The sequence below is a fragment of the Cherax quadricarinatus genome, chromosome 28 (assembly GCF_038502225.1).
Source record: "Cherax quadricarinatus isolate ZL_2023a chromosome 28, ASM3850222v1, whole genome shotgun sequence".
Classification (NCBI taxonomy): Eukaryota; Metazoa; Arthropoda; class Malacostraca; order Decapoda; family Parastacidae; genus Cherax; species Cherax quadricarinatus.
This window is the reverse complement of record NC_091319.1, coordinates 19,833,984-19,978,162: the sequence shown is the minus strand read 5'-3', so window position 1 is coordinate 19,978,162 and position 144,179 is coordinate 19,833,984. Positions and strand designations below refer to the sequence as shown.

At 39.5% G+C, this 144,179-nt stretch overlaps 3 protein-coding genes across 3 annotated transcripts in view; 1 reads left to right on the top strand and 2 right to left on the bottom strand.

The window, feature by feature from the left end:
* The window catches only part of LOC128693324 (carnitine O-palmitoyltransferase 1, liver isoform-like), an 87,678-nt gene extending 69,899 nt beyond the window's left edge, over window positions 1-17,779 (bottom strand). Inside the window, exon 1 of the mRNA XM_070089448.1 lies at window positions 17,617-17,779. The gene's annotated coding sequence lies outside the window, so the exon portion shown is untranslated. The remainder of the gene's footprint in view (window positions 1-17,616) is intronic.
* Window positions 17,780-54,718: 36,939 nt separating this feature from the next.
* Gclm (Glutamate-cysteine ligase modifier subunit) lies at window positions 54,719-134,236 on the bottom strand. The gene is made up of 4 exons (XM_070089447.1): window positions 134,034-134,236; window positions 105,813-106,009; window positions 77,692-77,806; window positions 54,719-58,019 (listed from the first exon to the last, which is right to left on the bottom strand). The coding sequence occupies exons 2-4, from the start codon at window positions 105,915-105,917 to the stop codon at window positions 57,859-57,861; spliced, it is 381 nt and encodes a 126-aa protein (XP_069945548.1). The 5' UTR covers window positions 105,918-106,009; window positions 134,034-134,236; the 3' UTR covers window positions 54,719-57,858.
* Window positions 134,237-142,972: 8,736 nt separating this feature from the next.
* Window positions 142,973-144,179, top strand: part of LOC128693170 (MAM and LDL-receptor class A domain-containing protein 1-like) — a 63,330-nt gene continuing 62,123 nt past the window's right edge. The window contains exon 1 of the mRNA XM_070089543.1: window positions 142,973-143,159. Within this exon, the coding sequence (XP_069945644.1) occupies window positions 142,973-143,159 (187 nt within the window). The remainder of the gene's footprint in view (window positions 143,160-144,179) is intronic.

Here is a 144,179-nt window from a genome sequence, read left to right as displayed (position 1 = left end):
TAATGATATAAAAAAAGGCACAAGACTCTCAATTGTAATTGCACTAAGGTCTTATATAAGTTGTTTACAAGAATTAGAGTATAACTAGATTTAAATTGACAAGATAAAATATGAAAGTTAAGGTAGCAAAATAATATAAAAAAGTAGAAAAAAAAAATATATGAGGTAGTTGGTACTAGTTAGCAAAAGATAGTTAAGGGCCTTGAACAATAATTTAATTGAAATATACACTAATTGCACACACAATATAGTCACTAAGATATGAAAACAATCAGTTAGGTAGTGATTCTGTTAGGTAGTGTATTTAAAAAATAATAAAGTTAGATATACAATTTATAATGTTCAGTTATTCAGTAATAAGACTTGAATTTATAAACAGGTAGTGTTTCTTTTATATTTACAGGTAATGACATATATGGTCATGTGTTCTGTTGAATATAGGTTTAACTTAGAATAGGACATATAATATAAACTTATAATATAAAATACAAATTGAAATGGTACTTGCAATTGCACTAGGGTCTGGTATAGGTGGTTGACAAGATCAAGAGTATAACTAGATTTAAATTGACAAAATAAAATTCACAAATTAAAGTACCAAAAGAATAATAAGTAAAAAATAACAATGGCAATTGCTAGGAAAACCAGGAAGTAAACACAGTACGTATAATGATCAGACTTCATTCATACGATAAAAGAAAGGACCTAATTAAATCAGCAATTACAATGAAAAATGGAGTGTACATAAATGAGTGTCTAACAAAAAAACGTCAAAACCTTCTGTTCAGGCTGAGAAAACTTAAACAGGAAAACAAAATACATCAGTGTTTCACACGAGATGGGAAAATACTAGTAAGGAAAACATCAACAGGACAACAATATACCATCTCAAACGAACATGATTTCTCTACCTTCCTTAGAAAAGCTGACATTTCTGTAACAGATTAGATAAGTGCCCTTAATACATATATACGTGTGGTGCATATAGTGTACGTTACTATTATATTGTTTATTATTATTTTTATTATTTTTCATCACTAGCTAATGCCAACTACCTCCAATACTCTATACTTCTTTCTTACTGCTATTAATTGCTCATAATTTTAAATTACAAGTCAAATCTTACTCCAAATTAATAATATTCATTATTCTTACCTGTCCATTTAATTTTATCACTACTTGTTTTTTAGTCACTTTTCATTGTGTATGCAATTAGTGTATATTCCAATTACTTTTTTGCAAGTACCAAAACTATCTTTTGCTAGCTAGTACCAACTACCTCATTTTTTTTTTACTTTTTATTGTGCAATAAACTGCTCAATTTATTTAATATTACAAATCAGATCTTACTCCTAAACCAATATTATTTCATAGTGACCATCTGTCCACTTAACTTTGTTTACCATTACTTAATTTTAGTCCCTTATATTTTCTCCTTTATTTTAGCTTTATATAACTACCCTAGTTTATATATTCACAATTGTTAAAATAATCAAGGTGCTATTCTCAGGTGCTAAAGTAGAATAAGTTCACAATTTTGCCATTATATTCCAAAGCTCATTTATTTGATTACCACTTTATTGTTCACCACAACTTATATTAGTCCCTTTTATATTATAATTTTATACTATAATTCTAACTTTAAAGAATTACCTTTATAGTACTACCTACTATCATATTCCCAAGCTCCATTATTTGATCATCACTTTATTTGTATTAGTCCCTTTTATATTGTCTCCTTTATTTTAGCTTAAAAAAAAAAAAAAAAAAAAAACTACCTTAGCTCATTATTTTACATTTGTTAAATAATTCAGGTGCTATTTTTTAGCTTAAGACTATTTACTTTGTTTTATACTTAATTCTAACTATAGATTCATTACAAATCTTATGATTACAAGCATTGATCCTGATACCAACCTCTTATTTAATGACTTAAATGAATCAAACAGTTACTGTAATTACTACACTGCAGAACAATCAAAGGCACTTCTCAGTGCCAACAACAACATAACTATCTTTAACTACAATATCAGATCTTTAAGCAAGCATTACGATGACCTCATAGCATTACTAAATTCCTTACATGCCAATACATGTATGTCCATCATTACACTAACTGAAACCTGGCTAAAGCCTGATAGTACAGATGTCTATGCCATTCCTGGTTACACAGCCATACACAACTGTAGGCCAGACCAACAAGGGGGTGGCACAGCCATATACTACTCAGACCAACTAGAATGTATCACTAATACTTGCACAAGGGATGAACATGGGGAATATATAATAGCCAAATTCAAATCCAAATACCTACAAAAACCTCTCACATTGATAAACATCTACAGAGTTCCACAGTCAAACATTAGCCAATTTAGTCAAAACCTAGGAAGTATGATAACTGATGCACGCATGAACAAAGATCACTTACTACTCTCAAGTGACTTCAATATAAATCTCCTGCAGACCAGGACCCACACGTTACTGAATTCACAAACACAATGAGTAACTGTATGTTGCTACCAACAGTAACAAAACCTACAAGAGTTACAGAGACTAGTGTTTCCCTACTTGACCACATCTGGACCAACACCATATCCCCTTTAAAATCAGGCATAATTACAGATAATACCACAGACCACTACCCTACTTTCCTCATAACAACTCTTGGTAAACTACCCCAAGACACTACTAAAGTCACCTTCAGACTTCACAATGAGGCAGCCATTAATAACTTCACAACAGCAGTAGCAAACATTGACTGGCACACTGAGCTAGAAATCTATACAGATATTGACGAATGTATTAAAAATTTTCTAAAAAAGACCCAATACCTCTATAACAAGCACTGCCCTAAAAAAACTAAACAGATGACAGCTAAGAGACTGAACAGTCCCTGGCTAACACCCAGCATTCTCAAATCCATAAATACAAAACACCAATATGAAAAACAGTACAGAATGGGTCACATAACCAGAGACCAAACAAAACGTTACTCGTCAATCCTAACCAGCCTGATAAGAAGGGCAAAAAAATTGTATTATGAGAACAGATTATCCAACTTACGAGGTGATATAAAAAAGACCTGGAAAACCTTATCAGAAATTCTGGGAACAAAAAAGATATCACGAAATAGCGAAATAAAATTAGCAAAATCAGATGAACCCCAACTCCCACCAACAGAAACAGCAAACAGACTCAATGATTTCTTCTCCACTATAGGACAAAACCTTGCCAATAAAATCCCAAGCTCAGATACCCCACCAAATGACTATCTCACCGGCAACTACCCGAACACACTGTTCCTAGCTCCGACTAACCCATATGAAGTCTCCCTTATTATCAACGCACTAAAAAACAAGGCAGGAGATTTAAATACCTTACCACCCTTTATATACAAAAAAGTGTCACAAGTGCTATCACCAATCATTGCAACACTCTTTAACAAATCCATTGAATCCTCCACCTTCCCTACAGTACTCAAAATAGCAAGGGTCACCCCGATCCACAAAGGAGGAGACCAAACAGAGTTGAATAACTATAGCCCAATATCCAACTTACACCCTCTCTCAAAAATCTTCGAAAAATTAATTCATAAACGAATCTACTCCTACCTTATCTCCCAAAACATACTCAACCCCTGCCAATTTGGATTCAGGCCTAATAAAAATACTAATGATGCTATTATACACATGCTAGAACATATATACACTGCAATAGAGAAAAAAAAGTCCCACTGGGGATCTTCATTGACTTACGTAAAGCTTTTGATACAGTTGACCATGACTTGCTCCACGTAAAATTGTCACACTATGGTATAAGAGGGCACTCCCTCAACTACCTCAAGTCATACCTCAGCAACAGAAGCCAATATGTGTACGCAAATGGGGCAAACTCTTCTGCACAACCAATTACAGTTGGTGTCCCACAGGGAAGTGTCCTTGGCCCTCTTCTCTTTCTCCTATACATAAATGACCTACCAAATGCTTCGCAATTACTCAAACCCACACTATTTGCAGATGACACTACATACGACTTCTCCCACCCGAGCCCAGTCACACTAGCCAATACTGTAAATACCGAATTACAGAAAATATCTACCTGGATGAGAACTAACAAACTTACACTAAACATTGACAAGACCTACTTCATTCAGTTTGGTAACACAGCTACAGATGTCCCTCTTAACATAATGATAAATGGATCACCTATCACAAAGCTAACAGAGGGAAAATTCTTAGGAATCCACCTTGATAATAGACTCAAATTTCATACACATATACAACAAATTTCTAATAAAATTTCCAAGACTGTAGGCATACTATCGAAGATACGGTACTATGCTCCACAATCAGCCCTCCTGGCCCTATATCACTCTCTTATTTACCCCTATCTCACCTATGGAATTTGTGCATGGGGCTCAACAACAATTAACCATCTCAGACCACTAATTACCCAACAAAAGGCTGCAGTTAGAATGATAACAAATTCTCACTACAGGCAGCACACTCCACCAACATTCAATACACTAAACCTACTCACCATACAAAACATCCATACTTATTACTGCACCTATTACATACATAGAACACTTAACTCTGATATTAACCTTCCCCTCAAACATCTCCTTGCCAACCTCAACAGAACACATGACCATAACACAAGGCACAGATCACTCTTTGATGTTCCTCGTGTCCATCTCACACTATGCAAAAACTCAATGCACATAAAAGGCCCTAAAATCTGGAATTCATTACCTGTAAATATAAAAGAAACACTACCTGTTTATAAATTCAAGTCTCTTCTCAAAGATCACTTACTCACCCAAAACCAAATAAATACTGAATAACTGAACCTTATAAATTGTATATCTTAAATGTTTCTCACAATTATATCACATAAATGTTAAACCTAAAACCCAATCTAACTTTATTATTTTTTAAATACACTACCTAACAGAATACTCCATATGACTGAATGTACAACAATGCATGCAACCATATGACCTGTCTTTGTAATACTCACTTGTGCTTTATAGTAATCTGTTTACATTAATGTTTTATCACTGATTTCATCATTGCTTAGTTAATCTTAAGTTAATTTTAAGCCAGCCCGTAATGCTATGCATAGTATAAGTGGCTTTGGCATGCTGCTCTTATCTGTATTTTTTTGTACCTCTGTATGTGTGCTTAAATTGTTAATAAATAAATAAATAAATAAATGTCTTGGTTATAATATGATAGTAAGATGGTAGACAGGTACACAGGTACACAGATACAAAGGATAATATAAAGGTTGGAGTTGAATATACAAACTTGGAAATTTGGCAACAAAATGTTATGGGAAGTATAAAATAATGATTAATGTACAAAAGTAAAATTGACTGGTAGTAAATATGGTGTTTAATAAAATTTTAGTAAGTAATAATGATTACAAAATAAGTGAAAAAGTAATGTTTATTTCTTTCAAAATTGCACTGGTAGTTATACTTGAGGTTATTTGGCAGTACAAGGTAATTAAGAGTTATCTAAGATAGTAAATGTGGTATTAAAACTGGTTAAGGTAATTAGACAAGTAATGGTTATTAAATGTCAAAAATGTTAAGAGTAAATTGTATTGATAGTAAAAATGGTAATTATTAATTTTAGTAAGTAATATCAATTGATAGTATTTAAAAAAATAGGTAGTAATATGGACAGAGAAAGTATCGATTCAGCTAATATTTAAGCAAACAATAGTAAATAAGAAAATTAGATAAGGTGATTTATGCTTACTAGTAAAATCACAAAATGAGGTAGTTGATTATTTAATTACTAAGAGATTGTACTACGAGATTTAAACAATAATGGAGCAAAACATACACTACATTACGTAGGCTTTTAGGTTGGACATTTAGTTATTCTCTGTAGCAATGGTGGTGGGTGGAGTAGCAATGGTGGTGGGTGGAGTAGTGATGGTGGTGGGTGGAGTAGTGATGGTGGTGGGTGGAGTAGTGATGGTGGTGGGTGGAGTAGTGATGGTGGTGGGTGGAGTAGTGATGGTGGTGGGTGGAGTAAGGGATGGTGGTGGGTGGAGTAAGGGATGGTGGTGGGCAGAGTAAGGGATGGTGGTGGGCAGAGTAAGGGATGGTGGTGGGTGGAGTAGGGATGGTGGTGGGTGGAGTAGGGATGGTGGTGGGTGGAGTAGGGATGGTGGTGGGTGGTGTAGTGATGGTGGTGGGTGGTGTAGTGATAGTGGTGGGTGTAGTGATAGTGGTGGGTGGTGTAGTGACAGTGGTGGGTGGTGTAGTGACAGTGGTGGGTGGTGTAGTGACAGTGGTGGGTGGTGTAGTGATAGTGGAGGGTGGTGTAGAGATGGCAGTGGGTGTAGTAGAGATGGCGGTGGATGGTGTAGAGATGGCGGTGGGTGTAGTAGAGATGGCGGTGGGTGTAGTAAAGATGGCGGTGGGTGTAGTAGAGATGGCGGTGGGTGTAGTAGAGATGGTGGTGGGTGTAGTAGAGATGGCGGTGGGTGTAGTAGGATGGCGGTGGGTGTAGTAGAGATGGCGATGGGTGTAGTAGAGATGGCGATGGGTGTAGTAGAGATGGCGGTGGGTGTAGTAGAGATGGCGGTGGGTGTAGTAGAGATGGCGGTGGGTGTAGTAGAGATGGTGGTGGGTGTAGTAGAGATGGCGGTGGGTGTAGTAGAGATGGTGGTGGGTGTAGTAGAGATGGCGGTGGGTGTAGCAGAGATGGTGGTGGGTGTAGCAGAGATGGTGGTGGGTGGAGTACACAATATTTATTTATAAATACATTTTTCTTATTTAAAACTCCGTAACAAAAAAAAAATTGGGGTGTTGTTTTTTTGGGGGGCTGGAACGGATTAATGGCATTTCAAATAATTTCAGTGAGGAAAGTTGATCTGATATACGAACAAATTGAGTTACGAGCTAGGTCACGGAACAAATTAAACTCTAAAGTCAAGGTACCACTGTACTGCATTTCCCAGACTTTTTCTTTCACTCACTGAGAACCTTGTTGCCCAACTAGTATTTTCCAATATCCTCCTAAATTTTAATTTATAAAATTTGAATCTACTGTCAAGTTCTACTTCAATATATTGTACTGCACAGTGAAACATCAATTTAACAGACTGAGTCTTTCTACTCCTGGAGCCCAGCCATGGGCCAGGCTCATCTGGTGTTTGCCTTGTAATGTCAGTTATCAGTTAAATTTAAATAAGGAGATGGCTTTGCAGTGATCCTAACACTAGTTGACAATGCTGGAAACTACGAACCTCGTCCATTGCTTCTGGACTTGCCTCTACTGAAAACTTCTTTTCACAGATGCCTCAACCTCCCCCCCCCCACCTACCTTTTATCTCTTTTCTGTTCTGTGATTCACCTCGCTTTTCATAGACCCATCTATCAATATATCCATTAACCCTTAAATGGTCCAAACGTATATATACGTTTTTTCAACATCTGAAAGTATGTAAAAAATGTAGATCAACTTTTTTGTTTTACATTTGAAAACGTGTAAAAAGAACTTTTATCTACATTTTTTTTTTTATATTTGAAAATATGTAAAAAAAAAAGTAGATCTACTTTTGTAGCAATACAAATTTGAACGTCGATTTGTTTGGACTGTTTAAGGGTTAACAAATATCTGAACACATTCACTTCCTTCTTCCAATACTAACAAATATCTGAACATATTCACTTCCTTCCTCCAATCTGATATTCAATCTTTGTTACTCTCATCACCCTGCTGTTTTTACTATGTTCATTTTTAATTTCCTTTTTATACATACCCTCCCAAGATCCTTCATCAATCTGATACGATACGATATGGACTCACAGGTAAGAGCCCCTGGGGGCGAGGGGAAGTGGGGACAGTACGAAGAGTAGATGGTGAGAGGAATGTCTTGAGTCGAAGATAAAGAGTCGGGACTGAACCCAACCGCTAAGCCTTGGAAGCAGACGGGAACAGCAACACAAAAAGCAGGAGAACACTCAGTCTGGCTGGCCGGCTTGCTGCATCTTGCATTCTTGATATTTATTGGCGGCTGGCAGAAGCTAGGGGGCATGGTCAAGGGAGGCTTGTCCTTGATTGGTCAGGTGTCATTGAAGTGTAAGTCAGGAGTTACTTCTCTTCTTCAGTGGTGGAGGCATTCTTTATGTTGTGCAGTTGTTGGGAGGAAATGCTGGGTCAGCCTGCAACTGGTCCGAGATCTGCACGAGTGTTGAGAAGGAGCAATAGGTGTATTTACGATTTGTAAACTTGACTGTCCTGTCGACTATATTCTGGTACAAAGTGTCGACATTCATGGTGGGTTCTCGGTCAGGAGTCGTATAAAAAGTTATATCTTTCCAGTGTAGGTATTGATCTAGGTAGGGGTCTCCTGTATCAATACGTCGAGTGAAGACTGGTGAAGTTTTTGTTGTCTTTGTTGGTGGTTGCAATATGGAAGGTTCCTTCAATGTTGGTGTCTCATCTACGGAGTGTATAGAAGACTGGGGTGGAATAGTGGCTTCTGATTGGTCCGTTTGTGTAGTGGTGAGTGGAGGCGAGGAAATGCAATTGACGTCATCTCGACGAGCCGATCGACAAATAGCAGGCTTGGTGGTGTCTTGGATGTTGTCAATTCAATTCAAAGTTTATTCTCTATAAGGATTACAATGCTGAGTTTACAGAATTTGGTTATTGTGTGGTTTACATGTAGTAAAATAATAATTACAGGGTGTACCACTAGAACACCTAGCATGGCTAGGCATTTCGGGCAGACTTAAATTAAATCTTAAGTTTAAAATATTACAAAATTATGAGGTAAGTTGGTATTATGGCTAAGTGACTAAATACTAGTTTGTGAGTTTAGCAATGTGAATGCTTTTGTTTTGGCACTATACATAGTTTCAGTATTAGAGTATCACAGGCCAACTTATGAATAGTTAAGATTCATTATTTTGAGATTGAGATTGATATTTCTGTTTATGGTCAAATGGGTGAGTGAGTGTAAGTGTTAACCACCAGGTGGTATTCGTGTAATTAATTGACAGGGTGTATCAGGGAGATAAGATGTTTTCTGATGGTAGTTTTGAAGGTGATGAATGTGTCTGCAGTTTTAGAATTTTCAGGTAGGGTGTTCCAGATTTTAGGGCCTTTGACATACATTGAATTTTTGTAAAGGTTTAGTCGGACACGGGGAATGTCATAGAGATGTTTGTGTCTGGTGTTGTGCCTGTGGGTTCTGTCGCAACTATCAAGAAAGCGTTTTAGGTCAAGGTTAATATTGGAATTTAAGGTCCTGTAGATGTAGATTGCACAGTAGTAAGTGTGGATGTACTGAACAGGGAGTAAGTTTAGATCTATGAAGAGTGGGGGGGTGTGTTGCCAGGGATGGGATTTAGTGATTATTCTTACTGCAGCTTTTTGTTGGGTTATTATTGGCTTTAGCTGTGTTGCTGCAGTTGAACCCCAAGCACAGATAGCATAGGTGAGGTATGGATATATAAGTGAATGGTATAGTGTGAGAAGGGCAGTTTGCGGCACGAAGTATTGTATCTTGGAGAGGATCCCCACCGTTTTGGATACTTTTTTGGTTATGTGTTGGATATGGGTGCTGAAGTTCAGGTTGTTGTCGAGGTATAGGCCTAGGAATTTGCCCTCATTATGCCTGGCAATTAGTGTGTTGTCGATCTTAATGTTAATTTGCGCATCTCCTGCTCTGCTACCAAACATAATGTAGTAGGTTTTGTCAGTGTTAAGCGTAAGTTTATTGGCTGTCATCCAAGTCGATATTTTGATCAGCTCCTCATTAACAATGGTGTTGAGGGTGGCAAGATTAGGGCGAGAGATGACATAAGTCATGTCATCAGCAAAGAGAATGGGGTTCAGGTGTTGAGATACGTTTGGAAGATCATTGATGTATATGAGGAAGAGCAGGGGACCATGGACACTTCCCTGTGGAACTCCAGTATCAAGTGGCTGTGTTGTTGATGCTGTGTCTTTAATGGTGACATACTGATACCTATTAGTAAGGTAAGATTTGAAATATGCAAGCGCATGACCTCTTATACCATAATGGTCAAGTTTGTGGAGTAGGATGCCGTGGTCTACTGTGTCAAAAGCTTTTCTTAGGTCAATAAAAATTCCTAGTGGATATTCCTTATTTTCCAATGCTGTGTAAAGCAGATCTAGCATTTTTATGATTGCATCGTTAGTGCTTTTATTTTTCCTGAATCCAAATTGGCAGGGGTTGAGTATGTTTTGTGTCGTTATAAATGAATATAGTCTCCTGTGCACGAGTTTCTCAAAGATTTTGGATAGCAATGGTAAGTTTGATATTGGCCTATAGTTGTTTAAGTCTGTAGGGTCACCACCTTTATGTATTGGTGTAACCCTTGCCGTCTTGAGTAGTTTCGGGAAGGTGCTAGTTTCTAGTGACTTGTTAAAAAGTAATGAGATAGCATGCGAGAGGACATGGGCCGCTCTCTTGTACAATAATGGTGGGACATGAGACAGATTCCCTGAGTTATTTTTAAGTGACTTTATAATCTCAGTGACTTCCATGGGCTCAGTTGGAGCAAGATAGAAGGAATTTGGGAAATTCCCATCTAGGTAGTCCCCGGCATGGGCATTGGTGCGTGGGATTTTATTGGCGAGATTAGAACCTATGGTTGAGAAGTTGTTTATCTTGTTAGCTGTGTCAGTGGGATGCAGTGGTGTTTCATTAGGTTTAGTTAGGGCAATATTCTTGTTTTTTTCAGTTTGTGGGTCCCTAGAATCTGAGAGAGTGTTTTCCAGGTCTTTTTTATATCTCCTCTTGTGTCAGTGAATCTACTGGAGTAGTATAGTTGTTTGGCTTTCTTTATTACTTTGGTGAGGACTGATGAATAGTGTTTAAGAATATCTTTGTGTATTAAGCCCTGCCTATATTGCTTTTCATATTGGTGTTTCTTATCAATGGATTTCAGAATGGTGCTGGTTAGCCATGGGCAACCAAGCCGCTTGTTTGTGATCTGTTTCGTTTTTATAGGACAATGTTTGTTGTATAGTCTAAGTAATTTGTTAAGAAAAATGTCTGTCCAGTCATCAATACCATTGGCCTTGGAGAATTCTGTAGGCCAGTCAACAGTCTCTAGGTCAGCTGTGAACTTCCTTATTGAGGCCTCATCATGGAGTCTAAATGAAACTTTGTTGTATTCAAGTGGTGGTTTACTAATGTTTGTCAAGAGGAAGGTAGGGTAGTGGTCTGTAGTGCTATGTGTGATTATCCCTGATTTAAGGGGGGCTAGTATATTGGTCCATATGTGGTCTATTATGGTTGCACTCGTTTCAGTGAGCCTGGTTGGTTTATTATTGTTGGTATGAGAAGTGTGTTGTTCATATTGTTGATGAAATCAGTTACAGGCTGATCATCTAGTAGGCCAAGGTTGATGTTGAAGTCTCCAGCTAAGAGAAGGTGGTGCTTATTCATTTGTCTGTTTGTTATTAATGCCTTTAGTTTCTCACTGAAATTTGGGATGTTTGTGTGGGGTGTCCGGTAAATGGCACCGATTGTTATAGGCGTCTTAAGGTTTTTTACAGTAAAATTACCTAAAATGTATTCTTGTCAGGTGAATGTTGATTGGAGGATTCAGAGGAGGTGTCGTTGTTATCAATTATTAATTCCTTCAAGTCATCTGGCGCTTCAAAACTGACGATCTTCAGGATTATTTTCAAAATCTCAGCTGATGGTGGACTTGCAGGGAAGTTAAATGAGGGCATGTTGTTAAGCTCAAGAAGTTCATTAATCGTCGTGTTTAAAGAGCCATGTTTCGCAGCATTTTGCATGTGAGCAAACATCATGCAGTAATAGAATTTGGTAGAGATATCGTCAGGTGGAGGTTGGGTAGTGAGAGGTGGTGGAGACGACTGTTGAGTGGCTTGTAGAATCTTGGATGTTGTAGATTGAATCTTTGTAATTGCAGCATATGAAGGAGAGGTTCCAGATGACTTCTTAGTTTCTTCTTTCAGTTTCTTAAAGAGGATATCCTTGCACACTGGACATTTGGCTGCAAGAGTATGATGGTCACTCTTACAGTTGATGCAAGTGGGAGCAGCAAAGGGTAACTGTTAGGTAAATGGATACAGATGCAACTAATGTGACATTTTATTTTGACAATGTTTTGCTCTCCAGAGCTTTGTCAAGTTACAATAAAATGTCACATTAGTTGCATCCATGTCCATTTACCTAACATTTCGTTGGTAATTCTACCATTATTACCAAACAACAATCATGGTAAGTCCAACTTTATATCAGATTCTTTATCTAATCTCACACCTCTTCAACACTCCAACAGTCATTTCTTTTACAAGGTAATCTCTATACCTGGAGAGGGTTTTGGGGGTCAACGCCCCCATGGCCCAGTCTGTGACCAGGCCTCACGGTGGATTAAGGCCCGATCAACCAGGCTGTTATTGCTGGCCACACACAAACCAACTATTATCATGTTATATACATATATCATGTTTTATATTATATTATATATATCTATATATATATATATATATATATATATATATATATATATATATATATATATATATATATATATATATATAATATATATATAATATATATATATATATATATAAATATAATATATATATATATATATAAATATAATATATATATATATATATAATATATATATATATATATATATATATATATATATATATATATATATATATATATATATATATATATATATATATATATATATATATATATATATATATATATATATATATATATATATATATATATATATATATATATATATATATATATATATTTGTTATATATACAAATGGTTTTTAGGACTTGACATTCTGTTGAGTGTGAACAAGGTAACTTTTATGAAGGGATTCATGGAAACTGGCAGGTCAGATTTGAGTCCTGGAGGTGGGAAGTACGTACAGTGCCTGCACTCCGAAGGAGGGGTGTTAATGTTGCAATTTTATAACTGTAGTATAAGCATGTCTCTGGCAAGACAGTGATGGAGTGAACGATGAAAATTTCTTTTTTGGGCCACCCTGCCTTGGTGGGAAATGGCCAGTGTGTTAATAAAAAAATATATACTATTTGTATTACATATTATATAATAAATTATTAATTATTATTATTATTATTATTATTATTATTATTATTACAGGCACTACACCAATTTACTGACAACACATTATCCAACACATTTTTTTTAGTCTGGACAACATTAAGAGTATCTTTTTTGGCCAGACTAGTTTATTTGGCAACTACAGATAGCATTATATTTAATTAGTAGTATATTAAATCATTTTTACTGGAGTTTTTGTGGTAATCCCTTGATTTTGCAAAATTGTCAGCATATTTTTGCTAACAATTAACCATTGCTATAACTAGGATAACAGCATAAAAAACAACCTAGACCTCCCCTCGATATCTGTGATTACCCACAATTCGCACCTACACTCACCCAACTGACTATAAACATAGAAATACGTAATACAACTATAACCTAATGAATGTTAACTAGTCATAAGTTTACCTGTGATATGCCAATATAGGAGCTTCAATAGAAACTGTATTGTACCAAAACAAAACCATTCACATTGCTAAATTTATGAACTGTAATGCAATTACTTAGTCTTAATACCAATATGCTCCTTAATCTGTACCAATATCGAGTTTTGAATTAATCTTAGTCTGCCCAAAATGCCTAGTCATACTGGGTGTGATAGTGGCCCTCTCTGTAATTAGTTTTATATAATATGTAAACCACACAATATCCTATAATATGTAAACCCCACATTGTAATCTTTATAGAGAATAAACTTGATTTGATTTGATTTGATAGGCATGGCTATTGGCAAGTTAATAGAGTTGTCAAGTGAATTAATCAAAAGTTTAGAACAATGTTCTTTTGTAACAGAAGAAGAGCTAATGAATTCTTATTTGATGCATGAAAATTACACAGGGAAAGATCAAAGTACATACATGAAACAACTCTGCTTTGATAAAACATTTAAAAAGATAGCCAAAAAGAATTTATCATAGCAGTGGGCCTTTATCTGAAAACCCTGTGGCTTCAAGTACCCTCGATGTCCTTGTAATACCACAGTTTCACTGTCAGTCAACAGTGAAACCAGCAATAATCCTGACAGCCCTAAACTTCCAGACAATTCTACAGTTCCAGTAAACAATTAACAATTAACTCTACAGTTCCAGTAAAATTCTAAAATTTAGCACTTTGGGTGCCACAGTACTGCAACATTTATTTGGAAGTTTAATACAGTAATTAATAAACTTGTTCATGCTAATGGTTAATGTAAGTTTCCAGTAGAAAATAGTGGGTCGGGGCGTATTGTTATTATGTGACATCTGCTCGTCTGACAAAACTGACATTCCAACAATGCCTAACATAAAAAATATACAGTGGACCTCGGTTTTTGCAATTAATCCGTTCTAAAACGTCTGACAAAAACCAAATCGTATGAAAACTGAAGCAACATTTCCCATAAGAAATAATGTAAATCCAATTAATCTGTTCGAGACACCCAAAAATATTAACAAAAAATACATTTTATAGAGAATAACTATAGTTTTACATACAGAAAATAATGAGAAATAAATATAAATGACTAATGAAATGGATAAATGAACATTTAACATCACTTTTACCTTTATTGAAGACTTGCTCGCATATGGAAGATGGCGAGGAGGGGAGAGGGAGAAGGAGAGGTTATTGTTGGGAAGGGAAATCCCCTTCCATAAGGATTTCAGTTATCAAGGCCCTATCTGGGTTACTTTCCTGGATAGGGGGAGTACATCTCGCCAGGATGTATTTCCCGTAAATCCTGGCAAGATCGGCCACGCATACGCCACTTTCATACCTTGTTATGAGTTAACATGACTCACGGAATCGTAATGACACGATTGCAAACAAACCATACTATGGGCAGGGATAGAACCCGCGATCAGAGAGTCTCAAAACTCCAGACCATTGCGTTAGCCAGTGGGTAACACGATGGTCTGGAGTTTTGAGACTCTCTGATCACGGGTTCTATCCCCACCTGTGGTATGGTTTGTTATGAGTTCTTTTTTTAATTCTATAGCATTTCTTGCCTTCTTTATTAAAGGGCTGGCACTCAGAACTTTCTTCGGCCCCATGGTGGCTTATTTAGAAGTTGCACTCAATAAACAAGCATAAAAAACAATGGATTACGAAATGTTTCGGAGGAACACGTGGGGTGATGCTCACTCAACGAGAAACAAAGGCAGATTGAGTCACGAACGCATAGGACACTGTGTGGGCACTTGAGTGGCCGGGTCACGCAGACTCGTTTGGTACGGACCATTTTTAACTCTACAACAACCAAGCAGATGTACAAAAACTGGGACAAAATTTCAACAAAAAGTCGTCGAAAACCGAATACTACAAAAACTGGGGCATACGAAAACCGAGGTTCCACTGTATATGCATTACATTATTACTATAATTATCATCATCATCTATTATTATTATTATTATTATTATTTGGGTGTCTTAAGGCTTGGTTGGTAGCCACTTCAGCTTGCACACTGAGGGACCTGCTGTCCCTGCTCACTTGGCAGTAAGTAGATACCTGGGTGTTAGCCGATTGCTAAGTTTATTTAGGTACAGATACACATAAATACAGTTACAAAATTATCATATATAGTAACGTGTGTAAACTACCTAGGATAATAATAAAACAATTCAGAATGACTCATTTCCAATGGGGTCACATGCTGGAAGAGAATGCAACATACAATCCTTGATGACAAATTTACTTAATGGGATATACTGGGTTACTAACCTTCTAGGTTTTTAAGCTGAACAAAATCTTCATGATGGAGTCTAAGGTAATTTTTTTGGTTGGCTAACTTGTGGTTATAGCTTACTAGGTCACCTAGCCTGACGCCTGGATAACTTGCTGATTAGTGATTTGGAAATTCGGTGGCTTCACCATATACCTACTGAAGTAAATATTTTGGGTAGCTGTATACAGTGGAACCTCAGTACTCAAACTTAATTCATTCCAGAAGGCTGTTCGAGTGCCGATCTGGTTGAGTACAGAACGAATTTTTCCCAACCAATTTTCTTTTTGGTTGGCTATTATCACTAATCTTCTTAGGCCCCATGGTGACTTATTTGTACAAATAACATAAAAAAAATGTGAAGAAACATGAAATAGTTTACAGCAAAGTACTGGCAGGTCATGTTTGTTTGGCCAAGTACCGAGCAAACGGTTGACTACCAAGCGAATTTTTTACCAAACAAACCATTCGAATACCAAATTGTTCAAGTAGGGCGCTGTTCAAGTACTGAGGTTCCACTGCACATATATATGTAGTGCTGAATAGGTAAAACTGGTCATTTAGCAAGAACTCATTTAAAATTAAGTCCTTTCTAAAATTTTCTCTTATACATTTAAAGATATGTATATTTTTTTCATTTATGTCAGTTTAAAAATTAAGTTTTGTACCAAAAGAACCTTAGAAAACTTACCTAACCTTATTATAAGAAGCACAATTTAATTTAGCCTAATCCAACTAAATATATTTTAGACAAGATTACAATAATTTAATAATAAACACAATGAAATATATTTTTTGGTTAGGTTCTGGCTAAATTTTTATTAGGCTTCATACATAATTTGAAACTTCTACAGTAATTATATATAGGAAATTGTGTATAATTTAACCAAAGATAACCCAGTAAAGTCAAACTATATGACTTACTTCCAGTAAGGTCCTTGCTGTGAGATTTTATTTAGGCTACTAGTATATAAATTCCCCCCCCCCCCCAAAAAAAAAAAAATTGACAACAGTGTTAAGGTTCGCCTGTTATGAACACATTTAGTGTATTATGTAGATTTTACCAAGGAAGACCCAATAAAGTCAGTGATTTATTTCCACTGGATCACTGAGTGCCTATTAAGATCTGCCTAACATTGGCTAGCAGCACTATTACAGTGGTCCTCTATATGCTACACCAAAATTTTCCTAATATATATAACGCTTAATTAAGTTAGATAAACGCTTCAAACAACGTTATAAAAATAGTTGGCACTATAAGGTTTCAAAGTACATTAGTCACTTGTAAAGGTAATCCTTTTTTTTTTGGGGGGGAATATGAACCAGTTTCATCCAGAAATTTTGCGATCTTTTTCGCGGCGTAAAGAAACATTATGTAACAATGTTAAACATATCACAGCAGTAGGTGTTTCATATATTACATAAGTAATTGCTTTCAATGTACTGCCCGGCACAATAATCCACTAAATGCTTACATATTATTAAAATGAGAGCAATACACAGGACATTATTAAAGCAAAGTATACAGTTTTATAAAAGGATTTTGTTATCAGATTCAATATTAGCTGATCCACACAAAATAAATAAGTAAATACAGTAATGTGTACCCAGGAGAAAGCACCGTGTAAACTAGGCCAACACTTTCACTGGAATAAATACTATTACAGCTCTCACACTTTAACTCTCAGACGTAGAACACCGCCACGACAACCATGTACAGCACCACCAGTCTGTCTTATTACTGAACATTAGTGGCAATAATAGTGAAAAACTTACTGAAACAGCAAGCACCGGTGAGTTAGTGCCACTTAGTGCTCCCGCAGCAGCAGCAGCAGCAGCAGCAGCGGCGGCAACAGCAGCAGCAGTGTGTGGTGCCAACAGCAGTCAGCTGGTCGGCCAGACCACAACCCCCGCTACCCGAGACATGTGACTGTCTCTCTCCCGCTTCCTTTTAAACCTATTTTAACTTCCAATTTCTATAGCAATACCAAAAATATGATAAAACTAATAATTAGGGAAAACTTATAAGCTTTCATTATACTTTGGGAGGAGAAAATGTAGCTAAGGTCCCACAAAATCTAGGGGCATGCAAGAACTTAGCAAGAAAATAAGATAAGATTTCGTTCAGATTTTTAACCCTGGAGGGTTAGCCACCCAGGATAACCAAAGACAGGCAGTGCGTAATCAAGAGACTGACTTGTCTTATTTGCACTGAGGTCCTCAATCTTGTCCCCCAGGATGCGACCTACACCACTCGCCTAACACCCAGGTACCTACTTCTTGCTAGCTGGACGGGACAACAGGTGTAAGGAAACACGACCAATAATAATAATAATAATAATAATAATAATAATAATAATAATAATATCTTTATTTATTACAAGTACATGCACAAGGTATACAGTCCTAGTTGACATCAATGACATACTACTATATAGAAAGCCGCTTATTATGCAGAACATTTCGGGCAATTAGGTCAATTTGTCCCAGGATGCGACTCACACCAGTCAACTAGCACCCAGGTACCCATTTTACTGATGGGTGAACATAGACAACCGGTGTAAAGAAACACGCCCAGTGTTTCTACCCTCGCCGGGAATCGAACCCGGCCCTCGCCGTGAGCAGCGAAAGCTTTAGCCACAAGGCGTGAAAGGTATACAGACCTAGCTGACATCAATGACATACTGGAGTTTACCTGGAGAGAGTTTCGGGGGTCAACGCCCCCGCGGCCCGGTCTGTGACCAGGCCTCCTGGTGGATCAGCGCCTGATCAACCAGGCTGTTGCTGCTGGCTGCACGCAAACCAACGTACGAGCCACAGCCCGGCTGATCAGGAACTGACTTTAGGTGCTTGTCCAGTGCCAGCACCCCATAGGAATAAGACAGGGAAACATGCACCAACAGGGAATACAGTCACAGAAACCCAAGGCAAACGGAAACCAAGCCTGTGCACATGCTATGCACTTGGTATCTGCAGACATGAGAAATCTGGAAGAGCAGACGGGACGTGCAACTATGACCACCCTAGACAATGCCGTGCCCATATGACAACAGGAAAATGCAAACTCCCTTCCTGTAAGCTTTTTCACCCTGAAATGTGTACCTCTTCAGTACAGGAAAGACTGTGCTATAACTTAAATTGCCAGGCACACCATCTAAAGGGGACAAAAAGATACAAAACATCCAGGCCATGGGAAAACCTGGGTAGCCACAGCCACTCAAGAGGGAGAGGTTTTTTAGTGCCAGGAAGGAAAAAAAAAACTGGCAGGAAATGGCAGAAATCGTACACCAAATCCAGTCATTCCTGGAGTGGAACCACAGTCGATGGCCTCCACTCCAAACCAACAGATACAGATACTAATGCCGGAAAAAATCCCCCCCCCCAATACCAACAATACCACCAGTCCGATGACATTCTTCTTTGCAAATATACAGGGTCTAAAGCCAGCAACAAACAACAAAATACCTTTCATCCGTGGACTGCTTGCAGAGGCAAAGGCAATGTTCGCGGCTTTCACTGAGACCCACATAAAGGATCACTTGGACAACGAAATATGGATCCCAGGTTACAACCTATACAGATGTGACAGTGAAAACAGGCAAAAAAAGGGGGGGGGGGTTGGCCTGTACATTGCAGTCACTTGTTTGCACAGAACTGCTTAATGCCTCAATGATGTAGTGGAAGTTTTAGCAGTAAAGGTCGAGAACCAAAACCTAGTCATTGTGGTAGTCTACAAGCCTCCGGATGCAACATCCCAGCAATTCCAGGAACAGCTATTAAAAATTGACCACTGTCTGGAAAATCTTCCAGCTCCTGCACCCAACATCTTGCTCCTGGGGGATTTCAACTTAAGGCACCTAAAATGGAGGAATATAGCAAATAATATTGTTGCAGTAATAACACCAGGAGGCAGCTCTGATGAAAACTCACACTCACACGAGCTTTTAAATCTCTGCACAAAATTCAATTTAAACCAGCAAATAATAGAGCCTACTAGACTGGAGAATACACTAGACCTCATCTTCACTAACAATGATGATCTGATAAGAAATGTCACCATATCAAAAACAATATACTCAGATCACAACATAAATGAGGTTCAGACATGTATGCGGGGAGCCCCAGACCGACATAATGAGATTAGTCACGAGGGAGCATTCACCAAATTCAACTTCAATAACAAAAACATTAAGTGGGACCAAGTAAACCAAGTCCTAACCGATATAAGCTGGGAAGATATACTAAGCAACTCAGACACCAACTTATGCCTAGAACAGATTAACTGGGTGGCACTCGATGTATGCACAAGGCTTATTCCTATAAGAAAAAGGAGGAGTAGATGTAAAATAGAAAGAGACAGGCGCTTCCTTTACAGGCGACGGAAAAGAATATCAGAGCGGCTAAAAGAGGTCAATTTATCTGAAATGCGTAGGGAGACACTGGTCAGAGAAACAGCAAGCATCGAACTTAAGCCAAAGGAATCTTATAGGAGTCAGGAATCACGGGAAGAACTAAAAGCCATAAATGAAACCGAAAGAAACCCAAAGTATTTCTTCTCCTATGCCAAATCAAAGTCGAGAACAACGTCCAGTATTGGGCCCCTACTTAAACAAGATGGGTCCTACACAGATGACAGCAAGGAAATGAGTGAGCTACTCAAGTCCCAATATGACTCAGTTTTTAGCAAGCCGCTAACCAGACTGAGTCGAAGATCAAAATGATTTTTTTATAAGAGAGCCACAGAATTTGGTTAACACAAGCCTATCCGATGTTATCCTGACGCCAAATAACTTCGAACAGGCGATAAATGACATGCCCATGCACTCTGCCCCAGGGCCAGACTCATGGAACTCCGTGTTCATCAAGAACTGCAAGAAGCCCCTATCACGAGCCTTTTCCATCCTATGGAGAGGGAGCATGGACACGGGGGTCGTCCTACAGTTACTAAAAACAGCAGACATAGCCCCACTCCACATAGGGGGCAGTAAAGCAACAGCAAAGAACTACAGACCGATAGCACTAACATCCCATATCATAAAATCTTTGAAAGGGTCCTAAGAAGCAAGATCACCACCCATCTAGAAACCCATCAGTTACACAACCCAGGGCAACATGGGTTTAGAACAGGTCGCTCCTGTCTGTCTAAACTATTGGATCACTACGACAAGGTCCTAGATGCACTAGAAGACAAAAAGAATGCAGATGTAATATATACAGACTTTGCAAAAGCCTTCGACAAGTGTGACCATGGCGTAATAGCGCACAAAATGCGTGCTAAAGGAATAACAGGAAAAGTCGGTCGATGGATCTATAATTTCCTCACTAACAGAACACAGAGAGTAGTCGTCAACAGAGTAAAGTCCGAGGCAGCTACGGTGAAAAGCTCTGTTCCACAAGGCACAGTACTAGCTCCCATCTTGTTCCTCATCCTCATATCCGACATAGACAAGGATGTCAGCCACAGCACCGTGTCTTCCTTTGCAGATGACACCCGAATCTGCATGACAGTGTCTTCCATTGCAGACATTGCAAGGCTCCAGGCGGACATCAACCAAATCTTTCAGTGGGCTGCAGAAAACAATATGAAGTTCAACGATGAGAAATTTCAATTACTCAGATATGGTAAACACGAGGAAATTAAATCTTCATCAGAGTAAAAAAACAAATTCTGGCCACAAAATAGAACGAAACACCAACGTCAAAGACCTGGGAGTGATCATGTCGGAGGATCTCACCTTCAAGGACCATAACATTGTATCAATCGCATCTGCTAGAAAAATGACAGGATGGATAATGAGAACCTTCAAAACTAGGGAGGCCAAGCCCATGATGACACTCTTCAGGTCACTTGTTCTATCTAGGCTGGAATAATGCTGCACACTAACAGCACCTTTCAAGGCAGGTGAAATTGCTGACCTAGAAAATGTACAGAGAACCTTCACGGCGCGCATAACGGAGATAAAACACCTCAATTACTGGGAGCGCTTGAGGTTCCTAAACCTGTATTCCCTGGAACACAGGCGGGAGAGATACATGATTATATACACCTGGAAAGTCCTAGAGGGACTAGTACCGAACTTGCAAACGAAAATCACTCACTACGAAAGCAAAAGACTTGGCAGACGATGCAACATCCCCCCAATGAAAAGCAGGGGTGTCACTAGCACGTTAAGAGACCATACAATAAGTGTCAGGGGCCCGAGACTGTTCAACTGCCTCCCAGCATACATAAGGGGGATTACCAACAGACCCCTGGCAGTCTTCAAGCTGGCACTGGACAAGCACCTAAAGTCGGTTCCTGACCAGCCGGGCTGTGGCTCGTACGTTGATTTGCGTGCAGCCAGCAGTAACAGCCTGGTTGATCAGGCTCTGATCCACCAGGAGGCCTGGTCACAGACCGGGCCGCGGGGGCGTTGACTCCCGGAACTCTCTCCAGGTAAACTCCAGGTAAACTCCCATACCCATCCTGTGGGCGGTAGTCAAAAGATTACAGAGGTACATAATGGGTCCAGGAACTGGACACCAAAGTTATGATAACTGAACAAGTTACAAAGATAATGAACTCCAGGTAGATCTGGTCCCAATCATGGCAAGTTACAAAGGTAATGAACCATCCTCACTCCTATACATGGTTACAATCATGAACAAATTACAAAGTAATGAGCCACTGACACCATTATATAGAAAGCAACTTGTTATGCAGAGCATTTCAGGCAAATTAGGTCCCAGGATGCGACTAACACTCAGGCACCCATTTTACTGATGGGTGAACATGGACGGCAGGTGTCTTATGGAAACATGTCCTAATGTTTTCCAGCCGTACCAGGAATCGGGACCTGAGGACCCCAGTGGAAATAAGTCACTCTGTCTGACTTTTTTTGGGTTATCCTAGATTCTCTACACATATGCTGCTATGTATGATAATCTATGTAACTGTATTTGTATATACCTGAATAAACTTACTTATTAGTGTGTGAGCTTAGTACGCTAACGATCCAGCTATGTGACACCTTATACTAGAAACATTTTATATGGAAATGCCTTGACCTTGGACCTTATAACATCACTCAAACACACATAAGGCATGAGAAACATAAATATATATATGTATAGGAAAAGATACATATGAGATAAGCTAAACTTTAGTGAGGTGGCCGCACCATGTAGGAAGTTTGGGGTTAGCAGCCTCTATAATTTCCTTCAGCCTCCCAAAAGCCTTTATTAGATATCCACGGAAGGGTACCGTAAGAGGTTGCCTGAATTTTTCTTTTCAGTGACCCCAATGGAAATAAGTCACTTTGACTTATGATGTATGATAATTTATTTAACTGTATTTATGTGTAACTGTACCTGAATAAGCGCATTTATTCCTCCAACTTTTCAATTTCATTTTACTTGTAACTCAAAAAAAGCCTCATCCAATTTCATATTTTCAACATTTATGTACGGTAACGAGGACTAAATTATAGGAATAACTGGTACGTTCACGTTCCTTATGACTTAAGTTGCTGAATCCATTGCCAGCATCCTGAAATGCTCAGATAACTTCCAAAATCCTTATTGTTGAAGCTCCAGATGTTCATAAAAAGGTGTCAAAAACCTGGACAACAGAGGAGAGTGACATTCGAACATACAGGTGCCGATTTAATCACTTTGTGTGTAAAATATGAAATTTTTATTCCCATCAAATAACATTAAATACAAGCAGCAGCAGCAACAAAAACAATTAAAACCAAACAAACATATTAGTTTATAAACTAATTTAATTCATCAAAATAGTTAATTGTTCGGAATTGGTGGAAAGAAGTTTTATATACACAATTTACATACCTGGAGAGAGTTTACCTGGAGAGAGTTTCGGGGGTCAACGCCCCCGCGGCCCGGTCTGTGACCAGGCCTCCTGGTGGATCAGCGCCTGATCAACCAGGCTGTTGCTGCTGGCTGCACGCAAACCAACGTACGAGCCACAGCCCGGCTGATCAGGAACTGACTTTAGGTGCTTGTCCAGTGCCAGCTTGAAGACTGCCAGGGGTCTGTTGGTAATCCCCCTTATGTGTGCTGGGAGGCAGTTGAACAGTCTCGGGCCCCTGACACTTATTGTATGGTCTCTTAACGTGCTAGTGACACCCCTGCTTTTCATTGGGGGGATGGTGCATCGTCTGCCAAGTCTTTTGCTTTCGTAGTGAGTGATTTTCGTGTGCAAGTTCGGTACTAGTCCCTCTAGGATTTTCCAGGTGTATATAATCATGTATCTCTCCCTCCTGCGTTCCAGGGAATACAGGTTTAGAAACCTCAAGCGCTCCCAGTAATTGAGGTGTTTTATCTCCGTTATGCGCGCCGTGAAAGTTCTCTGTACATTTTCTAGGTCGGCAATTTCACCTGCCTTGAAAGGTGCTGTTAGAGTGCAGCAATATTCCAGCCTAGATAGAACAAGTGACCTGAAGAGTGTCATCATGGGCTTGGCCTCCCTAGTTTTGAAGGTTCTCATTATCCATCCTGTCATTTTTCTAGCAGATGCGATTGATACAATGTTATGGTCCTTGAAGGTGAGATCCTCCGACATAATCACTCCCAGGTCTTTGACGTTGGTGTTTCGCTCTATTTCGTGGCCAGAATTTGTTTTGTACTCTGATGAAGATTTAATTTCCTCATGTTTACCATATCTGAGTAATTGAAATTTCTCATCGTTGAACTTCATATTGTTTTCTGCAGCCCACTGAAAGATTTGGTTGATGTCCGCCTGGAGCCTTGCAGTGTCTGCAATGGAAGACACTGTCATGCAGATTCGGGTGTCATCTGCAAAGGAAGACACGGTGCTGTGGCTGACATCCTTGTCTATGTCGGATATGAGGATGAGGAACAAGATGGGAGCTAGTACTGTGCCTTGTGGAACAGAGCTTTTCACCGTAGCTGCCTCGGACTTTACTCTGTTGACGACTACTCTCTGTGTTCTGTTAGTGAGGAAATTATAGATCCATCGACCGACTTTTCCTGTTATTCCTTTAGCGCGCATTTTGTGCGCTATTACGCCATGGTCACACTTGTCGAAGGCTTTTGCAAAGTCTGTATATATTACATCTGCATTCTTTTTGTCTTCTAGTGCATTTAGGACCTTGTCGTAGTGATCCAGTAGCTGAGACAGATAGGAGCGACCTGTTCTAAACCCATGTTGCCCTGGGTTGTGTAACTGATGGGTTTCTAGATGGGTGGTGATCTTGCTTCTTAGGACCCTTTCAAAGATTTTTATGATATGGGATGTTAGTGCTATTGGTCTGTAGTTCTTTGCTGTTGCTTTACTGCCCCCTTTGTGGAGTGGGGCTATGTCTGTTGTTTTTAGTAACTGAGGGACGACCCCCGTGTCCATGCTCCCTCTCCATAGGATGGAAAAGGCTCGTGATAGGGGCTTCTTGCAGTTCTTGATGAACACAGAGTTCCATGAGTCTGGCCCTGGGGCAGAGTGCATGGGCATGTCATTTATCGCCTGTTCGAAGTCATTTGGCGTCAGGATAACATCGGATAGGCTTGTGTTAATCAAATTTTGTGGCTCTCTCATAAAAAATTCATTTTGATCTTCGACTCTCAGTCTGGTTAGCGGCTTGCTAAAAACTGAGTCATATTGGGACTTGAGTAGCTCACTCATTTCCTTGCTGTCATCTGTGTAGGACCCATCTTGTTTAAGTAGGGGCCCAATACTGGGCGTTGTTCTCGATTTTGATTTGGCATAGGAGAAGAAATACTTTGGGTTTCTTTCGATTTCATTTATAGCTTTTAGTTCTTCCCGCGATTCCTGACTCCTAAAGGATTCTTTTAGCTTAAGTTCGATGCTTGCTATTTCTCTGACCAGTGTCTCCCTGCGCATTTCAGATATATTGACCTCTTTTAGCCGCTCTGTTATTCTTTTCCGTCGCCTGTAAAGGGAGCGCCTGTCTCTTTCTATTTTGCATCTACTCCTCCTTTTTCTTAGAGGAATAAGCCTTGTGCATACATCGAGTGCCACCGAGTTAATCTGTTCTAGGCATAAGTTTGGGTCTGTGTTGCTTAGTATATCTTCCCAGCTTATATCGGTTAGGACTTGGTTTACTTGGTCCCACTTTATGTTTTTGTTATTGAAGTTGAATTTGGTGAATGCTCCCTCGTGACTAGTCTCATTTTGTCGGTCTGGGGCTCCTCGCATACATGTCTGAACCTCAATTATGTTGTGATCTGAGTATATTGTTTTTGATATGGTGACATTTCTTATCAGATCATCATTGTTAGTGAATATGAGGTCTAGTGTATTCTCCAGTCTAGTAGGCTCTATTATTTGCTGGTTTAAATTGAATTTTTTGCAGAGATTTAAAAGCTCGTGTGAGTGTGAGTTTTCATCAGAGCTGCCTCCTGGTGTTATTACTGCAACAATATTATTTGCTATATTCCTCCATATTTTTGACACCAAATAAATAAAATAATTTTATATTAGTTTCTCTTAACAGAGAAAGAAAATTAATTTTCTTAATTTTTTTTTACTATTCGTTCTGTTTTTATTGTGGGTTGACTTAAAAAATGCCGGTTGCCAATACTTAGAATATGTAATCAGATACAGGTATCTAGGCTTTGAGGTGCCACTACTTGGACTTGTTGTAACGAGACTTTGTCGCCAATACAAAGAAAGGCTGAGAGCACTTAGAGTTGTTGCAAGGTTTCACCCCAGGTACGGTGCTAATGTTAAAATTGTGAAAATGATGTATCTTGCTTATATTAGATCACTGGTTGATTATGCTGCGCCACTACTTGCTCTTGTGTCTGACTGGAAGCTTGGAGGGCTGGAAAAACTGCAGAACGAAGCAATGAGGATCATTTTAGGATGCCCTCGTACTGCCAAAATTTTAAATATGCGGAAAGAACTTGATATTCCAAGCATCAGAGATCGTGTTACTGAAAGAAATATCCTAGTTGGGGTTAATATGCTCAGGCAAGCCCATTCAAACCCCTGCACAGAAGCCCTCCAAACTTTCCTCAGCACATCCACACTTACTACTGTGCAATCTATATCTACAGGGCCTTAAACTCTAATATCAACCTTGACCTAAAACGCTTTCTTGATAGTTGTGACAGAACCCACAGGCATAACACCAGACACAAACATCTCTACGACATTCCCCGTGTCCGACTAAACCTTTACAAAAATTCAATGTATGTCAAAGGCCCTAAAATCTGGAATACCCTACCTGAGAACTCTAGAACTGCAGACACATTCATCACCTTCAAAACTACCATTAGAAAACATCTTATCTCCCTGATACACCCCGTCAACTAACTACACGAATACCACCTGGTGGTTCACACTTACACTCGCTCACTCATTTGACCATAAACAGAAATATTAATCTCAGTCTTAAAATAATGAATCCTGTGATACTCCAATACTGAAACTATATACTGTGCCAAAACAAAAGCATTCACATTGCTAAACTCATAAACTAGTATTTAGTCACTTAGCCATAATACCAACTTACCTCATAATTTGTAATATTTTACAATTAAGAATAAAACTAAGTATGCCCGAAATGCCTAGCCATGCTAAGCGTTCTAGTGGTACACTCTGTAATCACAATTTTACTACATGTAAACCAAACAATAACCAAATTTCTGTAAACTCAGTATTGTAATCCTTATAGAGAATAAACTTTGAATTGAATTGAATTGAACTGGTGAGTGGTGAACACCCCTCCAGATGAATCGGAAAAATTGGTACCGACCTCCGCATGAATCAGATACATGATCTATGTCAAGTAAGGCAACAGCGGCACTTCTCGGCTCATTGGGATATTATCCCATTCCAAACTACCATCCCTCCATTCCCCCCCAAAATACTTCTTCAATCACAACCAAAGCTTCGCCTTGAAGCCAAACATGATGCTTTAAGCTGTATTGATAGCTTAGTCACACGGCACACTCTTACACGAATTATTTACGTTGATGGTTCTGTTCACCAGTCCACTGGTGCAGCTGGTAGTGCTGCGGTTGTCATACAGAGTGATGACTCTCTTAAAAAAATTGGAGCACGCATCAATAACTGGGCCTCTACCCTTCAAACAGAACTGTTTGCCATACTCCTTGTACTCAAATATGTCCATGTATCTAAGGTTGACACTTTAATTGTAACTGATTCTCTGATGTGATAAATGGTTTTGAAAACCAACAAGTTGAAGAACTGAGACACTTATGCAACATATGGGAATCTAGGTCGAGCAAATTATTACCCCTGGTAGGCTGTTACACACTGCTGCAGAAAACAGTCCTGAACTACTTCCGTAAAGTCACTACACTCCAGATTACCAGTCAAAGAAGTCCAGTCAATTTGACTTAAGTTAAAATCTCCTACTGTCACTACTAGTCTTGTCAAATAAGGAAACACTCTTAAATAATCTGGAGATCGCTGAAGAGCTTGGCGCAAGTGATCACAAATCCAACACTTTTAGCATTAATTGGGAAGACGAGAATAATGATAATACGATAAAAGTCCCTGATTTTCGTTCTGCCGATTATAATGGACTTTAGGAACACCTGTCTAATCTCGATTGGGGTAATCTAGGGATGCCAAGTCCATTATGACACTCTTCAGGTCGCTTGTTCTATCTAGGCTGGAATATTGCTGCACACTAACAGCACCTTTCAAGGCAGGTGAAATTGCTGACCTAGAAAATGTACAGAGAACCTTCACGGCGCGCATAACGGAGATAAAACTGGGAGCGCTTGAAGTTCCTGAACCTGTACTCCCTGGAACGCAGGCGGGAGAGATACATGATTATATGCACTTGGAACCGAACTTGCACACGAAAATCACTCACTACGAAAGAAAAAGACTCGGCAGACGATGCAACATCCCCCCAATGAAAAGCAGAGATGTCACTAGCACGTTAAGAGACAACACAGTAAGTGCCAGGGGCCCGAGACTGTTCAACTGCCTCCCAGCATACATAAGGGGGATTACCAATAGACCCCTGGCTGTCTTCAAGCAGGCACTGGACAAGCACCTGACCAGCCGGGCTGTGTCTCGTACGTTGGATTGCGTGCAGCCAGCAGTAACAGCCTGGTTGATCAGGCCCTGATCCACCATGAGGCCTGGTCACAGACCGGGCCGCGGGGGCGTTGACCCCCGGAACTCTCTCCAGGTAACTCCAGGTTACATTTCCTTGCCTTCAATCTTGCAAAATCATTATCACATCATCAGAATCAATGCTGTCAACTGACCCATTTTCCATGGATAACATTGCTAAGTCAGAGATTCTGGATCGACTCATTGTGGACAGTAAATAGTTTTTAATCAGCTTCAACTTGGAGAAACCCCTTTCACAAGAAGCCACAGAAACACATATAGTAAGGAACAACCTCAGGCAGAGTGTCAGAGTTGGAAGAGATTCAATGAAATCCCATTCAACTATGAATGTTAGTGCATCCAATGTAGACCAGTGTTTAACTTTTTCAAGATCAACATCAGCAGCTTGCAGGTGCCTCCTTAGTCTTGGTATTTCAAACATGAGCTCATTCTTGCATATTTCATTATAGAAGACTGTGAGTCTTGAAGCCATCACCTCCAATTTTTCTTCAGTAGCTTGTACAAGATTCTTTGTTTGAATGACCTCAAACATGGCTGCCACATTCTTGATTGCTTTTGATCGCATCTCGAGTTCATTATAAAAACGATCAATGCACTTCAACATCGCCCTCTTGTTTTCTTCCAGAAGAGTGAGTCCGGAATCTCTTGCCTGCTCCCCTGCCATCCTTTACTTTACCCTGACTCTTCTCTGTTGGAAATCCATACTACTCACATTTCAAAATTGCCTGTTGTATTGAATTCTCCACTATGCGATCTCGCCCTTCAAACAAAATAATCGCAGTGCCTCTAGCTTCACCAACACTTTGTCAAGAATTAAATCCTTAGTCAGAAAGTACTGCTGTGCAAGCTGAACCTCCCAAAGTATGTCACACCAGAAATACAGGAAACACAAAAATGTGAAATCGCACACAGCGTCATTGATTTTCGTTATATAGGCCTATTTGTACTCTATAATCATATAATAGGCTATATAGAAACAAAGGATTTTTCTCTTATGATGCTGCAGCACTGCCTAGTATGGACCAACAGAACTGCTGTATGTATGTATGTATAATGTTCGCCAAGACCAGGATCCTGGCACGGGTCTTAAACTTGAGATGGCCCGTCTCTGGCTCCTGAAGGAGAATTGATTCTTCATTGTTGCAGCATATGCTGCTCAAGCACTGTTCTGGACAGTTCAGCTAGTGTGCCTCATAAGCAACCATGATTTGGTACTAAGGTTACCCCATCTCAGCTGTTTCCTGAGCTGGGGACTGGGCTCCGTCCGCTCCGATAATCTGCAGATTCACGGCATCCGCCGTCCCCTCCTCTGTCAGCAGGCACACCCTCAGGAGTGCGCCGACCATCTGCCGGAACATGTTCCGTTGTTCCGTGGAGGTGATTGTGTAGCAAATAATATCCGTGAATGCCTTGATGAGTGTTAAGAGTTCCTCCCTGTTGAGGGCCTGCGTTGTCAGTGGGTTCGAAGCAGTGGATATTATCTGGGCTATTGTAATCTGTGGGGACTGCTGAGGGTTGTATTTCTTCACTGTGCACACCGTGGCCTGTTGCTGTATGCCAGTTGCGTAGCCGGCATCTGCTGGTGAGGTGCAGGCACAGCCTGCATAGTGGCTGTGCTGGGCAAGGAGTACCTGTTTTGCCGTGTTATGTGGGGGCTCGTGTAGTGCCGTTTGCTGATTGTGTTGCCCAGATGTTTCCTGTTGGCGCCGCTTGTTCCTCATGTTTTTGTTTCTTCGTTGCGGTAGTGGGGGAGGATGCTCCTGTTCATGACGCCTGGTTGAGTCTTCGAGGGTCGGAAATTCCTGGGCATTGAGCTGGGTTGCCTGATGAGAGTTCTGCAGTATGGCAGGATTCTCTGCACCCATCGTCTACTGAGGGTGATGCTCTGCCATAGCTTGATGTCTCGTTGTTGGCGTCTTCCAGGCCTCACGAATTCTAGCGAGCCTCTCGGGGCATCGAGGGTTCCAGGCATGGTGTTTCTGCCTGCAATTCGGGCATCGTGGAGTGGGTGGCGATACATTCTTCAGCTTGGTGATGCATTCCTCAGTAGGGTGGGGATGGCTGCAGACACCGCAGATTACTCTGTTCGGACATAGTGCACCCAGGTGTCCGTAACGCTGGCACTTGAAACAGCGAACTGGTTCTGCCGTGAAGGTCCTGACATCATACCTGCCCCAAGAACCGAGGTCCAGCTGGGATGGCAGCGGTCCTACATGGTGAATGAGGACCTGCCGGGTTGGTGCGTTGCCTGCCCGGCAGTGCCTTGAGACGCTGAGCTGACACGACTCTGGGGTAAGCTGCTACTGCCTCGATGGGCATCATCAGCGGGTATCGCATCACTACACCCTTGGTGATCTTCTGCCGAGAATCCAGTTCCTCCAGACTAAAGGAGAGGTCCGTCTCCATGACTCTCTTCAAGGTGGTATGCATTTCCCTTTTGATAGGAGTCAGTATTGGTTCTCCTCTCAGGTTGAACCATATCTTGAACCTCAGTTTGTGCCGTGTTTCTAGGTGTGTAACCACGCCGTAATGAGTTTTGTGTTCCCCATAAGCCTTTACCTTGAATCTGGAAGGGGATTTGAGCTGGTTTACCTGCTCCTTGGAGGGACGGCGCGTCTTACTGTTGTTCACATTGATCCATTCTTCCGTATTTGCTAGCTGCATGGTTAGGCTTGTCAGATCTGGAGACTCTTCTTAAGATAAGATAAGAAGATAAGATTTCGTTCGGATTTTTAACCCCGGAGGGTTAGCCACCCAGGATAACCCAAGAAAGTCAGTGCGTCATCGAGGACTGTCTAACTTATTTCCATTGGGGTCCTTAATCTTGTCCCCCAGGATGCGACCCACACCAGTCGACTAACACCCAGGTACCTATTTGCTGCTAGGTGAACAGGACAACAGGTGTAAGGAAACGTGTCGAATGTTTCCACCCGCCGGGAATCGAACCCGGGCCCTCCGTGTGTGAAGCGGGAGCTTTAGCCACCAGGCCACCAGGCCACCAGGCCACCGGACACGGAGTGGTCTCGCAACTTCTTCGCTAGGATTGCGCCCCATATTTCTAAATCCGAGTCCTCCGTCGTGTCCCTGGAACATCGTGACCTCTTCCTTTCGGCAGAAGCCATGTGTCTGTACGAACGAACGAACAAATTCAGGTAAGATCCCAAATGGGATGAGCGGGGAAGACGGGACAGACGAAGAATAGTACTGGAGAGGAGTGTTCTTAGTCGTAGAAATAGAGCCAGGGTTTAACCCAGCAGCGAAGGCGATCGTGGGACAGATATTGAGAACAGAAATTCAGGCTCTTCTGTTGGGACTCTGGTGAGGTGAGCAAAGAGGACGGGAGAGGCGATGATTACCTGGAGTTTACCTGGAGAGAGTTCCGGGGGTCAACGCCCCCGCGGCCCGGTCTGTGACCAGGCCTCCTGGTGGATCAGAGCCTGATCAACCAGGCTGTTACTGCTGGCTGCACACAAACAAACGTACGAGCCACGATTAGCGCTAGAGAGGAGTGTAGAACTGAGCCATGTCTTAAATCAAACGCTAAGGCGAACGTGGGTCAGAGAATGAACAGCTCAAGGTACCTGTTAGAGAATCCAAGGTTATTTGTAAATAGGGTTAGGAGCAGTATCATACAAGGAGTAGAAAAGGTTGTGTTGGTTTGTGGGTCTGCGAATGTCTTCGTCAAGGAGAGAGGTCCAGTAGTCATGTCGTGTCTCAAGTTTGTCTATCTGTCTGTCACTGAGTGTCTTCCAGTACAGATTCAGCGCAGGGATGTCTTATTGGGCATGGAGAGACTCGGTTGTGGCGAAGTCCTCCCATCTGACATCAAGCACCCAGCGCAGCGCCTTGTTCTAGACACGCTGCAGTTTAAGTAAGTTTGTTTTAGCTGCAAGAGAGAGGGCTAGAGGAGAGTAAGTTATTAGAGGACGTATTAGGGATTTGTAGAGGTGTAATTTGGTGCGTTAGGAGGCATGTTGCAGCTTGTAGCTATTGCTATTGCATGCCTTAAGTGAATGTGTCCGTGTAAGCGAAGAAGGTAGTCAAGATTAACGCCAAGGAGTTAGTTTAATATGTTTATTATGCACCCCATACCCATCCTGTGGGCGGTAGTCAAAAGATTACAGAGGTACATAATTGGTCCAGGGACTGGACTCCAAAGTTTTGATAGCTGAGCAAGTTACAGAGGTAATGAACTCACAATTTACAAAGGTAATGAACTCACAATTTACAAAGGTAATGAACTCACAATTTACAAAGGTAATGAACTCCAGGTAAGTCTGGTCACAATCATGACAAGTTACAAAGGTATTTACAGATTACAGAGGTACGTAATGGGTCCAGGGACTGGGCCCCCAAAGTTTTGATAGCTGAACTAGGTACAAAGGTAATGAGCTCACAAGTTACAAAGGTAATGAATTCTGTAGAATGGTTACTTACGTTTATACTTTGGCTACAATCATGAACAAATTATAGAGTAATGAGCAATTCACACTTCCACACCCGGTCACAACTGTAATGAGTTATTGGTGCAAATATTGATTGTTGAGTCACACACACCACACACACACACACACACACACACACACACACACACACAGACTGGACACCTGGTCCAGCAAATGGCTTCTCGAATTTAATCCTGCCAAATGCAAAGTCATGAAGATAGGGGAAGGGCACAGAAGACCACAGACAGAGTATAGGCTAGGTGGCCAAAGACTGCAAACCTCACTCAAGGAGAAAGATCTTGGGGTGAGTATAACACCGAGCATGTCTCCGGAAGCACACATCAATCAGATAACTGCTGCAGCATATGGGCGCCTGGCAAACCTGAGAACAGCATTCCGATACCTTAGTAAGGAATCATTCAAGACACTGTACACCGTGTATGTCAGGCCCATACTGGAGTATGCAGCACCTGTTTGGAACCCGCACTTGATAAAGCACGTCAAGAAACTAGAGAAAGTACAAAGGTTTGCAACAAGGTTAGTTCCAGAGCTAAGGGGAATGTCCTATGAAGAAAGATTAAGGGAAATCGGCCTGACGACACTGGAGGACAGGAGGGTCAGGGGAGACATGATAACGACATATAAAATACTGCGTGGAATAGACAAGGTGGACAAGGACAGGATGTTCCAGGGAGGGGACACAGAAACAAGAGGCCACAATTGGAAGTTGAAGACACAAATGAGTCAGAGAGATAGTAGGAAGTATTTCTTCAGTCATAGAGTTGTAAGGCAGTGGAATAGCCTAGAAAATGACGTAGTGGAGGCAGGAACCATACACAGTTTTAAGATGAGGTTTGATAAAGCTCATGGAGCGGGGAGAGAGAGGGCCTAGTAGCAACCGGTGAAGAGGCGGGGCCAGGAGCTAGGACTCGACCCCTGCAACCACAAATAGGTGAGTACAAATAGGTGAGTACACACACACACACACACACACACACACACATACACACTTTAGTTTAATATCTTTATGCACCCCATACCCATCCTGTGGGCGGTAGTCAAAAGATTACAAAGGTATATAATGGGTCCAGTGACTGGACCCCAAAGTTATGATAGATGAACTAGTTACAAAGGTAATGAACTCCAGGTAGATCTGGTCACTAATCATGGCAAGTTACAGAGGTAATGAATCAGCTTCACTCCTATACATGGTTACAGTCATGAACAAATTACAAAGTAATGAACCACTGATACGTCCACACCTGGTCACAATTGTAATGAGTTATAAATACAAATATTAAGTGGATCATACACCCACACTAGCGCGCGCGCGCACATACACACACGAGGGCGCACGCACGGACATGTGCACACGAGCGTACAAATATATGCATACACACAAGGACGCACACCCACACACACACACCCACACACACACACACCAACACCCACACACACACACCCTCACACACACCCACACACACACCCTCACACACACCCACACACACACACCCACACACACACACCCACACGCACACACACACCCACACACGCACACACACACCCACACGCACACACACACACACACACACACACACGCACACACACACACACACCCACACACACACCCGCACACACACCCTCACACACACCCACACACACGCACGCACACACACACACACACACACACACACACACACACACACACACACACACACACACACACACACACACACACACACACACACACACACACACACATACACACACACACACACACACACACACACACACACACACACATGCACACATGTGGTAATGCTTTATTTACAGCTAGCAAAGTCAGGGTATTTCTCCAGAATGGTCTGCAATATACCACTGTGGATAAAATACTTAGCCATTTCTTGAACACTTCTGAGTGAGTTGTTTCTAAATTCATTAATATGATCACACTCCAGTACATAATGACGCAATGTGTGACAATAGTCCATCTGGCAAAGTTTACATTTCGTTTGATCTACATCTGGTGGTGGTGATTTAACCTGCCAAAGATACTTGTAACCCAGCCGGAGCCGGGCAGTAGTGACATCCAAGAGTCTGCTTATCTTGTTGGATGCACCATAGACATGTGGCTCCTCCTGCATGATGGAATGATGATAAATGGACTGACTTGTGTCAATCTCCCTAAGTCTTAAGTCAATAAAGTTCATTTGAAGTTCTTTTCGTATTATTGTTCTCAAACTGCTAAATGACAACCCAAGATTGTAATCTACCCCCTCTTTGAAAGCATACAGCTTAGCCAATTTATCAGTTCTATCATGCATCTGAAGACCAATGTGAGATGGAATCCACAGCATGTGCACTCTGACTCCACTGTCCACAATCTTACCATATCTATGTCTGGCTTCTGACAAAAGCATGCCACAATTTATACTTAATGAGTTGAGAGCATTTATGGATGACAGAGAATCAGTTACAATTAAAGTGTCAACCTTAGATACATGGACACATTTGAGTGCAAGGATTGTGTGATAGGGATGTAAGCTGCTGGTGGCCCGGTGGCCTGGTGGCTAAAGCTCCCACTTCACACACGGAGGGCCCGGGTTCGATTCCCGGCGGGTTTACCTGGAGTTTACCTGGAGAGAGTTCCGGGGGTCAATGCCCCCGCGGCCCGGTCTGAGACCAGGCCTCCTGGTGGATCAGAGCCTGATCAACCAGGCTGTTGCTGCTGGCTGCACGCAAACCAACATACGAGCCACAGCCCGGCTGATCCGGAACTGACTTTAGGTGCTTGTCCAGTGCCAGCTTGAAGACTGCCAGGGGTCTGTTGGTAATCCCCCTTATGTGTGCTGGGAGGCAGTTGAACAGTCTCGGGCCCCTGACACTTATTGTATGGTCTCTTAACGTGCTAGTGACACCCCTGCTTTTCATTGGGGGGATGGTGCATCGTCTGCCAAGTCTTTCGCTTTCGTAGTGGGTGATTTTCGTGTGCAAGTTCGGTACTAGTCCCTCTAGGATTTTCCAGGTGTATATAATCATGTATCTCTCCCTCCTGCGTTCCAGGGAATACAGGTTTAGGAACCTCAAGCGCTCCCAATAATTGAGGTGTTTTATCTCCGTTATGCGCGCCGTGAAAGTTCTCTGTACATTTTCTAGGTCGGCAATTTCACCTGCCTTGAAAGGTGCTGTTAGTGTGCAGCAATATTCCAGCCTAGATAGAACAAGTGACCTGAAGAGTGTCATCATGGGCTTGGCCTCCCTAGTTTTGAAGGTTCTCATTATCCATCCTGTCATTTTTCTAGCAGATGCGATTGATACAATGTTATGGTCCTTGAAGGTGAGATCCTCCGACATGATCACTCCCAGGTCTTTGACGTTGGTGTTTCGCTCTATTTTGTGGCCAGAATTTGTTTTGTACTCTGATGAAGATTTAATTTCCTCATGTTTACCATATCTGAGTAATTGAAATTTCTCATCGTTGAACTTCATATTGTTTTCTGCAGCCCACTGAAAGATTTGGTTGATGTCTGCCTGGAGCTTTGCAGTGTCTGCAATGGAAGACACTGTCATGCAGATTCGGGTGTCATCTGCAAAGGAAGACACGGTGCTGTGGCTGACATCCTTGTCTATGTCGGATATAAGGATGAGGAACAAGATGGGAGCGAGTACTGTGCCTTGTGGAACAGAGCTTTTCACCGTAGCTGCCTCGGACTTTACTCTGTTGACGACTACTCTCTGTGTTCTGTTAGTGAGGAAATTATAGATCCATCGACCGACTTTTCCTGTTATTCCTTTAGCACGCATTTTGTGCGCTATTACGCCATGGTCACACTTGTCGAAGGCTTTTGCAAAGTCTGTATATATTACATCTGCATTCTTTTTGTCTTCTAGTGCATTTAGGACCTTGTCGTAGTGGTCCAATAGTTGAGACAGACAGGAGCGACCTGTTCTAAACCCATGTTGCCCTGGGTTGTGTAACTGATGGGTTTCTAGATGCGTGGTGATCTTGCTTCTTAGGACCCTTTCAAAGATTTTTATGATATGGGATGTTAGTGCTATTGGTCTGTAGTTCTTTGCTGTTGCTTTACTGCCCCCTTTGTGGAGTGGGGCTATGTCTGTTGTTTTTAGTAACTGTGGGACGACCCCCGTGTCCATGCTCCCTCTCCATAGGATGGAAAAGGCTCGTGATAGGGGCTTCTTGCAGTTCTTGGTGAACACAGAGTTCCATGAGTCTGGCCCTGGGGCAGAGTGCATGGGCATGTCATTTATCGCCTGTTCGAAGTCATTTGGCGTCAGGATAACATCGGATAGGCTTGTGTTAATCAAATTTTGTGGCTCTCTCATAAAAAATTCATTTTGATCTTCGACTCTCAGTCTGGTTAGCGGCTTGCTAAAAACTGAGTCATATTGGGACTTGAGTAGCTCACTCATTTCCTTGTTGTCATCTGTGTAGGACCCATCTTGTTTAAGTAGGGGCCCAATACTGGACGTTGTTCTCGATTTTGATTTGGCATAGGAGAAGAAATACTTTGGGTTTCTTTCGATTTCATTTATGGCTTTTAGTTCTTCCCGCGATTCCTGACTCCTAAAGGATTCTTTTAGCTTAAGTTCGATGCTTGCTATTTCTCTGACCAGTGTCTCCCTACGCATTTCAGATATATTGACCTCTTTTAGCCGCTCTGTTATTCTTTTCCGTCGCCTGTAAAGGGAGCGCCTGTCTCTTTCTGTTTTACATCTACTCCTCCTTTTTCTTAGAGGAATAAGCCTTGTGCATACATCGAGTGCTACCGAGTTAATCTGTTCTAGGCATAAGTTGGGGTCTGTGTTGCTTAGTATATCTTCCCAGCTTATATCGGTTAGGACTTGGTTTACTTGGTCCCACTTTATGTTTTTGTTATTGAAGTTGAATTTGGTGAATGCTCCCTCGTGACTAATCTCATTATGTCGGGTGGAAACATTTCGACACGTTTCCTTACACCTGTTGTCCTGTTCACCTAGCAGCAAATAGGTACCTGGGTGTTAGTCGACTGGTGTGTGTCGCATCCTGGGGGACAAGATTAAGGACCCCAATGGAAATAAGTTAGACAGTCCTCGATGACGCACTGACTTTCTTGGGTTATCCTGGGTGGCTAACCCTCCGGGGTTAAAAATCCGAACGAAATCTTATCTTATCTTAAGTGCGGATGTCAGCTGTTTTGAGCTCGACAGGTAATGGAGGATCACGTTTCCTGTAGTTAAAATATGTAATGCTGGATTTAGCTGCATTGGTTTTGATCCTCCATTTTTGTTCCCAGATGGCTATCCTGTCGACCTCATTTTGTGTTTTGTGTGTGAGTGTTTACCTGGAGTTTACCTGGAGAGAGTTCCGGGGATCAACGCCCCCGCGGCCCGGTCTGTGACCAGGCCTCCTGGTGGATCAGAGCCTGATCAACCAGGCTGTTGCTGCTGGCTGCACGCAAACCAACGTACGAGCCACAGCCCGGCTGGTCAGGAACCAACTTTAGGTGCTTGTCCAGTGCCAGCTTGAAGACTGCCAGGGGTCTGTTGGTAATCCCCCTTATGTATGCTGGGAGGCAGTTGAACAGTCTCGGGCCCCTGACACTTATTGTATGGTCTCTTAACGTGCTAGTGACACCCCTGCTTTTCATTGGGGGGATGTTGCATCGTCTGCCAAGTCTTTTGCTTTCGTAGTGAGTGATTTTCGTGTGCAAGTTCGGTACTAGTCCCTCTAGGATTTTCCAGGTGTATATAATCATGTATCTCTCCCGCCTGCATTCCAGGGAATACAGTTTTAGGAACCTCAATCGCTCCCAGTAATTGAGGTGTTTTATCTCCGTTATGCGTGCCGTGAAGGTTCTCTGTACATTTTCTAGGTCAGCAATTTCACCTGCCTTGAAAGGTGCTGTTAGTGTGCAGCAATATTCCAGCCTAGATAGAACAAGTGACCTGAAGAGTGTCATCATGGGCTTGGCCTCCCTAGTTTTGAAGGTTCTCATTATTCATCCTGTCATTTTTCTAGCAGATGCGATTGATACAATGTTATGGTCCTTGAAGGTGAGATCCTCCGACATGATCACTCCCAGGTCTTTGACGTTGGTGTTTCGTTCTATTTTGTGGCCAGAATTTGTTTTTTACTCTGATGAAGATTTAATTTCCTCGTGTTTACCATATCTGAGTAATTGAAATTTCTCATCGTTGAACTTCATATTGTTTTCTGCAGCCCACTGAAAGATTTGGTTGATGTCCGCCTGGAGCCTTGCAGTGTCTGCAATGGAAGACACTGTCATGTATCTATATTGGCGTGAATGATGAGTTGTGTAATGTCGTCTGCATAGGCTAGTGTGATGGAGTTTTGGTATACAGGTGTTGGAATGTCGTTAGTGTATAAAATGTAGAGAGCAGGGGAGAGGACAGATCCCTGGAGTACTCCAGCATTTAGTGTGAAGTAGTCAGAGTAACAGCCTTGGAATTTGATTCTCATGGTACGGCCGTCTAGGAAGTTGCAGAGGAGTTTATGAGTAGTGAGAGGCAGGTTAAAGTTAGTGAAGAGTTTGTATTTGAGCCCTTCGTGCCAGACAGTGTCAAAAGCTTTTTCAGCGTCTTTTGCAACCAGGGCTGTCCTGTTTCTTTGTTTTGTGTTTATGTGGATGTAGTTGAGAATGATGTTAATGGCATCCTGTGTGGATCTGTGTGTTCTGAAGCCGAACTGGCCATCAGAAAGTAGAGAGTTGTGTTCCAGGTATCTGCGAAGGCGATGGTTGATGAGTTTTTCAAAGAGTTTTCCTAAAGTTTCGAGGAGGCTGATTGGGCGATAGTTTCTAGGATCAGAGTGGTCTTTTTTGGGTTTAGGAAGGAGGATAGCAGTAGCAGCTTTGAAGAGGGAAGGGAAGTATCCAGAGGCAAGGGAGGCATTGAGGAGGTTTGTGTAGGCAGTAATGATAGAGTCAGGAAGGTGTTTTAGGATAATATTGTTTAGGCCAGAGGCACCAGGAGCCTTGGGAGGAAGGTGTCTGAGGAGAGTTTTAATGTTTGTGTTGGTGAAAGGAGTGTCAAGTTCTTGGGAGGAGGTAAGAGAGTCCAGATGTGGCTATCTGTTGTTGTTTGTGTGTGTGCAGTGTTCTATGTTCTGAATGTGTTGAATAACGTTAGGGTGAGGTGGGTGAGGGTGGAAGATGTTCTCCCAGATGTGTTTGAAGATGTTAGTAGCAGCCTGCGGGTCTGAGACGTGTGTATTGTTGTGGGTAATGTGTTTGAATTTGTTGGTGGGAGTTGTGCCTCTGATTTTTTTTATAAAGTTCCAGAAGTGTGGAAAATTGCATTTATCTGAATGTAACTCATTATGTACATAACAGTAAATGATAACAAAGATAATTATTATTTATCAGAGTTACATAGACAAGTAGGAATTTGGGACACCTAGGTCACAAAAAATGCCCCCCTTCGATACCTACCACTGTCATATCCACAAGTTGCTCTAGACCTATTAATTACAAATGAAATATGTATCACCAGGAATTCTGGTAAATATATAAATTTGTGTACTGTATATTATAATTAATAAGTGATTATCTATGCACACATTTACATAACAGAAGGAGAATATCTTAATGTCACTCACCAATTTGACTGGAGATTAATGTGTATCATACTCAGAAAACCTCACTGTTTATCTATTCAAATTCAAATTCAAATTCAAAGTTTATTCTCTATAAGGATTACAATGCTGAGTTTACAGAAATTTGGTTATTGTGTGGTTTACATGTAGTAAAATAGTGATTACAGAGTGTACCACTAGAACGCTTAGCATGGCTAGGCATTTCGGGCAGACTTAGTTTTATTCTTAATTGTAAAATATTACAAATTATGAGGTAAGTTGGTATTATGGCTAAGTGACTAAATACTAGTTTGTGAGTTTAGCAATGTGAATGCTTTTGTTTTGGCACAGTACATAGTTTCAGTATTGGAGTATCACAGGATTCATTATTTTAAGATTGAGATTAATATTTCTGTTTATGGTCAAATGAGTGAGTGAGTGTAAGTGTGAACCACCAGGTGGTATTCGTGTAGTTAGTTGACGGGGTGTATGAAAATAACACTGGCCAGAGTTACAACATAAGACTTATCTGAGGTTCCTGGAGCTGTCTTGTCCAGTCGCCTGATATCTCAAGTTATGCAGGAATGCACATTCAACAATTTCGGCTCCTGTGGAAAATTGCATTTATCTGAATGCAACTCATTATGTACATAACAGTAAATGATAACAAAGATAATTATTATTTATCAGTTACATAGACAAGTAGGAATTTGGGACACCTAGGTCGCAAAAATGTCCCCCTTCGATACCTACCACTGTCTTATCCACAAGTTGCTCTAGACCTATTAATTACAAATGAAAGATGCATCAACAAGAATTCTGATAAATAATATTTGGTGGACTGTATATTAAATTAATAAAGGATTATATATATACACGTTTATATAACAGAAGGAGAATATCTTAAAATCACTCACCAATTTGACTGGAGATCAAGGTGTATCATACTCAGAAAACCTCACTGTCTATCCATGAAAATAACATTGGCCAGAGTTATAAACATAAATAAACTTATCTGAGGTTCCTGGAGCTGTCTTGTCCAGTTGCCTGATATCTCAAGTTATGCAGGAATGCACATCCAACAATTTTGGCTCCTATTTGAGAGGTGTCAGCCCAATTTTAACCTCTAGAGCACGAAAATTCTTCCCATTTTTACTAACGTTTTCTTGGCTCATTCAAACCACAATGGCGAGTCTCGTCTGCGCAGGCACAGGGTTTCCCATTTTCGATAACAATTTTTATCAAATACAATATAGGCCATCTATTTACCTATAAATTACCGTATTTCCAGAAAATATACAGTATTTTCCACAGCTCCTATTTGAGAGATGTCAGCCCAATTTTACCTCTAGAGCACGAAAATTCTTCCCAATATTCACTAACGTTTGTTACTCAATTCAAAAAACAATGGCGAGTCTCTCTGTGCAGGCGCAGCTTCCCATTTTTTATAACATAATTTTTATTAAATACAGTATGGCCATCTATTTACATATAACTACTGTATTTCTGGAAAATATATACAATATTTTCCACAAGAAGGCTTTAGTGTTTTTAATATGCTGTTTGTCCACTTGTTGTATGAGTTGTGACGATTGGTTGTTGTGGTCTTGGTCTAGGCTGTGTAGAATGTTGTTTCTAAGGTAAGTGAGATCTAATCGGACTTGATTAAATTTATATGTGTTGCAGAGGAAGCGGTTGTGGTAGCAGATAATTAGTCTTCTTGTCCTGAGTGAGGGTTTGAAGGTATGGCGGTGTTCACTGCTTGTGTAATGGTGTCCTGGATGAGATCAAGTTGAGTATCGATGTCACTTATGTGTCTGTCCACGTACGTCTGACTACTGTGTGCAGAACTGCTGCAGTGTTCCTCCTTTCTTATGTTCTTAGTAGTAGTAGTAGTAGTGATATGAGTTGTAGTAGTAGTGATATAAGCAGTAGTAGCAGTAGTAGTGATATAAGTTGTAGTAGCAATACAATATGGTAGAACAATTAACTTGCACATGAGTAAAAGGATATAAAAGCTATTACTTGGGTAGCATAAAATAGGTTAGATAAATATTTCTATTGGAGGTTGGATTAGAGAAGGCCTGTTTCAGTGTTCATCCTCTGTAATGTGCTTGTGTAGTATTAGCAGGAGAGACTATGTGATGGCAGGGTTTTACTGTTTTCAGAAGGATTCTTGCCAAGACTTCAGAGATGATGAAGCTGCATTTGTTTTGTTTTGTTTAATTGTATTAGAAACAGCGATTAGTGTTGATTCAAGGCACTTAAGTGTGCGGAAATTAGTTTCTGCTCACTTCCAATTGGTTGAGAGACCAAAATGAACAGTGGTGACCTGTACTTAGCTCTGTGAAGACTTGTTTGTGTGCTCTTTGTGAATCTGAACCAGGATGCCCTCTCTTGAGCAACTCTACCAGCAGCTAAAAGTGGAGCCTAGGGTTGCTAAGCTGGAGATACGGCGATTGAACATCAAAATGGTATACAATACCGACAGGTTGTTAGGTAAGACACATATGCAACAGTTAGACAACTTTATTCCGAAACGTTTCGCCTATACAGTAGGCTTCTTCAGTCGAATACAGAAAGTAGGCAGGAACAGTAGAGATGTGAAGACGATGTAATCAGTCCATCACCCTTAAAGTCGTAGAATTTGAGGTTGTCAGTCCCTCGGCCTGGAGAAGTTCAGTTCCATAGTCAGGAACTATCTGAAGATCAAGCGACAGTGCGGAGACTTAAATACTGTCGGAAGGTGGTGTCACATTTGTCCACTGTGGAAGTAGGTCGTGCCCAATGGTTAGGCAAGCGAAGAATTCCCAAGTATTAAGATCCCAAGAAGTTGCAGTGTCTGACAGGATTGTAGATGAATGGTTCAGAGAACCGACACGTTGATAAATTAAACAAGAGTTGCACATGTGCTCTCTGTGAATCTGAACCAGGATACCCTCTCTTGAGCAACTTTATCAGCAGCTGAAAGAAGAGCTTAGGGCTGCTTAGCTGGAGATACGGCGATTAACGGAGGAGAACAAGAGGATTCGTAGTAATCCTCCTGTTGTGAGTCCCCAGGTTAAGAGGGGAACTTGGTCAGTGGCCGGGCAACATGGAACCAAGCTGAGGATCAAGAAGACTGTTGGAGAGGTAGAAACAACGAGAAACCAAAAGACTACTGTGGAAACTTCCAACCCATTTCCGGTGCTACCTGACGAATGTGGGTGTTCTACTGGGAATGCCACAACGAGCACCAAGGAAGCATTGGCAGACGTGAGCGAGACATCCCTAGAAACCCCAACGAAGACCATCGAGAACGTCTTGACGAATTCCATAAGTAAAGGTGTAGTGCTACTACACCTTCTGGAACATCACGACGGACGTCGCCAAGGAAGGTAAAATCATTGTTGTTGGGGATAGCCAGATTAGGTACATGGATAGGGCATTCTGCTTGAAGGATAGGAGATTAGATTAGATTTTGCCACCGAAGTGGCTAGTTTATTGTGCACCCCATATCCATCCTGTGGACGGTAGCGCGAGAGCATATGGATACACAAAAGGCCTAGGAACTAGGAGTAGGAGGCAGTGTGTGTGTTTTCCTGGGGCTGGGATGAAGGATTTTGTGTTCTTATGTTCTTAAAAATAGCTTTACTCTCTGGCAACACACTGGTACAAGAATCATTGTTCTACGACATTCCTACAAGGAATTAAAGTCATTTAAAACACCTAGGGTGACGTCACCACCCGCGGCAAGTCTGCTCACTTGTTGTCAATTTTCATTTTTTCGTGTATTTATTGTATTATTTTTTCTAATATAATAATTGACGATTTTGCATCATAAGAAAGTGGGCGGGATTCATACGTAGACTAACAGCCAATCAGGAACCTTCTGGGAATATCTTGCTTACGTCAGCAGAAATTCCAGTCTCGGGATAGCCGGGGAATATGCTTCAATATAACGCTATTATCGCTTCTACGGCTTATTTATCTATCACAATTGATCTAATATGACATAATAAACAATATAAATAACAAAGAAATATGGTAAATACTCCAGAATGAATAATATATGGCATATACTTCGAGCGGTCCCTCTGGATATAATATTCCTTAGCTAGGGATGGGCTTACCATTCTCCTCCTATCACCTCCAAACGGAAAGGGGTAACTATGATATACACTCGTAATGCACTATAAAACTGAGAAAAATGCTATTTTCTCGAGAAAAAAAAATCGGTGGTCCGACTGTTTCGCGGATTATCTCGGAAGTAAGTTATTCACATATATACTATTGACTTTCTGTCATTAATAATGATAGGAATGCAATGAAATTCACAAACAACATAAAGGAAAGATTGTTTTACAAGCTGGTGGTTATCATTTTGAGATATCATAACTTGTTTTTGATTTGTGTGAGGGCAAAAGTCAGATATTTGGCTGAATGTCAAAACCATACAAACTTTATTTTTTTTAAGAATGAAGATAGGATAAATTACAGTAAAGTTAAACAGTATGAATACAGTTTAGCATTGTTTTATGCGTAGATAATGCCAAAACAGCTTCTTCAAGTCCCATTACGAAAATACAGTGTAATATGTATGATTATTGGTAAATAATTTTTTTCTCAGTTGTTTGTTGAGCTATTTTATTGAAACTTGGTCACATTAAAATGGAAAGGTGCTTCTTTACGTACAAAAAAAAATGAAAGAAATCGAACGAAAAATAAAGAAGCTCAGGGGCTAGAGACTAGGCCCCCTGAAGGCAGCCAGGGGTCTATTGGTAATCCCCCTTATGTATACTGGGAGGGAACTGAATGGTCTTAGGCCCCGAACACTTACTGTGTTGTCTCTCAGTGTACTCGTGGTGCCCCTGCTTTTCATTGGGGGAATGTTGCATCTTCTGCCGAGTCTTTTGTTTTCATATGGAGTGATTTTCGAGTGCAGGTTTGGTACCAATCCCTCCAGGACCTTCCAAGTGTATACGTATTATCATGTATCTCTCTCGCCTGTGTTCGAGGAAACACAGATCAAGGACCTTCAACCGTTCCCAGTAGTTTAGGTGCCTTATCGCACTTGTGTGTGCCGTGAAAGCTCTTTGTACGCTCTCCAGGTCTGCAATGTCGCCAGCCTTGAAGGGGGCCGTTAGTGTACAGCAGTATTCCAACCTAGAGGGCACAAGTGATTTGAAGAGAATCATTATGGGCTTGGCATCCCTAGTTTTGAAGGTTTCATTATCCATCCTATCATTTTCCTAGCGGATGAGGTAGATGCATTGTTGTCTTTGAAGGCGAGATCCTCTGACATTATCACTCCCAGGTCCTTCACATTACTTTTCTGCTCTATTGTATGCTTAGAATTTGTGGTATACCCTGATACATATTTAACTTCTTCAAGTTTTCCATATCTGAGTAGTTGAAATTTCTCCTTGCTGAACTTCGTATTGTTTTGAGTGGCCCATTCGAAGATTTGGTTGATGTCCGCTTGGAGTCTCACGGTGTCTTCAATAGTCACTGCCATGGTGATCCGGCTGTCATCCGCAAAGGAAGACACGGAGCTATGGCTTACATCTCTATGTCAGAAATGAGGATGAGTAATAGAATGGGAGCGAGTACTGTGCCTTGTGGAACAGAGCTTTTTACCGTGGCTGCCTGGGACTTTTACTCTGTCTTCTATTTGTCAGGAAGTTGTAGATCCATCTACCAGCTTTTCCCGTTATTCCTTTATCCCGCATTTTGTGTGCTATTACACCATGGTCACACTTGTCGAAAGCTTTTGCAAAGTCTGTGTATACTACATATGTATTTTGTTTACCCTCTACAGCATCCAGGACCTTGTCATAGTGGTCCAGTAGCTGGGACAGGCAGGAGCGACCTGCTCTAAACTGGTGTTGCCCTGGGTTGTGTAATTGATGGGTATCTAGGTGGTAGCTATCTTGCTTCTTAGAACCCTCTCAAAGATTTTTATGATATGGGATGTTAGTGCTACCAGTCTGTAGTTCTTTGCAATTGCTTTACTGCCACCTTTGTGGAGTGGGGCTATGTCTGTTGTTTTTAGTGTGTGTGGGATGACCCCTGTGTCCATGCTCCCTCTCCATAAAATGCTGAAGGCACGTGATAGGGGCTTCCTGCAATTCTTGATGAACACGGAGTTCCACGAATCTGTGTCTGGGGCAGAGTGCATGGGCATGTCATTAATTGCCTCTTCAAAGTCTTGTGGAGTTATAATAATAACCAAGATTTTTGGGGTGACGAAATTTTGGGTTTTGTTCATAAAGAATTCATTTGGATTATCGACCCTTAGAGTGGGCAGTGGCTTGCTGAACACTGAGTCCTATTGGGACTTTAGTATCTCACTTATTTCTCAGCTATCATCTGTGTATGTCCCATCCTGCCTAAGCAGTGGCCCAATACTGGATGCTGTTTTTCCCTTAGATTTGGCATAAGAGAAGTATTTTTTTTTTTAAATTTCCGTTACAGTTTTTAGTTCTTCCTGTGATTCTTGTCTCCTATAAAACACCTCAATTACTGGGAACACTGGAATTTCCTGAACCTGTACTCCCTGGAATGCAGGCGGGAGAGATACATGCTTATATACACCTGGAAAATCTTAAGAGGGACTAGTACCGAACTTGCACACGAAAATCACTCACTACAAAAGCAAAAGACTCAGCAGACGATGCAACATCCCCCCCAATGAAAATCAGGGGTGTCACTAGCACATTAAGAGACAACACAATAAGTGTCAGGGGCCCAAGACTGTTCAACTGCCTCCCAGCATACATAAGGGGGATTACCAATAGACCCCTGGCTGTCTTCAAGCAGGCACTGGACAAGCACCTAAAGTTGGTACCTGACCAGCCGGGCTGTGGCTCGTACGTTGGATTGTGTGCAGCCAGCAGTAACAGCCTGGTTGATCAGGCCCTGATCCACTATGAGGCCTGGTCACAGACCAGGCCGCGGGGGCACTGACCCCCGGAACTCTCTCCAGGTAAACTCCAGGTAAGATTCCTTCAGCTTAAGTTCGATATTTGCAATTTCATTGACTAGTGCCTCCCTTTGTATTTCAGATATATTGACCCCACTTAGCAGGTCTGTGACTCTTCACCTTCATCTGTATAGGGACTCTCTCTCTCTTTCTAGTTTACATCTTCTCTTTCTTTTTCTGAATGGAATGTGTCTTGAGCAGATCTCAAGAACCACAGAATTCATTTTTTCAGGCAAATGTTCGGATCTGTGTTGTTTAGGATATCTTTCCAGCTTGTTTCATTTAGGACATGGTTTACTTGATCCCATTGTATGTTTTTATTGAAACTGAATTTCATGAAGAGACCTTCATGAGTGCTCACATTTTGCTGGTCTGGAGCCCTGTGCATACATGTCTGTACCTCTATTATGTTGTGATCTGAGTGAATTGTCTTTGATACAGTTATATTACGTATCAGATCGTCATTGTTAGTGAAGATGAGGTGCAGTGTATTTTCTAGTTAAGGTGAATTTGTTGCATTGATTTAATAGTTCGTGTGTGTGTGAATTTTCATCTGAGCTGCCTCCCAGGTGATCTCTGCTAAAACATTGTTTGCTATACTCCTCTATTTTAGGTGTCTCAGGTTGAAATCTCCTAGTAGTAAGATGTTTGGGGCAGGAGTTGAGAAATTTTCCAGAGAGTGGTCAATTTTTTCAAGCTGCTCCTGGAATTGCTGGGAAGTTGCATCTGGAGGTTTGTATGCTACCACAATGACAAGGTTTTGGTTTTCGATCTATACCGTTTGGACTTCCAGTGTGTGTGAGCATGTTAGATAGGAGTGAATGGAGACGAATGGTTTTTGAGACATGATGAGCTGTTGGAGTGTGAGCAAGGTAATATTTAGTGAAGGGATTTAGGGAAACTGATGGGAAGTACAATGCCTGCACTTTAAAGGAGGGGTTTGGGATATTGACAGTTTGGAGGGACTTCTGAACTGTCGTATCTGAGCGCCTCTGCAAAGACAGTGATTATGTATGAGTGAGGTGAAAGTGTTGAATGATGATGAAAGTATTTTCTTTTTGGGGATTTTCATTCTTTTTGGGTCACCTTGCCTCGGTGGGAGACAGCCGACTTGTTGAGAAAAAAAAAAATTGCTCATTTATATGCTTCAATGTAAACACTTTATCTACACATCCCCTACCCGTTCATCTGCAATCCTGCTCTCTGTCTTACCTCCAATTCTTTCAATAATAACCCTACCATACACTTTACCTGGAATACTCAGTAAACCTATTCCCCTATAATTTTTACGATCTCTTTTGTCCCCTTTTCCCTTATATAAAGGAATTATACACACACTCTGCCAGTCCCGAGGTACCTTCCCCTCTTTCAAACATTTATTGAACAAAAGTTCCAACCACTCCAACACTATATCCCCCCTGCTTTAGCATTTCTGTCATGATCCCATCAGTTCTGGCTGCTTTACTCCCTTTCATTCTACTTAATGCCTCATGCACCTTCCCAACTCACATCTGGCTCTTGGTAGATAAGACACATGGGCAACAGTTAGGCAATAAAGTTGCCTAACTGTTGCCCATGTGTCTTACATACCAACCTGTCAGTATTGTATACCATTTTAGTATTCACATCTGGCTCTTTACTCCTACAAAATGTTATACCTCCCTGGCCAGTACATGAAATTACTGCCTCCTTCTCTTCATCAACATTTAACAGTTCCTCAAAATATTCCCAATTCCACCAACTCCCCATCTACTAACTTCCCTATTCTGTTTTTAAATGTCAAATCCATTCATTCCCTAGGCTTTTGTAACTTATTTATCTCACTCCAAATTTTTTTCTTACTCTCAGCAAAATTTGTTGACAGAGCCTCACCCATTCTTTCATTTCTCTCCTTTTGCACTCCTTCACCACTCTCTTTTACTCTCTATATAACTCCACCTTTCTTATATCACTTTTGCTCTGGAAAAGTCTCTCATATATGACCTTTCTTGGTTTTATCATACTCTTTACCTCATTCCACCAATCACTCCTTTTTCCTCCTGCACCCACCCTTCTATAACCACAAACTTCTGCTCTGCATTCTAACACTGCCTTTTTAAAACTGTCCCACCCCTCTTCAACCCCCATACTACCTATATTGTAAACTTATATTACTGTCACGAAGGACATGGTTATCAAACAGATAGATAAACTAATGCAAAATAAGTCCCCGGGAACTGACGAGTTGTTTTCCAGGGTACTTAAAGAATGCAAGATGGAACTTAGTCAGCCATTAACAAGTTTGTTTAATGTGTCCATCCTTACTGGTGTTGTGCCCGAGATGTGGAAGATGGTTAATGTGGTGTAGCCCGCCTGGGCTACACCTACCGGCTACCTACACTGTGGCCCAGAGCCATATTATTAGCACCGACATACCTTGTTCACTGAAATTAATTGTTTCTAACAACTACCTTTAGATGCCATCACAAATGAAGGGAGAAGTAACGAATAATTCATGCCAAAAATTGTAAACAAAAGCGGAGTGGGGGAGTGGCTGGGCCAAATGCAGATTCATGCACGTTTTCTCTGGTGCCTGACCAGAGGAAACGTAATGTTATCCCTCCACCCGGCTACCACACAAGTCCACAAGTATTATTATCAGAGCACATATAAAATATGCAATAAATACCAGACAACAAGTTTACACTAACTTATATTAAGTTAGCAATAGAAATAGGCATTAAAAACACAATAAAAGGTAAGATACACACAGAGTACACTTATTACTTACCTTAAAATATTAATGTGTGAGAGGTAAGTGGCAGGGTGTTTATTGAATAAAATCAGAATGGCACACCATCATCCTCTAACTTGGCACTTAAAGCAAGAGGCTTACGACTCCTCTTTTTATCACAGCTAAGCTTAGACGCAATCGTCAATGAGAGCCAACTAGTTAATGAAAGAGTAAACAGAGTTCAGACAATGTAAGAGCACAAACTGAACAGGTAGTGGGTGATCACTTTGTCAGGCGCAATAAATGCGTATTAATATGTGTCTGCTTTTAGTTCATTCACATACATTTGTAAGAGTTTGTAAAACTTTTACCTCACAATATTTTTTTATTAATAATAATTACCTCACAATACAAATACAGTGGACCCCCGCATAACGATTACCTCCGAATGTGACCAATTATGTAAGTGTATTTATGTAAGTGCGTTTGTACGTGTATGTTTGGGGGTCTGAAATGGACTAGTCTACTTCACAATATTTCTTATGGGAACAAATTCGGTCAGTACTGGCACCTGAACATACTTCTGGAGTGAAAAAATATCGTTAACCGGGGGTCCACTGTACTCTTACACTGTGTACAAGTTCTACAAGTTAGTACAGAATAAACAAACAGCTACACTCCCATTCTCATGCAGCACACCATTTTTAGAGTGAATGAAGATATTATTATCATAATAAAAAAGCGCTAAACCCACAAGGGTCGTGAATTGCTATATATAGAGTCAAGGCATAAGAAAGTAATATTTTTTTACAGTTATCCCCCAGTGTTTGACTAGAGAAAACGTAATTCTTCCGACACTACCTACACAGCCGCTTTGTAAACAAATCTCATATTTACATCAATTTTTATTCTGCGAGTGTATGTATCATGTTTATATGCTATGTAATGTGTTTCTTATATAATTTTGAGGAAAATATCGTAGATGGATTAATTAAAATGTCTATATTAATGTTAAATAAGACACTTAATGTGTCCAAGAGTGATGATTGTTACGTACTATTGGCGTCATAAGTAGAGAGACTTAGCGATTTTAATGTGTACCTGCACACCAGCACAGTGTATACATATATTTAGGTACAGGTACACATAAGTTTAATTATCAGAGTACTTATAAAATATGCAATAACTGTAAAACACTTCAAATTTTGGAGGTTTCCAGACATAATAGATGTGGTCACGGAAAATGTAAACAAACCAGGTGGGGCGTGCCATATTTGAAAGACTGCTTGCCATATAGTAAATTTTGGTCATAATTTGACATCGCCGTATTAGCGGAACGCCGTAAAGCGGGGCCCTACTGTATATATAAAAGTGTACATACATGTGTAGTGTGACCTAATTTTAAGTAAAAGTAGCAAGATATGCCTGTTATCTTCTGTGTTTATGAGACAGGAATAAAAAGACATCAACACTTCTATCAAAAAAAAAAAAATTGTAAAATAAATATCAAATTTCCTAATGAAAAGAAGACAGAGTCGCACTGTAGAAAATCAAGAAAATTCTGACCTTTGCAAAGTAAAAATTCAGCTCCCCAAGGAACAGTCCTGGCACCTTTACCATTCCTTATTGTCATAGCAGGCATAGACAGAGTGAATACTAGTCACAGCTTTGTCTTATCATTTGTGAACAACACAAAAATAAGCACAAAAGTTGGTTTTGTATTAGACATGGAAAATTTACAAGCAGACTTCAACAAAATCTTGCATTCAGCTGTAGAAAATATAACGCTTAATAGTGACAAATTGCAACTGCTTAGCTATGGAAAGAATAAAGGACTCAAAGGATGCAATGGTACAAAACATGGGAGAACCATTTCACAGAACAAAAAATAACATATAAAGGCCTTGGGTATAATAACAGTGATTTATCTATCAGAGAACACAGCAAGAAAAATGCTGCATAAGCTAGAAAAATGTCAGGGATGATAATGAGAACTTTCTAAACGAGAGGAAAAAATGCCAATGCTGTTTCACTGAGAATACAGTTCAGTGCTGAAAACTCTGTTCAAAGCAGTAGATATATCAACCCTGGAAAAGATAAACTGCATACTGCCTGAAAGGAGCCAATAAAGCATGCAAACTACTGGGAATGTTTCAAACAACTTGAAATGTACTCTGATGCAAAGAAAGAGAGAAATATCTGATAATATTACAGGGAATTCAGGGAAATCGGTTATTTTTATATAGCAGAACTTGAGTACTGGAAATGGGAAGTACAATGCCTGCACTTGAAAGGAGGGGTTTGGGATATTGGCAGTTTGGAAGTATCTTTTTATATGATTCTAAACTGTTGTATCTGGGCACCTCTGCAAAAACAGTGATTATGTATGAGTGAGGTGAATGTGTTGAATGATGATTAAAGTATTTTCTTTTTGGGTCACCCTGCCTCTGTGGGAGATGGATAACTTGTTGAAAAAAAAATATATATATAGGGAAGATATTTTAAAGCCTAATCCCAAATATACACCCTACTATAACCTACTGGAGTGAGAGATACAGGAAAAAGCATAAAACAGACCCAGTGAAAGTAGGGGATGACATGACCACCATAAAAAAATAATATGCCAACATCTGTGGTTGAAGACTATTCGATCTACAACCAGCTGATATCAGAAATATTATCAGAACAAGTGCAGAAGTATTCAAGAGGAAACTGGATCAATACCTCCACTAAGTGCCAGATCAACCAGACTGCTTTGGCAATATGGGCCAGTGGGACACTAACAGCAACAGCCTGGTTGAACCGGCAATAAATAGAAAAGCCTGGCTCCAGGTTGAGCCTATGAGGGTGTAAAAATTCTCAAAACCAGTGGTACTTCAGTGCATGAGAAGTTAAGGAACCTCTGGAACAGAAGAATAGGCACTCCAATTTAGCAGAGGCATCGCTAGGGTTGGTGTCACCCGGGACGGCATCTTTGGTGTCACCCCCATGAAATCCAAGGGTGGGGGAATAGGGGAAGTAAACTCCAGTTACATCACTACTGCATGACCAGTGACTAAAGTTTAGCAATGAGAATGTTTAAAGGCCATAAACTGAACTTTATTATTGATAAAATAAATAATCATAGTAATATTGAGGAAACAAACTCAAATACCACTTTGAGTATAGGCAACAGATCCTACATTTATTCATCTCCAACAATGAAAAAAGAAAACTTGAAAAATAAAGAAAAACACTAGTTCCGATTTGACCTTGAGTACAGGTAACATCTCAATGAATCTGAAATTTCATTTCCTTGCCTTCAATCCTGCAAAATCATCTATCACATCATCAAAATCAATGATTTTCCCTATATAGGCCTATTTGTACTTTGCAATTCTATAATAGGCTATATAGAAATGAAGAATTTTTTTCTTATGTTGTTGCAGCACTGTTTTTGTCATTAGTGTTACTTTCTTTAGAGAGACTATGGTGTCACCTGGGGTGGACCGCACCCCCCCCCCCTCATGAGGCCCCTGCTACTTAGCATGTAGTGTTTCATCTAAGGAAAGCTGAAACCATTTTAAAATCATATAATTCATAAAAATACACTATAAATACTTAATATAGAAAATTTTTACTATATGTAAATTGCATGCATGAGCGTGTTCGATAGGAGTGAATGGAGACAAATGGTATTTGGGACCTGATGATCTGTTGGAGTGTGAGCAGGGTAATATTTAGTGAAGGGATTCAGATAAACTGGTTATTTTTATATAGCTGGACTTGAGTCCTGGAAATGGGAAGTACAATGCCTGCACTCTAAAGGAGGGGTTTTGGGATATTAGCAGTTTGGAGGGATATGTTGTGTATCTTTATACGTATATGATTCTAAACTGTTGTGTTCTGAGCACCTCTGCAAAAACAGTGATTATGTGTGAGTGAGGTGAAAGTGTTGAATGATGATGAAAGTATTTTCTTTTTGGGGATTTTCTTTCTTTCTGGGTCACCCTGCCTCAGTGGGAGATGGCCGACTTGTTAAAAAAAAAAAAAGTAAATTGTTGTTAAGGATAAGTAAATTAACTTTATTTAAAATAATTTTTAAATAAGACTTAAATTTCAATAACTGGACAATATAATTATTGTAGTTTAAAATGCCATCCAGGCAGTTTCTATTAAAGAGGTTTTACTATCTCCAAACACAACACAATAATTGTGGCAATACACATTTTCCAAGCCAGTCTAATCACAATCATTCAATACAACAATCAATTCTCATTTGACATGACAGGTTAAACTGCCCATACATTCATACTATACATAACAAAAAAAGTTATTGGAATGAATCCTTAACATAATGCATCATTTCACTTGCATGTAATACTGTACTCTAAAATCCACACAACTTTATAAAAAGGCATTGTTACTTAGCATATAAGTAACTTTAGTTTGAGACACTAAGATGAATTATCACTGCATTATTTATTTGTACACAATTATTCTTAAGACTTCATTTGAACCATCAATTGTTAACAATATCAACTGGGAATAAAGTCAATTTTTCTCACCCTAAGTACTTACTGGCATCATGGATGAAAATACATTACTTGAATCTGGTTTTGATTATATATTAAATCCCTCACTTTTGCTATCAAAAATTAAGTGCAATTCCTGAAGGCCACAGGAAATATGCCTATATCTGCCTTAACAATTCTAATTGCATAAAAATAAACCACAAATGATAAGCACCACAAAATCCCTGTGATATTTCCAACAAATAATTATCAGTGAAGAAAATGTATAGTATTGTAGCAATTACAAGACTGGAATAAGGCACTGTTCATCCATTAGCTCTGATGAACAGAATGAACATAAAAATAATCCTGACTCATTATAACTTTCACTTGAGCATGGTGCCCCATAAAAATAATAGTTTGTCAAGTACAGTATAATAATTATCAACTTGGAGATTTGTAAATAATCTTTATTAGGTATCTTTATTGCAGAGACACTTTGCCAACCAGTGGCTTTATCAATCCAATACAGAGAATAGTCCTGGAGATAAAGGAAGACATGCAGAAGTCTGAGGCAATCAGTCTCTAAGCCTTGATCTGAGGTGTTCAGTCCATCAGTCTTGATAAATCTAAAGTAGGTGCCAGAAGATGGAGAATATTGTTTTTAAATTTCTTAACATAAAGCATAAACCTGTGTGGGTCATTCAGCACAAAGTGTGATGGAAGTTTGATCCTACATCTGTTAATCAGCCAGCCAGGCTAAGGGAAGAAATCTCAAGACTGATGGAGTGAACACCTCCAATCAAGGCTGAGGAACTCATCCCTTTTCTAACTACTACTTCATGACTTCCCCCTCTCAAGGAAGGTTCCTTGATGCTGGTGAGGGGCTCCTGATCTAGGGAATTGGATCTGTGCTCCAGTTCCCTGAATTAAGCCTGAATACCTTCCACATAGCCCCCCTATGGGTTTAGTGTTTTCCCCTTGATTCTAATAATAATAATTCATGTCTTCCACCATATCCAGGACTATTTTCTGTATCAGACTGATTAAGCCACTGGATGGCAAAACTTCTCCACACTAAAGGTACCCCGAGTGTTGCACATATTTCTTATTCATTTACCAAACAGATTATAAAGCCCATATTCCCCATCAGGCATGAGTGCAGTGATACACTATAGTACCCATTTATGAAGTCACAGCACAAAGTTTTACTTGCCAACCTAGGACAAGACACTTCACATACACTTCAAGAACTGCTTCTATTAACAATAAGCAATATTCGTCATAAAATTTCTCCAATATTAATGTACACACATCAGTGTTCCCAAAACTTTAATGTTGCTAATGTGAATGAGCACATAGTACTTTGCATTAACAGAGGCAGTCCAATTTAAAAATGTTTATAGTTACTCTTAAACAGATATCATTAATATTTAAAACTCAACAACAACCACTGTTCTTTAATATATCTTTTAAATGGGGTTGTAAATGAAGTAAATACTAGGGATGTTGGGGAGAGACAAGATTAAAAAGTAATGAATCTGATACGAAGTGGGAGGTGTCACAGTTGCTCTTTACTGATGCTGTTCTTTTGGGAAACTCTAAAGCGAAGTTACAAATGTTGGTGGAAGAGTTTGGGAGGGTGTGAAAAAGTGAAATTAAAGTGAATACAAAAATGAACAAAGTGATGAGAGTAACAAATAAGTTTAGATAATTTTTTTTTATCATATTAGCAAAAGAGAGGAAAAGAAAGGAAGTCAATGTAATTAGATATTTGGGAGTGGATGTGTAGGTAGATGGGCCCATGAAAAATGAGCTGAACCACACAATAGAATATAAATGAAGGTAAAAAAATTTACATGGAGTGTTTAAGTGCCTATGGCAAGAAAGTTTATGGAAAGAAAAAGCAGAGTGTACCAGAATATAGTGAAACCAACATTTTTTTAAATGGGTGTGAAGCATGGGCTTTAAATATTGTAGTGGAGGTTAGAGGTGGTGCATATGTCATGTTTGAGAGCAATGTGTGGTGTAAAAATTATGAAAGAAACCCAAGTAGCAATCAGAAGTGTGTGGGGGTTACAAATGGTATTATTCAAAGGGCAGAGGAGGGGTTGTTGAAGTGGTTTTTGGCATTTAGAGAGGTTGGATCAGAAAAGGATGATCAAAAGGCTGTATAAATCCAGGGTACAAGGGTAGGTGTTATCGAAGGAAAGGGTGGAGAGAGGATGTGAAAGTGGTTTTAAGTGGTAGGGGTTTGAATATCCAGTAAGTGTGTGTGTTAGCATTTTAGATTTGAGTGCACTGAGGCAAGTGGTTTTAGGGATGACATGCTACTGAAGTGTGAACAAGGCAACATTAAGAGAAATTGGTTAGTCAAATGTGAGTCCTGGAGATGGGAAATAAAGTGCCTTTACTTTGAAGGACTGGTGGGGATGTTACTATTCAGAGTGTTATTTGAATTGTGATGTCTGTAATTTCTGGCAATAACTGAATAAGTGATAGAGAAATTATCCCTATTTTTTGGGGTGGGGTTTTATCCTACCTTGGTGGGCGATGATGTATGTATGCAAGTGTGTGCACACATGTGTATGTGTGGGAAGTGTGTGTGTGCACATGTGTATTTATATGTGCACACATAAACATACATATACATATAAAACTCATGTTTGGGACCTCCAAATACTTTGCTCTGGTAAGTCCATCTTATCATTTAGCCATCACATGCCAGGGCAAGCGTGTAGCCCTTGTCTTTTACCAACCCAAAACATTGCTGGATGGTTCGGTGTCGTGCAATCCATTCTATCTGGCACTGAACCCCTGATAAACCTAGGCAACTTGTGATAGTTGACACAACCTCCTCATCCACAATTTCTGAAAAAATGGTGGACCACTTTACCAAGAATGAAACTGAATACTAACAGATAATACCAAATAAAATTAGTTAGTTTCTTAGGTCTAATATAAGGTAAATATAAACAAACCTGCTACTGACGCATATGATCGCGTATCACCTGTACCAGTCATTATTTCAGTAAACTGTTTATGTTTAACTAGGATTTTTTTTACCTGTTATTTTTCAATGATGATTAGAACAAAATTTAATAATGATAACTATAAGCTTGTGAAGATCAAAATGTTTAGTGAGGAATAAGATGTAACCAGTGAGTACATGTTTGCAACTATGATAGATGCAACAGGTAAGCTGTCCAGAGAAGACAAGAAAGTAGCAGTTCAGAGACAATTTGGCATTATGCAAATATAGCAGCCATGATATGAAAGCTCTGAATTCCTTCATTTCATTAATTCTCCCATTACTGGCCAAACTTAAGATCCCAACTAATTCTTACTATTAAGCAGACATCAAGATCAAGTCTTATTCCTCACTGATGGTAACTTGAATTCCACAATTCAATCCTTTAATTAAGACTGAAAATGGAGCTGTAATAAAATTTGAGAGAACAAAATCAATATGTGGAGGAAAGATTACCTGTACATATAAAAAAGAAACATTCTTACCCACTCCAAAGCATTACACATGTACAATAATGTTGAGAACCAATGAGATGCTCTATAATGAAGATTAAGCAGAAGCTCCAATGAGATCTAACCTAGATTGGAAAACTTAAATAATAAAAAAAAGAATCAAATGAAGATGCAATTTCTATTAAGACAGTACCTGATGAGAAGCATTAGTTTGAGCAAGCTTGATTAGATTGGTAAGTGCTCAAAATATGTTCCTTTGGAGAGCAGTTGCCCTTGTTCTGTGGATGCTGAAGATTGCAAGGGTAGAGATTTTCATGAGAGAAACCGTTAGATTTTGTACTGGGCATAGGACATGATGTCTAATGGAGAGGATCCAAACTAGATAAAGAGACCTTGTGGTAGATGAGGAGGCTCTTTCTCTTGCCAGTTTTAAACTTGATCCAATGCAGCTTCTTGACAAACTTCATCAAAAAGTCCTGCCTAGAGAGAGCAAAATGTTCACATTTATTCCCAAACTAATGGAATAAGAAATGAGGCTTTCATAGTAGTCAATCCATAAAATGACTTACTAGAAAACAAACTTGCTTAAAGCAAAGCTGGACTGAAAGGCCCTTTAGGAAAAACTAGTGCATAAGCAGGACTGAAGAAGAATTTCATTAAAAGTTGAGCATACCAGATGACAAGGCAAAGTTGAGGTGTCTTCACAATACTAAAAGAAGTTAAAAAGAAATTAAAAGAGGCTATGTAGGGCCTGCATAAAGATATTCCAAGAGAAACTTAACTGTGAGCCAAAAAGCCACATTGTAGAGAAATTTCTCCAGAATCCAAGTTACATGGTAGGTAAAAACAAGACTGTACTGATATGAAACCATTTCAGACCCAACCCTTTGCTAGAAAAGGCTTTGGGATTTAAAAATGAACACTGGTAACTTAGAATAAGTCTTCCCTTGTTTGGAAGGAAGGACGGTATAACAAAACCTATGATGCTGTCCAGCCTTTGAAACCCTTTTATCATAAAGCCAAGGAAACCAAAGTTAAAAATTAAACTGACTTGCACAAAAACCAATTCAGAGAAAAGATTTCAACCCCCTATAAAAGCTGTAAAAAAAAAAAAAAAAAAAAAAAAAATCTCCAACCTGGTGCTCTTTACATCAGTGAAATACTTTTCTGGAAAAAGCCTGAGAAAAAAATCAATACAGAATTATTTACTTCAGTAATAATTCTGAAGGAGTATACAGATTACAACAGGAGAATCTTAATATCTTTTTTCCAATTATACTCTATACCCATCTCTTTTCCCAGTTGAGAGAGGGACATGTCTGAAAAGGAAACTCTGGAACAGAAAGACCAGAAACTCTTTAAATGTTGAGAGTGTCTAAGGATCTGTATGATTTCCTGAAATGTAAGAAAGAATATACAGGAATCTCTAAAAATTCACGAGGGGTTTTGTTCTCAGAGGTCCTGCTAAACTAACAACTGTAAAAAAAATGCAAAATTATCTGCATATCAAATTTTACTTCAGATTTGGGCTCATTCTGTGTTTCAGAAACATTAATCTCTGTAATACATTACTAGTGAACCATTGATCATAATTTAAATGAAATTTATTGTTACTTTTTAATTTAGAGGTTGTCTTCCAAGCCTGAAAAAAATGGGTACTGCCAGAAAACCAATGGATAATCAAAACTCTTCATAGATTGCTCATCTATAAAAATAATGGATAATCAATACCTGTAAAAAGGAAACCCAGGAATTTGTAAGGACAACTGTATTTTGCTGGGCTATAATTAGCCATTTGAAAAACTTAGTTATGCAAAGCATAAAAATTACAAGGATATGGACTGAGTGTAAATGTTTAATCATTAATTACAGTAATCATTTCTGAAATTCATGATAAATGTGTTTCTTCGAGAATTCTGACCTGAACATTGAACAAGGTAGCAAATTAGCATCCAAATAATATTCTAACCTCAGACTGTCCAATTAGTGAAGACAGAAAAGTTCTTTAAAATATCACTTTTCATCATCATTCACACAATATCACTGTCTTTGCAGAGGTGCCCAGATATGACTGTAGATGTCACTTCAAACAGCCAATATCCCAAACCCTTCCTCTGAAGTGCAGGCATTGTACTTGCCACTTCCACTCTCTCCTTTAAACATATTTTGAAAAAAAATTCTCAAGTTGGTTTTTAAATTGTGTCTTGTGCCAAGTCTAAAAAAAAAAATGTACATCATGTCAATGTGAGGAGGGGGAAGGTAGACAGGAGAACAAAACAGTAGTAAAGGTATGAGTAAGTGGAGGTTCATAACATGTATTTCAGTTTAAACAGTAGCAGGCTGCATGGGTGGTGGTTGGTGGGAGGGTAAAAGGAAAATGTATATATAACTTCTTCTCATATCTTATTTAACTAATTGCATTTATTTTTGGTATACGATCATTTGGTGCCTATCTGGTATGTTCATAATTTTTTGGTAAAAATAAGAAGAGAAATGCTGATTTTCCATAATTTTTGAATTGTATTGGGATTATAACTGAATTTTGGATTACATTTTTGTTCTTAGCTACTTTTTTTTATCAAATTCACAAAATTTGTTTTGTACATACAGTGGTACCCCGAGTTTCGTACAGCTCCCAACTCGAACAATTATGTAAGTGTATTATTGTAAGTGCTTTTTTAAGTGTATTTTTGGGGGTCTGAAATGGACTAATCTAATTTACAGTATTCCTTATGGGAACAAATTCATTTGGTAACAGCACTCTAACAGCCTTCTGGAACGAATTATGGCCGAAACTCGGGGTACCACTGTAAAGGATCATTTTGTAATTGTTTTACATGATGGTAGGACTGCTGATGTCTTTTTTTGTCTCATAAACATGCAAGATTTCAGGTATGTCTTGCTACTTCTACTTACATTCAGGTCACACTACACATGCATGTACAAGCATATATATACACACCCTTCTGGGTTTTCCTCTATTTTTCTTACTAGTTCTTGTTCATGTTTATTTCCACTTATCTCCATGGGGAAGTGGAACAGAATTCTTCCTCCATAAGCCATGCATGTTGTAAGAGGCAACTAAAATGCCAGGAGCAAGGGGCTAGTAACCCCTTCTCCTGTATATACAGTGGACCCCCGCATAACGATCACCTCCGAATGCGACCAATTATGTAAGTGTATTTATGTAAGTGTGTTTGTACGTGTATGTTTGGGGGTCTGAAATGGACTAATCTACTTCACAATATTCCTTATGGGAACAAATTCGGTCAGTACTGGCACCTGAATATACTTCTGGAGTGAAAAAATATCGTTAACCGGGGGTCCACTGTATTACTAAATATAAAAGGAGAAACTTTTGTTTTTCCTTTTGGGCCACCCTGCCTCAGTGGGATACGGCCAGTGCGTTGAAAGAAAGATGACCATTTTGTGCATGTGTGGTAAGCTAATATTTTTTGGACACACTGGTTTTAAAATGTACAATTTGCAGTCTCATGAGGTCATTGTACAAGTAGAAAATGCTTGTTAAACAGAGAGGTAGAGGTAATTTTTTGTTAGCTAATCTAAATTATGTTAAATGAATGTTTGATGAGTGGGGGATCAATTGCACTGCAGTACAATTAATGTTAATTTTTGCATTTCCACTCCTCTAACATAATTTTGGAAGTAAAGATTAGATTTTTCCCTTGTTTTAACTCATTTTTGAAGAACAAGACCAGAATTAGAGAAAAATTATAAATAAGGAGCACTTACAGTCAGTGCGATGGCCTAGACATACTGACTGTTATGGAGGTTTCTGCACTGTTGCATAATAAGGTATTGTGGACAAGGGCAACATAATTTTATAAAGGTATTGTTGACAAATGTGCCATAATTTTATAAATAATGTTAAAGGATCAGTTATAGAAGGAGAAGAGGTAATATAAATTCAAGGATTATGTGGATTAAAATAAGGGTCAGATGCAAAAAGTGGGTTATAAGTGTGTATGCACCTGGGGAAGAGAGAAGTGTAGTGGGGGGATTATAAACACGCTAGATAACAGGGATATCTTGCTACTCCTACTTACACTTTGGTCACACTTCACAGACACGCACATGCATATACAGTGGAGCCCCGCATAACGATATTAATCCGTTCCTGAGAGCTCATTGTTATGCGAAATTATCGTTATGCGAATGAATTTTCCCCACAAGAAATAATAGAAATCAAATTAATCCGTGCAAGACACCCCAAAGTATGAAAAAAAAATTTTTATCACATGAAATATTAATTTTAATACACACAAACTAAAAAAGGCATGCACAATTACATGACACTTACCTTTATTGAAGATCTGGTGATGATTGATGGGATGGGAGGAGGAGAGAGTCTTAGTGTTTAGAAGGGGAATCCCCTTCCATTAAGACTTGAGGTGTCAAGTCCTTTTCTGGGGTTACTTCCCTTCTTTTAATGCCACTAGGACCAGCTTCAGAGTCACTGGACTTCTGTCGCACAACATATCTGTCCATAGTGGCCTGTACCTCTCGTTCCTTTATGACTTCCCTAAAGTGTTTCACAACATTGTCAGTGTAATAGTCACCAGCACGGCTTGCAATAGCTGTGTGAGGGTGATTTTCATCCATAAAGGTTTGCACTTTCAGCCACATTGCACAGATTTCCTTAATCTTTGTAGTAGGCAACTTCTTCAATTTCTCTCTCCCCTCCTCCGAACCACTTTCCTCAGGTCTGGCCTCTTGCTGTTGAAGTTGATCTAGCAGCTCATCAGTGGTTAGTTCTTCATTGTCCTCCTCCACCAACTCTTCCACATCATCCCCACTAACCTCCAACCCCAAGGACTTTCCCAATGCCACAGTGGATTCCTCAACTGGCATACTCCTCTCAGGGTTAGCCTGAAACCCTTCAAAATCCCTTTGATCTACACATTCTGGCCACAGTTTTTTCCAAGCAGAGTTCAAGGTCCTCTTAGTCACTCCCTCCCAAGCCTTACCTATAAGGTTTACACAATTGAGGATATTAAAGTGCTCTCTCCAAAACTCTCTTAGAGTCAGTTGAGTTTCTGAGGTCACTACAAAGCACCTTTCAAACAGAGCTTTTGTGTACAGTTTCTTGAAGTTTGCAATAACCTGCTGGTCCATGGGCTGCAGGAGAGGAGTGGTATTAGGAGGCAAAAACTTCACCTTAATGAAGCTCATGTCCCCATAAAGTCGCTCTGCCACGTCTGTAGGATGACCAGGGGCATTATCTAACACCAGGAGGCACTTAAGGTCTAATTTCTTTTCAGTTAGGTAATCTTTCACATTGGGGGCAAATGCATGGTGTAACCAGTCATAGAAAAAGTCCCTAGTGACCCATGCCTTACTGTTTGCCCTCCACAGCACACACAAATTAGCCGTGAGGATATTCTTTTGCCTGAACGCTCTGGGAGTTTCTGAGTGATACACTAATAAAGGCTTCACTTTGCAATCACCACTAGCATTGGAACACATCAACAGAGTAAGCCTGTCTTCCATAGGCTTATGTCCTGGGAGTGCCTTTTCCTCCTGAGTAATGTAGGTCCTGCTTGGCATTTTCTTCCAAAACAGGCCTGTTTCATCACAATTAACCCTATATATATATATATATATATATATATATATATATATATATATATATATATATATATATATATATATATATATATATATATATATATTATATATATATATATATATACATAAATATATATATATAAATATATATATATAAATATATATATATATACAGTGGACCCCCGCATAACGATTACCTCCGAATGCGACCAATTATGTAAGTGTATTTAAGTAAGTGCGTTTGTACGTGTATGTCTGGGGGTCTGAAATGGACTAATCTACTTCACAATATTTCTTATGGGAACAAATTCGGTCAGTACTGGCACCTGAACATACTTCTGGAGTGAAAAAATATCGTTAACCGGGGGTCCACTGTATGTATGTATGTATGTGTATGTATATATATATATATATATATATATATATATATATATATATATATATATATATATATATATATATATATATATATATATATATATATATATATAGAGGCACTGTCAAGAAATTTTAATGAAAATAAGAACAAATTTTGGAGTGAGTTAAACAAGTTAAGAAAGCCTAGGTAACGAGTAGGGGAGTTAGTAGATGGGGAGATGGAGGTTTTGGGTTGATGGCGAGAATATTTTGAGGAACTTTTAAATGTCGACAAAGAATGGGAGGCGGTAATTTCAAGCACTGGCCAGGGAGGTATACCATCTTTTAGGAGTGAAGAAGAGAAGGATGTGAGTGTGGGGGAGGTGCATGAGGCATTACGTAGAATGAAATGGGGTAAAGCAGCTGGAACTGATAGGATCATGACAGAAATGTTAAAAGCAGGGGGGGATATAGTGTTGGAGCGGTTGGTATTTTTATTTAATAAATACCATTCGTCTAATACGCTCACGCACGCCTGCTGGAAGTCCAAGCCCCTCACCCACAAAATCTCCTTTACCCCCTCCCTCAAACTTTTTCAAGGATGACCCCTACCCCGCCTTCCTTCCCCTACAGATTTATACGCTCTCCATGTCATTCTACTTTGATCCATTTTCTCTAAATGACCAAACCACCTCAACAACCCCTCTTAAGCCCTCTGACTAATACTTTTATTAACTCCACACCTTCTCCTAATTTCCACACTCTGAATTTTCTGCATAACATTCACATCACACATTGCCCTTAGACAGGACATCTCCTCTGCCTCCAACCGCCTCCTTGCTGCAGCATTTACAACCCAAGCTTCACACCCATATAAGTGTTGGTACTACTATACTTTGATACATTCCCTTCTTTGCCTCCATAGATAACGTTTTTTGTCTCCACATATACCTTGACGCACCACTCGCCTTTTTTCCTTCATCAATTCTATAATTAACCTCATCCTTCATAAATCCATCCACTGACACATCAACTCCCTAGTATCTGAAAAGATTCACTTCTTCCATACTCCTCCTACCCAATTTGATATCCCATTTTTATTTATCTAAATCATTTGATACCCTCATCACCTTACTCTTTTCTATGTTCACTTTCAACTTTCTACAGTGGAACCTCTACTTGTGAGCATGTCCACGTGCGAGTTTTTCCAAATACGAGCAGTCGATGGGTCGATTTTTTGCTTCCATACGCAAGCAAAATTTCCGTAAGCGAGCAGACCTCAAGGCAGGTTCCTTGACACTAGTGACGGGCTCTTGCTCTTGATCTCAGGAATTGTATCTCATTTGTTTGTTGGACTATCTTACTGAAACTTGGGCAATGTATGATAGAAAGATGCTTCTTAATGTACACCAAAAATGAAAGAAATCTTAGCATAAATAATGGAGTTCACTTCTCAGCAATTAGCCACCCCTTAGTGTTAATTTCGAATGGTTTTTATGGTTGTATTCTTGTCTTTTTGGTCTCATTTGATAGAATGGAAGATACGTTACAGAAATAGATATGATTTTGATTGCTTTCACGACGAAAAGTACCTTGAGATTGAGCTCAACGTAGGAGAAATGGTCCATTGCTTGGCTATGTTTCAGAGTAAACAAATGACATCATTGTCCATTACAATATGCAGTCGTGAATGGGTTGACATTATTTATACAATTATTGCAATGAGGAATAACACTAAATCTTATATTTTTTGTAAGAATAAAAATTACAAATTATTTAATAATAATAATAATAATAATAATCATAATAATAATAATAATAATAATAATAATAATAATAATATATAATATGTGAATGCAGCAGCGAGGAGGCAGTTGGAGGCAGTGGAGATGTCCTGTCTAAGGGCAATGTGTGGTGTAAATATTATGCAGAAAATTCGGAGTGTGGAAATTAGGAGAAGGTATGGAGTTAATAAAAGTATTAGTCAGAGAGCTGAAGAGGGGTTGTTGAGGTGGTTTGGTCATTTAGAGAGAATGGATCAAAGTAGAATGACATGGAGAGCATTTAAATCTGAAGGAGAAGGAAGGCGAGGTAGGGGTCGTCCTCGAAAAGGTTGGAAGGAAGGGGTAAGGGAGGTTTTGTGGGCGAGGGGCTTGGACTTCCAGCAGGCGTGCATGAGTGTGTTCAATAGGAGTGAATGGAGACGAATGGTATTTGGGACCTGACGATCTGTTGGAGTGTGAGCAGGGTAATATTTAGTGAAGGGATTCAGGGAAACCAGTTATTTTTATATAGCCGGACTTGAGTCCTGGAAATGGGAAGTACAGTGCCTGCGCTCTAAAGGAGGGGTTTTGGGATATTAGCAGTTTGGAGGGATATTTTGTGTATCTTTATACGTACAGTATTTGCTTCTAAACTGTTGTGTTCTGAGCACCTCTGCAAAAACAGTGATTATGTGTGAGTGAGGTGAAGGTGTTGAATGATGACGAAAGTATTTTCTTTTTTGGGGATTTTCTTTCTTTTTGGGTCACCCTGCCTCGGTGGGAGAGGGCCGACTTGTTGAAAAAAAAAAAAATATGTATAATATTATCCCTTTGACTCGCGGCCGTATATATACGTCTTACGAGGTACCGTGTTTGACGTATATATACTCATAAATTCTAGCGGCTTCAAATCAAGCAGGAGAAAGCTGGTAGGCCCACATGTGAGAGAATGGGTCTGTGTGGTCAGTGTGCACCATACAAAAAAAAATCCTGGAGCACGCAGTGCATGATGAGAAAAAAAAACTCCGACCGTTTTTTTAATTAAAATGCAGACTTTGTGGTCTATTTTCGTATAGTATTTATGGTTGTTTTCTCGTTTTCTTGGTCTCATTTGATAGAATGGAAAACATATTATAGAAACAGAGGTGATTTTGATTGATTTTACTATATAAAAAGAACCTAGAAATGGAGCTCAAAGTAGGGGAAATGTTTGATTTTTGCCAATGTTCAAAAGTAAACAAATGATGCATTTGTCCAATAAATGTCCAACTAGCCATTCTAATATGCAGTCATGAATGGGTTGATGTTATTTATACAATTATTACAGTATTGCAGTAGTCTGCATAATAGTAAGTCTTCTATTTTTTGTTTGAATAAAAATTCAAAATAGAAAGCAAGAGTAATATCAGAGGGGCCTGGAGAAATGACTGTTGAGCAAAGAAAATGTTATTTTAGGGCCAGGAATGTCGGCATTGTTCATTCTGGACCTTATTTTGAAATTGTCATATATTTTAGTTTTCGTGAAATTGGCCAAATTGCAAATTTCTGACCACATTATTAGGTAGTTGAAATTGGTAAATAGGCAGTTTCTTGTACTCAATCGATAGAAAAAATGGAGTTCTAAAGAAATAGCTATGAGTTTGGGCGACTGGAACAATGAAATTAGCCCAAAATAGGGCTCAAAGTGGGCGAAGTCGCTGATTTGTAAACAGCGCCGAGGTCACTAAATTCGCGAGAGCATAATTCCGTCAGTTTTCCATAAAATTTCGTTTTTTTTGGTATCATTACAATTGGGAAAAGGTTCTCTATCATTTCATAAGAAAAAATCATTTTTTTTTTTTTAAATTTTGCGACACCAGGAGACACCTCAGGATTGGGGGTTGCGACAGTCAAAGGGTTAACATGTATAATAATAATGCATATAATAATAATAGTATAATAATAACAATATAATACAATAATAATATGTACAGTAGTAGGTTGGTAGACAGCAACCACCCAGGGAGGTACTACCGTCCTGCCAAGTGAATATAAAACAAAAGCCTGTAATTGTTTTACATGATGGTAGGATTGCTGGTGCTTTTTTGTCTGTCTCATAAATATGCAATATTACAGGTATGTCTTGCTACTTCTACTTACACTTAGGTCACACTACACATACATGTACACGTTTATTTATACACACTCATCTGAGTTTTCTTTGATTTTATCTTAATAGTTCTTGGTCTTATTACTTTTCCTTTTATATCCATGGGGAAGTGGAATAAGAATCTTTCCTCCGTAAGCCATGCGTGTTGTAAAAGTCAACTAAAATGCCAGGAACAATGGGCTAGTAACCCCTTTTCCTGTAAAGATTACTAAAAAGAATTAGAAGAAAATTGTCAAAGTGGGAAGTGTGAATGTGCGTGGATGTTGTGCAAATGATAAGAAAAGAGATGATTGTGGATGTTATGAATGAGAAGAAGCTGGTTTTAAGTGAAACAAAGCTGAAGGGGGTGGGAGAGTTTCAGTGGAGAGGAATAAATGGGATTAGGTCAGGGGTTTCAAATAGAGTTAGAGCTAAAGAAGGAGTAGCAATAATGTTGAAGGATAAGATATGGCAGGAAAAGAGGGACTATAAATGTATTAATTCAAGGATTATGTGGAGTAAAATAAAGGTTGGATGTGAAAAGTGGGTTATAGTAAGTGTATATGCACCTGGAGAAGAGAGAAGTGTAGAGGAGAGAGAAAGATTTTGGAACAATACAATACAATACAATACAATATTTAAAGATTTTGGAAATGTTGAGTAAATGCGTGGGGAGTTTTGAACCAAGTGAGAGTACTTGTGGTTGGGGATTTCAATGCTAAAGTGGGCAAAAATGTTGTGGAGGGAGTAGTAGGTAAATTTGGGGTGCCAGGGCTAAATGTAAATGGGGAGCCTTTAACCCTTTGAGGGTTTTGGTCGTACTAGTACGTCTTACGCGTAGGGGTTTTTGACGTACTAGTACTCATAAATTCTAGCGGCCTCAAATCTAGTGGGAGAAAGCTGGTAGGCCTTCATATGAAAGAATGGGTCTATGTGGTCAGTGTGCACAGTCTAAAAAAAATCCTGCAGCACACAGTGCATAATGAGAAAAAAAAAACTTTGACCATTTTTTTTTTAATAAATCAGCGACTTTGCAGTGTATTTTCGTATGGTATTTATTGTTGTATTCTAGTTTTCTTGGTCTCATTTTATAGAATGGAAGACATATTACAGAAATTGAGATGATTTTGACTGGTTTTACAATGAAAGGTGCCTTGAAATTGAGCTCAAAGTAGCAGAAATGTTCGATTTTTACCAAACTTCAAAAGTAAACAAATCGTGCCAAGCGTGCAATACACGTCAACTGGTGAGTCTAATATTCTTTCACAAGTGCACCAATAATATTTATACCATTTTTTACACTAATGCAGTAGTCTGCATAACAGTAAATCTTATATTTTTTGTGAAAATAAAAATTCAAAGTGGAAAGCAAAAGAATATAAGAGGGGCCTTGAGACATGACTAATGACTAGAGGAAATGTCATTTTAGTGCCAGGAATGTCTTTCTTGTTTATTCTGGACCCTATTCGGAAATTGGCATTTTTTGAAATTTGTGTGAAATTGGCAAAATTGCTAAATTCTTACCACTGTACTGGATAGTTGAATTTCATAAATGGGTGATTTCTTGCACCCACTCGATAGAAAAAATGGAGTTCTAGCGAAATATTCATGTTTTTTGTCGACTAGTACAGTGAAATTGGCCGAAAATGAGGCTCAAAGTGGGCAAAATCGCCGATGCGTAAACATCGCCAAGACCGCTAACTTTGCGAGAACATAATTCCGTAAGTTTTCTATGAAATTTCAAACTTTTGGTGTCTTTATGATCGGGAAAAGATTCTCTATCTTTTCATAAGAGAAAATAATTTTTTTTTTTTTAAATTTGGCCGACCCTGAGAACGAGTTTCGGAGAGGGCCTGTCGACCCTCAAAGGGTTAATTGAGCTATGTGTAGAAAGAGATTTGGTAATAAATAATACATATTTTATGAAAAAGAGGATAAATAAATATACAAGGTATGATGTAACACGTAATGAAAGTACTTTGTTAGATTATGTATTGGTGGATAAAAGGTTAATGGGTAGGCTCCAGGATGTACATGTTTATAGAGGGGCAACTGATATATCGGATCATTATTTAGTTGTAGCCACAGTTAGAGTAAGAGGTAGATGGGACAAGAAGGTGGCAACACCAAGTAGGAGGGAAGTGAAAGTGTATAAACTAAGAGAGCAGGAAGTTCGGGTGAGATATAAGCGACTATTGGCAGAAAGGTGGGCTAGTGCAAAGATGAGTAGTGGGGGGGGTTGAAGAGGGTTGGATGAGTTTTAAAAATGCAGTATTAAAATGTGGGGCAGAAGTTTGTGGTTATAGGAGGGTGGGGGCAGGAGAAAAGAGGAGTGATTGGTGGAATGATGAAGTAAAGGGTGTGATAAAAGAGAAAAAGTTAGCTTATGAGAGGTTTTTACAAAGCAGAAGTGTTATAAGAAGAGCAGAGTACATGGAGAGTAAAAGAAAGGTGAAGAGAGTGGTGAGAGAGTGCAAAAGGGGAGCAGATGATAGAGTGGGAAAGGCAATGTCAAGAAATTTTAATGAAAATAAGAGAAAATTTTGGAGTGAGTTAAACAAGCTAAGAAAGCCTAGGGAGCGAATGGATTTGTCAGTTAAAAACAGAGTAGGGGAGTTAGTAGATGGTTAGAGGGAGGTATTAGGTAGATGGCGAGAATATTTTGAGGAACTTTTAAATGTTGAGGAAGAAAGGGAGGCAGTAATTTCATGCACTGGCCAGGGAGGTGTACCATCTCTTAGGAGTGAAGAAGAGCAGAATGTAAGTGTGGGGGAGGTATATGAGGCATTACGTAGAATGAAAGGGGGTAAAGCAGCTGGAACTGATGGAATCATAACAGAAATGTTAAAAGCACGGGGGGGATATAGTGTTGGACTGGTTGGTACTTTTGTTTAATAAATGTATGAAAGAGGGGAAGGTAAATAGGGATTGGCAGAGAGCATGTATAGTCCCTTTATATAAAGGGAAGGGGGACAAAAGAGATTGTAAAAATTATAGAGGAATAAGTTTATTGAGTATACCAAGAAAAGCGTACGGTAGGGTTATTATTGAAAGAATTAGAGGCAAGACAGAATGTAGGATTGCGGATGAGCAAGGAGGTTTCAGAGTGGGTAGGGGATGTGTAGATCAAGTGTTTACATTGAAGCATATATGTGAACAGTATTTAGATAAAGGTAGGAAAGTTTTTATTGGATTTATGGATTTAGAAAAGGCATATGATAGAGTATATAGGGGAACAATGTGGCAGATGTTGCAAGTATATGGAATAGGTGGTAAGTTAATAAATGCTGTAAAGAGTTTTTATGAGGATAGTGAGGGTCAGATTAGGGTGTGCAGAAGAGAGGGAGACTACTTCCCAGTAAAAGTAGGTCTTAGACAGGGAAATGTAATGCCACCATGGTTGTTTAATATATTTATAGATGGGGTTGTAAAAGAAGTAAATGCTAGGGTGTTCGGGAGAGGGGTGGGATTAAATTATGGGGAATCAAATACAAAATGGGAATTGACACAGTTACTTTTTGATGATGATACTGTGCTTATGGGAGATTCTAAAGAAAAATTGCAAAGGTTAGTGGATGAGTTTGGGAGTGTGTGTAAAGGTAGAAAGTTGAAAGTGAACATAGAAAAGAGTAAGGTGATGAGGGTATCAAATGATTTAAAGAAAAATTGGATATCAAATTGGGGAGGAGTATGGAACAAGTGAATGTTTTCCGATACTTGGGAGTTGACGTGTCGGCAGATGGATTTATGAAGGATGAGGTTAATCATAGAATTGATGAGGGAAAAAAAGGTGAGCAGTGCGTTGAGGTATATGTGGAGACAAAAAAACATTATCTATGGAGGCAAAGAAGGGAATGTATGAAAGTACAGTAGTACCAACACTCTTATATGGGTGTGAAGCTTGGGTTGTGAATGCAGCAGCGAGGAGGCGGTTGGAGGCAGTGGATATGTCCTGTCTAAGGGCAATGTGTGGTGTAAATATTATGCAGAAAATTCGGAGTGTGGAAATTAGGCGAAGGTATGGAGTTAATAAAAGTATGAGTCAGAGAGCTGAAGAGGGGTTGTTGAGGTGGTTTGGTCATTTAGAGAGAATGGATCAAAGTAAAATGACATGGAGAGCGTATAAATCTGTAGGGGAAGGAAGGCGGGTTGGGGGTCATCCTCGAAAAGGTTGAAGGGAGGGGGTAAAGGAGGTTTTGTGGGCGAGGGGCTTGGACTTCCAGCAAGCTTGCGTGAGCGTGTTAGATAGGAGTCAATGGAGACGAATGGTATTTGGGACCTGACGATCTGTTGGAGTGTGAGCAGGGTAATATTTAGGGAAGGGATTCAGGGAAACCGGTTATTTTTATACAGTGGACCCCCGCATAACGATGGCATCACATAGCGATTAATCCGCATACCGCTTACTTTAATCGCAAAAATTTTGCCGCGCATACCGATTAAAAACCCGCTCACCGATTTTCGTCCGAGACGCGTCCAATGTGCGCCCTCAGCCAGCCTCACATGTGCCGCCCATGCCATTGTTTACCAGCCAGCCTCCGCGGTAACATCCAAGCATACACTCGGAATATTTCGTATTATTACAGTGTTTTCGGTGCTGTTTCTGGAAAATAAGTGACCATGGGCCCCAAGAAAGCTTCTAGTGCCAACCGTACACCAATAAGGGTGAGAATTCCCATTGAAATGAAGAAAGAGATCATTGATAAGTATGAAAGTGGAGTGCGCATCGCCGACCTAGTCAAGTTGTACAAGAAACCCCAATCAACCATCGCTACTATTGTGGGCACCAGAAAGACAATCAAGGAAGCTGTTCTTGCCAAAGGTTTAACTGTGTTTTCGAAACAAAGATCGCAAGTGATGGAAGATGTTGAGAGACTCTTATTGGTGTGGATAAATGAAAAACAGCTAGCAGGAGATAGCGTCTCTCAAGCGATCATATGTGAAAAGGCTAGGAAGTTGCATGAGGATTTAATTAAAAAAATGCCTGCAACTAGTGATGATGTGAGTGAATTTAAGGCCAGCAAAGGTTGGTTTGAGAGATTTAAGAAGCGTAGTGGCATCCATAGTGTGATAAGGCATGGTGAGGCTGCCAGTTCGGACCACAAAGCGGCTGAAAAATATGTGCAGGAATTCAAGGAGTACATAGACAGTGAAGGACTGAAACCTGAACAAGTGTTTAATTGTGATGAAACAGGCCTGTTCTGGAAGAAAATGCCAAGCAGGACCTACATTACTCAGGAGGAAAAGGCACTCCCAGGACATAAGCCTATGAAAGACAGGCTTACTTTGTTGATGTGTGCCAATGCTAGTGGTGATTGCAAAGTTAAGCCTTTATTAGTGTATCACTCTGAAACTCCCAGAGCGTTCAGGCAAAAGAATGTCCTCAAGGATAATTTGTGTGTGCTGTGGAGGGCAAACAGTAAGGCATGGGTCACTAGGGACTTTTTCTATAACTGGTTACACCATGCATTTGCCCCCAATGTGAAAGATTACCTAACTGAAAAGAAATTAGACCTTAAGTGCCTCCTGGTGTTAGACAATGCCCCTGGTCATCCTACAGACGTGGCAGAGCGACTTTATGGGGACATGAGCTTCATTAAGGTGAAGTTTTTGCCTCCTAATACCACTCCTCTCCTGCAGCCCATGGACCAGCAGGTTATTGCAAACTTCAAAAAACTGTACACAAAAGCTCTGTTTGAAAGGTGCTTTGTAGTGACCTCAGAAACTCAACTGACTCTAAGAGAGTTTTGGAGAGAGCACTTTAATATCCTCAATTGTGTAAACCTTATAGGTAAGGCTTGGGAGGGAGTGACTAAGAAGACCTTGAACTCTGCTTGGAAGAAACTGTGGCCAGAATGTGTAGACAAAAGGGATTTTGAAGGGTTTGAGGCTAACCCTGAGAGGATTATTCCAGTTGAGGAATCCATTGTGGCATTGGGAAAGTCCTTGGGGTTGGAGGTTAGTGGGGAGGATGTGGAAGAGTTGGTGGAGGAGGACAATGAAGAACTAACCACTGATGAGCTGATAGATCAACTTCAAGAGCAAGAGGCCAGACCTGGGGAAACTGGTTCAGAGGAGGGGAGAGAGAAATTGAAGAAGTTGCCTACTACAAAGATAAAGGAAATCTGTGCAAAGTGGCTTGAAGTGCAAACCTTCATGGATGAAAATCACCCTCACACAGCTATTGCAAGCCGTGCTGGTGATTATTACACTGACAATGTTGTGAAACACTTTAGGCAAGTCATAAAGGAACGAGAGGTACAGGCCACTATGGACAGATATCTTGTGCGAAAGAAGTCCAGTGACTCTGAAGCTGGCCCTAGTGGCATTAAAAGAAGAAGGGAAGTAACCCCAGAAAAGGACTTGCTACCTCAAGTCCTAATGGAAGGGGATTCCCCTTCTAAACACTAACACTCTCTCTCCCCTCCTCCCATCCCATCAATCATCACCAGATCTTCAATAAAAGTAAGTGTCATGTAATTGTGCATGCCTTTTTCAGTTTGTGTGTATTAAAATTAACATTTCATGTGGTAAAAAAATTTTTTTTTCATACTTTTGGGTGTCTTGCACGGATTAATTTTATTTCCATTATTTCTTATGGGGAAAATTCATTCACATAACGATTATTTCGCATAACAATTACCCCTCTTGCACGGATTAAAATCGTTAACCGGGGGTCCACTGTATAGCTGGACTTGAGTCCTGGAAATGGGAAGTACAATGCATGCACTCTAAAGGAGGGGTTTGGGATATTAGCAGTTTGGAGGGATATGTTGTGTATCTTTATAGGTATATGCTTCTAAGCTGTTGTGTTCTGAGCACCTCTGCAAAAACAGTGATTATGTGTGAGTGAGGTGAAAGTGTTGAATGATGATGAAAGTACACCTACCATCCAACTTACGACCTGCTCGACTTATGACCACTCGACTTACGACCGTGTTTTTTATGCCAAATTTCTGGGAAATAAACAACTATTTGTGTTGTACACAGTGTTTATCCTAAACCTTACAGTATAAAATACAGTACTAACAACATAAAAAGTAAAGTAAAACATGAAATACCAAAATAAAAAAATAAAATAAAGTCATTACAAAAATGTTTTGTTGATATTCAGTAGTAAAGTTCGACTTACGACCATTTCGACTTACGACCGGTTTCTCAGAACTGAACTCGGTTGTAAGTCGGATGGTAGGTGTATTTTCTTTTTGGGAATTTTCTTTCTTTTTTGCGTCACCCTGCTTCGGTGGGAGACGGCCGACTTGTAAAAAAAAAAAGTTATTAATAATAATAGTACATGTTATTATTAATAACGTGTATTATTATTATTATTAATAACATGTATGCTATTAAATACCACTGCCTCAGCCACTGCCTGAACTACTGCCTCAACCACTGCCTCAACCACTGCCTCAACCACTGCCTCAACTGCTGTCTCAACCACTGCCTCAACCACTGCCTCAACCACTGCCTCAATCACTGCCTCTACCACTGCCTCTACCACTCCAGTCGCACTCAATCTACAAGCACCAAACACAATGAATTATTGTGAAATGTTTGGAAGAGCAGGGAGACTAATGTTCACTCCAGCATAAACAAAGCTACACTTATGATGAGTCAACCACTCCCTCCACTATTGCTTCAACCCTCGCATTTTTGTACAATTTCCTTCTTCAATTCTATCATATTTATTATTATTATATTATTACTATTGTTATTATTAGCAGTAGCAGAAATGTTTGATTCTTTGCTGTGTTCAAGAGTAAACATATGAAGTCACCGTCCAATACCTATCCGAATAGCCATTCCAATATGCAGTCATGAATGGGTTGACATTATTTATACTGTAGTTTAATAGCAAATAATGAACAAACAAAACACTCACCACACAGTGGTGGGAGGGCTGGCTGCCAGTTGCGGGGGTCCGAGGGAGTGTAGTAGGGATTCGCAGTGGTTGAGGCAGTGGTATTTAATAACATACATGTTATTAAACCATAACATATATGTATTTAGTACAATTTATGATGTTTTTCATGTATTTTATGATTGTTCATGGTTCAACAAGTTAAGGAAGCAGTATTGTATTATATTTCCCTACAATATATTGGGGCACCAAACATTTGCGATTTTTCAACATTCGCGATTTTTCAACATTCGCGAGGCTCTTGATCCCCTAATCCTTGTGAATGTTGAGGGAGACCTGTAGTTTAGGCATGCCTCTGGCAAGACAGTCATGGAGTGAATGATGATGAAAGTTTCTTCTTTTTCTGGTCACCCTACCTTGTTAGGAAATGGCCGTGTTAAAAAAAAAAAAGTATCAATTTGTGGGCGCTTTCAGGGAGCCAAGTCACAGCGTGACTTTTTTCCTTTTTGACGAGTGTGACTATGGGGGATAGTGTGATCTCGATGAGAGTGGGTCAAACAGTCACAGCATCGGGGGGCATCATGTAGACCACATGGAGCTAAGCATCCTGCACTATTTTGTTATTAGGCCCAGGCTGAAGGCTATTTTTGAGTTTATCTTTATGGTTACCTCACCCTTGGCATGGGCCTGGTCCTTATGGCTGAGTGGGTGAGAGTGGGGAAACAGTATTTACTAAGAAGCTAGGACAAGTGTTAATTAATGGCACCAGCTAGGACCTAGAGCCGTTTATTTATTTTATTTTATGTCCTAGCCTTGCAGCATCCTAATGTATTTGTTTTGTGAAAAGTGTTGAAGGACAGTTAAGTGTGTTCTGTATAGTGTTTGTATATGTTATTATGGATATTAAATGTATATTTTTCTAATAGTGAATTTGCCTGTCCTTCCTGATAATCAAACCTACAGTAGTGAATGCTAGTCTAGTGTTTTTGTGAAATTACTAATGTAGCCCTGGGGTGGTTTATTTTCTATTATTTTACATATGCCCCTAGACAAGGCTTTTAACCCTCCCCCCCCTCCTAGGCTCCAAAAATTTTTGTAACACTGACATATGTGTGTGACAGATATACAAAGAAAATATGAGAGATAAAAAATAAGTGAAAGTGGAACAGAAAGAATGTTGTATAATTAGACAGTACATAGTAAAATACTTGAAGAATAATGTACAGTATGCCATCTGATGACCAGCCACTGCAACAAAATGTAAGGTCACTAATCAGATATAGCAAAGAAATTAATACATTGTATATGCTGTGTTCTCAACCATTTCAAGCTTTCACTAAAAGCTCAAAGTACAATGCCTACCTGCAGGGTCATTGTGGGTCAACACCTGAATATCATGTTGTTGAGCAAATGCTGACAACTCAGGAGACACAATGCAGCAGGAAGAAAGGTTCACCTGCACTGCTGATGGCTTTATCTGCAAGAAAAAATATGGCTAGCTAGTTAATGCTAATATTATAAAGACATCTTAAGATGTGACAATTTTTTTAACCACACCAGCTGTCTTTTAGGTAGTATGCTGGTAGACAGCAGCCACCCTGGGAAGTACTACCGTCCTACCAAATGAGTGTAAAAGGGAAGCCTATATTTTGTTTTACATGATGGTAGGAATGCTGGTGCCTTTTTTTCTGTCTCAAACATGTAAGATTTCAGGTACATCTTGCTACTTCTACTTACACTTAGGTCACACTACACATGCAAGTACACATTTATGTATACACACTCATCTGAGTTTTCTTTGATTCTATCTTAATAGTTCTTATTCTTATTGCTTTTATTTCATATCCATGGGGAAGTGGAATAAGAATCGTTCCTCCATAAGCCATGCGTGTCGTAAAAGTCAACAAAGCTGAAGGGGGTAGGAGAGTTTCAGTGGGGAGAAATAAATGGGATTAGGTCAGGGGTTTCAAACAGAGTTAGAGCAAAAGAAGGAGTAGCAATTATGTTGAAGGATAAGTTATGGTAGGAAAAGAAGAGCTATAAATGTATAAATTCAAGGATTATGTATGGTAAAATAAGGGCTGGATGTGAGAAGTGGGTTATAGTAAGTGTTTATGCACCTGGAGAAGAGAGAAGTATAAGGGTGGGGAGGGAGGGAGGGAGGGAGAGAGAGAGAGAGAGAGATAGAGAGAGAGAGAGAGAGAGAGAGAGAGAGAGAGAGAGAGAGAGAGAGAGAGAGAGAGAGAGAGAGAGAGAGAGAGAGAGAGAGAGAGAGAGAGAGAGAGAAAGAGAGAAAGAGAGAGAGAGAGAAAGAGAGAAAGAGAGAAAGAGAGAAAGAGAGAAAGAGAGAAAGAGAGAGATAGATAGATAGATAGATAGATAGATAGATAGATAGATAGACAGATATTGAGATTTTGGGAAATGCTCAGTGAGTGCATGGGGAGTTTTGGACCAAGTGAGAGAGTACTTGTGGTTGGGAATCTCAATGCTAAAATGGGTAAAAATGATGTGAAGGGAGTACTAGGTAAATTTAGGGTGCCAGGGGTAAATGAAAATGGGGAGCCTTTAATTGAGCTATGTGTTGAAAGATGTTTGGTAATAATACATATTTTATGAAAAAGAGGATAAATAAGTATACAAGGTATAATATAGCACATAATGAAAGTAGTGTGTTAGATTATGTATTGGTGGATAAAAGGTTGATGGGTAGACTGCAGTATGTACATGTTTATAGAGGGGCAACGGATATATCAGATCATTATTTAGTTGTAGCTGTAGTTATAGTAAGAGGTAGATGGGACAAAAGGAAAATGGAAACATCAAGTGAGAGACGAAAGTGTATAAACTATGAGAGGAGGAAGTTAGGGTGAGATATATGCAGCTGCGTATCGGCACAAAGGTGGGCTAATGCAAGTATGAGTAGTGGGGGGTTGGAGAGGGTTGGGATAGTTTTAAAAATGCAGTATTAGAATGTGGGGCAGAGGCTTGTGGCAAGAGGAGGGTGGGTGCAAAGGAAAGAGGAGTGACTGGTGGAATGATGAAGAAAGGTGAAGAGAGTGGTGAGAGAGTGCAAAAGGAGAGCAGATGAAAGAGTGGGAGAGGCACTGTCAAAAAATTTTGCTGAAAATAAGAAAAATTTTTGGAGCGAGATAAACAAGTTGAGAAAACCTAGGGAATGAATGCATTTGTCCATTAAAAACAGTAGGGGAGTTAGTAGATGGGGAGCTGGAGTTACTGGGTAGATGGCGTGAATATTTTGCGGAACTTTTAAATGTCGATGAAGAAAGGAAGGCGGTAATTTTATGCACTGGCCAGGGAGGTATAACATCTTTCAGGAGTGAAGAAGAGCAGGATGTGAGTGTGGGGGAGGTGCATGAGGCATTACGTAAAATGAAAGGGGGTAAAGCAGGTGGAACTGACAGGATCATGACAGAAATGTTAAAAGCAGGGGGGGCATATAGTGTTGGAATGGTTTGTATTTTTGTTTAATAAATGTACGAAACAGAAGTACCTAGGGATTGGCAGAGTGTGTATAGTTCCTTTATATAAAGGGAAGGGGGATAAAAGATTGTAAAAATTAAAGGGGAATAAGTTTGCTAAGTATACCAGGTAAAGTGTACTGTAGGGTTATTATTGAAAGAATCAGAGGTAAGACAGAGAGTAGGATTGCAGATGAGCAAGGAGGCTTTAGAGTGGGTAGGGGATGTGTAGATCAAGTATTTACATTGAAGCACATATGGGAACAGTATTTAGATAAAGGTAGGGAAGTTTTTATTGTATTTATGGATTTAGAAAAGGCATATGATATAGTGGATAGGGGAGCAATGTGGCAGATGCTGCAAGTATATGGAATAGGTAGTAAGTTATTAAATGCTGTAAAGTTTTTATGAGGATATCGAGGCTCAGGTTAGGGTGTGTAGGAGAGAGGGAGACTATTTCCTGGTAAAAGTAGGTCTTAGACAGCGATATATAATGTCACCATGGTTGTTTAATATATTTATAGATGGGGTTGTAAAAGAAGTAAATACTAGGGTGTTGGGGAGAGGGGTGGGATTAAATTATGGGGAACCAAGTACAAAATGGGAGTTGACACAGTTACTTTTTTGCTGATGATACCGTGCTTATGTGAGATTCTAAAGAAAAGTTGCAAAGGTTAGTGGACGAGTTTGGGAGGGTGCGTAAAGGTAGAAAGTTGAAAGTGAACATAGATAAAAGTAAGGTGATGAGGGTATCAAACAAATTAGATAAAGAAAAATTGGACATCACATTGAAGAGAGGGAGTATTTAAGAAGTGAATGTTTTCAGATATTTGGGAGTTGACTTGTCAGCACATGGGTTTATGAAAGATGAGGTTAGCCATAGAATTGATGAAGGACAAAAGGCGAGTGGTGTGTTGAGGTATCTGTAGAGACAAAAAAGTTATCTATGGAGGCAAAGAAGGGAATGCGTGAAACAACAGATAAGCATAAGCAAGGTGCACGAGTTGTGGATTTAGCCAGACAATACCAGTGAAGTACATCTACTATATGTACGATACTAAAGCAGCAGGAGTCGATAAAGGCTACAGCACAGGCCAAGGGTGTTACAATAATGTCTAAGCTGCGGACCTCTGTCCATGAAAAGATGGAGAAGCTGCTTCTGACGTAGTTGAGAGAGAAGCAGCTCGCAGGAGATACTGTGACTGAGGGTATCATCTGAGAGAAGGCATGAGGCAGTGAAAAGTAAGAACAAGTGAAAGAAGGCAGTGAAAAGTAAGAACAAGTGAAAGAAGTGAAAAGTTAAACAAAACAAATTGTATCAGTTATACATGTTCAGTGATTAAACAAAACAAATTGTATCAGTTATGTTCAGTGATTTAACAAAACAAATTGTATCAGTTAAGTGATGAAACAAATTGTACGAGTTAAGTTCACCGATGAAACAAAACGATGTTGTTGGAGGTTTACAGGGCCACTAACATCATACGCCGCACTGCGAATTTCCCACCCTCAACCTCCCCCACCATCTCTGCTCCAAGTGTGTAAGTACATATACACTTTATATAACAAGTATTATTTCTTTACATTCTGTAGTGTATTATGATTTATTATGTGTTTATATACGATATTTTCAGTGTTTTCCTTAAAAAAACTAGTGATCTGCTGCAGTTTGCCTCAAAAATACTCCATTTTCTCTTATAATAAGAGCATGGGAAGATACTATATACATAATCAAAATTGGACAAGAAATGGCGGACACTTCCACCGCTGCCTCTGCCACCATATTATGGCCTATTTTATTCGTTCTGGAGTATATATCATGTTTCTGTGTTAATTATATTGTTTATTATGTCATATTAGATGAATTGTGATAGATAAATAAGCCGTACAGTTGACAATATCGTCATATTTAAGTATTTTTTCTCATCTCTCCAGAGTGCAGGAACAGATTAATGGCTTTTCAATTAATTGAAATGAGGAAAATTAATTTGATATACGAGTAAAATGAGTTATGAGCTAGTTCCTGGAATGGATTGAACTCATAAGTCAAGGTTCCACTGTAGTATTATTAATTATTATTGTACTGCTTGAAAAGGCTCACTTCTGAAAAACTGCTCTCATTACATTCTTTAGTTTTATAGTGTTAAAATTAAAGCAATTCCAAATTTATGCCTAATAAGAACAGAAATGTTAAATGCATATGATGATACAGATTTGGAGTGGTTGGTGTATTAGTTTAATGTATATATGAAAGAAGGGAAGGTACATATGGACTAACAGAGCAGGCATAGACCTTTTGTATAAAGTAAAAGGGACAAGAATGAGTGCAACAATTACAGGGAAATAAGTCTGTAAAGTATACCAGGTAGAGTGTATGGCAGAGTTGTTACTGAAAGAATTAACCCTTAAACTGTCCAAACGTAGATTTACGTTTGCGTGTGTAGCGCTCCAAACGTAGATCTACTTTTTTTTTTTACATTAGAAACAATGTAAAATCGAACGTAGATCTACGTTCGCTCGCATAGCGCTCCAAATGTAGATCTACTTTTGTTTTACATGCTTTCTTATAGAGAAAATCAAGGGCGGAGCACTACGAGCGCAGACTTAGATCTATGTTTGGACAGTTTAAGGGTTAAGGGTTGACCCTTTCAGAGTCTGTGCCATATTACTATGTGATGACCTCAGCTTACTCAGACAAGCTGTGAGTGGTAAATTTGGGCCTAGATATGAGAGAATGTTTATGTGGTAAGTGTGCACCATATTAAAAAAATCTTGTAGCATACAGTGCGTGGGAAAAAAAGCTACGATCGGGTTTTTTGTTTAAAACAGCAACTTTCTGGTGTATTTTTGTACGTTTTTTTTTATGGTTGTATTCACGGTTTCTTGGTCTTGTTTGATAGAATCCAACATATATTACAGAAATAAAGATGAAAATAGCTTGAAATTGAACTCAAAGTAATGGAAATGTTTGATTTTTGGTGATGTTCAAGAGTAAACAAATCACAGCATGCACCCAATACATGTCAACTGGTGGATCTAATCATGTGTTCATGAATGCACTGATATTATATACAGGAGGGCCCCGCTTTATGGCGTTCCGCTAATACGGACATTTCAAATTAGTATGACCAAAACTTGCTATACGGCTCCCCCCACCTGTCTTTCTAATACAGTCACAGCGGCCCACCGAGTTTGTTTACATTCTCCCTGAGCACATCTCCTTATTATGTCTGGAAACTTTCCAAAATTTCAAGTGTTTTAAAGTTATTGTATATTTTATATGTATTGTACTTGATAATTAAACTTGTGTACACCTGTACCTAAATAAACTTACACACTGTGCTGGCATGTAGGTACACATTAAAATCACTAAGTCTCTCTATTCTTGATGCAATAATAATAATAATAATAATAATAATAATAATAGTAATAATAATAATCTCTTGGGCGCATTAATGTCGCATATTACGTTAATATAGACATTTCCCTTAATCTATCTATGATATTTTTTTCAAAATTATATAAGAAACACATTATGTAACACACAAACATGATACATGCACCCACAGTATAAAAATTTATACAAATATATATGAGATGTTTACCAAACGGTTTGTAGAAGTGTCGGAAGAATTACGTTTTCTCTAGCCCGTCACCTGTTACTAGGGATAACTGTAGAAAAATATTCCTTTCGTATGCCTTCACTTTATAGCTATAATTCTGTACTAACTTGTACACAGTGTAAGAGTATTTGTTTCGTGATTTAATTATTATAATAATAATAAAAATATTATAAGGTAAAAGTTTCACAAACTCTTACAAATGTACATGAATGAACTAAAACTGGACACGTATTAATACCGTCTATTTCGCCTGACCGAGTGATCGTCCACAACCTGTTCAGTTTGTTTGTTTACGCTGTCTGAGCTCGGTGTATCATTAAATGTTGTATATTACGTTAATATACACATTTTCATTAATCCATCTGTGATATTTTTTTCAAAATTATATAATAAACACGATACATAACATAAATACATAACAACATATGTATAGAGAACCTAGGATAACCCAAAAAAGTCAGAGTGACTTACTTCCATTGCCTTCACTCAGAGCATCATTTCTTCTCAAAATGATGTTACATGAGAATGGGAGTGTTCTTCTTTATTTATTCTACCGTATCAATGTAGAGACAACCTGTACACAATGTAACTTGTACACAAACCAGACATGTACACTGTTTACAAAACTTACCTTCGCCTGGTTTGTTTACATAACTCTGCGCCTGTCCTCTCTCATGCACTCATTCTTTCTCTCTGGTATGGTAGCCTGGCTGACTACCATACATACCACACTTGATTTTTTACAATAAATACTACTCATCTCACCCTATATTTTAAGGTAAGTAATGAGTGAACTGTATATACATTTTATCGCTCTGGGATGCTTAAATATCATAGAATAGTATGTGTGGGTGGGTTGGCCTGGTATGGTAGCCTGGCTGACTACCATACATACCACACTTGATATTTTACAATAAATACTACTCATCTCACCCTATATTTTAAGGTAAGTAATGAGTGAACTGTATATACATTTTATCGCTCTGGGATGCTTAAATATCATAGAATAGTATGTGTGGGTGGGGTGGCCTGGTATGGTAGCCTGGCTGACTACCATACATACCACACTTGATTTCTTACAATAAATACTACTTGTCTCACCCTAGATTAAGACTATAAATATTTTAAGGTAAGTAATGAGTGCACTATGTGTGTATTGTACTTTTTTATTGTTTTTTGATGCCTGGTTCTATTGCTAACATAATATATGTTAGTGTAAACTTGTTATCTAGTGTTTGTATGCATTTGTAAGTGGAAAAAAAGGGTGTTCCACTTTACGGCGGTTTCCGCTTTATGGCGGTAGCCTGGAACCTAACCCGCCGTATAAGTGGGGCCCTCCTGTATACAATTATTACAATACTGCATAACAGTGATTCTTCTATTTTTTGGTGTGAATACAAATTCATTGTATGAATAAAACATCAAAATGGAATTCATGTGTAAAGCCTGGAAATGTATTTAATGAACAGAGGAAGTGTTATTTTAGTGCCAGGAATGCCTGCATTGTTTATTCTGGACCCTGTTTTGAAATTGGAATACATATTTTGAAATTTGTGTGAAATTGGCCAAATTACCCATTTCTGATCACTTTACTGGGTAGTTGAAACAGTTGACTGGGCAGTTTCTTGTGCTCATCGATAAAACAGAAGGCATACTAGCAAAACAGCTAAGAATTTGGTTGACTGGAACAATGTAACTGGCCTAAAATAGGAGTCAAGGTGGGCAAAATCGCCAATGCACAAATATTGCTGACACAGCAAAATTCATGAGAGCATAATTTCGTCAATTTTCTATCAAATTTCATACTTTTTATTTTATTACCTTCAGAAAAAGATTCTCTACCATTTCATACGAAAAATACTAAAAAATTTTTTTTTTTTTTTTAAATTTTGGGCCCTGTGGACAAGTTTAACTCTTTGACTGTCGCAAGCCCCTTTCTGAAACTGTCATTGTATGTCGAAAATTTTTGGGGAAAAAATAAGAAATTATTTTTTCTTATGAAATGATAGAGAATCTTTTCCCAATGGTAATGACACCAAAAGTACGAAATTTGATCGAAAACTTACCAAATTACACTCCCACGAAGTTAGCAATCTCGGCGATATATACACATCAGCGATTTCGCCGACTTTGAGCCCTATTTTTGGCCAATTCCATTGTTCTAGTCGACCAAACTCATAGCTATTTCTTTAGAACTCCATTTTTTCTATCAAATGAGTAGAAACTGCCCATTTACCTATTTCAACTACCCAATAAAGTGGTCAGAAATTGGCAATTTGGCCAATTTCACACAAATTAAAAAAAGATGCCAATTTCAAAATAGGGTCCTGAATAAACAATGCAGACATTCTTGACATATCCTCTGTTCATTAGTCATGCCTCTAGGCCCCTCTTATATTTTTCTTACTTTCTATTTTGATGTTTTATTCACAAAAAAATAGAAGATTTGTTGTTATGCAGACTACAGCATTATTGTAAAAATGATATAAATAATATCAGTGCACTAGTGAAAGAATATTAGACTCCCCAGTTGATGTGTATTGTACGTGTAGTGTGATTTGCTTACTCTTGAACACTGGTAAAAATCAAATATTTCCGCTACTTTGAGTTCAATTTTAAGGTCGTTTTCCTCGTGAAACTAATCAAACCCATCTCCATTTCTGTAATATGTTTTCCATTTTATCAAATGAGACCAAGAAAACGAGAATACAACCATAAATACTACATGAAAATACACCTCAAAGTTGGCGTTTTAATCCAAAAACACGGTCTTGAGTTTTTTTCTTATTATGCACTGCATGCTGCAGGATTTTTTTTATACAGTGCACACTGACCATGCAGACCCATTCTCTCACATGTGGGCCTACCAGCTTTCTCCTGCTTGATTTAAAGCCACTAGAATTATTGAGTCTACAGTGGACCCCCGCCTTACAATATTAATCCGTTCCTGAGAGTTCATCGTAAGCCGAAATTATCGTAAGGCGAATTAATTTTCCTCATAAGAAATAAAGGAAATCAAATTAATCCGTACATACACCCCAAAGTATGAAAAAAAAAAATTTTACCACATGAAATATTAATTTTAATACACACAAACTGAAGAAGACATGCACAATTACTACTCTACTAAGAATAGAGTACATGACACTTACCTTTATTGAAGATCTGGTGATGATTGATGGGATGGGAGGAGGGGAGAGTGTGGAAGTTGTTATAGTTTAGAAGGGGAATCCCTTTCCATTAGGACTGGAGGTAGCAAGTCCTTTTCTGGGGTTACTTCCCTTCTTCTTTTAATGCCACTAGGACCAGCTTGAGTCACTGGACCTCTGTCGCACAAGAAATATTTCCATAGAGGTCTGTACCTCCCGTTCCTTTAAGATTTACCTAAAAGGGGCCACAACACTGTCATTGTAATAGTCACCAGCATGGGTTGCAATAGCTGTGTTAGGGTGATTTTCATCCATAAAGGTTTGCACTTCAACTCACTTTGCACACATTTCCTTAATCTTTGAAGTAGGCACAATGGATTCCACAACTGGCATAGGCTTTTCAGGGTTAGCCCCAAACCCTTCAAAATCTTTCTTAATTTCCATATTAATTCTCACCCTTTTTACCACAGGGTTGGCACTAGAAGCTTTCTTGGGGCCCATGGTGACTTATTTTGCAGTTACAAGCACAAAAAAACACTGGGATAAGGTGAAACGTACTGAATGTATGCGTGGATGTGACCGCACTGGCTGGCTTGTAAACACTGGCACCCACGGGGCAGCTGAGGCCACATGTGGGACGTGTCCCAGACGAATCACGTCAGGCGAGTTTTTTATCGTGAGGCGAGGCAAAATTTTTGCGTTCAAATGCTTCGTATGGTGGATTTAACATAACGTGATGCGTTTGTAAGGCGGGGGTTCACTGTATGTATGTCCGAAACACTGGCTCATAGGACATATATATATGGCTGAAACAGTCCAAGGGTTAAGATTTGGACCTTGACAGGGTTAAGACAGAGAGTAGGATTGCAGAGGAACAAGGAGGATTTAGGAAGAGTATAGCATACAAGTGAGTAGTAATTAGATACAGGTAAGGAACTTTTTCCTGTAATAATGGATTTGGAAAAAACATAAGATAGGGTAGATAAGGGAGCAATGTGGCTCAGGTTAGGGCATGTAGGAGAGGAGGGAATTATTTTCCAGTAAAAGTAGGTCTTAAGGAGTGATATGTAACAGGGCTGTTCAGCATTTTTTTTTTTTTAACACGTCGACCATTTCCCACTGAGGCAGGGTGACCCAAAAAAAAAAAAGCAAAAACTTTCATCATCATTCAACACTTTCACCATCACTGATACATAATCACTGTCTTTGCAGAGGTGCTCAGATATGACAGTTTAGATGTCCCTCCAAACTGCCAATACAGTGGACCCCCAGTTAACGATATTTTTTCACTCCAGAAGTATGTTCAGGTGCCAGTACTGACCGAATTTGTTCCCATAAGAAATATTGTGAAGTAGATTAGTCCATTTCAGACCCCCAAACATACACGTACAAACGCACTTACATAAATACACTTACATAATTGGTCGCATTCAGAGGTAATCGTTATGCGGGGGTCCACTGTATTTTAAACCCCTCCTTTAAAGTACAGGTATTGTACAGTGCTAGTCACGGCATTATGCCAGGTGAGCGCCCCCGGCATAATACCATGACGAAAATCAAAGGCCTACCATACAGGGGGGTCTTTTCTCGTCAGTGCATTATGCCGGGTAGCTGCCATTAGCATGATGTCACGACCTGCTGCCACACTCCATAGTGACTCCTCAGTGCTCACACGGCTGCCATGGTGAGAGGAAGTGTTGCACTGTTGCCTCTCATCCACCCCATCTTTTTTCTGGTGTTCCCTTTGGTTTTGGAGCTATACATGTTTGATTGTGGGTAAAAGGAACTCTTTAACACCTGACACTATAGCTCAAATCATATGGCTTCACAAAGCTGGGCACTAGTCAAAAATAGTGGAGAATGTTGGTGTGTGTGAGCATTCAATGAGGAACTGAGTGCAGCATTTCAAGGCTGGTGGCAGTGTCGAGTTACTGTCTACCAAACCTAGGCCTGGCCCCTCGAAGAAGACATCTGTTCGTACCTTAACTGTGTTAAAGAAGCAGTTAGAGAGTACACCTAAGATAATTGCTACAGAATTGAAAGAAAAGAACCCACATCTTCTCTCAGAGGTGTCTGTAAGAACTGTTAAAAGACGTGTGTCAGAACTGGGCTACAGTAGTCACCACCAGGTAAGAAACCAATCCTCTCAAAGCCACAGAAGAAATGTGGGCTGGATTATGCACAGAAATATCTTCACTGGAATCCTCATGAGTGATGAAGTACCACTTTAAGAGGGGTGCCACTGAGCAGTTTCTATTAAAGTCAGGTAAACCCTCCTCAGATAGTGAAAAGAGAATTTTCTTCAGATGTATGATCTATCTTTGATTATCATGGGTGAGAAGCACTAGGATAGTATATAATACCGACAAGATGAAATTAAGACACATGCGCAACACTCGGGCATCTCTATCGTAGACGCTTCGCCATCCAGCCAGCCACTAGATGGCGAAACGTCCACAACAAAGACACCCAGACGCTGCACATGTGTCTTAATTTCATCAGTAGTAGTAGTAGTAGTAGTAGTAGTAGTAGTAGTAGTAGTAGTAGTAGTAGTAGTAGTAGTTGTAGTAGTAGTAGTAGTAGTAGTGGTAGTAGTAGTGGTAGTAGTAGTAGAGGTAGTAGTAGTAGAAGAGGTAGTAGTAGTAGTAGTAGAAGAGGTAGTAGTAGTAGTAGAAGAGGTAGTAGTAGTAGAAGAGGTAGTAGTAGTAGAAGAGGTAGTAGTAGTAGAAGAGGTAGTAGTAGTAGTAGAAGAGGTAGTAGTAGTAGAAGAGGTAGTAGTAGAAGAGGTAGTAGTAGTAGTAGTAGTAGAAGAGGTAGTAGTAGTAGAAGAGGTAGTAGTAGTAGTAGTAGTAGTAGAAGAGGTAGTAGTAGTAGTAGAAGAGGTAGTAGTAGTAGTAGTAGAAGAGGTAGTAGTAGTAGTAGAAGAGGTAGTAGTAGTAGAAGAGGTAGTAGTAGTAGTAGTAGAAGAGGTAGTAGTAGTAGTAGTAGAAGAGGTAGTAGTAGTAGAAGAGGTAGTAGTAGTAGTAGAAGAGGTAGTAGTAGTAGAAGAGGTAGTAGAAGAGGTAGTAGTAGTAGTAGTAGAAGAGGTAGTAGTAGTAGAAGAGGTAGTAGTAGTAGTAGAAGAGGTAGTAGTAGTAGAAGAGGTAGTAGTAGTAGAAGAGGTAGTAGTAGTAGAAGAGGTAGTAGTAGTAGTAGTAGAAGAGGTAGTAGTAGTAGAAGAGGTAGTAGTAGTAGTAGAAGAGGTAGTAGTAGTAGTAGAAGAGGTAGTAGTAGTAGTAGTAGAAGAGGTAGTAGTAGTAGAAGAGGTAGTAGTAGTAGTAGAAGAGGTAGTAGTAGTAGTAGTAGAAGAGGTAGTAGTAGTAGAAGAGGTAGTAGTAGTAGAAGAGGTAGTAGTAGTAGAAGAGGTAGTAGTAGTAGAAGAGGTAGTAGTAGTAGTAGAAGAGGTAGTAGTAGTAGAAGAGGTAGTAGTAGTAGTAGAAGAGGTAGTAGTAGTAGAAGAGGTAGTAGTAGTAGAAGAGGTAGTAGTAGTAGTAGTAGAAGAGGTAGTAGTAGAAGAGGTAGTAGTAGAAGAGGTAGTAGTAGAAGAGGTAGTAGTAGAAGAGGTAGTAGTAGTAGAAGAGGTAGTAGTAGTAGTAGAAGAGGTAGTGGTAGTGGTAGAAGTGGGGAATAAGGAGGACGAGCCAGTCAAATACAAAGGAAGGGGAGCACTGCAAGAGAGCTAGATGCCCACAGAGGGAGAGCAAGCGCACAGAGGTGCGTGAAAGGGGAAGTGGTGAAATAAATGAAGAAGGAACAGAAACATGAGACAGAAGAGAGAAAGACAACCCAGAGGAGAAAAAGGAAAGAGGAAAGGGGAAGAGGGAGAAGAAGAAAAAGAAAAAGAAGAGTTGGAAGTAGGGAAGACAGTTTTAGCAGAAGACCAGTCAATAGGATGGCTATGATCTCTGACGTGACAGAAAAGAGCATTGTTAGTGTTGGCAAGCCTAACACTATTTTTGTGCTCCCTAAGTCTGTCAGAAAGAGATCGACCAGTTTCTCCGAAGTATTGAAGAGGACAGGAGGAGCAAGAAATAGAGTAGATACCAGGAACATCTGTAGAGGGAGGAGAGGTATGAACGAGATTAGTGTGAAGAGTGTTAGTCTGGCGGAAGGTACGCTTGATGTCTAAGGGACGGAGAGAATTGTTGAGACTAGAAAGACTGGAAATGTAGGGAAGGCAGAGGATAGAAGAGTTCCCAGGAGAAGAGAGTTTGGGAGAGAAGAAATTGCATTTAGCACGTGAGAGGGCAGAGTCTATGAAATGGGAAGGGTAGCCAAGACGGGAAAACGAATTATGAAGAGTGGAAATTTCTGCTGGAAGGAACTGAGGATCACAGATGCGGAGAGCATGGAGAAAGAGGGAGATAAGAACACTTTCCTTGACAGGGGAAGCATGATAGGAAAAGTAGTGAATGTACATGCCACTGTGGTGGTGATGTTTACTTTATTGACAAAATTTTACCTGATGTGATTGAACCCGATGACACTGACCCTAGTGAACTGGATGGTGTTGAAGAGCCTCAAACTGTCATACAGAAGTGATTGAACAGAATGACATTGAACTTCTGAAGTTCGACAAGGATATTAGAAAAGCAATTCTGCCCGACATGTTGAAAACAGAAATAATAAAGCCGAGTTTGAAGGATTTCCAGAATAGTGAGGGGCCTTTCCTTCTAACAAATAATCACTCAATGAACAAAACTTGTTCCAAGAGGAAACTAGGAAATAGTCATGGTGAGGAAGTGACTCACTCATGACTGGTCTATTCCCCTTCTAAAAAGTCTGCATTTTGTATCTGTTGTCTTCTCTATTTCTGGTCAGACCTTCAATCCTCATCAGAGCAGGAAAGTGGATTCAACTAGTGGAAAGCACCTGAAAGGGTTAGTGTTCATGAAAATGCTAAGAATCATTGGGAGTGCTTCACACAGTGTAAAGAAATTTAGCTTAAAACAGAGAATTTATTGTTGCGGAACTTCAGTCACAGATTGAGAAGGAAAAGAAGAAATGGCTTGATATCTTGACGAGAATCCTTTTTTTTTTTTTTTCAACAAGTCGGCCGTCTCCCACCGAGGCATAAATTTCTTTGCGACTCAGAACCTGGCTTTGTGAGGACACATGGAGTCACTTCAGCTGGACGATGACTCCAATGTAGGAAATTTCCTTGGCTTACTGTAACTACTGGCCATTTTTGACCTTGTCATGAAAGAACACCTCACTCGTGTGGTGTTCTTTCATGACAGGGATCCACATCTTATCTTTCACCAAGTGTCCAGAATGAATTCATCCACATGATGACATACAATGTTCACCAGTGCTTACTGAAAAGCATTTGTAAAGCCAAGTACGTACTATGGTCTCATGTTTAACTTCACTCCCGATCAGGCACACTGTGAACATATGTCAGAAGTAATGAGGTATGTGGAAGTTGACTTTGAGAGAAAAATAGTTTGTTAGAGTCCTTCCTTAGTTTTATCCAGGTAAGCCAAAAGGATGCTCAGAGCTTGGTTGAAGACATCTTGAAACAGCCAGAGGACGAAATGGAGCTACAAGACTGTCAGTCACAGTGCTATGACATTGCTGCTGTCATAACCAGACACAGAAGTGGTGTTCATCAAAGAATAAGTGAGAAAAACAACATGGCAGTGTTCATGAATTGTGACAATCACTCACTCAACTTGGTGGGTGTACAAGCAGTCAAACAGGATATAATTATGGTCACATATTTTGGAACCACCAAAGCACTCTATGTGTCCTTCTCTCGTTCAACAAAGGGCTGGGAAAAACTAAAAAATCCCATGCCTGTGATTGTTAAGTCGGAGTCTGAAACAAGGTGGAGTGCAAGGACAGAAGCGGTGAAGCCCGTCAACATGTACCTGGAGAATACTTCTGGGGATACAGCTGCCTTGCATCATAAGAAGTGACACAATGCAGCTGTATATCCACATGCTGAGTTACAATTTTCTGACTGTGCTAGGATTTTGGAACAAAGTACTCATTTGCATTAACTGTATTCCAAAAATGGTGCAGAATCCTAGCATGAAGTTCCATGATGCTACCCTGGATTTGAAAGCCCTCTGAGATAATTTTGATTATGAAAGATTATGTTGATCAGCGAGTCATTCGAAGAAGGACTTGGTTTGTCAAGAATGGAATACTGATATTCAAAGACTTCAGAGACAAAGAAACGAATGGCTGATGAGAACTTTAGAGATGCTGGGTTAACAGCCAAGGAGGAAATGGAAAGAGTCATGAAGGGAACACTCGACTGTCTTCACAGAGAAATGGATGAAAGGTTCACTCGTCTGCACTACACTGACGCCAGTTTGGGTTCCTTCTCGATGTCGAGGGACTATTACGACACCAACAGTAACAACCTAAAGAAGTGTGAAAATTTGGGTGAATCGTACAGCTCTGATGTTGATGGACAGCAGCTATATGAAGATATTTTGGGTTACAGAATGTTGCTAACAAGTCAGGCCAACATGAAAATATCAAGACCTGAAGAGGTTCTCGAATTTACTCTTCAGTATGAAGATAAGAGCGGCTTCCCAAATCTTTGTACAGTGGACCCCCGCATAACGATTACCTCCGAATGCAACCAATTATGTAAGTGTAATTATGTAAGTGCGTTTGTACGTGTATGTTTGGGGGTCTGAAATGGACTAATCTACTTCACAATATTCCTTATGGGAACAAATTCGGTCAGTACTGGCACCTGAACATACTTCTGGAGTGAAAAAATATCGTTAACCGGGGGTCCACTGTATTGCTATTCAAATAATGATAACCATCACAGTTTCCACTGCAAGCTGTTAAAACACTGCAAGTGTTAATACTAACACTTTTGTATTTGAGAGCCTCCATGGGCCAAGGTAGAGAAGAAACTGAAAAAAATGAATTTGAGTACATCATAGACCAATTTGCATCAGTGAAAGCAAGGAAGGTGCAGTTGTAATTTTCATGCAGTGCCTAATTTGTTAATTAAAAGAATAACAAGCATGACTTGTATTTTTGAGCTGATTTTATGGTAAAATTATCTGAAAGATGGGTGTCAAATGTTTGGACAGGGGCACAATTTCAGTGTTTGTCATAGGCGCTATTTCTCATAGATACGCCCCGGTGGCATCAGTCTTAAACGAGTATGAAGCATGGATTTAAACAATGCAGCGTGGAGAAGGTTGGAGGCAGTGGAGATGCACTGTTTGAAGGCGATATGTGGTGTGAATATTATGCAGAGAATTAGGAGTGAGGAGATTAAGTGTGGGATTACCAAAAGTATAACTCAAGAGAGCTGAGGAAGGCTCACTGAGCTGGTTTGGTCATGTAAGAGAGGATGGAGCAAAATATAATGACTAGGATGGTATACAAATCTGGGGTGGAGGGATGGAAGGCTAGGGGTCATCCCAGGGGCTTTAACCCGTAAACGGTCCAAGCGTACATACAGTGGAACCTCAAATTTCGAACGTATCACTTATTGAACTCTTCGAAAATCGAACGCTTTTTTCGAACTAACTTTGTCCCTATTATCGAAGTCGCCCCTATTTTCGAACCGCTGGGTACCGGGACTGTCCGGCAGCCCGCTCTGTCCGCGTCCCTGCGCAGGCACCATGAGCCAATTTGGTTTTGTTGATGCTTGAGTGAACACTAACCTGTGCTCTCATTCAAACATTTTATGATTATTTCATTATACATGTATTTAGTGCTTCTGGGACTGTGAAGTAAGCTACCATGGGCCCAAAGAAACTTGCTAGTGGTACCCCTATGGTAAAGAAAGTGAGAAACACTATAGATGTGAAGAAGGAAATAATACAGAAGTAAGAGTGGTGTGAGACACGTTGAGCTTGCCAGAATGTATGGGAAAAACAAGTCGACCATCGGTTCTATCCTGGCAAAGAAAGAACAAATCAAGGAAGCTGATGTTGCGAAAGGTGTTAATTTTTTTTTTTAACAAGTCGGCCGTCTCCCACCAAGGCAGAGTGACCCAAAAAGAAAGAAAATCCCCAAAAAGAAAATACTTTCATCATCATTCAACACTTTCACCTCACTCACACATAATCACTGTTTTTGCAGAGGTGCTCAGAACACAACAGTTTAGAAGCATATACGTATAAAGATACACAACATATCCCTCCAAACTGCTAATATCCCGAATCCCTCCTTTAGAATGCAGGCATTGTACTTCCCATTTCCAGGTATACTCAGTAAACTTATTCCTCTATTATTTTTACAATCTCTTTTGTCCCCCTTACCTTTATATATAGAGACTATACATGCTCTCTCCCAATCCCTAGGTACCTTCCCCTCTTTCATACATTTATTAAACAAAAAACCAACCACTCCAACACTATATCCCCCCTGCTTTTAGCATTTCTGTCATGATCCCGTCAGTTCCAACTGCTTTACCCCCTTTCATTCTACGTAATGCCTCACACACCTCCCCCACACTCACATCCTGTTCTTCTTCACTCCTAAAAGATGGTATACCTCCCTGGCCAGTGCATGAAATTACCGCTTCCCTTTCTTCGTCGACATTTAAAAGTTCCTCAAAATATTCTCGCCATCTACCCAAAACCTCCATCTCCCCATCTACTAACTCCCCTACTCTGTTTTTAACTGACAAATCCATTCATTCTCTAGGTTTTCTTAACTTGTTTAACTCACTCCAAATTTTTTTCTTATTTTCATTAAAATTTCTTGACAGTGCCTCTCCCACTCTATCATCTGCTCTCGTTTTGCACTCTCTCACCACTCTCTTCACCTTTCTTTTACTCTCCATATACTCTACTCTTCTTATAACACTTCTGCTTTGTAAAAACCTCTCATAAGCTAACTTTTTCTCTTTTATCACACCCTTTACTTCATCATTCCAGCAATCACTCCTCTTTCCTCCTGCACCCACCCTCCTATAACCACAAACTTCTGCCCCACATTCTAATATTGCATTTTTAAAAATATTCTAACCCTCTTCAACTCCCCCACTACTCATACTTGCACCAACCCACCTTTCTGCCAATAGTTGCTTATATCTCACCCGAACTTCCTCCTCCCTTAGTTTATACACTTTCACCTCCCTCTTGCTTGTTGTTGCCCTTTTCCTCTTTTCCCATCTACCTCTTACTCTAACTGTAGCTATAATGATCCGATATATCAGTTGCCCCTCTATAAACGTGTACATCCTGGAGCCTTCCCATCAACCTTTTATCCACCAATACATAATCTAACAAACTACTTTCATTATGGGTTATATCTTACCTTGTATATTTATTTATCCTCTTCTTCATAAAATATGTATTACTTATTACCAAACCTCTTTCTACACATAGCTCAATTAAAGGCTCCCCATTTTCGTTTACCCCTGGCACCCCAAATTTACCTACTACTCCCTCCACAACATTTTTTGCCCACTTTAGCATTGAAATCCCCAACCACCATTACTCTCACACTTGGTTCAAAACTCCCCATGCATTCACTCAACATTTCCCAAAATCTCTCTCTCTCCTCTACACTTCTCTCTTCTCCAGGTGTATATACGCTTACTATAACCCACTTTTTACATCCAATCTTTATTTTGCTCCATATAATCCTTGAATTAATACATTTATACTCCCTCTTTTCCTGCCATAACTTATCCTTCAACATTATTGCTACTCCTTCTTTAGCTCTAACTCTAATTTGAAACCCCTGGCCTAATCCCATTTATTCCTCTCCACTGAAATTCTCCCACCCCCTTCAGCTTTGTTTCACTTAAAGCCAGCTTCTTCTCATTCATAATATCCACAATCATCTCTTTCTTATCATTTGCACAACATCCATGCACATTCAGACTTCAAACTTCGACAATTTTCTTCTTATTCGTTTTAGTAATTATTACAGGAAAAGGGGTTACTAGCCTATTGTTCCCGGCATTTTAGTTGACTTTTACAACACGCATGGCTTACGGAGGAAAGATTCTTATTCCACTTCCCAATGGATATAAAAAGGAAAAGTAATAAGACCAAGAACTATTAAGATAAAATCAAAGAAAACTCAGATGAGTGTGTATAAATAAACATGTACATGTATGTGTAGTGTGATGTAAGTGTAAGTAGAAGTAGCAAGACATACCTGTAATCTTGTATATTTATGAGACAGACAAAAGACACCAGCAATCCTACCATCATGTAAAACAATTACAGGCTTTTGTTTCACACTCACTTGGCAGGACGGTAGTATCCCCCTGGGTGGTTGCTGTCTACCAATCTACTAATATGCTAACCAAAAAAAGACCAAAGACAATCGATCAGGTTGAGAAGTTGTTGCTGGTGTGGATCAAGGATAAAGAGATGGCAGGTGATAGTGTTTCAGAGACCATTATTTGCAAAAAGGCAATCAAGTTGCATGCCAATCTGGTACAGAAAACTCCTAGAACCAGTGCTGATAGTGAATTTAAGGCCAGCAGAGGCTGGTTTGACAGATTTAAGAAGCGTAGTGGCATACACAATGTTGTAAGGCATGGTGAGGCAGTCAGTTCAGATAAATGGGCAGCTGAGAAGTCTGTACAGGAGTTTAAGGTTTATGTAGACACTGAAAAATTAAAACCCCAACAAGTGTTCAATTGTGACGAAACAGGCCTGTTTTGGAAGAAAATGCCAACGGGGACCTACATTACTCAGGAGGAAAAGGCACTCCCAGGACACAAGCCTATGAAAGGCTAACTCTTTTATTCTGTGCTAACACTAGTGGTGATTTTAAAGTGAAGCCTTTACTTGTGTATCATTCAGAAAATCCCAGTGGTTTTAAGAAAAACAATGTCATAAAGAACAAGTTATGTGTCTTGTGGAAAGTAAATAATAAGGCATGGGTCACAAGGCAAATTTTCAAAGAGCGGGTCCATGAAGTGTTTGGCTCCAGTGTGAGAAAAATACCTCCTAGACAATAATTTGCCACTCAAGTGCCACCTGTTAATGAACAATGCTCCTGCTCATCCTCCAAACTTATTAGACCTCTTGTCTAGGGACTTCAGTTTTATAACAGTGAAGTTCTTTCCTCCTAACACCACTCCTTTCTTCCAGCCCATAGACCAGCAGGTCCACAAAAGCAGTGTTTGAAAAGTGCTTTGAAGTGACCACAGACACTAAGTTGACCCTAAGAGAGTTCTGGAGGAATCACTTCAATATCTACATCTCCATAAGCCTTATAGGTAAGGCTTGGGAGGAAGTGACTTCCAGGACTTTGAACTCTGCTTGGAGACAACTGTGGCCATATTGCGTCCAAAAGGGGGATTTTGAAGGGTTTGAGGCTGACCCTGACCCTGTCCCTGACCCTCTGCCTGTTGTGGACTCTATTGTGGCATTGGGGAACACCCTGGGGATGGAGGTGAGTGGCGAGGATGTGGAAGAGTTGGTGGAGGACCACAGGGAAGAGCTAACCACTGAAGAGCTGGAAGAGCTTCATCTGGAACAGTAGCAGACCACAGCTGAGGACCTTGCTTCAGAGGAGGAGGATGAGGTGCCTTCTTCAAAGATTAAGGAGATTTGTGCCAAGTGGAATGATGTCCAAATGTTTGTGCAGAAGTACCACCCTGAGCAAGCTGAAACAAGCCATCTTTGCAACAAGTTCAGTGACAAAACCATGTCCCATTTTAGGGAAATCTTAAAGAGGTGCCAGAAACAGAGGACTGTGGACAGTTATTTTGTGAGACAGGGGTCCAGTGACTCTCAAGCTGGTCCTAGTGGCATTAACCCTTTCAGGGTTTCCGACGTACTAGTACAGATTACGCACCAGGGTTATTGACATACTAGAACACCTAAATTCTAGTGCCTTCAAATCTAGTGAAAGCTGGTAGGCCTACATATGAAAGAATGAGTCTATGTGGTCAGTGTGCACAGTATAAAAGAAATCCTGTAGCACACAGTGCATGAGAAAAAAAAACTCTGTCCGTGTTTTTGGTTTAAAACAGCGACTTTGCAGTGTCTTTTCGTATAGTATTTATAGTTGTATTCTAGTTTTCCAGGTCTCATTTTATAGAATGGAAGACACATTACAGAAATTGAGATGATTTTGATTGGTTTCAAAATGAAAAGTACCTTGAAATTGAGCTCAAAGTAGCAGAAATGTTCGATTTTTAGCAAATTTCAAAAGTAAACAAATCATGCCAAGCGTCCAATACACGTCAACTGGTGAGTCTAATATTCTTTCACAAGTGCACTGATATTATTTATACCATTTCTACACTAATGCAGTAGTCTGCATAACAGTAAATCTATTTTTGTGAGAATAAAAATTCAAAGTGGAAAGCAAAAGAGAAGTAAGAGGGGCCTGGGGACATGACTAATGAACAGAGAAAATGTTATTTTAGTGCCAGGAATGTCTGTCTTGCTTATTCTGGACCCTATTTGGAAACTGGCATCTTCTGAAATTTGTGTGAAACTGGCAAAATTGCCAATTTCTGACCACTTTATTTGATACTTGAAATTGGTAAATGGGGGGGGGGGGGTTTCTTGTACTCATTCGATAGAAAAAATGGAGTTCTAGTGAAATAGATATGATTTTTATCAACTAGTACACTGAAATTGGCCGAAAACAGGGCTCAAAGTGGGCAAAATCGCCGATGCGTCAACATCATCGAGACCACTAACTTCGCGAGAGCAAAATTCCGTAAGTTTTCCATCAAATTTCATACCTTTGGTGTCATTATGATTGGGAAAAGATTCTCTATCATTTCATAAGATTTTTTTTTTTTTTTTTTTTTTTCAAAAAATTTTTGACCCTGGGAACGAGTTTAGGAGAGGGCCTCTCAACCCTGAAAGGGTTAAAGACAGAGAAGGGAATTAACCCCAGAGAAGGCTTTCATACCTGAAGTCCTCATGGAGAGGGATTCTCCTTCCAAACACTAACCCCAACTCCCTCTCTCCTCCTTCCTATCTTCCAGATGCCATCACCAATCTTCAATAAAGGTAAGTGAAAATGTTATTTTATGTTTATTTACATTTATTAATACATAATTGAACACTATATTTGTTGTGTGTATGTAAAACTGTAACTAATCTCTATAAAATGTATTTTTTTGTGAATATTTTTGGGTTTCTGGAAGGGATTAATTGTATTTCCATTATTTCTTATGGGAAATATTGCTTCGCCTTTCAGACTCTTCTAATTTAGAACTAGCTCCTGGAATGGAATAAGTTCGATATTTGAGGTTCCACTGTATACTACTAGTGCCCCAAACGTATATTTACGTTTTATTTTTCCTGCCTCCAAATTTATCACGATTGGCCTGAGATGCTTGGTCAGCATAGAATGAGTCTTAACACTCTGTGTGCGCAAAATTAAAAATATCTGGGACCACTTAGTACCTTGTGGGAGCACAGCTAGAGAAAACAGAGTAGTAAACATCAAGGATTCACTAATGTCACGTCATGTTAACACTCCCCGTTTAAGAGGAAAGTGATGCTGACCCCAGTTTAGTGGCTTTGAGGTGGATGTGGCCACAAGTGGTCGAGGAAATATCAAAAACCTAGATAATAACCCATGTGCAACATTTGTGCAACACCCTTTCAGAATGTCTCATAACCTATGCCCTAAGTAAAGAGAAAATTCTGGAACATGTAATAAGTGTTCGGCAGGCTGGCTGGCTGGCTCTATCTCCGTATGTCTGTATCTAAGTCTATCTCTGTCTGTCTGTCTGTCTCTCACCTACTCACCTAGTTGTGGCTGCAGAGGTCGAGTCATAGCTCCTGGCCCCGCCTCTTCACTGGCCTCTATTGGGTCACTCTCCCTGCACCATAAGCTTTATCATACCTCTGCTTAAAGCTATGAATGGATCCTGCCTCCACTACATCGCTTCCCAAACTATTCCACTTCCTGACTACTCTGTGACTGAATAAATACTTCCTAACATCCCTGTGATTCATCTGCGTCTTCAATTTCCAACTGTGTCCCCTTGTTGCTGTGTCCCATCCCTAGAGCATTCTGTCTCTGTCCACCTTCTCAATTCCTCTCAGTATTTTATATGTTGTTATCATGTCCCCTGTATCTCTCCTGACCTCCAGTGTCATCAGGTCGATTTTCCCTAACCTCTCCTTGTAGGACATACCCCTTAGCTCTGGGACTAGTCTTGTTGCAAATCTTTGCACTTGCTCTAGTTTCTTTATGTGCTTGGCTAGATGTGGGTTCCAAACTGGTGCCGCATACTCCAATATGGGCCTAACATACACAGTGTACAGGGTCCTGAACAATTCCTTATTAAGATGGCAGAATGCTGTTCTTAGGTTTGCTAGGCGCCCATATGCTGCAGCAGTTATCTGGTTGATGTGCGCCTCAGGAGATGTGCCTGTTATACTCACCCCAAGATCTTTTTCCTTGAGTGAGGTTTGTAGTCTCTGTCACCCTAGACTGTACTCCGTCTGCGATCTACTTTGCACTTCCCCAATCTATTTGTCTGTCTCTATCTCTTTCTATCTCACAAGGTACACATAAATACAATTATACATTGTGTAAATTACCTAGGATAACCCAAAAAATCCAAAGTGCTATACTGTGCTTGTAGATACAATGCGTAAGAATACCTGTTGGTTCACAGTGGCTCTTTCTGAGACAGAGAGAGAGAGACAGAAAGAGACAAGCAGACTGAGAGACAGATAAGCAGAGACAGAGATGCTGATGCTCATCAAATGTCATCCCTCATCTCAACTTATCACTGCACCATGCCAGCACTCATCAAATGTCACCCCCTTATCTCATCTTATCACTGCACCCTCCCAGGCACTAATCAAATGTCACCACTTATCTTATCACTGCACCCTGCCCTTGTCACTGACACTTGTCTTACATCATGCTTCAGGGGAACTTATTCTTCTTCTTCTTCTTTTCTTTCAACACACCGGCCGTATCCCACCGAGGTGGGGTGGCCCAAAAGGAAAAACAAAAGTTTCTCCTTTTACATTTAGTAATATATACAGCAGAAGGGGTTACTAGCCCCTTGCTCCCGGCATTTTAGTCGCCTCTTACAACACGCATGGCTTACGGAGGAAGAATTCTGTTCCACTTCCCCATGGAGATAAGAAGAAATAAACAAGAACAAGAACTAGAAACAAAATAGAAGAAAACCCAGAGGGGTGTGTATATATATGCTTGTACATGTATGTGTAGTGTTACCTAAGTGTAAGTAGAAGTAGCAAGACATACCTGAAATCTTGCATGTTCATGAGACAGAAAAATGGACACCAGCAATCCTACCATCATGTAAAACAATTACAGGCTTTCGTTTTACACTCACTTGGCAGGACGGTAGTACCTCCCTGGGTGGTTGCTGTCTACCAACCTACTACCTAGGTTCTTCTTCTTATTATTATTATTATTATTATATACTCCCGTGTATTCAAAACATTGCTGGGACCTATATATATGTTTTATATATTCCTAAACAACAGTAAATGACCAAGGTAGGTGTAAATGTCCACCTGTCCGTGTGTTTGTGATAATTTGAGTACAATTTCAGTACCTAATATTAGTGTTAGAACAAAGATTGGTTATGAAATGACAAGAACTACTCTAAATTGTAATTATCAGAAGATAAAAATTATACAAAATAATATAAAAATGAGAAGAAAAAAAAAAAAAGGTATATCAGCAACACTTCTGCAAGTGCAGGACTCCACTTTGCCGTCAGGTGAGCATTAAGTTTTGCAGCCTCATATCTTGGTAAGTACTGACCCTAATTTTTTTCATTTTAATCCTATAACACTTAGAAAAATGTTCTCTTTATTTCTATATATAAAAAAAATATTTTTTTATTTTTTCAAAATATTCGGGGCACTGGGCGAGGGAACATACATATACAGGAAGGCCCCACTTATACGGCGGGTTAGGTTCCAGGCTACCGCCGTAAAGCGGAAACCGCCGTAAAGTGGAACACCCTTTTTTTCCACTTACAAATGCATACAAACACTAGATAACAAGTTTACACTAACATATATTATGTTAGCAATAGAACCAGGCATCAAAAAACAATAAAAAAGTACAATACACACATAGTGCACTCATTACTTACCTTAAAATATTTATAGTCTTAATCTAGGGTGAGACAAGTAGTATTTATTGTAAGAAATCAAGTGTGGTATGTATTGTAATAGCCAGGCTACCTCACCAGGCCACCCCACCCACACATACTATTCTATGATATTTAAGCATCCCAGAGCGATAAAATGTATATACAGTTCACTCATTACTTACCTTAAAATATTTGTAGTCTTAATGTAGGGTCAGGAGTAAGTAAATGAGATAAAACGAATAAATGAGAGAGAGAAAGAATGAGTACATGAGAGGTAACAGGCGCAGAGTTATGTAAACAAACCAGGCTCCCACATCTTATATTTATGTTTATTTATTCTATTGTGGGGTGTATTTATCATCTTTTTATGTTATGTATCGTGTTTATTATATAATTTTGAAAAAAATATCATGGCTGGATTAATGAATATGTGTATATTACCGTAATATACGACATTTAATGAGACTCGGTGACTATTGTTATTATGGCGTCACTTGTGGAAGTCGTCTGCTCACATCTCACATTTATGTTTATTTATTCTACTGTGGGGTGTATTTATCTTATTTATATGTTATGCATTGTGTTTATTATATAATTTTGAAAAAAATATCATGGATGGATTAATGAAAATGTGTATATTACCGTAATATACGACATTTAATGAGACTCGGTGAGTATTGTTATTATGGCGTCACTTGTGGAAGTCGTCTGCTCACATCTCACATTTATGTTTATTTATTCTACTGTGGGGTGTATTTATCTTATTTATATGTTATGCATCGTGTTTATTATATAATTTTGAAAAAAATATCATGGATGGATTAATGAAAATGTGTATATTAACGTAATATACGACATTTAAATGACTCGATGTATGTAAGTTTATTTAGGTACAGGTATACATAAGTATAATTATCAGAGTATATATAAAATATGAAATAACTTTTAAAAACATTTGAAATTTTGGAGTTTCCAGACAAAATGGAGAGACTTAGTGCTTACTGAGCTCATGGAGAATGTAAACAAACAGGGTGGGGCACGGTGACCGTATTAGAAAGTCAGGTGGGGGGAGCCGTATAGTGAGTTTTGGTCATAATTTGAAATGTCCGTATTAGCGGAACGCCGTAAAGTGAAACGCCGTAAAGCGGGGCCTTCCTGTATACGTTAGGTTAACATCCAACAAGCTTATGTGAGCATGTTAGATCAGAGTGAGCAGAGGCAAGTGGTCTTTGTGATCTGACATGCTATTGGAGTGTGAGTAGCGTAACGTGAAGGGTTTCGGAAAAATGGTTAGCTAGACTTCAATCATGGAATTGGGAGGTACAGAGCATGCACTCTAAAGGAGGACTGAGGATGTTGCGATTCAGAGGGCCATCTGAAATGTGACATCAACACACTTCTGGCAAATAAATATTGAATGAATGACAGTGAATGAGTTTCCTCTCTTCAGGGCTCGCCCTACCTCTGGAAGGTAGCAAGTGCGTTTTAAAAAATCAACATTCCCCAGATTATAATATGGGAAAGCAAACCTCTAACCTTGTGTTTGCTTAAAAATAGTGAATTTGAGGCATTTTCAAGGATGGTTTTTATGGTTTTATTGGCTGTTTCTTAGTACTGTTTGATAGAATGGAAGACATACCACTGTAATAGAGATAATTTTGATTCGTATCAGCATCAGAAATATCTCGAAATATTTGATTTTTGACTATTTTCCCGAGGATGATTAAGCTCCCCATATAACTCCTGTTTTATGGGTTTTTACTAGGTACAATTCAGTTACTGGGAAGCCATAAACCATGAGCAATCATTCCTAGTTATATCTTATTTTCTGAGAAATAGGGTAAATCTTTGATTCTTTGTTTAATAATGAATTAAAAAATGAGGGCAAGTGTGATATAAAGAGGCCTCAGTAACGTGATTAATGAACAGAGGACATGTTACTTTAGTGTCTGGAAAGTCTACGTGTTTTTTATTTTAATTTTGTGTAAAATTAGCCAAAAATACTAACTTCTGTGCACTTTGTAGGTTAGTTCTGATAGTTGAACAGGTGATTTCTTGTGCTCAATCAATAAAATGAAAGGCATTCTAGCAAAAAAGTTAAGAATTTGGCCAAATTGGGTAATGGAACTGGCTTCATATAGGTTTCAAGTGAGTAAAATCCCAGATATGTAAATTATTCCCAGACTGCCAACTTTGTGTCTGCATAATTCCCTAAGTTTTCCATTAAATTTCGTATTTTTGGTGTCATTACCTTTGGAAAAGACGTTCTACCAATTCAGAGATTAAAAAAAAAAAAGAAGCCATCACTGATCAATTTTAATTCTGAGGCTTCCAACAGTGAAAGGGTTCAGGGGACAGCATTTCACAGTTTGTTCAAATGACAGATACGGTCAATCAGGTTCAAGACACAAATTTTGTGTCCACATGCAATTACTGCTCTTTAGAAAACATTCAAAACATTTTTTAACACACTGGCTGTCTCTCACAGAAGTAAGGTGACCTGTAAAAGAAGAAACACTTTCACCACCACTCGCTCCATCACTGTTTTATCAGAATCAAGCCAATACTACAGTTCAAAACTGCAAATGTCCCCACCCCTCTTTAAGATGGGTGGAGATATTTAGGGATATTGTGGGGATAGTAAAAATACTGTACCATGAAATATACTATGTGACCTAGCAATTCTCAATTGTGACACAAATGATCTGTGTCACAAACAGTAAAATTTGTCCTAAAAAATTAACTGCAGTTAATTAAAGTGATTGGCACACAGGTGTACTAGTTACAAATTAATATAGTTTAATGGAGATACTAATGGTAACAGATGAGTAGATGTCTGTTATATTCTAACAAATCTCTCAAAGTCCACCATCCTTTCCCCAGCATCTCCCAATAAGATTTGAATATGCATGCAACTTCAGAGAACAATACAGGGCAAGGCTCAGAATTAGCATACATCTCAAGAACTCAAAACAATATCTCAAAGAGAGTAGGTTCATTCTTAGCTACTTCATGCAGTAAGTTTCAACAAATCACACTCCACTATTGCTATGCATAAGATGACAATTATAAGTTTCAAGTAAATTCAAAGATGTAATTTCAATTAATGATATGGCATTTGTATGGAAACCACAAAAAAAAAAAATCATAGTAGGAAGCTTACCTTGGCCCATTCATACAGTTCAGTAAAAAGTTTAGTGGAGACATCTGCTAAGCCAATGGAAGCCACAGTTCCTCTGCTCACAGCATCCTCTAGACCTTGCCACATTGGTTCCAGGCTCTCTAATGTTGCATCATCACTAACATCCGGTGGTGTTACAATAACTAAATCAATGCAAGGTAAATCCAGACCTGTTGAAACTGAGGTATTTAAAGAATAAAAACATTAATGGGTGGTTGGGGGGGAATATGATACATACAATCATTACAAAAACTTTTTTTGTTATGCAAGATACATTTTTGCCAAGCTTAACATTGCCAATGTAATAAATACTGTCAGAAAGAAATCTTAATTACATAACCATTCTTTACATGCACATTAAAGAATCTGCCACAATCATATCAAACAAGAGAACAGCTCATGAAAATACAGCCCTGGGATAATAAATAATACAACATTTCTTTCTTTCTTTCAACACACCGGCCGTATCCCACCAAGGCAGGGTGGCCCAAAAACGAAATTTTCTCTTAAATTTAGTAATTTATACGGGAGAAGGGGTTACTAGCCCCTTGCTCCCGGCATTTTAGTCGCCTCTTACAACATGCATGGCTTACGGAGGAAGAATTCTGTTCAACTTCCCCATGGAGATAAGAGGAAATGAACAAGAACAAGAACTAGAAAGAAAATAGAATAATACCTAGACGGGTGTGTATATATATGCTTGTACATGTATGTGTAGTGTGACCTAAGTGCAAGTAGAAGTAACAAGACATACCTGAAATCTTGTATGTTTATGAGACAGACAAAGGACACCAGCAATCCTACCATCAAGTAAAACAATTACAGGTTTTCGTTGTACACTCACTTGGCAGGACGGTAGTACCTCCCTGGGCGGTTGCTGTTTACCAACCTACTACCTAGAATAATACAACATATCTGTGGATATCTATTATAGGTAGTAGGCTGGTAGACAGCAACCACCCAGGGGGGTACTACCGTCCTACCAAGTGAGTGTGAAACGAAAGCCTGTAATTGTTTTACATGATGGTAGGATTGCTGGTGTCTTTTGTCTGTCTCATAAATATGCAAGATTACAGGTACGTCTTGCTACTTCTACTTACACTTACGTCACACTACACATACATGTACATGTTTATTTATACACACTCTTCTGAGTTTTCTTTGATTTTATCCTAATAGTTCTTGGTCTCATTACTTTTCCTTTTATATCCATGGGGAAGTGGAATAAGAATCTTTCCTCCATAAGCCATGCGTGTTGTAAAAGTCAACTAAAATGCCGGGAACAATGGGCTAGTAACCCCTTTTCCAGTAATAATTACTAAAAAGAATAAGAAGAAAACAGTCAAAGTGGGAAGTCTGAATGTGCGTGGATGTTGTGCAAATGATAAGAAAAAGATGACTGTGGATATTATGAATGAGAGGAAGCTGGATGTCTTGGCTTTAAGTGAAACAAAGCTGACGGGGGTGGGAGAGTTTCAGTGGAGAGGAATAAATGGGATTAGGTCAGGGGTTACAAATAGAGTTAGAGCTAAAGAAGTAGCAGCAATAATGTTGAAGGATAAGTTATGGCAGGAAAAGAAGGACTATAAATGTATTAATTCAAGGATTATGTAGAGTAAAATAACCGATGGATGTGAAAAGTGGGTTATAGTAAGCGTATATGCACCTGGAGAAAAGAGAAGTGTAGAGAGAGAGAGATTTTGGGAAATGTTGAGTGAATATGTGGGGAGTTTTGAACCAAGTGTGAGAGTACTTGTGGTTGGGGATTTCAATGCTAAAGTGGGCAAAAATGTTGTGGAGGGAGTAGTAGGTAAATTTGGGGTGCCAGGGGTAAATGAAAATAGGGAGCCTTTAATTAAGCAATGTGTAGAAAGAGGTTTGGTAATAAGTAATACATATTTTATGAAGAAGTGGATAAATAAATATACAAGGTATGATATAGCATGTAATGCAAGTAGTTTGTTTGATTATGTATTGGTGGATAAAAGGTTGATGGGAAGGCTCCAGGATGTGCACGTTTATAGAGGGGCAACTGATATATCGGATCATTATTTAGTTGTAGCTACAGTTAGAGAAAGAGGTAGATGGGAAAAGAGGAAAATGGCAACAACAAGCAAGAGGGAGGTGAAAGTGTATAAACTAAGGGAGGAGGAAGATCGGGTGAGATATAAGCAACTATTGGCAGAAAGGTGGGCTGGTGCAAGTATGAGTAGTGGGGGGGTTGAAGAAGGTTAGAATAGTTTTAAAAATGCAGTATTAGAATGTGGGGCAGAAGTTTGTGGTTATAGGAGGGTAGGTGCAGGAGGAAAGAGGAGTGATTGGTGGAATGATGAAGTAAAGGGTGTGACAAAAGAGAAAAAGTTAGCTGATGAGAGGTTTTTACAAAGCAGAAGTGTTATAAGAAGAGTAGAGTATATGGAGAGTAAACGAAAGGTAAAGAGAGTGGTGAGAGAGTACAAAAGGAGAGCAGATGATAGAGTGAGAGAGGCACTGTCAAGAAATTTTAATGAAAATAAGAAAAAAATTTGGAGTGAGTTAAACAAGTTAAGAAAGCCTAGAGAACGAATGGATTTGTCAGTTAAAAACAGAGTAGGGGAGTTAGTAGAAGGGGAGATGGAGGTTTTGGGTAGATGGCGAGAATATTTTGAGGAACTTTTAAATGTCGACGAAGAAAGGGAAGTGGTAATTTCATGCACTGGCCAGGGAGGTATACAATCTTTTAGAAGTGAAGAAGAACAGGATGTGAGTGTGGGGGAGGTGCGTGAGGCATTACGTAGAATGAAAGGGGGTAAAGCAGCTGGAACTGATGGGATCATGACAGAAATGTTAAAAGCAGGGGGGATATAGTGTTGAAGTGGTTGGTATTTTTGTTTAATAAATGTATGAAAGAGGAAGGTACCTAGGGATTGGCAGAGAGCATGTATAGTCTCTTCATATAAAGGGAAGGGGGACAAAAGAGACTATAAAAATTATAGAGAAATAAGTTTACTGAGTATACCAGGAAAAGTGTAAGGTAGGGTTATATTTGAAAGAATTAGAGGTAAGACAGAATGTAGGATTGCCGATGAGCAAGGAGGTTTTAGAGTGGGTAGGGGATGTGTAGATCAAGCATTTACATTGAAGCATATATGTGAACAGTATTTAGATAAAGATAGGGAAGTTTTTATTGCATTTATGGATTTATAAAAGGCATATGATAGAGTGGATAGGGGAGCAATGTGGCAGATGTTGCAAGTACAGTGGACCCCCGGTTAACGATATTTTTTCACTCCAGAAGTATGTTCAGGTGCCTGTACTGACCGAATTTGTTCCCATAAGAAATATTGTGAAGTAGATTAGTCCATTTCAGACCCCCAAACATACATGTACAAACGCACTTACATAAATACACTTACATAATTGGTTGCATTCGGAGGTAATCGTTATGCGGGGGTCCACTGTATATGGAATAGGTGGTAAGTTACTAAAGGCTGTAAAGAGTTTTTATGAGGATAGTGAGGCTCAGGTTAGGGTGTGTAGAAGAGAGGGAGACTACTTCCCAGTAAAAGTAGGTCTTAGACAGGGATATGTAATGTCACCATGGTTGTTTAATATATTTATAGATGGGGTTGTAAAAGAAGTAAATGCTAGGGTGTTTGGGAGAGAGGTGGGATTAAATTATGGGGAATCAAACACACCAAATGGGAATTGACACAGTTGCTTTTTGCTGATGATACTGTGCTTATGGGAGATTCTAAAGAAAAACTGCAAAGGTTAGTGGATGAGTTTGGGTGTGTATGTAAAGGTAGAAAGCTGAAAGTGAACATAGAAAAGAGTAAGGTGATGAGGGTATCAAATGATTCAGATAAAGAAAAATTGGATATCAAACTGGGGAGGAGGAGTATGGAAGAAGTGAATGTTAACACTCTTATATGGGTGTGAAGCTTGGGTTGTGAATGCAGCAGCGAGGAGGCGGTTGGAGGCAGTGGAGATGTCCTGTCTAGGGGCAATGTGTGTGGTGTAAATATTATGCAGAAAATTCAGAGTGTGGAAATTAGGAGAAGGTGTGGAGTTAATAACAGTATTAGTCAGAGGGCTGAAGAGGGGTTGGTGAGGTGGTTTGGTCACTTACAGAGAAAGGATCAAAGTAGAATGACATGGAGAGCATTTAAATCTGTAGGGGAAGGAAGGCGGGGTATGGGTCGTCCTCAAAAAGGTTGGAAGGAAGAGGTAACGGAGGTTTTGTGGGCGAGGGGCTTGGACTTCCAGCAGGCGTGCTTGAGCGTATTCAGTAAGTGTGAATGGAGATGAATGATATTTGGGACCTGACGATTTGTTGGAGTGTGAGCAGGGTAATATTTAGTGAAGGGATTCACGGAAACCGGTTATTTTTATATAGCCAGACTTGAGTCCTGGAAATGGGAAGTACAATGCCTGCACTCTAAAGGAGGGGTTTCGGGATATGAGCAGTATGGAGGGATATGTTGTGTATCTTTATATGTATATGCTTCTAAACTGTTGTAGCACCTCTGTAAAAACAGTGATTATGTGTGAGTGAGGTGAAAGTGTTGAATGATGATGAAAGTATTTTCTTTTGGGGGATTTTCTTTCTCTTTGGGTCACTCTTCCTCGGTGGGAGACGGCCAACTTGTTGAATATGTATGTATATATATATATATATATATATATATATTTTTTTTTTTTTTTTTTTTTTTTTTTTTTTTTTTTTTTTTTTTTTTTATTATCACACCGGCCGATTCCCACCAAGGCAGGGTGGCCCGAAAAAGAAAAACTTTCACCATCATTCACTCCATCACTGTCTTGCCAGAAGGGTGCTTTACACTACAGTTTTTAAACTGCAACATTAACACCCCTCCTTCAGAGTGCAGGCACTGTACTTCCCATCTCCAGGACTCAAGTCCGGCCTGCCGGTTTCCCTGAATCCCTTCATAAATGTTACTTTGCTCACACTCCAACAGCACGTCAAGTATTAAAAACCATTTGTCTCCATTCACTCCTATCAAACACGCTCACGCATGCCTGCTGGAAGTCCAAGCCCCTCGCACACAAAACCTCCTTTACCCCCTCCCTCCAACCCTTCCTAGGCCGACCCCTACCCCGCCTTCCTTCCACTACAGACTGATACACTCTTGAAGTCATTCTGTTTCGCTCCATTCTCTCTACATGTCCGAACCACCTCAACAACCCTTCCTCAGCCTTCTGGACAACAGTTTTGGTAATCCCGCACCTCCTCCTAACTTCCAAACTACGAATTCTCTGCATTATATTCACACCACACATTGCCCTCAGACATGACATCTCCACTGCCTCCAGCCTTCTCCTCGCTGCAACATTCATCACCCACGCTTCACACCCATATAAGAGCGTTGGTAAAACTATACTCTCATACATTCCCCTCTTTGCCTCCAAGGACAAAGTTCTTTGTCTCCACAGACTCCTAAGTGCACCACTCACTCTTTTTCCCTCATCAATTCTATGATTCACCTCATCTTTCATAGACCCATCCGCTGACACGTCCACTCCCAAATATCTGAATACGTTCACCTCCTCCATACTCTCTCCCTCCAATCTGATATTCAATCTTTCATCACCTAATCTTTTTGTTATCCTCATAACCTTACTCTTTCCTGTATTCACCTTTAATTTTCTTCTTTTGCACACCCTACCAAATTCATCCACCAATCTCTGCAACTTCTCTTCAGAATCTCCCAAGAGCACAGTGTCATCGGCAAAGAGCAGCTGTGACAACTCCCACTTTGTGTGTGATTCTTTATCTTTTAACTCCACGCCTCTTGCCAAGACCCTCGCATTTACTTCTCTTACAACCCCATCTATAAATATATTAAACAACCACGGTGACATCACACATCCTTGTCTAAGGCCTACTTTTACTGGGAAAAAATTTCCCTCTTTCCTACATACTCTAACTTGAGCCTCACTATCCTCGTAAAAACTCTTCACTGCTTTCAGTAACCTACCTCCTACACCATACACTTGCAACATCTGCCACATTGCCCCCCTATCCACCCTGTCATACGCCTTTTCCAAATCCATAAATGCCACAAAGACCTCTTTAGCCTTATCTAAATACTGTTCACTTATATGTTTCACTGTAAACACCTGGTCCACACACCCCCTACCTTTCCTAAAGCCTCCTTGTTCATCTGCTATCCTATTCTCCGTCTTACTCTTAATTCTTTCAATTATAACTCTACCATACACTTTACCAGGTACACTCAACAGACTTATCCCCCTATAATTTTTGCACTCTCTTTTATCCCCTTTGCCTTTATACAAAGGAACTATGCATGCTCTCTGCCAATCCCTAGGTACCTTACCCTCTTCCATACATTTATTAAATAATTGCACCAACCACTCCAAAACTATATCCCCACCTGCTTTTAACATTTCTATCTTTATCCCATCAATCCCGGCTGCCTTACCCCCTTTCATATTACCTACTGCCTCACGAACTTCCCCCACACTCACAACTGGCTCTTCCTCACTCCTACAAGATGTTATTCCTCCTTGCCCTATACACGAAATCACAGCTTCCCTATCTTCATCAACATTTAACAATTCCTCAAAATATTCCTTCCATCTTCCCAATACCTCTACCTCTCCATTTAATAACTCTCCTCTCCTATTTTTAACTGACAAATCCATTTGTTCTCTATATGTATGTATGTATATATATATATAAATATATATATATTTATATATATATATATATATAATATATATATATATTGTGAGGGAAAAGTAGGTGTAAGTGGGGTTAAGGTTGTTCGGGCAACCAGGAACCATTAGTTACGTCGCGTGCACCCCCCCCTCCTCTCTGGCGGGCTGGGGCGAAACTAGTTCCTGGTGTCCGATTTGTTAGTTTCTACTCCTGGTAATATTGACCTTACCTGGTGTGGGTTGAAGTTTGGAGAGTCACTTCACCTCCACTCTTCTCCTAATCAGGTAGGCTGATATTCCAGGAGTATCACTGTTTGTTTCTTTATTTTGTTTGCTGGTTACCAGTAATGATTTTGGCATTTATCATTCTTTTCAATTCTTAAATGTTATATTATCATAACTATGGGTAACCAGTTTATTTTCTCTTATTTACCAGCTCTGTTCCTGGCGTGGTCTTCCAGGATAGACGCCAGATAAAGGAGCAAGACGTGTTAATAATACTTATTAACATTATTCTACTACCGGCCCTTACCTATTCTACTTGTTCTCCATCCAAGTGGTAGGAGATTCCAGAACATCGGATTACCATCTGCCCAGGATAACCTACATAAATAACATCAGAGGAACTATCCAGGGCCATACCTACTCCTGCCCAACTCAAAGAACTGAAGGCCATTTTTTTATTATATTAAAATTTTAAGTAAACTTCTCAAAAATCATTATTCTCATTTTTCCTAAGTTATTTCTTTATTTATTTATTTTTCCATTAATTTCTTTTGTTCAGTTGGAAGGCGTTCCACTGACAATGGCGACCTTGCCAGGATCCGACTCTTGAAGCAACATCGTCCTGATGGTTCAACTGGTTGTGAGTACAGGAAGGCCCCGCTTTACGGCGTTTCACTTTACGGCGTTCCGCTAATACGGACATTTCAAATTATGACCAAAACTCACTATACGGCTCCCCCCACCTGACTTTCTAATACGGTCACCGTGCCCCACCCTGTTTGTTTACATTCTCCATGAGCTCAGTAAGCACTAAGTCTCTCCATTTTGTCTGGAAACTCCAAAATTTCAAATGTTTTTAAAAGTTATTTCATATTTTATATATACTCTGATAATTATACTTATGTATACCTGTACCTAAATAAACTTACATACATCGAGTCATTTAAATGTCGTATATTACGTTAATATACACATTTTCATTAATCCATCCATGATATTTTTTTCAAAATTATATAATAAACACGATGCATAACATATAAATAAGATAAATACACCCCATAGTAGAATAAATAAACATAAATGTGAGATGTGAGCAGACGACTTCCACAAGTGACGCCATAATAACAATACTCACCGAGTCTCATTAAATGTCGTATATTACGGTAATATACACATTTTCATTAATCCATCCATGATATTTTTTTCAAAATTATATAATAAACACGATACATAACATAAAAAGATGATAAATACACCCCACAATAGAATAAATAAACATAAATATAAGATGTGGGAGCCACATAACTTGTACAAGTGACGCCAAGAATAACATTTTCTCTAATCTAACATAAGAGTAAATGTGTTACTGGGGGTAACTGTAGAAAATTATTCCTTTCGTATGTATGTAAGTAAGTTTATTCAGGTATACACAAATACAGTTACATAGATTATCATACATAACAACATACGTGTAGAGAACCTAGGATAACCCAAAAAAGTCAGTGTGACTTATTTCCATTGCCTTCACTCAGAGCTTCATTTCTTCTCAAAATGATGTTACATGAGAATGGGAGTGTTCTTCTTTATTAATTCTACTGTATCAATGTAGAGACAACCTGTACACAATGTAACTTGTACACAAACCAGACGTGTACACTTCGTTTGTTTACAAAACTTACCTTCGCCTGGTTTGTTTACATAACTGCGCCTGCCCCCTCTCATGTATTCATTCTTTCTCTCTCTCATTTATTCGTTTTATCTCATTTACTTACTCCTGACCCTACATTAAGACTACAAATATTTTAAGGTAAGTAATGAGTGAACTGTATATACATTTTATCGCTCTGGGATGCTTAAATATCATAGAATAGTATGTGTGGGTGGGGTGGCCTGGTGAGGCTATTACAATACATACCACACTTGATTTCTTACAATAAATACTACTTGTCTCACCCTAGATTAAGACTATAAATATTTTAAGGTAAGTAATGAGTGCACTATGTGTGTATTGTACTTTTTTATTGTTTTTTGATGCCTGGTTCTATTGCTAACTTAATATATGTTAGTGTAAACTTGTTATCTAGTGTTTGTATGCATTTTTAAGTGGAAAAAAAGGGTGTTCCACTTTACGGCGGTTTCCGCTTTACGGCGGTAGCCTGGAACCTAACCCGCCGTATAAGTGGGGCCTTCCTGTATAACATTTAAGATAGAAAAGGGTGAGTTAGTTGAGGTGTCAAGTCATTACTGGTAGTCTGGTTGACTTACCGTTGTTTGGTTCTAAGGTTCGGTTTAGAAGTTTACCTATTTGTTGGACCTGGGGAACTTTGATAATAACCACTCCTGTGTGAACCGTGGGTATTTTGCTTAGTGAAGGCTATTGAGCCCACAAGTGTATTCTTCCAGGGAGAAATATTTATTTCATTTTCTACTTTGGGAAGTTTAAAGTGTGCGGACAGTGTCCCTCTTTTGTAACAGACGTTACTGTTAATTTTAATTGTCAGTTGAAGTTGGGTGCTTAATATTTCTTTTTACATGATGGATTCTTTAGATTTCTGGTTGAAAGCTGGAAAGGAAATGGGATTTACTGGACAAAGCCTTGATAGTTACATTACTGCTAAAATGGCTATTGAAGAGAAAAAGGAACAGGAAAGACTAGCTCGAGAGGAGAAAAGACTAGCTCGGGAAGAGAAAAAGGAACAGGAAAGACTAGCTCGAGAAGAGAAAAAGGAACAGGAAAGACTAGCTCGGGAGGATAAAATCGAACAGGAAAGGATAGCTAGAGAAGATAGAGTTCAGGCAAGAGAGGTAGCCTTCAAAATGAAGGAAATTGAGTTAGAACAATCAAGGTTGGAATTAGAAGCCAAGAAGGTAGAACTATCTAAGCAGAAAATAGATGAAGGGGTACTGGAATACCCTTCCCAAGAACCTAATATTAGGATGCCTCAAATACCACCTTTCTCAGAACAAGATGACATAGCGGCATATATTACTAGATTCGAGAGTACTGCTACTCTCTGTGACTGGCCAGTAGATTCTTGGGCTACTAGGCTTGGCTTACTACTGTCAGGTTCAGCATTAAACGTCTATTCCACTCTACCCTCTGATGTTATTTCTAGTTATAGCCTGCTGAAGAAAGCTATACTACAGGCTTTCAAAAAAACTACTCATCATTACAGGTCGGAGTTTAGACACATTAAAATAACTCCTCATCAAAATTACATGCAATTCTTAACAACACTTTTCAGATTATTTGATTCGTGGATTGATAGTGCTGAGGTTGACCACGATTTCGAATCTTTACGAGACCTGATGGTAAGAGATCAATTCCTTTCTTCTGTAAACTCTGACTTACGAATATTCATTAAAGAACGAAACGTTCATACGGCTGCGGAAATGGCACAAGCTGCTGATATATATGCGTGCGCTCATAATAACTACCCTAAAGAGCGTAGCAGATATAAGCCTGTTGTGCCTAAGCAATCTGAGGGATCCAAACCCTCCGTACCTAAGAATTCCACGGCCTTCACAGTAAAGTGTTTCAACTGTAATGAGTGGGGTCATAGAAGGCCCGACTGTCCTAGAAAAAAAGGTGAAAATGTCGGTAAATGTTTCACTGAATCAAACATAAACGCACCTTTTAGTGAAGGTACAGTCAATGGCATGAATGTATCAACCATTCTTAGAGACACTGGATGTTCCTGTATTGTTATCTCGAGTAAGCTTTTCCCTAATCTAGATTCTTCACGTTATAAGTCAACTAAATTAACTGACTATTTAGGAAGAAGCGATTCTTTTCCAACAGTCAGGTGTTTCGTTAGGTGCAAATGGTTCTCAGGATGGGTAGATGCCGTAGTTGCCCCGATAACCTCGTGTTCTGTTTTGGTTGGGAACATACAAGGGGCTGCTTTCCCATCTGAGAAGGACTGTTTGGAGTTTGGAGTTTCCAAGGAAGGGTTAGAACCTAATATCTCTGTTTCTTCACAGATAGTTCCAGATAAGATTCAGTTGGATAACCTAAATCAGAGAGCTGATGGTTACAAAACTCCGGTAACACCTTTAGTAAGTCAGTCACTTGACCTGGACAACGCAGACACCAGTGGAAAACTACGTGTGGCACAATCTATACAACAACTAGACTCGATTAACGTCCTTACCAGAGCTCAGTCTAAGGTAAAACCTATCCACCCATTAGTTCTTTCCAAAGGAAAGCCAATTGAGCTGTCTCATATAGATTTAGAGGGTCTTCAAAAGACTTGTCCTTCCTTAGAGGAATCTCGGAAGTTAGCTTTAAATGGCAAGGTGACCCAGAGAAAGAAATTTTCTTACAAGTTTGAGTTCAAACACGATCTTTTGTACAAGACTATAGTGTCTGCGGACAAGCCCAATGACGTTGGTCGAAGCCTGTTAGTCATTCCGCAGGATTGCCGTGAAACTATTTTAAAGATTTCTCATGACTTGCCAGTCTCTGGCCATTTTTCACATAGGAAGACCTATAATAAAATCAAGGACCTATATTTCTGGCCTAGCATGTCCTCTGACATCTATAAGTACTGCAGATCATGTCACGTATGTCAACTTTCCACGCAGAAGGGTAGAACTAGGAGAGTTCCTATGGTAAAGATGCCAATTTTCTCAGTCCCTTTTGCAAGGGTTGCAGTAGATATAGTTGGTCCTATCACACCTCGCTCATCAGGAGGTCATAAATATATTTTAACTATGATTGACTATGCGTCCAGCTTCCCAGAGGCGGTACCCTTAAAATCCATTACGTCCATAGAAGTCGCAGAAGCCTTATTTTCTATTTTTTCCCGTGTAGGTATACCTCGTGAAATTCTGTCGGATAAAGGGGCACAATTCACTTCAGAATTAATGGAACACGTTTATCAACTTGTGGGTGTTAAACCTCTTTTCACTACACCTTACCATCCGATGTGTAACGGAAGAGTGGAGCGACAACATGCCATCCTAAAGTCAATACTAAAAAAACTATGTATTCTTAAACCAACGGACTGGCATAGATTTTTACCATGTGCTCTTTTCGCAATGCGCGAGATTCCAAGTGATTCCCTTGGTTATTCCCCTTTTGAATTGCTTTATGGGAGACAAGCTCGTGGACCACTATCTATTTTGAATGAACTTTGGTCTAAAGATATCAAACCTGAGGTTCAAAACGGCTATCAGTTTCTTTTAGATCTAAGGGAAAGGTTGGAAGAAACCGCCGATTTGGTCGGTAAAAACCTAGAGATGTCTATGGAAACGTACAAGACCTATTTTGACCATAAAAGCTCCAAGCGTACGTTTAATGTTGGTGATGAAGTTTTAGTTCTCCTACCTGACAAATCCAACAAATTGCTAATTACCTGGCGCAGACCGTATAAAGTAGTGAAGGTCTGCAATAAGGTAGATTATATCTTGGATGTCAAGGGTAGAGAAAGAATGTATCACATCAATATTTTGAAACGGTACCATCGAAGAGAAGTTAATCTTTGCGTAAATTCCTTTGACGAAGATACTTCTTCTTTCGGCTTGGGTACAAGTGGTGATTCGTACAAATGTAGAGTTTGTATTATAGATGACGAGTCTTTTACAGAATCGAAGGAGCTACTGGACATCTTAACGCATGATCCCTCACCAAAGAAGTCAAATGTCAACATTAACTTGTCGAATAAACAAAAGTCTCAAGTAAGTGCCTTAGTAAACACATTTTCTGACGTATTCACAGAGGTACCAGGACTTACCACCACTATTGTACACAAGATTGAATTGTCGGATCATGAACCAGTAAGGCGGAAAATCTACCCTGTTCCCGTTCACTTACGGAAAACTTTTGATAATGAGGTTGACAAACTATTTAACTTAAATATCACAGAACCTTCGAAATCAGCTTTCTGTTCACCAGTTGTTATGGTTAAGAAACCCGATAATTCTTACCGACTGGCACAAGATTTTCGTTATTTGAATACTATAACTAAATGGGATGCAGAACCCATGCCAGTAATTGATCATGACTTGTATAAATTCCATGACTGCAAATTCTTCTCGGAATTAGACATCTCACAAGCATACCATCAAGTGCCATTACACCCAGACTCGAAACCATACACTGCTTTCCCTACTCATAGAGGTCTAATGCAATACCGCACAATGCCTTTCGGCTTGGTTACCGCGTGTGCCACGTATATTAGGCTTATGAGAATAGTTCTTTCTGATCTAAAGAATGTATCAGTGTATTTTGATAATATTTATATCATGACAAATGTCTGGGAAGACCATCTAAATACACTATCGCTTGTTTTGAAAAGACTAAGAACTCATGGACTTACAGTTAAACCACAAAAGTGCTTTCTTGGCTATCATAAGGTACAATACCTTGGGTTCATTATCTCTGATAACAACTTTTCACCACTTCCTAATAAGACCAAAGCTGTTTTAGAAAGTACGTTCCCTGCTACCAAAAAGTTATTAAGAAGTTTCCTTGGATCTGTAAACTTCTATAGAAATTTCGTACCAAATCTAAGTAGCTTAACTTCAGTTCTTACAGACTATTTGAAAAAGGGTGTCAAGGAACCTCTTAGTTGTTCTGAGGAAGCCAACCAAAGCTTCGAAGAAATTAAGAGTATATTTTCAAACCCCCCTGTCCTAAAATTACCAGATATTAATAAAATATTTTGTCTCCGAACAGATGCCTCCCATTCTGGACTCGGGGCTGTACTACTTCAATATTATGAGGAGACACCTTTCCCAGTATCTTTCGCCAGTAAGAAGCTTCTGCCCAGAGAAGAAAGATATTCCACTGTGGAGAAAGAATGTTATGCTTTAGTATGGGGTATAAGTAGATTTAAATACTACCTATACGGTAAACCCTTTGTGCTTGAAACAGATCACAAGCCACTGATGTACTTGGAAAACTTTAAAGGGTCAAATAGCAGACTCTTGAGATGGGCTCTGGCTATTCAGCCCTATAAGTTTAAAGTCATTTATATTTCTGGCTCTGAAAACCACTTTTCAGATTGGCTGAGCCGAGGTTGTAGTTAGTTCTTTTCCCTCTGTTCGTTGACTTATTGACTCCGTCCATAAGTTTTGGAAGGGGGTATTGTGAGGGAAAAGTAGGTGTAAGTGGGGTTAAGGTTGTTCGGGCAACCAGGAACCATTAGTTACGTCGCGTGCACCCCCCCTCCTCTCTGGCGGGCTGGGGCGAAACTAGTTCCTGGTGTCCGATTTGTTAGTTTCTACTCCTGGTAATATTGACCTTACCTGGTGTGGGTTGAAGTTTGGAGAGTCACTTCACCTCCACTCTTCTCCTAATCAGGTAGGCTGATATTCCAGGAGTATCACTGTTTGTTTCTTTATTTTGTTTGCTGGTTACCAGTAATGATTTTGGCATTTATCATTCTTTTCAATTCTTAAATGTTATATTATCATAACTATGGGTAACCAGTTTATTTTCTCTTATTTACCAGCTCTGTTCCTGGCGTGGTCTTCCAGGATAGACGCCAGATAAAGGAGCAAGACGTGTTAATAATACTTATTAACATTATTCTACTACCGGCCCTTACCTATTCTACTTGTTCTCCATCCAAGTGGTAGGAGATTCCAGAACATCGGATTACCATCTGCCCAGGATAACCTACATAAATAACATCAGAGGAACTATCCAGGGCCATACCTACTCCTGCCCAACTCAAAGAACTGAAGGCCATTTTTTTTTATTATATTAAAATTTTAAGTAAACTTCTCAAAAATCATTATTCTCATTTTTCCTAAGTTATTTCTTTATTTATTTATTTTTCCATTAATTTCTTTTGTTCAGTTGGAAGGCGTTCCACTGACATATATATATATATGTATATATATATGTATATATATATATGTATATATATATATATATATATATATATATATATATATATAAAATATAGGGAGGTACCACCTCTAGAACTGTTATGGGGACCCTCATCCTCAGAGAAAAGAATAAACTTGCTTCAGGGAAAACTCAAGATTCTCCCTGAAGCTGTTTGAGAATTTTCTCCTACCACCCCCTATATTATGTATATATATTTTATTTAAAGACAAAATACATTGACAAAACATTCACAAAAATATGATACAAAGTAAAACAACATAGGTAACTCAGAGCTACATCTCGAATACTTCGTCCAGCTCCCCTGCGGTGTGCCCAGAATGCTGCAGGCATTTCCTCTCTGGATCGCAACACTGAGTCTCTGAAAGAGGAAGCTGGTCGCCCTGTGGTCCTTGGTTTCTATGATGAGCTTTTCACCCAGCTGTTTGAGGAACTTTAGAGCACACTTGCCCCATGCTCCAAGGGTCTCCGACCCTATTGGAATGAAGTTACAGCAAGGGGGAAGGTCTTCATATTTTCGGATCTTCTGGGTCTCCCTGTGGCTGGCAGCTCCACCCCCTTCCACTACAGAGTATGGCAAGTAGGTGTCTGCCAATGTGGCAGCACAGGTGTAGTCCCAGGCAATCTGCTTTCCATCCTTCCAGGGTAGCATAGTGGCTCCATCAGGACGCTTTTGACTTCCATCAGACCTCTGTACTTGGGGTTCCCGTTGAGCTGGGCAACGGGCTGTGGCGAGGCTTCTCTTTATTATGTCATTAATCTCCTCATGTCTGGCATACTTCCCTTCTGCTGTGTGGCACACGAGACCATGGAGTCCGAATTGATCAGCTGTCGCCCTGCCGCAAATACACCTATGTTCGGTGAGGATGGGGGTGGCTAGGTGAAGAGCAACACCAATCCGAATGGCCTGTGGGTCGAGACGGGTGCCCAGGGAGGAATTGGGAACAGCTAACAGGAAATCTCCTGAGTGTGGTGCCTTCACTGCCAGGAGACGAGCTTTGTTCTTTCCTGAAGCATTGGAGAGCATTGTGTTGGCGATTTTTTCCATGATCGGTTTGTCCCAGTGGGACTGTTTGTGCTCTTTGGGAGGAGCTGGTCTACTGGAGGAGTCTGTAAGGGTGTCCCACCGAATTGCTGCTTCAGTAAACCTGGGGTCTTGAGCTCCTACCAAGTCTCTCAAGCGTTCGGGCACTATCTTCTTGACTAATGCACTGGAAGCCAAACACGAAGACAGAAAAGCAGGTAAAGCAACATGCGTTGCTTTACGCACCCCTATACCTCCCAGTCGCTCTGGGAGGGTTGCCTGATCCCATTGCTCATCCTCTAGTGACAGGTTCAGTGCCTTCTTAAAAGTTGATCTCAGGTGTGCGTCATATTCATCGAGTGTTGGGTTGTCAAAAGAGGGTGCACACCTCAAGAAGTAAGTGAGTCTTGGCATAGTAAGACACCTTGTGAGGAGATACAGAGCATCATGGGCATCAAGATCGCTTATTCTCTCCTCCATTCTCATAAGGTCATTCAATTTGTCCCTGAGGACAGTATCGATGGCCTGGTGACCCAGCGGTGCCCCCAAGAGGGTACTGTTGGACGGAGTTGTAGTTGAGATTTCCGGGAGGATTCTTCGCACAGCATTGATTATTTCCTGGTTCGCTGTGATGATTTCACACTTAGAGGGATTGAGGATGAGTCCCAAGCCTTCTCCCTGTGTTTTCACCAGTTGTAGGTCCCCCACGAGGGACTCTTCAGTACCTGCCAGAGTGCCGTCATCCAGGTACCAGATATTGAGCTCACTGCGTAGGCTGGAAGTTAGTTCTCTTACTGCCAAGCAGAAGAGAAGTGGAGCAAGTGGGTCACCCTGCTGAACACCCTCTGATGATTGAATTTCATGTTCTCCAAACAAAAGAATTGAGGGTTTGCTGTAGCCGGCTGAAATGAAGGGAAAGAGACAGGGGAACCGAACCCGAACAGCTGGCAAAACAGCATCTCTCCTCACCATATTAAAGGCATTTCTAAAATCAAGTTTGACTATGGCCTTGTCTTCTGGTAGGTCCCTGATGTAGGCCCTTGCCGCATGAGCTGCAGCTTCACTGCCTTGAGAGACCCCAAAGCCCAGTTGGTGTGGCTGGAGAAAAGTGGCAGCTTCTAGGCGAATGTTTCTCACTGCTGATTGGCAACGAGACGGCGAAGAGTGTTTCCAACTGCAATGGGTCTGATTCCCCCATCCCTCTTCTTCAAAGCACATAGTGAGGCTCCAAAAAAGAAAGGTTTAATTTCTTCTGGGATTCGCCCAGCCAGGCAATAAATATATATATATATATATATATATATATATATATATATATATATATATATATATATATATATATATATATATATATATATATATATATAATACAGTATAAAATACAGTACTAACAGCATAAAAAGTAAAGTAAAACGTGAAATACCAAAATAAGACAATAAAGTAGTCATTACAAAAATGTTTTGTTGATATTCAGTAGTAAAGTTCGACTTGCGACCATTTTGACTTACGACCAGTTTCTTGGAACCGAACTCGGTCGTAAGTCGGATGTGTGTATGTATGTATATATATATTATATATATATATATATATATATATATATATATATATATATATATATATATATATATATATATATATATACATATATATATATACACCTACCATCCGACTTACGGCCGAGTTCGGTTCCAAGAAACCGGTCGTAAGTCAAAATGGTTGTAAGTCAAACTTTACTACTGAATAACAAAACATTTTTGTAATGACTATTTTATTGTCTTATTTTGGTATTTCACGTTTTACTTTACTTTTTATGCTGTTAGTACTGTATTTTATACTGTAAGGTTTAGGAAAAACACTTTGTACAACACAAATAGTTGTTTATTTCCCAGAAATTTGGCATAAAAAACACGGTCGTAAGTCGAGTGGTCATAAGTCGAGCAGGTCATAAGTCGGATGGTAGGTGTATATGTATATATATATATACACCTACCATCCGACTTACGACCTGCTCAACTTACGACCATTTCGACTTACGACCGGTTTCTCGGAACCGAACTCGGTCGTAAGTCGGATGGTAGGTATATACAGTGGACCCCCGCATAACGATTACCTCCGAATGCGACCAATTATGTAAGTGTATTTCTGTAAGTGCGTTTGTACGTGTATGTTTGGGGGTCTGAAATGGACTAATCTACTTTACAATATTTCTTATGGGAACAAATTCGGTCAGTACTGGCACCTGAACATACTTCTGGAGTGAAAAAATATCGTTAACCGGGGGACTACTGTATATACAGTGGACCCCCGGTTAACGATTTTAATCCGTGCAAGAGGGCTCATCGTTATGCGAAATAATCGTTATGCGAATTAATTTTCCCCATAAGAAATAATGGAAATAAAATTAATCCGTGCAAGACGCCCAAAAGTATGAAAAAAAATTTTTTTTACCACATGAAATGTTAATTTTAATACACACAAACTGAAAAAGGCATGCACAATTACATGACACTTACTTTTATTGAAGATCTGGTGATGATTGATGGGATGGGAGGAGGGGAGAGCATTATCTTCTTACTGTTTAGAAGGGGAATCCCCTTCCATTAGGACTTGAGGTAGCAAGTCCTTTTCTGGGGTTACTTCCCTTCTTCTTTTAATGCCACTAGGACCAGCTTCAGAGTCACTGGACCTCTGTCGCACAACAAATCTGTCCATAGAGCTCTGTACCTCCCGTTTCTTCAAGACTTTCCTAAAATGGGCCATAACATTGTCATTGAAATAGTCACAAGCACGGCTTGCAACAGCTGTGTCAGGGTGATTTTCATCTATAAAGGTTTGCAGTTCAAACCACTCTGCACACATTTCCTTAATCTTTGAAGTAGGCACAATGGATTCCACAACTGGCATAGGCTTCTCAGGGTTAGCCCCAAACCCTTCAAAATCTTTCTTAATTTCCATACTAATTCTCACCCTTTTTACCACAGGGTTGGCACTAGAAGCTTTCTTGGGGCCCATGGTCACTTATTTTCCAGAAACACCACCGAAAACACTGTAATAATACGAAATATTCCGAGTGTATGCTTGGATGTTACCGCGGAGGCTGGCTGGTAAACAATGGGACGGCCGGCACATGTGAGGGCACATTGGACGCGTCTCGGACGAAAATCGGTATGCGGGTTTTTAATCGGTATGCGGGGCAAAAATTTTGCGATAAAAGTAATCGTTATGCGGAAAAATCGCTATGCGATGCCATCGTTATGCGGGGGTCCACTGTATATATATATACATACATATATATATATACATACATATATATATATATACATATATATATATATATATATATATTTTTTTTTTTTTTTATTATCACACCGGCCGATTCCCACCAAGGCAGGGTGGCCCGAAAAAGAAAAACTTTCACCATCATTCACTCCATCACTGTCTTGCCAGAAGGGTGCTTTACACTACAGTTTTTAAACTGCAACATTAACACCCCTCCTTCAGAGTGCAGGCACTGTACTTCCCATCTCCAGGACTCAAGTCCGGCCTGCCGGTTTCCCTGAATCCCTTCATAAATGTTACTTTGCTCACACTCCAACAGCACGTCAAGTATTAAAAACCATTTGTCTCCATTCACTCCTATCAAACACGCTCACGCATGCCTGCTGGAAGTCCAAGCCCCTCGCACACAAAACCTCCTTTACCCCCTCCCTCCAACCCTTCCTAGGCCGACCCCTACCCCGCCTTCCTTCCACTACAGACTGATACACTCTTGAAGTCATTCTGTTTCGCTCCATTCTCTCTACATGTCCGAACCACCTCAACAACCCTTCCTCAGCCCTCTGGACAACAGTTTTGGTAATCCCGCACCTCCTCCTAACTTCCAAACTACGAATTCTCTGCATTATATTCACACCACACATTGCCCTCAGACATGACATCTCCACTGCCTCCAGCCTTCTCCTCGCTGCAACATTCATCACCCACGCTTCACACCCATATAAGAGCGTTGGTAAAACTATACTCTCATACATTCCCCTCTTTGCCTCCAAGGACAAAGTTCTTTGTCTCCACAGACTCCTAAGTGCAAAACTCACTCTTTTTCCCTCATCAATTCTATGATTCACCTCATCTTTCATAGACCCATCCGCTGACACGTCCACTCCCAAATATCTGAATACGTTCACCTCCTCCATACTCTCTCCCTCCAATCTGATATTCAATCTTTCATCACCTAATCTTTTTGTTATCCTCATAACCTTACTCTTTCCTGTATTCACCTTTAATTTTCTTCTTTTGCACACCCTACCAAATTCATCCACCAATCTCTGCAACTTCTCTTCAGAATCTCCCAAGAGCACAGTGTCATCAGCAAAGAGCAGCTGTGACAACTCCCACTTTGTGTGTGATTCTTTATCTTTTAACTCCACGCCTCTTGCCAAGACCCTCGCATTTACTTCTCTTACAACCCCATCTATAAATATATTAAACAACCACGGTGACATCACACATCCTTGTCTAAGGCCTACTTTTACTGGGAAAAAATTTCCCTCTTTCCTACATACTCTAACTTGGGCCTCACTATCCTCGTAAAAACTCTTCACTGCTTTCAGTAACCTACCTCCTACACCATACACTTGCAACATCTGCCACATTGCCCCCCTATCCACCCTGTCATACGCCTTTTCCAAATCCATAAATGCCACAAAGACCTCTTTAGCCTTATCTAAATACTGTTCACTTATATGTTTCACTGTAAACACCTGGTCCACACACCCCCTACCTTTCCTAAAGCCTCCTTGTTCATCTGCTATCCTACTCTCCGTCTTACTCTTAATTCTTTCAATTATAACTCTACCATACACTTTACCAGGTACACTCAACAGACTTATCCCCCTATAATTTTTGCACTCTCTTTTATCCCCTTTGCCTTTATACAAAGGAACTATGCATGCTCTCTGCCAATCCCTAGGTACCTTACCCTCTTCCATACATTTATTAAATAATTGCACCAACCACTCCAAAACTATATCCCCACCTGCTTTTAACATTTCTATCTTTATCCCATCAATCCCGGCTGCCTTACCCCCTTTCATTTTACCTACTGCCTCACGAACTTCCCCCACACTCACAACTGGCTCTTCCTCACTCCTACAAGATGTTATTCCTCCTTGCCCTATACACGAAATCACAGCTTCCCTATCTTCATCAACATTTAACAATTCCTCAAAATATTCCTTCCATCTTCCCAATACCTCTAACTCTCCATTTAATAACTCTCCTCTCCTAGTTTTAACTGACAAATCCATTTGTTCTCTAGGCTTTCTTAACTTGTTAATCTCACTCCAAAACTTTTTCTTATTTTCAACAAAATTTGTTGATAACATCTCACCCACTCTCTCATTTGCTCTCTTTTTACATTGCTTCACCACTCTCTTAACTTCTCTCTTTTTCTCCATATACTCTTCCCTCCTTGCATCACTTCTACTTTGTAAAAACTTCTCATATGCTAACTTTTTCTCCCTTACTACTCTCTTTACATCATCATTCCACCAATCGCTCCTCTTCCCTCCTGCACCCACTTTCCTGTAACCACAAACTTCTGCTGAACACTCTAACACTACATTTTTAAACCTACCCCATACCTCTTCGACCCCATTGCCTATGCTCTCATTAGCCCATATATATATATATATATATATATACTATATATTTATATACAGTGGACCCCCGGTTAACGATATTTTTCACTCCAGAAGTATGTTCAGGTGCCAGTACTGACTGAATTTGTTCCCATAAGGAATATTGTGAAGTAGATTAGTCCATTTCAAACCCCCAAACATACACGTACAAACGCACTTACATAAATACACTTACATAATTGGTCGCATTCGGAGATGATCGTTATGCGGGGGTCCACTGTATATATATATATATATATATATATATATATATATATATATCTATATATATATATATATATATATATATATTTTCAACAAGTCGGCCGTCTCCCACCGAGGCAGGGTGACCCAAAAAAGAAAGAAAATCCCCAAAAAAGAAAATACTTTCATCACCATTCAGCACTTTCACCACACACAAATTATCACTGCTTTTGCAGAGGTGCTCAGAATACAACAGTTTAGAAGCATATACGTATAAAGATACACAACATATCCCTCCAAACTGCCAATATCCCAAACCCCTCCTTTAAAGTGCAGGCATTGTACTTCCCATTTCCAGGACTCAAGTCCGACTATATGAAAATAACCGGTTTCCCTGAATCCCTTCACTAAATATTACCCTGCTCACACTCCAACAGATCGTCAGGTCCCAAGTATCATTCGTCTCCATTCACTCCTATCTAACACGCCCACGCACGCCTGCTGGAAGTCCAAGCCCCTCGCCCACAAAACCTCCTTTACCCCCTCTTTCCAACCCTTTCGAGGACGACCCCTACCCCTCTTTCCGTCCCCTATAGATTTATATGCTTTCCATGTCATTCTACTTTGATCCATTCTCTCTAAATGACCAAACCACCTCAACAACCCCTCTTCTGCCCTCTGACTAATGCTTTTATTAACTCCACACCTTCTCCTAATTTCCACACTCCGAATTTTCTGCATAATATTTACACCACACATTGCCCTTAAACAGGACATCTCCACTGCCTCCAACCGTCTCCTTGCTGCTGCATTTACCACCCAAGCTTCACATCCATATAAGAGTGTTGGTACTACTATACTTTCATACATTCCCTTCTTTGCCTCCATAGATAACGTTTTTTGACTCCACATATACCTCAACGCACCACTCACCTTTTTTCCCTCATCAATTCTATGATTAACCTCATCCTTCATAAATCCATCCGCCGACACGTCAACTCCCAAGTATCTGAAAACATTCACTTCTTCCATACTCCTCCTCCCCAATTTGATATCCAATTTTTCTTTATCTAAATCATTTGATACCCTCATCACCTTACTCTTTTCTATGTTCACTTTCAACTTTCTACCTTTACACACATTCTCAAACTCATCCACTAACCTTTGCAATTTTTCTTTAGAATCTCCCATAAGCACAGTATCATCTGCAAAAAGTAACTGTGTCAATTCCCATTTTGAATTTGATTCCCCATAATTTAATCCCACCCCTCTCCCGAACACCCTAGCATTTACTTCTTTTACAACCCCATCTATAAATATATTAAACAACCATGGTGACATTACACATCCCTGTCTAAGACCTACTTTTACCGGGAAGTATTCTCCCTCTCTTCTACACACCCTAACCTGGGCCTCACTATCCTCATAAAAGCTCTTTACAGCATTTAGTAACTTACCACCTATTCCATAAACTTGCAACATCTGCCACATTGCTCCTCTATCCACTCTATCATATGCCTTTTCTAAATCCATAAATGCAATAAAAACTTCCCTACTTTTATCTAAATACTGTTCACATATATGCTTCAATGTAAACACTTGATCTACACATCCCCTACCCACTCTGAAGCCTCCTTGCTCATCCGCAATTCTACATTCTGTCTTACCTCTAATTCTTTCAATTATAACTCTACCGTATACTTTTCCTGGTATACCCAGTAAACTTATTCCTCTATAATTTTTACAATCTCTTTTGTCCCCTTTCCCTTTATATAAAGGGACTATACATGCTCTCTGCCAATCCCTAGGTACCTTCCCCTCTTTCATACATTTATTAAACAAAAGTACCAACCACTCCAACACTATATCCCCCCTGCTTTTAACATTTCTGTCATGATCCCATCAGTTCCAGCTGCTTTACCCCCTTTCATTCTACGTAATGCCTCACGTACCTCCACCACACTTACATTACGCTCTTCTTCACTCCTAAAAGATGGTATACCTCCCTGGCCAGTGCATGAAATTACCGCCTCCCTTTCTTCCTCAACATTTAAAAGTTCCTCAAAATATTCTCGCCATCTACCTAATACCTCCCTCTCCCCATCTACTAACTCCCCTACTCTGTTTTTAATGGACAAATCCATACTTTCCCTAGGCTTTCTTAACTTGTTTAACTCACTCCAAAATTTTTTCTTATTTTCATTAAAATTTCTTGACAGTGCCTCTCCCACTCTTTCATCTGCTCTCCTTCTGCACTCTCTCACCACTCTCTTCACCTTTCTTTTACTCTCCATATACTCTGCTCTTCTTATAACACTTCTGCTTTGTAAAAACCTCTCGTAAGCTACCTTTTTCTCTTTTATCATACCCTTTACTTCATCATTCCACCAATCACTCCTCTTTCCTCCTGCCCCCACCCTCCTATAACCACAAACTTCTGCCCCACATTCTAATACTGCATTTTTAAAACTATTCCAACCCTCTTCAACCCCCCCATTACTCATCTTTGCACTAGCCCACCTTTCTGCCAATAGTCGTTTATATCTCGCCTGAACTTCCTCCTCCCTTAGTTTATACACTTTCACCTCCCTCTTACTTGTTGTTGCCACCTTCCTCTTTTCCCATCTACCTCTTACTCTAACTGTAGCTACAACTAAATAATGATCTGACATATCAGTTGCCCCTCTATAAACATGTACATCCTGGAGCCTACCCATCAACCTTTTATCCACCAATACATAATCTAACAAACTACTTTCATTACGTGCTACATCATACCTTGTATATTTATTTATCCTCTTTTTCATAAAATATGTATTACTTATTACCAAATTTCTTTCTACACATAGCTCAATTAAAGGCTCCCCATTTACATTTACCCCTGGCACCCCAAATTTACCTACTACTCCCTCCGTAACATTTTTACCCACTTTAGCATTGAAATCCCCAACCACCATTTCTCTCACACTTGATTCAAAACTCCCCACGCATTCACTCAACATTTCCCAGAATCTCTCTCTCTCCTCTACACTTCTTTCTTCTCCAGGTGCATACACGCTTACTATAACCCACTTTTCACATCCAATCTTTATTTTACTCCACATAATCCTTGAATTTATGCATTTGTAGTCCCTCTTTTCCTGCCATAGCTTATCCTTCAACATTATTGCTACTCCTTCTTTAGCTCTAACTCTATTTGAAACCCCTGACCTAATCCCATTTATTCCTCTCCATTGAAACTCTCCCACCCCCTTCAGCTTTGTTTCACTTAAAGCCAGGACATCCAGTTTCTTCTCATTCATAACATCCACAATCATCTCTTTCTTATCATTTGCACAACATCCACGCACATTCAGACTTCCCACTTTGACAATTTTCTTCTTCTTATTCTTTTTAGTAATCTTTACAGGAAAAGGGGTTACTAGCCCATTGTTCCCGGCATTTTAGTTGACTTTTACAACACGCATGGCTTACGGAGGAAAGATTCTTATATGTATATATATATTTATTTATTTATTTATTTAGAAATTTTAGCATACATACAGAGGTACAAAAAAAATACAGGTAAGAGCAGCATGCCAAAGCCACTTATATGCATAGCATTACGGGCTGGCTTAAAATTAACTTAAGATTAACTAAGCAATGATGAAATCAGTGATAAGACATTATTGTAAACAGATAACTATAAAGCACAAATGAGTATTACAAAGACAGGTCATATGGTTGCATGCATTGCTGTTCATTCAGTTGAATGGAGTATTCTGTTAGGTAGTGTATTTAAAAAAATAACAAAGTTAGATTGGGTCCTAGGTTTAACATTTATGTGATATAATTGTGAGTAACATTTTGGATATACAATTTATAAGGTTCAGTTATTCAGTATTTATTTGGTTTTGAGAGAGTAAGTGAACTTTGAGAAGAGACTTGAATTTATAAACAGGTAGTGTTTCTTTTATATTTACAGGTAATGAATTCCAGATTTTAGGGCCTTTTATGTGCATTGAGTTTTTGCATAGCGTGAGATGGACACGAGGAACATTAAAGAGTGATCTGTGCCTTGTGTTATGGTCATGTGTTCTGTTGAGGTTGGCAAGATGTTTGAGGGGAGGGTTAATATCAGAGTTAAGTGTTCTATGTATGTAATAGGTGCAATAATAAGTATGGATGTTTTGTATGGTGAGTAGGTTGAGTGTTTTGAATATTGGTGGAGTGTGTTGCCTGTAGTGAGAATTTGTTATCATTCTAACTGCAGCCTTTTGTTGGGTAATTAGTGGTCTGAGATGGTTAATTGGTGTTGAGCCCCATGCACAAATTCCATAGGTGAGATAGGGGTAAATAAGAGAGTGATAAAGGGCCAGGAGGGCTGACTGTGGAACATAGTACCGTATCTTCGATAGTATGAATACAGTCTTGGAAATTTTCTTAGAAATTTGTTGTATATGTGTATGAAATTTGAGTCTATTATCGAGGTGGATTCCTAAGAATTTTCCCTCTGTTAGCTTTGTGATAGGTGATCCGTTTATCGGTATGTTAAGAGGTACATCTGTAGCTCTGTTACCAAACTGAATGAAGTAGGTTTTGTCAATGTTTAGTGTAAGTTTGTTAGTCCTCATCCAGGTAGATATTTTCTGTAATTCGGTGTTTACAGTATTGGCTAGCGTGACTGGGCTCGGGTGAGAGAAGACGTATGTAGTGTCATCTGCAAAAAGTGTGGGTTTGAGTAATTGCGAAGCATTTGGTAGGTCATTTATGTATAGGAGAAAGAGAAGAGGGCCAAGGACACTTCCCTGTGGGACACCAACTGTAATTGGTTGTGCGGAAGAGCTTGCCCCATTTGCGTACACATATTGGCTTCTGTTGCTGAGGTAAGACTTGAGGTAGTTGAGGGAGTGCCCTCTAATACCATAGTGTGACAATTTTACGTGGAGCAAGTCATGGTCAACTGTATCAAAAACTTTACGTAAGTCAATGAAGATCCCCAGTGGGACTTCTTTTTTCTCTATTGCAGTGTATATATGTTCTAGCATGTGTATAATAGCATCATTAGTATTTTTATTAGGCCTGAATCCAAATTGGCAGGGGTTGAGAATGTTTTGGGAGATGAGGTAGGAGTAGATTCGTTTATGAATTAATTTTTCCAAGATTTTTGAGAGAGGGTGTAAGTTGGATATTGGCCTATAGTTATTCAACTCTGTTTGGTCTCCTCCTTTATGGATCGGGGTGACCCTTGCTATTTTGGGAACTGTAGGGAAGGTGGAGGATTCAATGGATTTGTTAAAGAGTGTTGCAATGATTGGTGATAGTACTTGTGACGCTTTTTTGTATATAAAGGGTGGTAAGGTATTTAAATCTCCTGCCTTGTTTTTCAGTGCGTTGATAATAAGGGAGACTTCGTATGGGTTAGTCGGAGCTAGGAACTCGCAGTGGTTGAGAAAGTGGTGGAGGCATTGGTGGAGGCAGTGGTGGAGTCTGTGGTATTTAATAACATACATGTTATTAAAGCATAACATGTATATATTTAGTACAATTTACGACGTTTTCATGTATTTTATGATTGTTCATGGCTCAACAAGTTAAGGAAGCAGTATTGTATTATATTTCCCTACAATATATTGGGGCACCAAACATTCACGGTTTTTCAACATTCGCGAGGCTTTTGGTCCCCTAACCCTCGTGAATGTTGAGGGAGACCTGTATAAATGTTGAAGTCCTTCTCAAGTGTATATAAACATTATCTCCAGTATCCTCACATATTAGCACTGATGATGCAAAGGATATGAAAACACTGCATGTATTGACTGGTATGCAGGAAGCAACTAATTTAGTCACATTATGTACTTAGTTTTCCTGTGACTCCTGTGGTGATAAACAATTTGTATATAAACAGTATATATGTATGTACTGTAGTGACCCTATGCACTTCAATCACAAGCATTTATCATGGCGATGCCTTCATTTTCTCTTTTCATTACTGTACTTTCTACTCTTTATTATCAGAACTCACTAACATACTCAAGAACTGTATAAATACCCCTAGCATAAGTGAATAATTGTTAAAAGCACAAGAATGTGTAGTTACAATGAAATTATCAGATACTTGCCTTCTTGTACAAGCTTTTAGCTATTTAAAGCTATATTTATAACGGAGTCATGAATGATGAACTGCCACAATTCTTCAACCATTATGAAGTGAAAACATCCTTGAAGATCGCATCTTAATTTACAGTCTACTATAATTATCTAAAGACTCTAGGGAAAACAAGTGCCACATAATGAAACCTTCTTATTTAAAAGTAATATAAAACTTCATATGGCAAAATGATTCTTGGGATCCATCCAGCAAAAGGGGGTAAAAACAAAACAAAATTACTGGAGGAAAGAAAGGGAAATGGTGAGAAAGGAAAGATTACCGCAACAAACTTCCATGAAAATTCATAAAATAATTAAGTTGAAAAGAGAATACTATAAGACTACAATTATTAATACACTAAATTAAAACTGGTATAATTCTGATATTTCAGTATATTTACCAGTTTTAATGGCATCTTCAACCTGTGAAGAGTCATTGTTGCTGAGGAAAAGCTTCACAGTAGTCTTGGTGAAGATGCTTTCTTTGGGAGGTAAACTATTTGTATTTCCTTGGATAGAAAGGACCTCACAATTCTGAGCATCTGCTTTGCTCCCTCCCCAGCTATTAAGTGTGGTTTTTATACTACATCGTAGCTGAAAAAGATAAAACTATAAACTTTAGTTTTATTATTAACATTTTTTTTTAGATTTTAATATGCATTGGAATTTAAAAAATTAGTATGGTTATGTTATGGCTAATATACTTAAGTGATGAATAAATCAACACAATACAGTATAAATTTTGTAGTCAGACACTTATTATATTTGCTTTCAAAGCTTTATATGGTATACAGTATAGCTAAACACCATAAGTTAGTAAATGAGACACTTGTGCAACATTTGGGAATCTTTATTCTGGAAATGTTTCACCAGCCAGTGGCTTCTTCAGTTCACTGGCTGGCAAAACGTTTTCAGAATAAAGATTCCCTAATGTTGCACAAGTGTCTCATTTATCAACTTATCAGTTTTCTAAACCATTTATTCACATCCTGTCAGACACGGCAACATCTTGGGATCTTGATGCAGGGATTTCTTCAAACTTATCTAACCTATAGGCATGACCTACTTCCACTAGTGGTTTTGTCCACTACTGATTCCACCTACCATTGCTCCACCTTATCTGTCACCAGCACATAAGCCCCATCTCTGCAAATATGCCACACTTTTATCAAGATTGATGGACTGAACACATGAACTCCAGGCTGAGGGATTGACTACTTCAAACTCCTCTTCATCATTCACCTTTCTCTGCACTGGACTGAAGAAGTCAATGGCTGGCAAAACATTTCCAGAATAAAGATTCTCAAAAGTTGCACAAGTCTCTCATTTATTAACTTGTTGGTTTTCTAAACCATTTATTTACACCATAAGTCAGAACTGATCAAGGCCAGACATTCTGAAGTTAAGGTTCATCCTACATAACTGACCCTGAAAATTAATTGGAAAATTTCAAAACAAAACATTTTGGTACAAATAAAAAAATAGTAGGTAAAAGGACACAAGTGCAACTAATGTGACATTTTATTGTGGCAACGTTTCGCTCTCCAGGAGCTTATCAAGCTATACTGTATACCATATAAAGCTTTATCAAGCTTAATAAAGCTCCTGAAGAGCAAAATGTTGCCACAATAAAATGTCACATTAGTTGCACTTGTGTCCTTTTACCTAACATATTGTCGGTAATTCTACCAACATTAATACAATAAAATGGTAAAGGTGGGAGGGAGGCTGCTTATACAGCAGGTTAGGTTCCAGGCTACCACTGTAAAGTAAAAATTGCTTTAAAGTGAAACAAGCTTTTTTTACTTTCAAATGAATGCATATAAAAGCCTCATATGCATAGCACATAAAACATGTTATTTAAGATTACGAAATGAAATACTGCTTTGGTGTTAAGCAATGAGTCCTTCAAAATTACATGTATAGCAAAGTCTACCACTGCTGCATAAAGTCATATACAGGACCAGAGAGAAAACTGAGTGCCCCAGGCAGGCTTCTACAGACTGGTACCAATATTCTCTAATATATCTGTCTAACACTTCTATGGTGGGAGCACATAAAACTGATTTTTCTATTATGCCTAATAAAGATAAACTGTATACCTCTCACTTTATTTTCATGTAATGAATGAAACATTGCAAACATATTAAAAATAAGTGAGATTATTCATTCAAGCAGAAATGCAGCATACACAAAGTAAAAATCTTACAGCACCTTATTAACAATTTTATGTTGGACAGGCAAGTGGGGGTGGAATTATAAAAATAAAATTATGATTTATTTCAGTGACCTATAGGGGGCTCCATATAGGTCAGCATCTTGAACCATGGATACAAACACAGTCTTTATTTCAAAATCACTGTACATACAAAACATACAATAATCTGAAGGCCCATAGGTTGCATAGAATTTCAGGCAAAATTTACACTATATTCTCATCCTTGGAAAGGTTGGAGGGAGGGGGGTAAAGGTTTTGTGGATGAGGGGCTCAGACTTCCAGCAAGCATGTGTGAGTGTGTTAGATAGGAGTGAATGGAGATGAATGGTTTTTGGGACCTGACAAGCTGTTGGAGTGTGAGCAGGGTAATATTTTGTGAAGGGATTCAGGGAAACTGGTTAGCCGGACTTGAGTCCTGGGAATAGGAAGTACAGTGGACCCTCGACTTATGAAGGCCTAATCTAACGATAAAATCGACTTACAAAGTGTTTCAGCATAAAAAAATTTTCCTGACCTACGAAGAAAAACTCGACTTACATCATTCATCCTGAAAGTGGTCTGTCTGGTCAGAGCGCCTCAGCTCAGCTAGTGCCATCGTTTACAAGCCAGGGCGGGCAATTGCATGCATACATTCGATAAATTTTGTATTATTCCACTGTTTTTAGTGCTTGTAACTGCTAAATAAGCCACCATGGACCCAAAGAAAGCTTCTAGTGTTAACCATGGTAAAACAGGTGAGAAATACTATCGAAATAGTATAGTACCACGGTCAGCTGCTGCTGCACCACCATCAGCTGTACTACTCGAACATGTGGAGAGACTGTTGTTGGTGTGGCTTAACGAGAAACATTTACCGAGAAATAATTAACCCCAGAGGGTTAGCCACCCAGGATAACCCAAGAAAGTCGGCGCATCATCGAGGACTGTCTAAGTTATTTCCACTGGGGTCCTTAATCTTTTCCCCCAGGATGCGACCCACACTAGTCGACTAACACCCAGGTGAACAGGAAAAAATGTCTGGAACTAGTGCTCACATTGGTGAATTTAAGGATAGCAAAGGTTGGTTTGAGAGATTTAAGAATCATAGTGGCATACACTGTGATAAGGCATGGTGAAGCTGAAAAATTCCAACCCCAACAAGTGTTTGTGACAAAACAGGCCTGTTCTGGGAGAAAATGCCAAACAGGACCTACATTACTCAAGAGGAAAAGGTACTTCCAGGACACAAGCCTATGAAAGACAGGCTAACTCTCATGTTTTCTTGTAATGCTAGTGGGAATTGCAAAGTGAAGCCTTTACTCGTGCATCACTGAAAATCCCAGACTGTTCAAGAAAAACATGTCTCATTACTCATCATTACATCTTCAATAAAGGTAAGTGCCATTTATTCTTCATTTAGTACAGTATAGTACAGTGGACCCCCAACTTACGATGCTTATCAGTGTAAAAATTTGACCCCGACCTATGTTGAAAAACTCGACTTACATCATTCATCTCGAACGTGGCCGTCTGGCTTGAGCGCCTCAGCTGAGCTAGTGTGACATTGTTTACAAGCCAGGGCGGACAGTTGCATGCATACATTCGATAAATTTTGTATTATTTCAGTGTTTTTAGTGCTTGTAACTGCTAAATAAGCCACCATGGGCCCAAAGAAAGCTTCTAGTGCCAACCCTGTGGTAAAAAGGGTGAGAAATACTATTCAAATACTATTGTACCACGGTCAGCTGCTGCTGCACCATGGTCACCTGTAGTACTCGAAGGTGTGGAGAGACTGTTGTTGGTGTGGCTTATCGAGAATACCAAGAAACACTTAACCCCAGAGGGTTAGCCACCTAGGATAACCCAAGAAAGTCAGTGTGCCATCGAGGATTATCTAACTTATTTCCATTGGGGTCCTTAATCTTGTCCCCCAGGATGCGACCAACACCAGTCGACTATCACCCAGGTGAACAGGAAAAAATGCCTGGAACTAGTGCTCATATTGGTGAATTTAAGGCCAGCAAAGGTTGGTTTGAAAGATTTAAGAATCGTAGTGGCATACACAGTGTGATAAGGCCTGTTCTGGAAGAAAATGCCAAACAGGACCTACATTACTCAGAAGGAAAAGGCACTCCCAGGACACAAATAGTGTCTCATCACTCATCACCACATCTTCAATAAAGGTGTCATTTATTCATCATTTAGTACACTAGTACATGCACAATACATATATATATTGTGCATGTATCCTTCTTTCTCTGTGTAGGAAAATATATATTTCACATGGTAAAATTTTTTTTTCGTACTTTTGGGTGTCTTGAACGGATTTATTTGATTTCCATTATTTCTTATGGGGAAAATTAACTTGACTTACGATAATTTCGTCTCAAGATGTGCTCTCTGGAATAGATTAATATCCTAAGTCGGGAGTGCACTGTATAGTGCATATATCCTTTTTCTATATAGAAAAATGTATATTTCATGTGGTAAAAATTTTGTTTTTTCATAATTTTGGGTGTCTGGAATGGATTAATTGGATTTCCATTACAGTGGACCCCCCGCATAACTATCACCTCCGAATGCGACCAATTATGTAAGTGTATTTATGTAAGTGCGTTTGTACGTGTATGTTTGGGGGTCTGAAATGGACTAATCTACTTCACAATATTCCTTATGGGAACAAATTCGGTCAGTACTGGCACCTGAACATACTTCTGGAGTGAAAAAATATCGTTAACCGGGGGTCCACTGTATTTCTTATGGGGAAAATTAATTCAACTAACGATAATTTCGTCTAACGATGAGCTCTCTGGAACGGATTAATATCGTAAGTCAAGGGTCCACTGTAGAATGCCTGCACTTTAAAGGAGGGGTCTGGGATACTGGCAGTTTGGAGGCTGACTTAAACTGTCATATCTGAGTGCCTCTGCAAAGACAGTGATTATGTACGAGTGAGGTGAAAGTGTTGAATGATGATGAAAGTATTTTCTTTCTAGGGATTTTCTTTCTTTTCGGGTCACCCTGCCTCGGTAGGAGACAGCCAACGTGTTTAAAAAAAAAAAAAATTCTAATTTTACTTTTTTATTGCTTAAGGGTCTAGTACACAGTATTAACCCTTTGACTGTTTCAGGCCCCTCTCTGAAACTGTCATTCTATGTCGATAAATTTTTGAAAAAAAAAAAAAAAAAAAAAAAATTCTTATGAAATGATAGAGAATCTTTTCCCGATGGTAATGACACCAAAAGTTCGAAATTTGGTCGCAAACTCATGGAATTATGCTCCCGCGAAGTTAGCGGTCTCGGCGACATATGCGTATCGGCGATTTCGCCGACTTTGAGCCCTATTTTCAGCCAATTCCATTGTTCCAGTTGACCAAACTCATAGCTATTTCTTTAGAACTCCATTTTATCTATCAGCTGAGTACAAGAAACCTCCCATTTACTAATTCGGACTACCCAATATGGTGGTCAGAAATTGGCAATTTGGCCAATTTCACACAAACTAAAAAAAGATGCCAATTTCAAAATAGGGTCCAGAATAAACAAGGTAGACATTCGTGGTACTAAAATAACATATGCTCTGTTCATTAGTCACATCTCTAGGCCCCTCTTATATTATTATTGCTTTCTATTTTGATTTTTTATTCATACAAAAAAATACAAAATTTACTGTTATGCAGACTACTGCATTACTGTAAAAATGGTATAAGTAATATCAGTGCACTAGTGAAAGAATATTAGACTCCCCAGTTGACGTGTATTGGACGTGTGGTGTGATTTATTTACTCCTGAACATTGGTAAAAATCGAACATTTCCGCTACTTTGAGCCCAGTTTCAAGGTCGTTTTCATTGTCAAAGTAATGAAAATCATCTCTATTTCTGTAATATGTTTTCCATTTTATCACCTAAGACCATGAAAACGCGAATACAACGATAAATACTATACGAAAATACACCTCAAAATCGGCGCTTTATTCCAAAAAAACGATCAGTTTTTTTTTCTCATTACGCAATGTGTGCTGCAGGATTTTTTTATGTGGTGCACACTGACCACACAGACCCATTCTCTCACATGTGGGCCTACCAGCTTTCTCCCGCTTGATTTGAAGCCGCTAGAATTATTGAGTATATATACGTCAGAAACATTGGCTCGTAAGACGTATTTATACGTCGAAAACAGTCAAAGGGTTAATAGGAACTTAAGAACAGATGCAGGTTGGCCATCAGTAATCTGGTCCCATCAGTAATCTGGCACTAATTTCGGGTAGCATAATTACAAATTTCCGGGGTCGCCACACCAACCTGCCGCTACTGTTTGGTGGCACTACTTGCTGCACAAGTCATTCCAATCCATTTATTGTTATAACCAGCTCACTTTTAGCCCTAGCTATGGTTCCAACGAATATAAGAAATGCTTCTCGTTGAGTAAAGCACATACACCATACATTGTCCATAAAAGATAAGGTGGCTTTGGAGCCACTGTCGGTCGCCATGAGCTCAGCTCACTCAGATAAGCTGTGCCTGGTAAATTTGAGCCTACATATGAGAAAACAGGTCTGTGTAGCAAGTGTGCACTATATAAAAAAAAAAAATCCCACAGCAAGCAGTGCATAATGAGAAAAAAAGGTGATTATTTTTGGTGTAAAACAGCGACTTTATGGTGTATTTTTGTATGGTTTGTATGGTTGTCTTCTTGTTTTTTTGGTCTCATTTGATAGAACGAGAAATAGATATAATTTTGATTGGTTTCATGCAGGAAAGTACCTTAAAATTGAGCTCAAAGTAGTGGAAACGTTCGATTTTTGCCGATGTTCAAGAGTAAACAAATGATGTCACCGCCCAATACATGTCCAACTACATAATACACAATACACAATCATGAATGGATTGACATTATTTATATAACTATTACAATAATGCAGTAGTCTGTGTAACAGTAACTCTTCTATTTTTTGTGTGAATAAAAATTCAAAATGGGAAGCCTGGAGACGTGACTAATGAACAGAGAAAATGTTATTTTAGTGCCAGGAATGCCTGCATTGTTTATTCTGGACCCTATTTTGAAATTGGCATCTCTTAAAATTTATGTGAAATTGGCCAAATTACCAATTTCTAACCACTTTATTGGGTAGTTGAAATAGATAAATGGGTGGGTTCTTGTACTCAGTCGACAGAATAGAAGGAATACTAGTGAAATAGCTGTGAGTTTTGTAGAATGGAACAATGTAATGGCCCGAAAATAGGGCATAAAATGGGTGAAATCACCGATGTGTAAATATCACCAATGGGTTAAGTGTATTCTAACCTAACCACTTTGTAATCCAGCAAAATCACTAATCCGGCACCCTACAGGTCCCGATGATGCCAGATTAGTGATGGTCAACCTGTACAAGTTACAATACAAAAATATAACTGTCTAGTTCTAACAAGGCAAGTCATACAAGCTAATTAAATTACAATACAGCACAAAACAAAGTGATGAAATATAAGAAAAGACAAAGATGTAAAATTATTAGTGCACGTAAGCAAAATTAATGTAAATCATAGAGAGTACTATAAAACTGCTATATATCAAGCTGCTTTCCAGTGCCAGATAACACATTCCCCCACTCTTCAAAAGCTTAACTTACTTAATATACAAAATATGCAGTCATACTACTGTGCCTCTTATATATGTATATAGGGCATTCAATTCCAATATAAACCCTTCTCTGAAGCCTTTCCTTGATAGCCGTGTACTGGGGGTTTGACACAAGGAATTGTGGTAGCAATGACACTACTTGATGGACTGTTATTCTTGTATTGGCAGAGTACGATGAAACCCAACCTTTTTGCATGTCTGCCCCTTATCCTGCTCTGAATCTCACGGGTCGGTCTACAGTCAGCCGGGCATTGTTCAAATGGAGTCAGAGTAATGGACAGAGAGGTCCACATAGGGGTGAGAACATGGCATATAGTACACAAGTACTGTACCACTGACAGCTGCAGCAGGACACAGGCATAACACAAGAAGACACAAAACCCTCCTTGACATCTCCAATGTCTGACTCAACCTGTGTAAAAACTCAATGCTCATAAAAGGTCCTAAGATCTGGAACTCGCTACCTGAAGCCTGCAGCACTAAATGAATTTTAAAGGGTAAGGAACAGAGTGCAGAGGCTTGTAAAAGGAGCAAAGACAAGGCACTATTGCTCAAAAATCGAAGAATACAAGAACACTCCCAGAAAGCTCTGGCAACTGCTAAAAGCATCGGGGGTATAGCCATAAACCTGTAGAGCGAGCCAACATAATGCTAAATATCGACAATGAGGTATGCCACGAAACAACTAAAGTGGCAAATTGTTTCAATTCATTCCTCACAACTGTTGCATCAACTTTAGTAAGTAAACTACCAATTGCATCGAACACCATTAACACAGAATCCAATAAGTTTAAAACTTACTACAGTAATAAAGGTGCCAACCCAAACAGTTGCTAATTGGTAGGTGTAGCTTGTGACTTCATGTGAAAAGAGCCAAGTAAGTTAGCCCAATTAAACCACCAGGCCAGAAAACATTCCAGTCAAATTCCTGAAAGATGGTGCCTCTGAACTGCCAGTCCCCAATGTGCACATAATAAATTTGTGCATCACCACCCACCAATACCATCTCAGAGGGTTTCAAGGAGGCCAGAGTTAATGCTGTCTTCAAGAAAAATAGTAAGTCTGATATCAGCAACTGTAGGCTGATGTCAGACCTACTTAGTGTGATGTCCAAAATTCTAGAAAGCAGTGTACTGTCAAGTAGTTAAGCATTTTAATGACAAAACCATTCTCTATAGTTACCAATGAGGTTTCAGGAGATCTTACTTAACCAACACTTCCCTAATTATTAATCTGATGGACTACCTGAGAACTCGAATGTCATCAGTGGATCTCTCGTAGGTATGGTAACCTTAGACTTGCAAAAGACACTGATAGTCAACCATAACATATTACAGTTAACTACAAGCTGCTGGTATAGGCTCTGTAGACTGGTGTAAGTCCTACCTCAGCAACAGGAAACAAATTGTCAAGATCAACAATACAGAATCAGAACCCCTGCCAATAGCATGTGGGGTTCCCAAAGGTAGTATTCTGGGCCTGTTACTATTTTTGTGAATGATATGCTCATCAGTGTCAAGTTTAAGCTTCTGTTGTATGCAGATAACAGTGCTCTATTAGTCTCAGGTAAAGATCCACAAGATATAACTAATGTATCACTAGCACTAGAGCCCTACAGCAAATGGTCAGTAGACAACAGACTATCACTACACCTCGGGAAAGCAAAAGCCATACTCTCTGGCATGAAAAGTAAACTGAAAAGGGTAAATACTTCTAATGTCCAGTGTAATGAGGAACCCATTACTTCAGTATCTTCAGTGAAATATCTGAATTCCCTTTGACCCAAGCAAGTCAGGAGAATTGATAGGGAACACTGTAGTAAAAAAAAGCAAATGCTTGGCTCAAGTTCCTTTATAGACAGGCAATGTCTACCTACTGAGGCTCGCAGGACCCCATGTCTAGCTCTTGTATACATAATGTCACTGATTATTCTTGTTCATGGTACTTTGCTTTAACAACAACAAAAAAAATACAAATCACCAAAAACAAAATAGTGAGATTCATCCTGGACCTGGGTACAAGAGTGCATGTAGACCAGGATGAATTACAACAACTGAATATGCTGAATGTTTAAGACAGAGTAAAGCAACTTCAGTTAAATCTAATAACACTGCTCACAAGCAGTGTCCTGAATGTCTTGCTGCCAAGTTTGTCAAGGTTGGAAACTAAAACCAGTATGGTGCTAGGGGAAGTGAACTCAATATTGCAGTCCCTTTATGTAGTAGGTCAGGCTTCAAACACTCTTTATTGTATAGCAATAAAGGACTGGAGTGGACTGCCTGCACATGTCAAAGCCTGTCCTAGCATGAGCCAGTTCAAGAAGAGCTAAAGGTACCTAATGAATTAAGTACAAAAAGGGAGGAGAGTGATTTCTTGTATAGCTAACATTATACAGCAGGATTATACAGCACCTGTGGAGGGTATAGAAGGCATTCAGGTTTAATTCAGGAAATTAGAGCATAGGGCCTTCTGCTTGAAGGACAGGAGTAGGAGACAGAGGGTTTGCTTTCCTGGGGCTGGGATGGAGGACATTGTTAGCTGGCTTGACAACATCATGAACGGTAATGGGATCAATCCTATTATTTGCCTCAGTGCTGGAGGCAATTATGTAGGCAAGCGTAGAAGTGAGGATTTAGTTAGAAAGTTCAGGACAGCTATAGACATAATTAGGAAGAAGGGGGGCACCCTGTTATATGTGGCATTTTCCCA

Bases quoted from the DNA above. Each gene is read 5' to 3' on its own strand.
- Gclm (XM_070089447.1), bottom strand. From the start codon at position 105,917: ATGTGGCAAGGTCTAGAGGATGCTGTGAGCAGAGGAACTGTGGCTTCC. The intron at 77,807-105,812 runs GTAAGCTTCCTA...TTTTTCTTGCAG, and splicing joins AACTGTATGAATGGGCCAAG to ATAAAGCCATCAGCAGTGCA. The intron at 58,020-77,691 runs GTAGGCATTGTA...CCATTTTTTCAG, and splicing joins GACCCACAATGACCCTGCAG to AAATTGTGGATGAGGAGGTT.